The 144179-nt window shown below is 43.5% G+C and overlaps 4 protein-coding genes and 1 long non-coding RNA gene across 9 annotated transcripts; all 5 read right to left on the reverse strand.

The window, feature by feature from the left end:
• Positions 1-5036: 5036 nt before the first annotated feature.
• Positions 5037-45359, reverse strand: FAM171B (family with sequence similarity 171 member B). Its single transcript, XM_040070019.2, has 8 exons — positions 45170-45359; positions 23661-23894; positions 22874-22966; positions 22424-22579; positions 20475-20642; positions 16860-16976; positions 16164-16287; positions 5037-15901 (listed from the first exon to the last, which is right to left on the reverse strand). The coding sequence occupies exons 1-8, from the start codon at positions 45324-45326 to the stop codon at positions 14566-14568; spliced, it is 2385 nt and encodes a 794-aa protein (XP_039925953.1). The 5' UTR covers positions 45327-45359; the 3' UTR covers positions 5037-14565.
• A 7799-nt stretch (positions 45360-53158) lies between these two features.
• LOC120755138 (uncharacterized) lies at positions 53159-59446 on the reverse strand. 4 transcript variants are annotated; one of them, XM_040069770.2, is made up of 15 exons: positions 59128-59446; positions 58822-58886; positions 58575-58727; positions 58244-58392; positions 57821-57968; positions 57396-57583; positions 57169-57306; positions 56788-56902; positions 56489-56626; positions 56056-56232; positions 55780-55935; positions 55518-55619; positions 55023-55125; positions 54878-54934; positions 53159-54636 (listed from the first exon to the last, which is right to left on the reverse strand). In XM_040069770.2, the coding sequence occupies exons 1-15, from the start codon at positions 59231-59233 to the stop codon at positions 54431-54433; spliced, it is 2001 nt and encodes a 666-aa protein (XP_039925704.1). In that variant the 5' UTR covers positions 59234-59446; the 3' UTR covers positions 53159-54430. The 4 variants fall into 4 exon arrangements, with proteins under 4 accessions (XP_039925704.1, XP_039925705.1, XP_039925706.1 ...); XM_040069771.2 differs by lacking the exon at positions 58822-58886; XM_040069772.2 differs by lacking the exon at positions 56056-56232.
• Positions 59447-65130: 5684 nt separating this feature from the next.
• On the reverse strand, positions 65131-116800 carry ITGAV (integrin subunit alpha V). 2 transcript variants are annotated; one of them, XM_058421253.1, is made up of 31 exons: positions 116646-116800; positions 112614-112741; positions 100477-100568; positions 99854-99968; positions 98529-98590; positions 96938-96983; positions 95308-95433; positions 94556-94600; positions 94349-94392; positions 94204-94260; positions 93768-93820; positions 93159-93361; positions 90958-91149; positions 90800-90845; positions 90169-90270; positions 89353-89411; positions 88190-88344; positions 86676-86813; positions 86109-86176; positions 84837-84984; positions 84391-84483; positions 83331-83410; positions 81506-81586; positions 80483-80588; positions 79709-79867; positions 78597-78710; positions 78169-78282; positions 77968-78075; positions 76836-76958; positions 76351-76460; positions 65131-65148 (listed from the first exon to the last, which is right to left on the reverse strand). In XM_058421253.1, exons 1-30 carry the CDS (start codon positions 116798-116800, stop codon positions 76365-76367), a joined length of 3108 nt encoding a protein of 1035 aa, XP_058277236.1. In that variant the 3' UTR covers positions 65131-65148; positions 76351-76364. The 2 variants fall into 2 exon arrangements, with proteins under 2 accessions (XP_058277236.1, XP_039925225.1); XM_040069291.2 differs by lacking the exon at positions 65131-65148 and having other exon boundaries at positions 70977-76460.
• An 11293-nt stretch (positions 116801-128093) lies between these two features.
• Positions 128094-139976, reverse strand: ZC3H15 (zinc finger CCCH-type containing 15). Its single transcript, XM_040070164.1, has 10 exons — positions 139775-139976; positions 137714-137815; positions 134647-134758; positions 132994-133146; positions 131831-131922; positions 130593-130775; positions 129769-129915; positions 129470-129574; positions 129113-129239; positions 128094-128891 (listed from the first exon to the last, which is right to left on the reverse strand). Exons 1-10 carry the CDS (start codon positions 139850-139852, stop codon positions 128698-128700), a joined length of 1293 nt encoding a protein of 430 aa, XP_039926098.1. The 5' UTR covers positions 139853-139976; the 3' UTR covers positions 128094-128697.
• A 182-nt stretch (positions 139977-140158) lies between these two features.
• LOC120755313 (uncharacterized) lies at positions 140159-142489 on the reverse strand. Its single transcript, XR_005701725.2, has 4 exons — positions 142355-142489; positions 141403-141700; positions 141032-141296; positions 140159-140663 (listed from the first exon to the last, which is right to left on the reverse strand). It is a non-coding gene; the product is annotated as an uncharacterized LOC120755313 (long non-coding RNA).
• Between the last annotated feature and the right edge of the window lie 1690 nt (positions 142490-144179).

Consider the following 144179-nt stretch of genomic DNA (forward strand, 5'->3'; position numbering starts at 1 on the left):
GAAAAGGGGATCGGTCTATCAGACCAGGCAGGGAAGAGGAGAAAGAAAACACTCCTGAGAGAAAACTGAGGCTCTGAACTATTCTGCTCAAGATGCCTTGGGGAGCCTATAAAGGATGAGCTTCTCCTTAGTCCTGGTCTACCACAAGGTCATCTTACTTTCTAAGTCTCACAATACTTAGGGTTTTTTTCACCACTAAGTTATACCATCTCTTATAGGAGTTGTATCTTCTGTTTTCATTATTTGCAGGAGATTTCAGAAATATCAATATTACATATCTATATTTTTACTTGCTCGTATTTTGTTTACTATAGAGACTTTCTCAAAAAAAGCCCAAGTGTTCACAGACCAGTATGTAAAGCAGCAAGGTAAAAAAGTCATCTTGTTGCTCTCTGACCCAATAAATCTTGATAGGGTGACAAGAGAGGGGCAAAGTTCCCTTTCCTGTATTATTTCACATAGCTTAAATTCTGGAAATCAGAAAATAGAGATTTGACCTTCCACGGAGGTGGGAACTTAATTTTTTCCTACTTTCTATTTCAAAATTAAATTCAGAACTGCAATCCCACAGTATTCAAAATTTCATCCCATGAAGGCAAAATAATCCACTGTTACCTGGACATTTCATGGTAACAATTTAGAGATGAACACAGACAGATGATGCCTCCCAGCTGTACTTTTTACACAGCCAACAAATCCTAGGGGTTCCTAAGCTTTTGTGCCATGACACCAAAGATGAAGCTGTCATTGCCTTAAAATGCAATAAAATAAAATAAAATAAGAGTCACGTGTCATCTCAAAAAACATTAGGACAAATCCTCCAACAGTTGTTACTTTCACACACAGTTATTTCTAAAGACCATTATTGCAAGTGGAGCCTGAGACAAAGTACGAGAGTGCCCATATTCAGAATACACTATTCAAGCTCTGCTGGCAAAAATCAGTAGAGGCTGATCTGTTGTAATGGGGAATAAACCAGAGTCATTTCAAATTCTGTAATGTTATAAGGGACTGAGGGTTAAGAACACTTGTACTCCAAGGCCAATAAAGCCAGACAGAACAAAAAGTGAATAAATCCCAGACCAGCTCTGTAACAGGAATAGTTCAAGAGGCAAACAGTTTGTAAGAGCAAACTGATGCATCTTGTGTCATGTCATGTAATGTTGTAACTGCAAAAGGGAACTGTTTGTCACGTGTTACATATAATAAACAAATAGAACAACATTCCCTGGGTTATGTATTTGTAATTCCATGATTCAAAAGTTTTGCAAGACAAAACAAGTATTGTCAAGTACCATTCTCAAACCTAGGATTAAAATTTGTATCAATCACAAGATCATGGAGTGATTTTATCCACTCTTAGGATTCCTCTTCCTGCACAGCAGGTGCAAAACATTTCTGCGTGGCTGTTAACTCCACAACATCTCATGCCTAGCAGATAAAGAAAAGTGAAAAAATCCCTTCTTATTTACTCAGACATGATTCAGGAGAGATGATGCCCTGGCGAAGACAAGGAAGAGAACATGAACAATCTGATCCAGGAGATCTGACAACAAATCTATGATACCTAGCTGAAAATGATATCTTGAAGACTGAAGAACGTTGCACCTAGGGATGTTGTCTACTGATCCTCTTCCAGCTCCCTTCCCTTCATCCTGATTCTGCTGGTAGGATTAGTTTACATATTATCTAAAATTAGATGAAAGAATCAATTCTGAGGACTATTCAGTACACAACTTGGTTAGAAACAGCAACTTCAATTGTTCCAGTTTGATGCGCCCACTTGAGCTGTGACCAGCTCACCTGAGTTGCTCCCTGTTGTGGCTGTATCAAATCCCTGTGCAGACGGTGTCTTTCATACGACAGTTCTCTCTCACTCAGGCCCCAGTCTCTTTCATGAGTAAAGCATTCAAAAACCTTTCTGTCTAACCTTATTCTCACCTCTGCACTGATCTGGATTCTGCAGCTCAGTCTGATTCTGCAGCTTTTCTTCATCAACACTTTTCCTTCACCATCTGGCACAGGGAGGGTTTATCCATTTTGTTGTGGCACAGTGACAGGTCCCAGAACCGCATCCCACCTCCTCTGGCATCCCCGAGCCCCTCTGCTGACCCTTCCTGCCTGTCTGGGAGCTCGACTCCATCTCAGTTCCAGCTGGACTAAGTCACTTCTGAAACAAAAAGGCACTTCAGAGAAGCTGAGCACAGGGCAGGAAGAATTTCTTATGCCCTAAAAAACGTACATGGGACTGAAACCTCCATTACCACATCATCACAGAACGGTTTGGGTTGGAAGGGACTTTAAAGAGCATCCAGTTCCATCCCCCTGCCATGGGCTGGGACACCTTCCACTATCCCAGGTTGCTCCAAGCCCTGTCCAGCCTGGCCTGGAATGCTTCAGGGATGGGGCAGCCACAGCTTCTCTGGGCAACCTGTGCCAGGGCCTCCCCAACCTCACAAGGAAGAACTTTCCCCTAATATTATATATATATATAATTTCCATAACGTTATAGATACTATAATAGATGTTATAATACATACCATAATATATATTAAATATACTGCAATATATTTTAATATAGTTTATATATAAATATATATATATACACTCACATACACACTATATTTAGTAAAATCTAGATAAATTACTCTTCTATTACCGAAAGACTCGTAACTATCAAGTGTTTGAATAATTGCTACAAATATTTAACAGAGAGAGTAAATAAACGCATTTTTGCGGGCTGGAGGGGGTGCAACAGTTCCCCCTAGCGACCGCGGCGCAGAGCCGAAACCCCGCGGCGAAGGCTCTCAGCCTTTAAAAAGCACGGAATAAAACGGGCATATTACAAGCGCATTCCGAGCGGAGCGAGGAGCGGCGAGGGCAGAGAGCAGGACGGGTGCGGCGGTGCCCCCGCAGTGCCCGGCCGGGCCATGGCCGGGGAGGTGAGGCGGTGCCCCCGCAGTGCCCGGCCGGGCCATGGCCGGGGAGGTGAGGCGGTGCCCCCGCAGTGCCGGGCCGGGCCATGGCCGGGGAGGTGCGGCGGTGCCCCCTCAGTGCCGGGTCGGGCCATGGCCGGGGAGGTGAGGCGGTGCCCCCTCAGTGCCGGGCCGGGCCATGGCCGGGGAGGTGAGGCGGTGCCCCCGCAGTGCCCGGCCGGGCCATGGCCGGGGAGATGAGGCGGTGCCCCCGCAGTGCCGGGTCGGGCCATGGCCGGGGAGGTGAGGCGGTGCCCCCTCAGTGCCCGGCCGGGCCATGGCCGGGGAGGTGAGGCGGTGCCCCCGCAGTGCCCGGCCGGGCCATGGCCGGGGAGGTGAGGCGGTGCCACCTCAGTGCCGGGGCACGGCTGAGGCCCGGCCGGGCCATGGCAGCCGCTCGCTGGGGACCCGCAGCCCCGGGGTCCCGCGTGTTCCCCCCGGGAACGGAGGCTGTGTGTGTCCGTCGCTGAACGACAGCATTCACTGGGCTGCGAAACTCCTCCGAGGCCAGCGAGTCCAGGTGAGACCCAGCCACCAGCGCAGCGACACCAGCGCGACATCTCTAGTTTCCTTAAACACCTCCAAGAGGCAGTGACGGCTCCCTGGGCAGCCCGTTTCAATCACCCTTTCTGTGGAGAAATTCTTACCGATGTCCAGTCTGCACCTCCCCTAGCACAGCTTAAGGCTGTGTCATCTCGTCCTGTCACTTGTTACCTGGGAAAAGAGCCCGACGTCTGTCTGCCCTCCGTCCAGGGCGTTGTAGAGAGCGATAAAATCTCAGGAGGAACAACCCCGACTCCCCCAGCTGCTCCCCATCGCCCTGGTGGTCGTGCCCCTGCACCATCTCTGTGAAAGTAATAAGGATGTATCACTTACCTCAAAATTCAACGGGCTGAATTAAACCCCACCACATCGACAGAAAATGAGTGGGTTTGGGTAGGTTAGTTCTTTTTGCCTGTCTGGAGAGCGGGATGAGGTCACTGAAGAAATTATTGACAGGAATATAAGCTGGGAGGGGGACTAAGCCCTTGATTTAAATTTGTTTTTAAATACTGATTTCAATTTATTAAACTGAATTTGCTACAGTAAGATTACTCAGCTTCTCTCATATAATCATACAATTAATACTGTCTCTGTAAAACAGTTTAAGACTCTTAAAAGGAAGAGAATGACAGATACATTGATCAGGGAGAAATTGACGAAGAGGATGTTTGTCCCATATGGCAGGGGGTGTTATTAAGGAAAATGTTTCAGTTCCCTTAATACAGATTAGGAATAGAACTTTTTCTCTGACTTGCTACACTTCTAATGATAGAATAAATACACAAGGAAAAATACCTGACAGTTGTTAGAGTCTTTTTGCCATCTGGGAAAATGTGGCAATCTTAGGAGCTAAAAGGTGGGTGGAGAAGAAGGAGGAAAAGAAAAGGGAAGAATATTTAATATTGCTATGTTATTTTTCTTATTTTTGGAAATTGGGATTCATTTTCTGTAGACACATTTGTGGTAATGATCACATTAAATACATAAAACTTTGGGCAGCCCACCAAGATGAACTTGAGAAATGGCTCTGCAGTGAAATGTCCGCTTTACAGAGGAAAACATGGACTTCTTGTTCTCATTTTAATAGAATTTAGAAACTAAACAACTTGTGAATGCAACAGAGAAAACAAGACTGAACCGCTGCCTTGGAAACCCTTGTAATAACTGCAGAGCATTTCCAGCACAGGAAAGTGCTACAATAAATATTTTTAAACCAATATTGTGACAGCCTTTGAGTGTATCCTACAGCTTGTCACTTACTTCTCTGCCTTATTGTAACTGACTTTGATGCCTAATATCACAAGCCGAACAATATTAAGTGAGAAAATGTGGTTACCTTCAATGAAGGTCCTTCAGGCGCAAGTGTGGCAAAATGCACACAATACAGGACTCCAACAATTTTAAAGGCTGAACAAATTAGCATAGTTAACAGAAATCATTCAATTAGAGGAACAGTTAATTTGGTTCTGCCCCCAACATATGGCTTCAAAGATGCCCAAATAAAATTTCAGGCATGGATAACTTTTTCAAATGTTTTATTGTATTGCATAAGCTGTAACATTTTACAAATCTTAGTTACATTTTCAGCAACAGATACACTGATACTGTAGTAAATAGAGTTGAAAAGACACCTCTGACAAAATATAAAAAGGTAGAAATACTTAAAACCAGGATGCCAATATCAAGAATGTTTTACATAAACAATATCCATACTAGAGAGTTTTTGAAAGTAATTGCCAAGGTCATGAAGCTTTTGTTGAATATAAGGCTCCAGAATCCAAGGTGGTGAGTAAGTCGGTGCCATGAGTTCACCTGCCTTGCAACATCCAGAGCTAGGCTTTGTATGAACAACATGCTCTAATGAGCACTACAAACTGCCTTTCTACACAGTGACATGTAAAAATAGTACTGTTCTAACATGGACTGAAGTGCAACAAGTGCTTCAAAGGAACTAAATCGATTACCTGGGGAATAAAATATCAGGATGTTTTGGAGAGGGGGAGTACAGGAATGTTCAGTAAGTCCTAAAACTGACTGAAAAATTTCATTTGGTAAAACAGTTTTCAGGCTGAGAGTGCTAGCACAACAAGAAATGACAGAGTTTTGCCCTGCCAGCCTTAAAAAAACCTGAAGCTTTTTTTTTTTTTTTTTTCCAGAACACAATGAATACTGCTTTTAGAAGAAAACAAAGCTCAGATTCAAGTCCTTTAAACCACCTTTTATATAAATTCTTTAACACAAATGTAGCTGCCTACTGTTAGAGGTGTGGCACAAATTAGTACAAAGTACCATCAAAGAACACTCATCTTTTAACTCCGTAGGCATAGTATTGTGTTTTCATAATATCACTGAATTTAAAATTAAAAAAAAAAAAAAGGGGGGGGGGGAATTAAAAACCAAAGCAGGTTAGGCTCCAAATTGACATAAAAATTGGTTCTATAAAATAAGAATTACGTACCCATCACCATAAAATTTCTGCTGCTACTGGCAAGCAAAGTTAGCAGCTGAAAAAAGGACTTTTATCATTATAATAGTGTTTATATATAAACTTATATTCATTTCATTTTTGAAAATATCACAGTCAGTTTCATACCTGTAAATCCAGTGACTTCAAGATGCTTGCACTTGACATACAAAGTTGAATCAGATCCCATATGTGCATTTTTAAAAGACACTACTGTTCAGATTGCTAAAGATATATTTTTTAAAATTTCTTTTCAAACATAAAATACAAAATCCAGGTTTTACAACAATTACCATCATCATCAACATGCAGAAATCAGTATTCCAACATAAAAACCACTACATCTGCCTTTTAAAATATTATAAAAGCTACATAATTGCATGAATTCAGGGGAGTTTTGGCTAACAGAAAAAAAAACATTCTTCTTTTCAGATAGTCATGTGTCCCACTGATAAAATAAGTCTGATGAAAGAGAAAGGCACTTCAGCAGGCTAATTTATCTCCAGGTTTTCCTCATGTAAAATACTAGACAGCAGATGTAGTGCACTGCCTTTTCATTTGCACAGTGTTTGATCAGGAGCATTGTGAAACTTTGTCACCTTTTAACTAACAAGAATTTATACTGGTGCCCATTCATTTCATCCTCTTTGGTACAAATTACTGCATAAAAACAAAGGAGACAACTAAACATTTCTAGACCCTGGATTATTTTTGGTGCGTCATCTCTAGCTTTATAGTGGTAAATAATGTTCCTAACCAACACAAAATTTTTACTTTCAGGTTTGTAATATCAGGGTTCTATTTTCTGACCGTACTATAAAGATTTTTTTTTTTTTTCCTCTTAATCAAATTGATCAAATGTGATTTTTAAGTGATTCCTCCACTTTTTTTTTTTTAATCTATAATATCTAGCATTTGATTACAATCTAAAAATTACTGTCAATGAGTTTGCACTTAAAACTATATGTACACAAATAAGGACTTTTCTTGCCAAAGCTGACAGCTCAAGATGAGCCATGTAAAGAACTGAGCCAGAACCCTTGCAAACATTTGTGTTCAGAAAGAATTGATTCCACCAAAGCACAAACACATATCAGTTTGCAAACTAGCATCAGAAAAAAGCTGTTTCCTTTCCAATTTTCCCTTCTTATTCCTCTCTCCTTAGAAGGGGCTCAAAGACCAGCCCACTTCTCAAGGTAAACAACCTCCAGATTCTAAGTCAAAATCTCTGAATGTTTTGACTTAGCCTTTCCAAGAACTCGTGTGCCACAAATCCTTGCTAATTCTTGCATATGCCTAATTCTAGCACCAGCATTTTAATGGTCTGTTAATGCCACAAAGAGCCAACAGAAAAACAAAAAATCTGAAAAGAAAAAATTCAGTGATTCTTATAAATTCCTATGTTGAAATCATAAGGAGAAATACAGAAAACTATTAGTTTTCTACCAAAACAAACTTCACTGTGACATTCTGTCTTCTCCACATGTTACACATCATGTAGAATTTCTTGTGGAATTAAAATTTTTAGACCTCAACATGGTCAAACTCCTTTTTTTAATGATCTAAAACAAAAAAGAATTCTAACCTCTAGCAGGCAATACAGGTCTTTCCAGTGCATGAATTCCAACATACAGCTGGAATGTGAAGACTGACATAATATATTCTGAAATATTCTGTATGCATATAAATCATAATAATTTTAGTATTGGATTTCTACTCCTTTTCCTTTGATGACCAGATACCTACTCTGTCAGAGAATGAGAACAATGGAGTGCCAAACTTGTTTCCTTGGAACTCACGTAAATAAAGCCATTTACAGTAGTCTGTATTTTTTGACTATATAAGTTTGAGAAATTAGGTCTTTTTGGTCTATACAATGAAAAGAAGAGCTGGAGGCCATGGTGCAGATGTAAGCAGAGCTATGATGTAAGTTGCCAACACGGAAACATGGGGGGATGACTCACATGGCTTGGAGCACTGCACTTAATGGCTACAAGCTCTTCAGAAGAGACAGGCAAGGAAGAAGAGGTGGAGGGGTGGCCCTTTATATTAATCAGACTTTTGATACTGTAGGAATTGAAACTACGGAAGATGGAGTTGAATGCCTATGGGTAAGAATTAAGGGGAAGGCCAACAAGGCTGACATCCTGCTGGGACTCTGTTATCGTCCACCCAACCAGGAAGAGGTGGATAACTTATTCTATAAGCAGCTAGGTAATGTTTCAGGATCATCAGCCCTTGTTCTTGTGGTGACTTCAACCTACCAGACATCTGCTGGGAACTTAATGCAGCAGAAAAGAGGCAGTCCAGGAAATTTTTAGAGTGTATGGAGGACAACTTTTTGTTGCAGCTGGTGGGTGAGCCCACCAGGGGAGGGACTATGTTAGATCTGCTGTTTGCAAACAGAGATGGACTGGTGGGAGATGTGGTGGTTGGAGGTTGCTTGGGGCAGAGTGATCATGAAATAATAGAGTTCTCAATATTTGGTGAAGTCAGGAGGAGCACCAATAAAACTCTTGCATTGGACTTCCGGGGGGCAGACTTTAGGAGACTTATTCAGAGCATCCCTTGGGAAGCAGCCCTTAAAAACAATGGAGTTCAGGAAAGCTGGGCATGCCTCAAAATAGAGATCTTGAGGGCACAGGAACAGACTGCCCCTGTGTGCCAAAAGATAAGTCAACGGGGTAAATGTCCAGCCTCAATGAGCAAGGAGATTTTGGAGGAACTTAGGAATTAAAAGAGGATGTATCAGCTTTGGAAGAGGGGTCAGGTCTCTCAGGAAGTATTTAAGGGAGCTCCTAAAGCATGTAGGAAAAAAATGAGGGAGGCCAAAGCTCATTTTGAACTTAGAATGGCAACATCTGTAAAGGATAATAAAAAATGTTTTTACAAATATATTAATGCTAAAAGGAAGGGTAAGACCAACCTTTGTTCTTTACTGGACAAGGGACGGAACTTAATATCTGCAGATGAGGAGAAGGCAGAAGTGCTTAATGCCTACTTTGCCTCAGTTTTTAGTGAGGACATGACTTGCCTTCAAGACAACTGCCCTCCTGGGCTGGTAGATGGTGTCAGGGAGCAGAATGGTCCCCTCATTATCCAAGAGGAGGCAGTCAGAGAACTGCTGAAATGCCTGGATATCCATAAATCTATGGGACCAGATGGGATCCATCTCAGAGTGATGAGAGAGCTGGCAGATGAGCTTGCTAAGCCACCCTCCATCATCTGCCATCAGTCTTGACTCACTGGTGAGGTTCTGGATGACTGGAAGCTGGCCAATGTGACACCCATTCACAAAAAGGGTGCGAAGGAGGATCCTGGTAATTACAGACCAGTCAGCCTGACCTCAGTACCTGGCAAAATAATGGAACAGTTTATATTAAGTGCCATCACACAGAACTTACAGGATGGCCAGGGTATCAGACCCAGCCAGCATGGGTTTAGGAGGAGTAGGTCATGTTTGACCAACCTGATCACCTTTTATGACCAGGTGACCCGCCTGGTGGATGCAGGGAAGGCTGTGGGTGTTGTCTATTTGGACTTCAGCAAGGCTTTTCACACTGTCTCCCACAGCACACTCCTGGAAAAGCTGGCAGCCCATGGCTTGGACAGGAGCACTCTTCACTGGGTTAGGAACTGGCTGGATGGCCGGGCCCAGAGAGCGGTGGTGAACGGTGCTACATCCAGCTGGCAGCCAGGCACCCATGGTGTCCCTCAGGGGCCTGTGCTGGGGCCAGTTCTGTTCAATATTTTTATTGATGACATGGATGAAGGCATGGAGTCTTTCATTAGTAAATTTGCAGATAACACTAAGCTGGGAGCGTATGTCAATCTGTTGGAAGGATGAAGGGCTTTGCAGAAAGACCTGGAACGGTTGGACAGATGGGCAGAGTCCAATCGGATGAGGTTTAATAAGTCCAAGTGCCAAGTCCTGCACTTTGGCCACAATAACCCCCTGCAGCGTTATAGGCTGGGGATGGTGTGGCTGGACAGTGCCCAGGAGGAAAGGGACCTGGGGGTGCTGGTGCCAGTGGCAGAACATGAGCCAGCAGTGTGCCCAGGTGGCCAAGAGGGCCAATGGCATCCTGGCCTGTATCAGGAATGGTGTGGCCAGCAGGAGCAGGGAGGTCATTCTTCCCCTGTACTCTGCACTGGTCAGGCCACACCTTGAGTGCTGTGTCCAGTTCTGGGCCCCTCAGTTTAGGAAGGACGTTGAGATGCTTGAGCGCGTCCAGAGGAGGGCAACGAGGCTGATGAGGGGCTTGGAGCACAAGCCGTATGAAGAACAACTGAGAGAACTGGGGTTGTTTAGCCTGGAGAAAAGGAGACTCAGGGGTGACCTTATCACTCTCTACAACTTCCTGAAGGGTGGCTGTGGTAAGCTGGGGGCTGGTCTCTTCCTTCAGGCAGCAACAGACAGAACAAGAGGATACAGTCTCAAGCTGCGACAAGGGAGATATAGGCTGGATATTAGGAAAAAGTTTTTCACTGAAAGAGTGATAAAGTACTGGAATGGCTTGCCCGGGGAGGTGGTGGAGTCACCATCCCTAGATGTGTTTAAAAAAAGACTGGACGTGGCACTTCGTGTCATGGTCTAGTTGAGGTATTAGAGATGTGTCAGACTCGATGATCTTGAAGGTCTCTTCCAACCTAAAAATTCTGTGATTCTGTGAAAAATGCCTTTAAAAAATCTGAAATATTACCATAGGTGAACAAAATTTCAAGTAAAGATGTATGAACTTGATATGAATTTCTCAAAACCATTAGCTTGTTAGGGATTTTCTATTATGTTCAACAAAAAGTATAATAATCTCTTTTTGAAAAGGGAGCCTTCAGAACCAGTGCAACTCTCCAAACAGGGCAATGTTGAACCTTAAGAGCAGCTTTCAGAAGAAATGTGCATATATAAATTGATTCCTACTAATGTATACAACAAAGCAAATGATCAATATCTGGGCCTAGAAAGTCGTATAAAAATCAAGTAGAACAGCACATTAAAAAAAAACCAAAAGTTTTGTGAAAATATATTTGGTCTTGGACAACAAAATTCCTGTTACCTAGAAAGAACCAAAGGCATCCTAATATGACAAGCTATCTTCACATCAGAAATAGATGAATCATAATTAAACCTCTTTTAGGTTCTTTAGACCAGTTTAATTACAGACTTATTTGCAAACTGTAGTGGTTTGGCCCTGGCTAGATGTCAGGCACCCACCAAAGCCACTCTTACCAATCCCTTGCACAAACTGGACAGAGGAGAGAAAATACAATGAGGTTCATGAACGGAGATAAGGACTGGGAGAGATCACTCACTGAGAACTGTCACAGGCAAAACAGGCTCACTCACCTTGGGGATATTTATTACTGACAAAACCAGAGCAGGATAATGACAAGTAAAATGAATCCTAGAAACACCTTCCCCCCACCCCTCCCTCTTTCCCAGCTTTACCTCCTCCCTGCAGTGACACAGAGACAGGAATTGGACAGTTTATCACTCAGTGTTTCTGCTGCTGCCCAAGGACACAAGTCCTTCCCCTGCCCCAGCATAGGTCCCTCCCACGGGATGCTGCTCTCCATGAACTTCACCAACTTGAGTCCTTCTCAGGGGCAACAGTTCTCCACAAACCGCTCCAACATGGCTCACTGTTCCACAGGGTGCAGTCCTTCAGGCACAGCCTGCCTCCAGCATGAGTCCCCACAAGCACTACCAGGAAACCTGCTGCAGCATGGCTCTTCTCTCTGCAGGTCCTGCCAGGAGCTTAATGCAGCACAGGTTTCCCACAGGTTCACAGCCTCTTTCATGCATCCTCCCCAGGACGCAGGTGGATATCTGCACTCCGTAAGTTGCAGGGGGACAGTTGCTCCACCGTGTATATTGGGTTTGGGTGGGCAGGTTTTGATTGATAGTGGGGGGCAGGTCTACAGGGGTGGCTTCTGTGAGAAGCTGCCAGAAGCTTCCCCAATGTCCAGCAGAGCCAATGCCAGCAGCTCCAGGACAGAGCCACTGCTGACCAAGGCTGAGCCAATCACAAATGATGGTGACACCTCTGTGATAACAGATTTGAGAAGGAAAAAAAAAAGTTATGGTGCAGTTGTAATTGTGGCCAGAGAAGAGTGGAGTGAAAACATGTGAGAGGAGCAACTCTACAGGCACCAAGGTGAGTGCCGAAGGAGGGGAAGGAGGTGCTCAGGCACTGGAGCCAAGATTCCCATCTGTGATGGTGCTGCCCATGGATACTGCATATGGCTGAGCTGGAGTTCACTTCCCATAGCAGCCTTTGCAGCACTGTGCTTTGCACTGGGAGCTGGAGAGGTGTTGATAACACACCAGTGTTTTGGCTACTGCTGAGCAGGGCTGGCGCAGCATCAGCGCTGACTCTCAACATTCCCAAGCAGTAGGCTGCGAGTGGGCAAGATCCTGGCAGGGAACACTACTAAGCCAGCTGACCCAAATTAACCAAAGAGATATTCCACATATGAAGGCTAAGGAAAGGAGGGGGTGGGGGCATTTGTTACTTACAAGGTTTGCCTTCTGGAGCAACTACTACAAGAGTTGAAACCCTGCTTCCCAGGGTTCAGCCACACATTGCTTGCTGACAAGCAGTAGAGAACAAACCTATTTTTTTCCTCTTTCTGCAAACACAAACTTCTACTTTTGCCTTAGCAAACTGCTGTTTCTCAATCTAGTTGCTTTCCATCTTATTTTCTCTCCCCTGTCCAGCTGGGAAAGGGGAGCAATAGAGCAGCTTGATGGGCGCCTGACATCCAGCCAAGGTCAACCCACCACACACACACCTATCTCAAACTTAATTTGCACTTCCATACTTGTGAACCCAATAGGACATTTTGTTCATGAAGCAAAAGCTCAGTTTGGACTGATGCACTGCTGGTACCACCCTGGTTACCTTCTGTATTCTTCTAGAAACAGCACCAGACAACTGACAATCTCAACACAACAGACATACTTCACAGTAATATTTCCTGAGTAAATATTCCCAGAAGCCCAGCTGCATAGGAACCTTCCCAACTCTTGAGTGTACTACAGGGCAGACAACCAAGCACCACTCACATCACAATTCAAATATAGCCATTGTATGTTTGAGTCTTGGTACAGAACCTTAACCAAGCTCTAAGAGAAATATTTATAAAGCCTTTTTAGGATGATTTATAATCAAACTGCCAAAGCCAAAATGCTGGAACTTATTTCACCGGGGAAACATCCTCAAAGCCACAGAAATACATTCTGTTTGCTATATGAAGCACATTAAGAGATGCATCCATTTTTCTGTTAGCCAAAGTTGAAATTATTATTTTGACAGGATGAACATTAAAATTAAATAATATTCTGATGGCCTTTCCTTCCTCTATACATATCTTAGTTAAAATTCATGCATTCATGACTTTTGGTAAATTTAACTCTAAGATGAGTCATAAATAGTATTTGTATTGCATTATAGACCAAATTTTGCAATCTGCTGTCTCATGCTCATAAACCCTCCCACCTAACTTTTAAAGCCTGTTTAACTCCTCTGCAAACCTAGACAAAAGCAGCTCAGGCTGGCAAAATATAGGCACATAAACCTCAAATGATCTCCCATTGTTTTAAACATAAAATAAAAAGCAACGGTGCTGAGCTTTCCTGCTCAAGAACCTATTTCCAAGGCATGATTTGTCTAATCTTGCACTCTTCATCATGGGCCAAACTCTCGCTTGCAAATATGCAGAGATTCAAGGCTATATTCTGGAGGACAGCTGGCCCAACAGCGTGCAGAAGAGTAGGTGTTCACTGACAAAGAAGCCAAAACATGACACTGGGTTCAGGAGTAGCTGCAGCTTCAAATGCTACCAGAACTAGTCCTTTTCTGCTGGACGTGGACCCTTCATAGCCGATGTCAGCCTTCAACATCCAGGGGCCATAACAAAGCAGATGGGCAACATCTCTAAGATAGCAGGGACCATGAACTGCAGCAGCCACACTTGTACACTTCCCCTTCCCCACTGTTTTATGGAATTGCACATGGATGGGCACACAGGGAGGGCAGTAATGCTATGGAGCTCTGCTGATGGACCCAACAGAGCTCATCTGCTGGTGTCGTGGGACTGATGCATGAAACATTTCACATTATACAAAGGAGTAGTAACGGATCCCTAGAAAAGTTCACATATAAAATACTGTACAGATGGTCACGATTAGGAACAAGGCTGAGGAATGGTTTTAACTAGGCTACCATTGCATTAGCAACAAGTACAAAAAATTAAATCATGTGCCTACATTTCTCACTGTGCATTCCCAAAGGTGTGTCCAAGAATGACAGGCTAAGTAAAATGTGGGCCTTCCCCATACTTCCACTAAAATTAGGAACTGGAAAAGTTTAATAATAGCATTTCTCTGTTTTCAATTCACATGGAATATCAATTGCCCAGCTGAAGTTTGGTAACTCAATCTATATGTTAAAAAAAAAGAAACTTTTCTTGATACTAGAAAACAGCATTTCCCTTGTTAACCCAACACTGCAGAATTACAGAAGCAGGCAAGAGATCAAAAACCAGCAGGGAGAGCAACAGCACAAAGCACATTGTGTTTTAATTTATAGGAATAAGCGGCCTCTCCTCTCTTTTCTTCCAGATATTGGTTTTGCTATCTCTTTTCATGAGGGGCGGTCTATCCCTTTTTTTAGCAGAAGGGATACCAGATTCATGACTTCCTGGTAGAGATTTTTTCCTTAGACCTTCCTCATCGTGCTGTTCTAGGACTGGCCCATTCCCTCCTTCCATAATGTGTCTCACAGCCTGGTCCTCTGGAGTGCAAACAGTGGTCCCACTTTCACTGCTACTCAGATCCAGATCTTCCAAGTAAAGAATCTTAGAATGTGGCATACTTTTAATGAAAGTTTTCTCTCTCTCCAGTTTCCTGTTAGGATGATGCTCATTCATGTCCACACCAGAGTCCAGACTGGTATCATTACTCTCAGTTTTTTTGCCCTTTTTCAGATCTATGAAAGAATGCCTCACTTGAGCAATTGGCTTTCCATCCAGGGACACAAACCATGCTCTAGGATGTGGAGATGGTTTTCCTTTAGAGAGCTCCAGCAACGTTTGCTCTGAAATCCCCTGAAGTTCGGATGAAAATGGAGTCATTACGACCGCTTCGTTCAGTGTCCCAGGAACAGAGACAGATTCCAGTAAGCTGTTGGTGTAGCGGCCCCAGTTGGATGTTTGGGAAGGTAAGCCCTCTTCACCATCCAGGGCACCGTTCTCATCTCTGCAGGCAGAAGGCTGGGGATGAGAGTGCACTGGCATTTTGGGGAGTGTTTGCATGTAAGCGTCGCGATTCACGGGTTCCATCATGGGGCCATACACCAGCTGCCCTTTCCTGGGCAAAGTTGCTGATTTAGCGGGATGCAGTTGTTCTGGGGAGTGGAAAAGGTCTGAGGTTTGAAGAATAGCAATAGGCTGATTGTAAATATGCATTAGATGTTCTGGGATATGGGAAAGCCCGTACATCTCCTCTTTCAGTGAAAGATATCTGGTTTGGTCTGGAATGTCCCGAGGAGCCTGGGAAATAGTACTGTTACTGTGCTTGGGCTGCTGTAAAAGCCTCACTGCAGCACTAGGCTCCACTGAAAGGGCTGAATTTCCTGCCTGACCAATCTGACAGGATGACTGATAAGAAGCATCCTCTGAGTATATTTTAAATTTGTCTTGTGATTTTCCATCTTCTGTGTCTGTGGACAGCCTTCTTTGAGGGCTGTATGAAGAAATCTTCGGTGTATATAACTGTGACTTATCCTCCAGCTTTAAAGACCCTTTGACAGCATTGATGTGATTTATGTGAGTTGTTGATGTTGTCTGGTCTTTTTTTATGACCTCCAGCTTGGTTGTGTTTTTTTCCTTCTTCTGTGTCCGACGACATTTATCCCTATACAAAAGAGACGCAAGGTGACTGCAGAGCACTGAACTGTTGACTACCAAAGCTAAAGGTTAGACTTTGGTTAAGAATTTGTACTATAATTTGACATCAAAGACTTAAAATGAAGTTGTGTAACAACTGTAATTTAAAAAACAAAGTATTAGGCTACACATTACAGTTCAGCTAAGAAAACAAGCCTTAACCTGAAAAGACTATTTTATCAACTTCTAACTCCACTCATAATGAGCTCACTGGAACTTCTTTGGCTTACCTGCAGTAACAAAGAAGAACAGAAAAAAATCCAATGATAATGACAACAGTTCCACCCAGTATGGCCGTAAGGAACACGGTGTGATAGGCTGTTATGTCCTTGGAAACAGCACTAATAATGGATTCTAGATTATCAAACAAAACAAGACAAGCATTAGTTCTTAAAACCAAATGATCCCACTTGATGTGCAGAGCTAATAAATTGAAGGGTACTTTTCCAGTGATTTTGTGTTCCAATGGTATTATGTTCATCCTTCCCTTTTCACCTTGCTATTTCAGCAAACTAGAAAATATACAAACAGGTTACAATATAATGACAGGTTCAGCTCAAGTACTAAAGCCTTACCATGACATCTACTTCATTCCAGACAAATTATATTTGTATTAATATATTAATATATTCATTGTTTAGACTAATTATATGTATGCATTAATTGTCCAAACTAACTTGGAAGAGTGGTCTACATTTTCTACTTAGCACTCTGTCAGAGAGTGCTATCTGTTTTTGGAATTAGCTACACCGTTTCTCTGATAGATCTCTTCATATGAATTTTCAAAACATGCAAGAAAATCACTGTAAGGACTCAAACAAAAGTCATCCAAGCGGGGAAGTTGCATGCCACTTGTCCCTTCCTGCTGTTAAATGCAGTAATCAAATGCAAGCATTCAGGAATTGCTTGGCCAGCTGTTGCCATACCTCTTGTTCCAGGCAGTGGAGCTGCTATCCAGTAGCCCAAGTGCTGAGCAGTGTATGTCCATACTAACTGACCATCCACTTCCCTGACCATTCCTAGCCCACGGTTTACCCAAGCACCTGAGGAAGAAATAAAAGGACAAAAGATTGTACGTGCCATGCAGGATTCTTCTATACCTCAAACCATCAGCTATTGGGGCATTACCAAAAATACACAAGGTCACAGGAAAAACTGACACTTCTGACCTAGCCACTGTTTATTACACGGCTTTAGCTCAACAGGCAAACTTCCTCTCCTGACAATTTCATTGCAAATATCCCTCTGTGGCTGTTTACTTTGAAACAAAGCATCAACATTACCTACCAGAAGTAAACTTAATGTTTCTTTTCTTATTAATAACTGTCTTTCACAGATATGCACACAAATAATTTGAAAAAGCCTGTTATATGACCTTCAGCATGCATGAAGGCCAAGACTAAAAAATGAGGGAGCAGGCAACTGATGCATAAGAACAGAAGTTTAACATCAGCTAATAGAACTTAGTGAGGAAATATTTTAATCTTATCAAGCTGCAATAGGATAAACAATGTTTGTCTTGAATGTTTCTCTTCTCCTCCCTGCCCTGAGGCTGTAACGGTTCAGTTAGCCCAAGGAAGTGCTGTTGTTAGGACACAGATTCCACACCATCTGTTTGGCAAAGAAAAGGAAAGGTATTATAGTATGCCAGCTTCTACAATTAATAAAGCATCCATTAGGAGAGAGAGAATTATACTTAACTCACTTAAACATGTTTATTGTGGGCCATTTGTGAAATTCTAAGGACAGAAAACAGCCTCATGTAATCAACCTTACATATTCAACCTGCAAATACTGAGAGGTAGAGAGAACCACCAGCTTTTTTAAAACACCAATAATCAAAGTATGAAAACAGTGTAACTCCAGTAAGCTGGAGCTTATATGAATTTCAATTTGATTTTCTTCCAGGACCCTTCTTTCAGCAAAGGAAAAGTAAGAATCTTCCAACCAGGAGGTAAAGATAAGGATGGACACCTGCCACAGATGCTCATATGCACAGGCACACACAGAAAATACCATTTAGCAGTAAAACATTCAGCCTTCTCCTGGTTCTTGTGATGGCTGGCAGAGGGGAAAGGCAGCAGGAACCACATAGAGCTCTGAAGTGCTTTCTCAGTCACCTGAGAAACCTTGTCCAGAGTCAGGAGTAATACCAGCAAGCATTGTATAAAAGGCAAAAATAATTTCTAGGTCTCCAGAAGTTCTATCTTGACTGAAAAAATCCATAAGAAGCTATACAATGTTTGTGGTCCCTTTCAGAAAATCACCCCAATATACCCCGCAGAAAACACTTGGTATTAAAAAAAATACTAAAATGTGATTCATGAGTAAGCCCATTTTCTCTGTGGTTTGCTGACATCCAAGCAGAAGGATATAATTCCCAATTTAATGCTGAATGCAAGCTTTCTGGTTTTTGTAATTCTACTAAAATCCACTAAGTACTTTTAGCGCTAATGTAGCAGAGTATTTCATAAGAGGGAAGCCACACTCAATATGGATGAACAAATGCTGCATTTACAGCAGCTGGAGTACAGTTACCAAAGCTCATTTTCCAGGAACAGCCTCAGTACTACTCCCCTTGGAGTAAACCCAGGAACACTGCACAGGCAGACCTGTGAAAACAGTTTCTTTCTTTTTCCTGCTGCATATGGGTCAGCCCACACCACATCACACACAGACCTGCTCCCTTGCCACTATCAGTGCTGACATGGGAGCTATGATTACCATCACAGCACATTACCCGAGGACTTCAGAGTTGAAAATTGTGTCAGTGTCTTGCTGGGGACATCCCATATACAACATCTTGGAGGCCACAGCCTCACTATTGAGTGCAGCAGGAGCTCTGCATTCAAATCAGATGGGGGCCTGCCTGCTGCTCCTTATGGATGCTCTGGAATGCCTGCTGCAGAGCTGAGGTGTTCAGCTGCCCTCAGTCACCAGAACTTTGACTAAAAAATGCCTTGCTATTGCGCAGTTACCTTGGGAAAAAGTCATTTAGCATGTGCCAGATCAAAGCTAAAAAAATAAAAAGAACATACTGAAGAATAAACATCCAGAAAGTAAATACAGTTGCAATTTTTTACTGTCAGAGAGGAAGAAATGGGAGAAAAAGTACAAGTTAAATTATGCTCTAAAAATTGCTGTCCTTTTTCTCCATTCTCCTTTCCCCCTCCTGAGCAAGCAGCAGTGAAGGCTCCATGTGAACAGTACACCTCAGACAGCATCCATTACAAACAACTTGCCTTTATGGAATGTCTGTAAAGTTCATCCCATTGGAAAGGAAAAAATGACTGGTTTTATTGGGGGTTGGATTAGCATGCCATGCTCCTGGGTCCTGTTTTACTCCCAAGGCCGACACGCCCGTGTAGGGATGCTGAGCAGGACTCTCAACACCCACATAAACACCTTACACTGGTTTATATTCTAACCCGATCCTAAGCTGCTCTAGTTCTGTCAACTCTTTGTTTTAACAACAGTGTTGACTTTGCTTTGTTTAGGGAGGTAAAACAACTCAGCACAGGATGAGCACAGGAGCTGGGAAAAGTGGCTGTGGCAGTAAGGAATTTAAACCCTGGGTGATATCTTACCACCTCAGACTAAAACCCTTTCTTTGAATAAAAGTGCTCTTTCCACCAATTACTTCTCTAAAGTCTTCTAGGTGCAAGGACAGACTTAACCTTCTATGCCAGAACTTGCCCTATTTACTTTTTCCCCTCAAAACAGCATAGCCAGATTTTATTAGCACGTCCTTAATTCAAATCCATGTTCTTCAGTTTTGTCTTTTTTCATTAAGACGATCAGTTTCTTGAACATGTAAACAACACTCTGCTAGAGCTGGTGTCCCTCTCTTGTGCCTTCAACTGCTGAACAAAAGATTTTTGCCTTGATAAGGAGCAAGACGTGATCTCCTCACCCACTTGCACATTTCAAGCTGAAGTGTGAGAGGCAATGCAGGACACTAATGCACCCAACACCTAATACAGGTCATCTAAATGGGTTATGTGGACATAGCTCATTACTCACTCTTGACTAAAATTAGATGTGAAGGGTTGACAAAAGGTTTAGAAAGACTAATCCCCAGCCTCCTCTTCGCATACTGGAAGAACTATGTTGTTCCCTTGAACAACTCTTATTTCCCCTTCATTTCACTTTCTGATTTGTTTTTGTTAACTAAAGCAATTCTAGATCTAGCATCAAAGGATCTTTAGAGCTACACTCAAGGAAACAAAGCATCCAAACTTTCAATTCTGGTTTGCTTTCTTTTAAGAAGGAATTCACACAACTACTAGGCTTGAAATTTAACATCACCTGAAATACACGTTCTGTGAACACTCAGCCTCCCATGAAAATAAAAATCCAGTACAATAAATGCAGGCATGCTAATGAGCTTTACCAAACTTTTTGAACTAATGAAAGCAGGGAAATACCTTTGAAAATTCAAGCTAGTCCATTAAAAAATGATCATCACCTCATGGAATAGTGCCATTGCTGTTCCATCACCCACCTGTGCTAGAAGGCAAAATAACAAATAACCCACTTACCAATTTTCATATCAAATGTCCAGGCAGGTACAGCATCTCCTGATTTTACAGTAGTTGTGGGAAAAGGAAGTGTAACCTGAACAGGACCATTTACATTCAGTTCTTTCCCAGCCAAAAGAACATTCACACATATGGCAGCAAGAGGAGTTAATTCCATGCTTTTGAAACCTGAAGGCAAGAAACATCTTGTAATTCTCCATTCACAGATTACTTCAGAAGAAATAAATTAAGAATGAAGCTACTAAAAGCAATCATCCACATCCAGCTACACAGTCAGCTGTTACCAACTTGGTCAAACAAAAATTAACATTACTTTCCTTCTGAACTTTTAACAACTTGTAATTAAAACAAAACACAGCCATTTCTATACAGATGCTATAAGACAAACAGATTTGCAATATCCAGGTTCTGTGCTGACTGTAGAATTAATGATGAGGCAGAACTTGTTTTGGGGTGGGGGAGGAAGGGGTTTTCCCATCAGATAACCAGATTACAAAACACCTAACCGATGTGAAATACAGATCATATAAGAATTTTGGTGTAACCACAATGTACATAACTTTGAAACTGAAAGCATATGGAATCTCTCCTGTAAGGATTAATTTCCTAATTTGGCAGCCAGAATTAACTGAATAGTTAATCATGAGGCCTGTCAAAGCACTTAGAGGAAATGTTGCATTTACAAAGCAGACTGAAAGTTTCTTTCCTTTGTTTTCCTTTCACCAGTTTGCAAATGTTCCAGAATGCCCAGTATGACAGCATGGTGAGAGAAGCTGAAACAGAATTACTAAGTAGCAGAATAATGTTAAATCTATGCAGGCTGTTAGAAGCTGGTTGTGAGAGAACTCCTGGCACATCAGATATCAATTAGCTTCCACCTGCCCTAAAAGGAAGTCTATTCCTTTAGGGGTGTATGAATAATTTAAAACACATGCCAGACAGATTGAAGGGAAAACTCAGAGAGGATAAACACAGTTTATTCTCCTATGCTTCCTTCCTTCTGCCTTCCATTTAAAGAGGTGAAATACAGATAAGGAAGATTTTAAAATGTCTGTGTCAAAATATCAGTATATATGCTGCCTTTAATGGAATAAAAATTAAAGAATAGAGTATGATGAATTTAAATAAGCCATGTAGTGTCCTCTTCCCACACCATGATGAATTTAAGAGCCTCATGGCTTCAGATCCACTGGGAATAGAAAGAAAAGAACAAAAGAAAGATGGAAGTGCACACAGTACAACCTACCAGAGATTACTGTACTTAGGCAAATTAAAACACTATCTGATAGAATGACAAATACTAAAAAAATCCGATGGCATAAGAGCAGAGTTACGACTCATGTAACCACTTAGTGCCCCTCAGTGAAACAGAGGCACAGAAAATATTTTTACAAACTATGCTCTGTACACACAGGGACCACTTGGTCCCAAACTTGCCCAGACTGCCTGACTGGGAGCCCAGCAGGGGTTCCATGCAATCCAGGTGCTGGGTGTAATGCCCTACAACAATCACTCCAGTGAAAATGCAGAAACTCCACAGCTGAAGCTAATCGCTGCTGTTTCACCGATTTCTTTAGGTTTTGCTATTTTACAGTCTGACTATAATTGCATTTTTAAGGTGTTTACTAAACCAATTCCACAGTCTCATGAAATCCTGAGCATGGAGACATATACAGATATATAAATGTAAAGAGCAGACTGAAGCTGTATTTCAGTGCAGCAAGATATGTTCTCATACTGCATGGAGCAAAATAGAGTAACACTGATTACTCACCTGATATGTTTACAGCTTACTCCTGGGAAACAAAGCTTTTATGATCTAATACAATGGAAGAAGGTTCAGGCCCTCTTAAATTAAGCATATGTTTTTCTGAAACACTGTGCACTCATGTGCATTATAATATTATGATCTTTCTTTATTAAAATTCCTAACCATCATATTCACATACCTGATTTATTTAGAATAATTCCTGTTGTATGGAGAAAGCTGTCCACTTTCAAAAACTGCTCTGGAACTGTCAGATAGGCTGTAACATTTGCAATATGATTTGCTGGGAGCTTTATTAAAGATTTTGGAAATTGAACACTCGGTTGAGATTTGGCATCTGTAAAAGAGTAATATTTTGTCTTAGCTACAGTAAAACAGACAAACTGCATTTTTATTACCCTTCAGAAATCCACTTCGCATAACAACCTGTTTTCACCCATTTTCTCCCTGATTTGTGTATTTCCAGTCTAGCACTTGCCACAGCCCCTCGTAAAGCTACATAATTAACAGAAAATCTGGCTTTAAATAGGTATGTATGATATGAGAATGAAACCATGCCTCATTTTTTTCCACGCGGGTACAGATGGCTGTGACAAACTGTTTAGTTACACTCTACATATACAGAACTTACCAGACAGTTTTCCAGTAATTAAGACAGTATCTTCAAACAGCCATATATTAGCTTGACTTTGTGGGAATAATGAGAGCGTCACGGACGAGTATACTGCGGAAAATGATAATATCTGTTACATTGTGCAACCAAAAAAAATCCTCCAAGGCCTCCAAATCTGAAGAACTATTGAATAGAGCAGTTAATAAAGCAGAGAGCATATGAAGACTAAATCAATTACTCCTGTTATCCAGAGCAGCAATTAAGCAGAAAGACCTTTGTTGAATGTTTGCTTCTGTTTTATACCTTCTGTGGACAAACAAGTGTCTAGAATTCTTAAAAGTCTCTTTTTTAAAAAAATAATCATGTGCTTTTTTAAGAGCATGCCGTAGTTAAACAAGAAAACCTGTGAGGAAACACTGTTGAAGCAGAGCTGTAACGTGTTATACCTGTCTCAGAGGACAAAAAGCATTGGCGCTCCAAGAATCACTCAGGTCAACAGGATTTTTGTCAGAACAAATTAACAGCTCTTTGTTAACCCTAGGCAAAAAAAATTCTAAGAATTCACCATGTGTCACAACATAAGTCACTTAGATTTTTAAAGGGCTATTTTCTGGTTTAAAGTAATCAGAATTTTGACAAGTTTAACAGACCGTTCACCCTGAGATCTGTATTGACAGGCACCACCTCCCTTGACTGACTTCACGGAGTTGTGTTCAGCTGACAGCAACTACCCAGACAGCTTAGGAGAGAAATTTAATCACTGCCAGATACAGTTTAATAATAGGACTGTAAGATGCTTACGTACTTGGCATTCTCGCAGTCTTCCAAGGCAAAGGTGTCAGTAGGTAGCCATCCTTGTATGAGACAATAGTTAAGCTTAATCCTAATTTGTAGGGGACTTTTATTAACACTGCTCCATTGTTTCCAGTAACAGTAGAATTTGCCAGGGTGTAGTTAACAAACACCTCTACCACCGCTTGTTGCAGGTACTGATGACTGATGATGTCGTTTACTTGAACTTTGAGCGTAAAAACAGATCCTATTGACAAAAAGAAAAACAGGAGGTCATGATAATGCATCACAGCTAAGGAGCATTGTTTTGTAAAGAAGTCCTGGAGTTCAGGTCTTCGCTATTCAACCAGTGCACAGTGAATCTCCATCTCTGGCCAAAGGCAGGGGTAACCATACAATTTATATACCCCAGAGAAGGGAGCAACAAAGAACCTTAAGATGGGGCAGAAAGGAGTCAAAAAGTGTTTATCAAACTCAGCAAATATAATAAATAACCAGTTAAAAAAAACCCAAAATAACAAACAAACACAACATTCAAAACCAAATTACAAAGCAATCTTCCCCTTTTTGGTTAAGCTTGAAGAATGCATCTGTGACAACGTGAGATTTACTGTGCTCTGCAATATCACACCGATATTACAGATGGTCTTGTTATCCAACCCTTGGCTTGGGACATACATTTCACACATGCACCTTGAGTTTGTAAAGGCAGAGAACCTGATGTCTACAGACAGTGGGACAACAACTTTATATTTACACGTGTAACATTATTATAAAGCAACCAAATGCATCCAGACCCTTTTTCAATGTTTTAAACTACCATTTCCCACCAGACTTTTCACCTTCCCACACTGCAACTTCTAAACAGTATTACTCTAATTAGAGGATCTGATAGTTCGTACCATATCCAGTGTCTTGCAGAGATCATAATTACAGTGACTAAAAAGTATGTTGAAAATAATAAATCCACTTAAACAACAGTCTCAATGTGCTCTGAATCACATTCAATTTCTCTCCCACCCTGATGTCAAATAAACTATTAGGGAGTCTTTTCACAGTATGTGAAAAGGGACAGAATTCCACATTAATTCCAGAATAGAGTTCATTTTTTGTTAGAAATGAAAATATCAGTGGATCACTGTTAAAAATATTTTAAATTGCAATTTTTCCAATATTTTGGGTACAGATATACTACTATGCAATATCAATGCACTACTTTGTACCCTAATACTTTCAAATACATTCATCATGTATTTTTATTTAGGTCAAATGTCAAGTTAAGTTATTTAAAATGTATCTACCCAAAAATCATACTTCAATTTCATCATGTAATCCCCACTATAATTGAGATTGACATTGCACCAAGAGATTACTGCCACTGACCTTGATTTAAATGAATAGGACTTGAGGAGCCGAGTGCAATCCATCAAAAAAACCTCAGTATGTAGTGGAAATGCCCTCCATGTTGGGCCTCTCTGAAATAAGTATTTATTTAGATCTATTGTATGCATGGAGCATATTGTATATTCATGCAAAAAATGACCTGCACATAACAAAAACTACGCTGGCCTCATTTATTACTGTTTACCACATACATTGTGAAAATTTACCAGCTGTGCCAGATTGATTCCCTACAAAGTTAGACAAAAAAAAAATCTACATTTCCTTCAGCAAATTGATACATATTTTCAGGAAAATTAAAAAAAACCAAACCAAACCAAAACAAAAAACCAAACAAACAAACAAAAAAACACAAAAAAACCCAAAACAAAACAAAAACAAAACAAAACAAAACAACAACAACAACAAAAAAAAAACAAACAAAAAAAAAAAAACACCCAGTGGCCCTCAAACATATTTGACAGAATGAAACAGAAAATGCACAATAATCCTGGAACAATGTAATCTGTTTTTTGGGGTTTTTTTTCTTATGTAGGATATTATGAGAATAAAATTGCTTTAAATTGCTGTCCTGGAGGGGTTTTAAATCATGTAATAATGGGGGGGGGAAATTATGTCATGTCAGCAAATTACAGGCTCCAAACAGCTCCTCTAGGCATTGATCCAGTTACACAGATACCAGCATCATTCCAGTGGCTGCCAAAACTTGAAAAACAGGTCATTTGCCCCTGGCCAATGACTAGTTAAAAGGCTACACAGGAGAGGAAACAGGCTGTGTACAATATTATTATCCAGTAATCATTTGGAAGTCAGGAGTCTATCATGAGATGGTATTCAAAAGTAAGAAATATTGTGGGAGGAAATTCAAGCTCATGCCAGTAAGAAGGAATACCAGAAATGCCTGTTATAAACTGGTATTTTAACAGCTGGAATCAAGTCAGGAGAAAAAGAGCCTAGTTTTAACAGCTGAAATAAGCCAGTTTAAAAAAACAAAACAACAACCAAAAAAAACCTAAAATGTACTCAGAAAGACAGAGTTTTTCAATCATTTCACTTTTAATGAGCATTTTCCATTTCTCGCTGACAAAAAGCCTGACAAGAAAACACAGGATTGAGGGCAAATGCCACAGCCCTCCTCCAGCTGTTGGTAAATTGAAAGGTTGTTCTGTGCAAAACTATTTCTTCCTCTCATCTCTTTCACTTACAGTCATATTAAACCCCACTTTCCCAGAACCTTTGGGTTCCAAAGAATATATATTTTAAAAAAGACTGTGAAACCATAGAAAGCTGTGCTATTTTCACTCTCTCACGGTGAACTGGAGAATATCATTGGCTGTTTCTAGCCATGCTGAACTTTGATTACATCCTTCTCCTACGGGAAATTGTCACAGCATTTCCCACTAGTGACATTCTGCCTGAAGGGCTGTTGAGGAGATGCAGAGCCAGGCTGGAAATGTGGATTGAAATCTTTCGCTGAGACAAAGCTCTCCAGTGGCAGTTCTGGAAGAGTCCCCACCTATGTGACTGTCACACACAGGCAGCAGCCACTCGAGAGAAGTGTTCACTTCATGCCCCTGAATATCCAGACACAGATTAAAGGAGACTCAAGCCCAGCTCTCAGTGCCTTTGGCCTTATCTTTTGTGCTAATACAAGAGTCTCCCTGACAAGAGGGAGTTGTGTCCTGCCTGCACTTGGATTTGCCAATAACTAGAATGGACTCTGCCAACAAGTAGCTTTAAACTCCCATGCAATGGTTTTGATGAGACTTTTTAAAAAACCTTTTCTTTGCACTCCTCAACAGTAACAGCACAGGAGACATGAGGATGCATCATTAGGCCTCTATCCAAATGCTTGTGAAATGGTAACGTGTTAAAAATCCAAGTGAAAAAAGCCAGAATCCAACAGTAACAATTTTCCACTCACACAGCCACGTTCACCATAGTTTTGCAGACCAGTTGTTGCAGCCCAGCTAAAAGCAGGACATTCCCAGAGCCCCAGAGCTCACTTTGTATGCAATTCTGGTCCTACAGCACTGATCATTTCTTCCCAGCCTTGACATCCCCTGACCAGCTCCCTCCTCAAACCAACCCCCTCACAAGTCTCATATCCATTTAATGTGCAAATTTATCATGGATTTAATGGCATTCAGTTATTAACAGTGTCACAGTAACATTCAAGACACCTAATTTGCAAAGAAAATACTGCCTTTCTTTTTCTTTTTACAAATATCTTCATTCACAAGCCTTTAAGGACAATTTCAAGTCTCAGCTATGATGGAAAGCGCAGTAGGACATTTAAATCACAATAAAATATACTGAAAAAACCAATTCAGATAAAAATAATGAACAATTGGTTAACTTTTTAACAAAACCAAAGCTGAAAACTTAAACAACGGGTGAACCTTGCGCTTTTTTCCGGCCACCGACACGTGCCAAACACAAGTGGGTCAGCTGTATCTCAGTATTAAAGAGATTTGACAGAACTCCGACAATTAGAAGTAAGAACTCAGTCCTCGCTAATTTGATTTGTGCCGCCTCAGAGGAAGGGACTCCTCTCTTGGCAGGTCCACTGGAAATGCCAGCTCCGACAGCATTAAAATGTCTCTGATAAACATTCATACAAATGCAGCAGTTATTCAGACAAAGGGAAACCAGGCCTTCTACCACATTTAACTACTTCAGAAACGTCCTGGTCAGTAAAACTGATGTCACCTTATTTCATTGAGAAAAAATATGTAATGCCTGGAACTTGGCCTCACATCAGTGTGCTAACTCAGAAATTGTATCATAGAATTAAGCCAAAGAACTGCTTGGAATTGCAAGCTGGGTACAAATGTAACAGTGGAAAAAAAAAAAACCAACCCCCCCAAAAAAAACCAACAACAACAAAAAAACACCAAACAAACAAAAAAACCACTCAGTTATGGCCCATGTAATTTGTTCTTAACTCTGCAGACAAGCATGTCATCTGGTTACCATTTATGTGAGATTTCATTAACATGGTCAAGGCCAGAGCCCTCACAGACACCAATATGTTCCAAACCACACGTGTCATTAACTGAGATATGGTGGTGAAAACACACACACAGGGCACTGCCCAGAAAGAGTTCCTACACATCCTGCAACCCAGCCCTAAGTCCCTTTCCCTATTTATCACCCAGTTCATACAGCCAAAGAGGTTCTGCGCCTGGAAGGAGGCAGTTACTGTTCTCAAACACACAGACAACTACCCAGCTAAGCAATTCTTATGGGATGAAAAGTAACAATCAAATTATTCATTAGTTCCTTCCTTCAGTGGGGACTCCTCTGACCCTTGCCCAGAGATGTTTAAACCCATGCCAGAAAAAGCACACACTGATATCAGTTCTAATGGCAAATGACTACACTAGCGTCCCTGCTAACCAGGCAGAGAAAACTGGACTATGACCATTTCCTTCGTGTTAGCTGGCTGAACAACCCTTTTTCTATCTTTTACATTCATAGAACACCATATTTTTTGGCTTAACACAATTAGTGATATGAAAGGTGCACTGATCTGTAAAGAAAAAAATGTGTAATAAGAAGGGGTATTACTACAAATCCAATATTGCAATGGGTATTGCCACAGGGGGTGGCAATCAATGAAACACATAATCTAGACAGCCAACACACATCTGGCTTCAGTAAAAAAAGGTCATACAAAAGCCATCCTCCTGCCCACAAACACCAATCCTGACTTCTTTAAATTTGCTTAAAACTACAGTAATAGCAGCGACAAACTACAAAAGCATAGATTGAAACAGTAAAAGCCGGTTTCAGTTCATTAAAAATCCACGTTCATGAAGGGGAGCTGTGGCAGCACCTGAGGGCTGTGGGGGTGATTTAGTGCAGGGCCAAGCCCCCTCCCCACAGGGCACCATCCATCCCTGCGTACCTTTGTTCTGGAGTATGAGACAAAGCACTGACACAGCACTGAGCTTCTGCCCTGCACAGTGCGTTAAAATGGCAAATAGGTGACCCCTAAACTCCCATAACTATTTTATGGGTATATTGTGAGAGTTATTGTCAGGCACCGGGGTAAGCTCTCTGGCTGGTTTTCAATTATGCTTCTCGTAGCTATCAAATAACCTGCAAATCTAATTAATAGCCTCTACAGCCAAATGTAGGCTTCATTTGTTAGCTATCAGTGTTCTTTTATCCTGTCATACTCCATGCAGTAATTTATAGACCCTAGTGCAAATGGGCATATACATGTATAAAGATCTTTCTAACTCTACACAAATCATTCTATCTATTCCAAATTGGTATCAGAATCTCATTTAGAAACTAATTAGGTGATTCTTTATAAGGACGTTTTATATGCTGCTCCTCTGATTTAAAACAGTAGCAGAAAGTAAATAGCAGAACATTATTTTTTCTCCCTAAGATGGAACAGGAACACTGCTAAAATAAAAAATACACTGTGATGTTTTGGCTTGTGCAATTTTGTCTTTATTAAGTAATTGTAAGTACAGTCTGCATATTTCATTTTCAACAACTTATGACTGAAGTGAGAAGCAAAGAAGCTCACACTTTTCACAAAAGAGCTGAGAAAATTCAGCAATTACCTAACCAGCTGTAAAAATCAATTCCTTGGGAAAAGACAACTTTAGATTTAGATAAGAATGCATGCTTGGGACAACAAATACAATCATTCCACCTGGCTGCAAAAAGGAAACACTTGGAAGTTGACAACTACTGCCAGTCTCACTCTTACACCTAGCAGGACGTGAAGTTTGCACCACCCCTCTCCAGAATCACTCTGGGAGTTAAAACTTTGCAGCCAGGGATACAACACTAATCCCAAAGTGATGGGTAAAGAACAGGGGTAACATAAGGACAGACACAGAATGCAGCAATTGCTAAAAATTGCCTTAGTTAGGTTGATCCTTAGGCAAAGTGGCAGCATTATGGCTCTAATTTTAAAGCAAGTACAGGCTGCTCCTTGAAATGCCCTTTGGAGAAAAGATACTGATGTTTTACTGCTCCATATCAGGGGTGCTGGTCACTACTGTTCAACTGCAGATGCAGAAAATGGTTTTTAGACTATACAGATACTGTAAAAAAAAAAAAAAAATAAACAAACTGAAGCACAGAGTTGATCTGCATTTGTATATGAACAGCCAATCCACATAATCTGTACAGTACAGTTCTGTATCTCTGCACTCCCTTAAAATATTTTAATGCGAAAATCAAATATTAGGATGTATATTTAAGAGAAGAGCTTTGGCAAACATCTTTGCAGTGACACAGAACACATTATCAATTTCCAAGGACAAAGCAGCAAAACAGGCTCTGGGAAAGTAGGACACCACAGTATTCCCACTGCCCTATTTCTGGTCAACCGATTTCCACAGGAGGCACCTACAAAATCTCAATTAGGAAGGAGCTAAGGGTAGATCCTGGGGGGAACAGGCAGTTCCTTTTACACAGAGAAATGCTGTTACAGTCATTTTTACTGTAGGAGGCCGTTTAACCCAATCTAGGCAGATTTAGGTGCTCCCACCAAGTTCGTGCTTCACAGTCAAGAAAAAGTGTAACAGATTAGAAACAACAACAACAAAAATTAGCATGCTGTTGCCTAAGCTTTGTCACACATCAGGCTACTCAAGTGAGCTTTTGCTGGAAAAAAAAAACAATTCTGAGAGGTTTTCAAATTAATTCTTTTATATTTGCTTCAAATAATGCTTTGTTTCAGATACAGAGAAACACTTTCTTATTTCACCAGCATAGCTGTGAAAGGCACGTGCAGACCCCAGCACCAGAATTGTCAGGCATCTGTACCTGGGTTAAGAGGAAATGAAAATGATTTACTAGAAGCTCACTCATGTCAATACATGCATCATTTCAGCACACACTACAGTGTTCAGGTGACCCTTCCTCCCACCTTATTGGGAAAAATAAAAATAGAGCACAAGAACACCTTTCACACACTATTCTTACTCCTCAGTGCCACATCAAGGAGGGGCTGCATCTCTTGAAACGTCTGGATACTTTTGCTCCTAAGAGCTGAACAAAACAATGCAGGAAGAGATGCAAACCCAACAGTCTGCTCTCATCTCAAACAAAAATACATCTGCCTTCTGCTCATTCACTGTGTTCTGAAAACTCCCTTTCCACTTCCTATTTCCCCCTGCCTTTCATAGTGTCCTCTTTCCTTTGCTGAGCTCTGCTCAGTCTCCTTCCTCCCACAGTTCAATCCATCCTGGAGTCATCTCTGTGATGAAGAGTCCCTGTAATATTTTAGCCAGTGAGATCACTGATTATGAAAGAAGACCAGTACTTTTCTAAAGATGAGGTTTTCTGCCAGCCTCACACTAAAAAGAGTGGTGAATTTATTACATGAAATTACATGCATTGAATCAAACCCATCAGGATGAGCACTTTAAAGGGACACTTCTAATCTAGCAGACTGAAAAACTGCCAGGAATTTGCCTCTGGGAAATTAGCATGATCCAGAGAAAACTTCAAGGTTCTAAGTAAATTAGTAGGTCAAAGACTAATTATTCTTTAGTTCAAAACAGACCCCAAATGCAGTTTCATATTATAATAAAACTGTATCAGTAGGAAGAAGCTGACTGCCTACTGACATACTGGAGCAAGTGTTACATATTTTACAGGTAAGAACAAATTCTTTTTCCCTTCTTAAAGGGATTTTGGTTGAAAAAAAAGTAAATAAGGGAAAAAAAACAGACCAGAGAAACAGAATGTTTATCTGAATCATACCTTGTCCATTTTTTCCCAGTGAAAGTATTCATAGACTTGGCACCACTTTTTACATAGAATTAACACTGCATTTTACTGATGCTTTCACAGAAAAAAAAAAAAAAAAAAAAAAAAAAAAAAAAAAAAAAAAAGCTGTTAGTAACATTTATTTACTGACAGTAATTTTGTTTCACTTCAGCAGAATAACTATTTTCTTTCACTTTAACAGAGTAATTATTTTTCTTTTATACCAACATATTTCAGGGGTTTATATTTTGTATGGAGTTGTGTGCATATGTAAATACAAAACTTGAGCAAACAACAAGAGGAAAAGGAGATTTGTTTTTTGAAGAGAGAGGTAAAGAAAACTGCAAAACATTCTTACTAGAAATCTCATCCTTGAATATTTGTTGAAAAATATTAATTTATGTCTCATTAGTACTTAGGCACTGAAGGAATTTCCAAGGAATCAATAGGCATTAGGTCAGTGTAAACCAATAAACAGTTCTCCGCACAACTTTTGCTATCAGTTCCTCCAAATTCAGAAGCAACTTAAAGGAAAGATGAAATTTAATCAGGACTAAATATGGCCAATATTCAACCCTGGCGAACTTGAGCTGCCATATTTTGATGTGATATTTGCCCAGCATAAGGTAATTTCTCACACATGAGAAACACTTAGACACTCCTAGTATTTCCCAACAGATTCCCATCCCATTAAATTCCATGAGACAGTTGTACAGATACTGATTGCAACACTACCTTGAGTTCACATTCAAGGAAAAAAAAAACAAAAAAACAAAAAAAACCAAAACCCCCTCCACATTTAAAAACCAAAATGCAAACTTTTAAATCTTGCAATTATTTTAATGGATTGGATTACTTCATAATCTGGATGGTCTCAGTATTCAAAGTCTGTACAATCGCATAGGAAAATCATAGCTTTTTCAATTTGAAGATGTGCTTTATGTATGAGAGGACTGATCTGATGATTTATTTGAATAAATAAACAAAAATAACCACTTTCTACAACCAGCTGTGTTCTGCCATTAGAAGAGGTTACACTTCTATCCAAGGTTTCAGACCAGATGCATAAACAACCTGCACGAGCACAATAATCATTCCACAGATGTCGACATGAACCATATATTGATGAAATTAAGGTCTTGCAAAAATCAATATAATAAACCAGATGATCATAGGCTGTATCCCTAATGATTAGTGCTGCATAATCAATGAGCACCTTCCTGGACTGATCCTGCTTGTAAGAAGTGCAGCAGAATGCCATCGGGCTAATCCATAAAGCTGCTAACGACTCACTCTCCTATCCAGTGGGAACACTCCCCCAAGCCCTTTGAAGTGCTCCTGGTAAGATATAGAAAATAGAAGGAAAATTCCCCTTTATACATTTTTATGTGCTACCTAAGCAAGAGGCATAAAATCCAGACAGGAAAGCAGCCATGGAGGTTAGATGGGATTTTTCTCCCCCCCTATTCCTTTAACACTGCATGGCACATATATGTCATGTAAAAAATTCACTAGAATAATTTTAAGTGCATAGCATGTACTGCTGCAAGGTACTCATTTGCTAAGGAGTTAAAAGATGTTTTTCACCATTAGATGCCTTCTCCACAAATTAAAATCAGACTGTGTCATCACCCAAGACAGAACATGAGAATTTACAGGACACAATAAACCTATGAGAATTAAAATTACCATAGCAACTCTGCATTTTGATTTGCTGCTATTTTGTTGAATCAGCCAGCCTGGTTCTCAGAGCTGTGGTTACTATGGAAGACTGAAGCAGAAATTCACTTTCCTGGGGCAAGGGAGACAGGCAGCAGACAAGATGAAATGCTGCAGTCTGCAGAGCTTCATTTATTTAGGAGTCATTTATTTTAAACATCATCTTCTGTAATTCAAGATAAGTGAGATAAATTATTAATATTACAAGAATAAAACCTTAAATAAAACTTACCTTTCAAATTAAGATAAATTTGCAAGTGAAATAGATTAAAATGAGCAAGTAAATACTAGAAGGAACTCCTGAAACCTACAAAATAAAACAGCTTTGCCCAGGCATTTCAGAGGCCATTATAAGGTTATTTTTTTCATTTCAGTTTACTCACTGGCTAATACTAAACCTGTAATGCTGCTCTTTCATTTTTTTCTTTTTCTAAATCACCACCAGTATCATTTTACCTTGCATCAGAGTTGAGGGAATGAAAATATTAAAAATACACATTTTGTTACAGAATATTGGGGGAAAAGGGAAATATAATATTTACGAAGGGAAATATAATATTCTATTTTTAATAAGGGGGATTTATATAAACACCACAATATATTATACACCTTCAAGAAAAATGGGCAAGTGCCTATTAGAGAATAAGCCAACAACATAGACTTCCCACTCATGAACTTTACAATTAAACCCTGAGCATTTAAACAGCAAAAATAAATCAGTCAGCAGCAGCATCTTGACAAAATGCGACCATTTCTTGTAGAGAATTTCTAATGATTTGTCAAACCTACCCTCTAAGAGTCAATATACTCAGAAAGAATATTCCAGTACCCTTGCAATATGAATCACCTTTTATTTTTTATCCTAATGGGTCAGGTACAGGATTTGTCTTGTGGAATTCCTAGTTGTGGCTTGTGAGTGGAATTGGCTGAAAAAGACCTGTACAATTTTAAACAAACCCTTAGTTTGACAGAAGGATGAAAGAAAATCACAGGAAAACAAAGTAGCACCTGTTTAAACATGACATTTAATTCTGTGAAACCCTAAGACAGATATGCATCCACAGACTCTGTGGCATAACACACTCCACAAACCAAAAATTCAAACATCAGTGCACGTTACTCACTAATTGTAAAGCTGGTGTTGCATTCAGAGATATTTTTCAATAACAACCTGGTCACTACTCTTGTCTGAAAATATTTTTCTTCTCCTAAAGCTGTAAAACCTCATACAACTCCTTCAAAAAACATATTTGTAATGCTGCATCAATGTCTGTCTTTCACCTGCAGGAAAAGATCCTCTAATCCCTTGGTAGAAGGTCAGTGTATAAAGGCATATATGGAGAAAATAGAACTCAAATTTTGCAGGACAACATTTCCTAGGGGTAGCTCTGTACATGTGGAATGGGAATTTTTTATTGCAAGAGTTAGGAAATCCATATTACAGCAACAAAGCAAGAGCACCCAACAAGCTACAGTCTCTTTCATATAGAAATTTTCATTAAAGTTGAGTTTCATAAAGTGAATGATCAAAAGTCACATAAAAACAAAGAATACAACATCGGGTATTAGCAAAATTATTGCAGACTGCTACTCATTTTCAGTGTCTTATTCCTCAGAGTTTAAAAAGGTTTGGAAAAAGGAGAAAGTTCCATCAAAATCAGACCACAGGCTAAAGCAAAACAATGGGCTCAGGACTGCAGCACAAGGACATAACTGCTCCGTGTCCGTGGATGCCACGCAGGGGAGCGTCAGTGCTGCCCGTGTTAATGACTCAGGCACTGCTGCTCGGAATCATTACTGCCTGGCTGCAGCTCAGCACTAGCTCAAGTGCTCCAGGAGCCAGCTGAAGCCCTCAGCTGTGTTGTCTCCAGCACAAACACAAGCTCTCCCTTCTCAGCAGGCAGCCCAAGTCCTGCAGGGACTAATGGGAAAACAACTTAGCACCATGGAAACCTTTCTAGGATGATGGAAATGGTTTGATTGGCACCGAGGCTAAGAATGGGGCAGTAAACACTTTCTTTTTCCCCCCAGATACTCAAAATTCATTCAGCACCTCTGAGCTTGTGCCAGCTGGACTGGGGGGAAACAAATCCACTTAAGTATTTCTGGGACAATCTGTTCCATGGAACACTAAAGAATCCAGCCGACAAACTTCTCGAGGTTTTCTCTACTGCGCTTAAGAAAAAACACAAGAGGGGGAGAAGGAACCTGACAACTAATTAGGAAGCAAACAGCCATGACAGATTCTTTTGCCCAACACTGCACTCAAACTATGCAGGATCTCACAAATGTTTTGCTGTGTCTCGCTTCCACTGAATTTAATTAGAGGATTTTCTCAACATCAGTGGTCCGTAATCCAAAGAAACTCTCTACTTCAGCTCAGTGAGAGTAAGTTTTCTCCTTTGCTCCCAGAAACCATGGAATAAGCTCCTCTGATATTTATCACAAGCCACAATTCATGTTACTAACAGTTTTTATTGTTCCAAACACACCATCTACCAAAATCCTGCATTTACCCAACAGAAAACTACTCATTTCTCCTGTTCAGTCACTTAATGAAATGCTTCAAAATAGAGGAAAAATATTTTCCAAAATTACATGAAAAAGCTTGTTTTAATTCCATTAGAGTCTATAATAGGTGGAGAGGGCAAGCACATCCTTCTTCATCTCAGCAAAACAGCCAATATTTTGAAATATCTTGACATCACTGACCTTCTCTCCAGTATAGCTCAGATTAATACATAGAAATTACCAAGATTCACCATCTCACAGAAAACAACTTCCATGAGGATGTTCCAATCAGTTTCTTTTGGGAGCCTTGCTCATGCAGAGTCATCAATAATAAATACATTTGGTGTTTTGCCAAGTTTCATAACCATGCTATGCACTAGTATCTATTTCAGCAGACTGAGCCAACTGTATGCATCATATTTATGAAACAGCCCCAAATCTGCAGCAGAGGATGTAACTCCACTTTGTCCCGATTTGCATGTGTTAGGAGAAAGCACATGGAAGACATGAGCCTTGTTTAACCTTGCAAAGAACAGGCTTTGGGGGCCCTAAACAACAGCCTTCCCTCAGCCAGCTGTTTATAGGGGAAAAGGGCCAAGAGCTCTGTGAGATGCTTGGCAGGGTAATGAAGGGCAACAGTCACCCACTGCAGGGAAGGATCTGACTGGACATGAGGGATTTGCTTTTCTCTCTAAGGATAAACGATCGTGGGAATAGGTTGTCCAGAGAGGTTCCCCAATCCTGAAAGCTCTCATGGCCTGACAGGAAAGAGCTCCCAGGTGTGAGCTCAGTGCCAACCCTGCTTTAAGAACGCCCCTGATGGCCTCTCCAGCCTAAACACCCACTCAGTTCCAGATCTTCAGTTACTCTCACGTCACAAAAAATAAAACCAGTAAGTATCACCCTCACTTGATTGGTTTATTTCAGCTGATTTTAATACATTTAGCAAATCTGTCTGAAAGTTTTACCTGGGGTACACCATCCTATGATAATTTGGGGCTCACAATCTGATGCAAATTCTATGCTTCATTATGGCAACAGGGTGAAAACAGATACTTTATCTTGCATGGCCTTACTTAATAACTCTTGCAGTAAATGAAAACAGTAATACCAATGACTCTGAAAATAAAATCAGTTTGAGTAATGAAAGGATTGCTCAGACCTGAAACTAAAATAATCCACAATACAAACCCTGAAAGCTATGTGCACACTCCAGTGGGAAAGTTCAAGCGTTAAATACAGGTAAAAAATAAATGAGAAATAAAGAACATAAAAGTATGTGAAATACAAGAAAACATTTCCGAAGAGGCAGATGGACTATTAAGGACCACACCGAAACAAACAAACAAAAACATCCAAACAAAACCCACCTAAATTCAGCTCTTTCCTCCAAAATAAACTGCATCATAATGAGTCAGTGCTCCAGCTGATCTGCCTATAACCACAGTGTATTTAGTAAAACCATCCAAGCCAAGACCAAGAGGCACAGGCTGGGGCCCTTATCAATTGAGCAACACTCCACAGACCTGAGAGCACTTTTGGGGTGCAGTGGTCACATCAATAATGGCTTTCAACCACAGTCTGCTGGGGACATGTTGAAGTGGCTCTGAGATTCTCTCTATTCCTCTGTTCCATGACCTCCTAATGCACATGGTTCAATATATGCCTCACACTCGTAAGCACTGCATCGTGTTCAACACACACAAAAAACCCCAGCATTCCCCACCTCAGCTGTCCTGCAGCTTAACTTGTACAGCTGCCACTGGTTCAGGTAAGATCCACACCAAAACCACCAGATTTTTCAAAATGGGACAAGGAAAAATCACAAGGTAGGGGGACAAAATTGTATTTTGCTTTCTAACCCACCAAAAGTCACAATTTATTTCATGTAATCTCAACAAGGGGCCACCTCTTGCCTCTTCCCTTGGTAGAACTGCAGTTCCTTAGGTACCTGGCACTATCAACAGTAAATGCAGAATGCTGGAGAGAGGGTCATGTGGAAGTCCCACAGGAGGAACTGAGCCTGTGACCCATCTCCTGCAAAGTGCCTCCTTTCCGCATTGTCACAACTGTGCCCTGAAGTCTGACTTCTTTCAGACAGCAGAGGCTCTCTTCGAGTCCATGTGATGAAACGTAATCACAGAAGAGAAAGAAGGACAAGAAATTGAGGGGAAGGAATAAGGGTTCATGCCTGCCCTTGGTAAGACTCAGGGGGCTTATGCATACACAGACAGGCAAGAACAACACTCCCAGGCCAGTCCACCCCAGCAGGGCACACAGATGGCTTCCAGGAGCTACATCAGACCAAGCCACACATCTCCAGAATGATGCCATGCAAGTGCTGTGAGCTGCAGACCCATCACTGTGGTGTTTACAGGAATGCACAATGTGCTTACATCCAGAGGGTCATTTAGGGAGAGTTAGGGCAGCTGGTCCAACTGAGACAGGAGGAGACTTTCTTCACATCCTCTACAAACAACTGACAGCTTTTTGTGAAGTGCACAGCGCATGATTTTTACTGGACAGAAGTGCTGGTGTCACACATGAGCCCTGCACTCTGGCTGAGGGGCTGTGTATAGGTAAGTGGTGCTTTGGAAGGTCCTCCACACAAAGGACTGTCCCTGATGATGCTGATCTAGAGCAAGAACCTGCTCACACTGCAGCTCATGTGTGCTCTCTCATATAGAGGATCTAAGAGTCATCCCTTCCTGACCTAAATCCCCTGAATGACAGCAGCAAACTGCCCAAAGGTTACCCTCTGTGCACACTGCCAGGTGTAGGTGTGAAAGGGACATGGGGTGGGGCTGTACCAGCATGTGCTCTGTGCTGCAGGCTCAGAGTTTGGAAGGACTGCCCTTTCCCAGGAATGTAGCTCTGCTGAATGGATCTGGAATGCCTATTCCAACTGGGTACATCTAGAGTGAAATCTGCCCTACTAAACGCTGGGCTTAGGGACCTCTGCAAGATGAATTCATCCTCTTCAGCTTTCCAACCCTGAATTCCCTAGCACAGGTTCTGTCAGCGAATACACTTCCCTGCTGCTGGTCACAAAGCTGCACATGCTCACAACCTCCCCTCCATCGTGTGCTAGCAGGAAAAAATGTTCTCAAACCTCATGTTTTTTGCAACTAGTGCCAGAGAAGCAAGGCAAGAAATGTAACAGCTGCTTTCAGCCTTCTGAATGAAACTTCTTGCAGCCATGTGTGGAAGGTGACAGTCTAGGAGCAAGCAGGAGCTGTGCTGGAACACCCCTGGCAAGCCAGGACTAGGCGGGAGGAACGAGACCTGGTAGTTTCAACCTACTGAACACAGAAGAGCTATTTGAGAGTAAACTCTGATGGCTCATCACAGAACCCGGGTGCTCCTATAGCACCTCAGAGGCAAAACCTATGAATTAGGAATGAAACACAGTATCAGCAGCAATAAAGAGGACACATTTGCTCCATCACATTGTGCCTCAAGTCCCCATTCACAAGAGAAGGATATAGTGATGTAAAAATATGCAACTTTCAAGACAACAAAGTAACCTATGCTGTTTTGTTAAGTTTCACACACCAAGAATTAAGTTTATTTTGAATAAACTTTCCTCTCAGATCTTTGCCTGTGTCTTCAAAGATTTCATCTACTGAGCTAGTTCACAGAGAAAGCATGCTACAGATCCCCAGTGACCCAGATAGCAGCTGCATTCCAAATTCTCAACCTGCCTTTTTCCCAGCCTGACAGTAATTCTGTGAATGTTTTTACATAGCAATTGGCCTTTGATGGTGTACTTTCTGCCAACAGATTGACAAGAAGGAAACTTTAGCAAAACAAATAAGAACTGCAAAAACTACCACCTTGCAATAGGTAGCTTCCTGCCATCACTAATCCCCTTGCCACTTGTGACCATGTAACCGTGGGCGCTGATTTCATGAATGCTAACACACTTTGTTTGTCTCAGTTCCTTACAATGAAAGCAACTATCAAGGCAAGTTTCTTGAAATCAAGCTTTCTGAAGTATAGAGCATGATGCTGTATAATGTACTACAGGCTTCAGTGAAAGCAAGCTTTCAGCTCAGGAGACACGTCTTACTCTTCAGAACTCCTCAGTACCCCTGTGTTTATATAGATTCTCTTCCTGAAAACAACAAAAAAGCACTTCCCTTCTTTCCTTTTTTTCCTATGTGCTTTACCATGAAAAAACCCCAAACTCTTCTTTTTTTTTTTTTCATATTAGCAACTGAGTGACCACGTGCACATGCATCTATAAATATTTCTTTCTCCTTATTCATTCCCATTTCAAACTGCAGATGCCTTATCCCCTCCCAGTGTCCTAATGCCCTTGCTGATATTTTGTTGCATTATGAAGTCCTAGAACAGCACAGAAAGCTCAGACACTTAAGAGCATCATCTCAAACAATCCAGGACATGTCTAAGTCTTGCATTCTTCCTCACCTAGCTGAGAAGCCACTATTGGAAATACTAGAGGCTGGGAATTCTGAGAAAAAATGAACAGCAAATCAAAGGCCATTTTTGTGAGCTTATTTCTTTAGGTGGAGTTAGCGTGCTTGCACTAAACCATCTGGCTGGGGTGTGCATGTAACACTTCTAACTTGAAAATAAACCTTTTCCCTGACACCAGTTATATTTCAGAAACTAAAGGATAAGAGGGTTGTGTTGCTGCTTGTATGAAACAAATCATACCTGTTCTGATCAGAAGTCTCTACTCAGACAGCCCTGGCTTATTGAGCTGGAACTGTATCCTACATAATTGCTGAGCCATGAAAATGACTGAATTTCCTTCCTTACTGGAATGCTAAAGAATCTCCCACAAAGCTTTTAATTCCTCACTCATTTTCTTGTGGTATCTGACTTCAACAAAAGCTCTAAAACAAAACTGGATTTATTGCTGCCCTACTAATCCTCAATCCAGTGACTTTGGAGACAGTAAGCCACAAAGATTGTTCCATCAAGTGACAAACAAGCCAGTCACACTACACCAGGGGGTTCTTAAAGTGCATTATTATGTATTATTGCTCAAATTCAAACGCAGAGAAATGCAACAAGATATCAGAACCAAATGCTACTCTAAATACCTAAGTATCAATATGCGCCAATATACAAGTCATTAGGAAAAGTATTCTACAGCAAGAAACATGGAACACCATGATTAAAAAAGCAGTAAGTCACACGTTGTTGTTTTGGAGAAATATTTCTCCTTTGGAATCTCAAATAAAAAGGAAGCATGAGAAAGTTTTGTCTTTCTGGAATGATTAGGAATAATAAGACAACATACAAAAGAGTTTAGAATACTCTAAACCAGAAAGGACTTGTCTGCAAGACAGCTTCACATCAGGCAGCCACCCATCATTGCATGCAGGCAGACAGTGCCCAGAAATGGGCTCAGAATCAAATCCCACAGGCAGCATCCAGACAGTGAATTTGTCTCCAGCAGGTAAAAAAGTAATCTCTAATTTTCTCTGGGTTTGTGAACAATCACGTATTTATCTCATCTGTCTCAACAAACATGGGTTTGTATATTAACAAATAAATACACATAGTAATTCCAAATCCCCCCTCTCCTTTGTTCAGCACCACTGTTAGCTGCTACAGCTTTTGAATTTCACCCTACAGAACCAAGCTAATCTCCCCATCGCACGCAAAGCCATCTGCCTAAAAAAAATATATATATATACACACACATACACACACACCCCCCCAAACCAAAATAAACTCCCTTTTCCCTGAATTCTGGAATGAGAAATGAGAACCAGTTTGAGGTCTATAACAACAGGGCCAGGTTTTGCTTGTTCATACTGGGATTACAAAAGGTACAGGGACTACCCACGCTTGAAAACAACCACCTATTTTAAAACATTGGTTCAAGTCTAATTAAATGTCTCAACGTGGTAAAAAACAACAACAACAAAAAAAAACCCCAACAACATGAAGATGCTGTATGTCACTCTGTGTAAAGTGACAGTCTGCACTGACACAGCTGCTTTTTCTGCAGGAGCATGATGTTCATTCAGTACATGTCAGACTTTCCACAGAGCTGATACAGATAACTATCACTTATTCAATTAGTGGTCTCTGCTCTATTTATAGCACAATATCAGCATTATAAAGAGAATAATAATGCCCCACATCAGGATATCCCAAGTCTCATGAACATTAAAGAACCTAACTTGCAGCTCCTATAAAGAACACACCTCAATAAAGATAAAGAAAAAGGAACATGGAAAACAAGACCAGACTTGCCTGGATCAGAGCCAGGACTATAATTCACTGAATTCTGTGCTCAAGCCTGCTGACCTCAGTGATGAATACCTGAAGCTCCCAGCAGCTTCTCTTCATTTGCTCCTGCACACAAGAGCCCAGATTTCCAAACTGCCACATGGAAAATGCAAAAAAATCATTATAAATAAGGAGGAAGCAAGGCAGGTTCCCTGTTCTAGCGATCACCACCCTAACCAGAGATGCCTGTCTCTCTCGCTCTCCAATGTTTTTATTTTCTTCTTTAATTTGTAAGAATGGCTGTATCTGTGAGATGAGATGAGCCAGAATAACTCCATGAACTGTGTCCCTCTTGTATGTATTTTCTGCCTTGTTATAGAATTCACTTATTTCTCTTGGCACTGGTAAGCTTGCTGTTGTCTTCAGCAGGAAAGGAAGATATGAACAAGAAACCCTTCTCAGTCACGATGTGCCACTACCTATTCAACGCTGCACTTCCATGTCAGCACGGAGCGTGCACCCCAGACACCTCACACAGCTGTGCTGACTTGGGCATCTCTCCTCAGCCAGCACAATTACAGCGGCAGGAGCCGGTTAATCCGGGAGGGAATTGATCTGTAAAACGGTGTAATGAGCTTCGACAGAACAGGGCCATCGATACAGGGGTGAACGTCAGATGACAGCAGGCTGTGAACTCCGGCCCAGGCTCTGCACCTTCCCGAGCCAGGGAGGATAAGCCTCCTTTGCCGTTGCAGCACTGGGGTCACAAACGCCATGCACAACCCCAAATTCAGCCAGACTCGTCCTCGCTTGCAGAAGCCATTGCCTGCCTGGCAGTCCCCAGCACAGGAAGAGTGGCCTCTTCAGAGCGCTGCCCTGAGGAATTGCTCTGCCGCCTGCCTTTCTGCTGGAAAGGCAACAGCCATTTCTCCTGCCTACCTGTCAGCTGTAAACCATCAAATGGTAAAAAGACATTAGTATCCATTAAATATACATCTGGAGTCACGTTCTCCTAAAAAATGTCAAAGCAAAAAATTGCTTACATGCTTTACTGAAAAACCACACACAAAAAACCCAAAGGTGCTTAGCAGCTTCTTCAGAATAATAAAAGTTTCAGAGCAGTGGTTAGCTTATCTTTTTCAAAGTCTACCATTGGCTTTTTTCAGTTTTTATAAAGGAAAAAAATAATTAAGATTATTTAGACATCCAGACAACAAGTGAAATAAATCTTTAACTATATTTAAGCCTAACATAAACAAACGCTGATAACCAACTCAAATGATAATTTTTAACATTCATGAAAGCTGTGGACTAGAAGACACTTTCTGGACTCTCATATCTCAGAACCTGTGATATCAAATGAGCAAATAAAAGAAAGCAGCAAGAGCTGGGCATGTGGGTCTGCAAAAACAACAGCAAGCCAAGAGAACAGGCATCAAAATGTTAGATACCAACAAAGACCTTGGCCAGGGCTGAAGGAGATAAGGTAACAGAGCCTCTTGAAAAGAAATCAATACCTGAAACCAAAGAGGATCATTGAATTAGAAAAACTGTCCTTTTTTTTTTTTTTTTGCCACTCAATTTTTAATGAGCAAAATGTTCACTGCCCAAGTCAGAAATGCTGCCAATGCCTTTTAAGTGGTGTTTGCTGGTGATTAATGGTTTATTCTGCTAAAAGTATGATAAGAAGCAAACTAATGAAAAATCATCAGTGAACATGAGAAAAACAAGATCCAAGATGTTCATCAAATGCCCTTCTTCAAAATGCTACAGTTTTAATGTTTGGAAAATGATAAAAAACACAAACCCAAACCTGCACAAAAAAGACCTGAAGAGCAAATCAAGGCATTCTAAGAGCATATAAAGAAAAAATTAAGACTGTTCATTTTCTACGAAATCTAGTTACTTGTCCTACATTTTAAAGAAGTTGCAAGCAAATACTGCAATTTAATATCTTTGGTTATATTTCCTAATTACCAAATATACTTCAGCAGCTTTGTAAATTGGCTTCAATTCAGGAAAATATTAACCATCTGCCTAAAACTAAGTACATTTTATACCTTCCTGAAGTCAACTGGAAACAGAAGTATGCTTATATGCTAAAAATGAAACATATGCTCCACTGATATGCCGAAATGGAGCCTTGGTGTTAAAATATCTTAATTCATGTTTGAAACCATCTTGAAATTCTTTGGTCAAAGGCAGTATGTCAAGAAAAACACTGGGTTTATCCTCATTTGAGCCACTAAACTTCAGACTATATACATGTATTTTTTTTAAACCGGATGACAGTACAGGAGACCTCATCACTTGCTCTGGTTCTGCAAAGAGGAACCCTCAAATATTTCATTTTGAAGCTGAAATAAGCACATTATTTTCATGGCCTTGGATAAGCATCTGCAGAGGGAATGCAAAAACTAACGAGCTCAGCAGCCCCCATCACTCATTTGACAGGCTCAAGATGCTCGCACACGTATCAGCTGGTTTATTTTTAAAGTGATACAAAAATGCACAGAAATAAATACACGTCTATGATGCATATATATATATATATATATATACACATATATATTTATATTCCGCGGACGCTCGGCTGTCTCCCTGAGGCGATTGCTGCCAGCCAGCAGGGATCCCTGGAGCCCCGCTAGCCAAGGCCAGGCTCCGGTGGCCCGAGGGCGCAGCCCGTGCAGGTCCATGCCCGCTCCCCGGGGCGCTCCCGGCCGCATCCACACCCGCGGGCTCCAGACATGGATCCCGCTCCGGCCGAACCGCATTTGAGCCACTAAACCGCTCATTTCGGGCTCCGGGACCACCGCCCGCCCCCCGCACGGCGCAAACAACCGGGGCTCCCCGGGCGAGCGCAGCCCGGGGGGGAGCGCAGCCATCCCGCAGGGAAGCCAGGTGGCCGCAGGGAGAGGTCGGTACCTGATGCCGCGGCGGGGGCGGCCCCGGGCAGCGCCGCTCGCTGCTGCTGCGGGCGGGTGGCGGCGGCGGCGGGCGGCCGCCCCATCATCAGCATCAGCAGCAGCGCGGCCGCCAGCCCCGGCAGCGGCGAGGAGAGGCGCCCGCAGGTGCCCGGCATGGCGAGCAGCCCGAGGGCAGCGGAGGCATATTGCGGGAGGCCGGCGCAGCGCTCCGCACCCGCGGCCCCGGCGGCGGCTCTGCGGCGGCGGCGGCCGCCCGCCCACAGACGTGCCGGGGCGGGGCCGGGCCGGGGCGGGGCGGAGCGGGCCACCGCCCCCAGGGGCCGGGGACGGCGTCCCTCAGAGCCGGCCCCGCTCGCGGCGCCCCCCGCGCTCGCTGGCGGCAGTGCCGGGGCGCCTCTAGGGGCCGTGCCGCCCGGGGCAGGCCGCCGCCGGATCAGTGAACCTCGCACTCACATAACCGCAGAGTGGACTGGGCTGGGAAGGACCTTCGAGGTGACCCAGTCCAGCCTGTGACCCAACAACACCGTGTGAACCAAACCGTGGCCCTGAGTGTCTTTCCTTGAGCACCTGCAGGGACGGTGAATCCGCCACCTCGCCGGGCAGCCCGTTCCAGAGTGTAATCACCCTTTCTGTGGAGAAACTCTGCCTTAACATCCATCCTGAACCTCCCCTGGCACAGCTTAAAGCTGTGTTCTCCAGTCCTGTCACCGATTGCCTGGGAGCAGAGCCTGACCCCCATCTGGCTGCTCCTTCCCTTCAGGGAGTTGCAGAGAGCCTTTAAGGTCTCGCTGGGCCGCCATTTCTCCACAATAGACGCTCCAGCTCCCTCAGCTGCTCCTCACCACGCTTGTGCTCCCGACCCTTCCCCCGGCTCTGCTGCCCTTCTCTGGCCTCACGAACACACGTACACGCATTCCAGTTTTACTTATGTGCATCCTTAATTCTAAAAGAAATAAAATAAAATACGTTCAGAAGAGCCAAAAATTTTTATTCTCTATGTATTGTTGATCAGTGCAATGTTGGATATCAGGAACTGCTAATAGGAGTAAACACGTAGGTAAGGCAGAGAGTTGACCGTGTGTAGGATCGAGGCTTTAGGAGATAGCGATGTCATTTTAAAGAATGTTACAGTGACTGGAGCACACACCTGATGAGGAGGAGCTGAGGGAGCTGGGTGTATCGGGGTTTTTCCATTACTCTACAGCCCAGGGTGGGGTAATGAAAAAACCGTGCAGTTGCTCACAGCAGATAAGACCAGAAAAAACCCCAAAACCTGAGGAAATGCAGCACATCCAGACAAAATAAACTGACCCAGAGCAGGCAGGCACCTGCATGCCCGAGAGCTGGGCACACACTGGGATTACCCCGCAGGGATCGCACACTGGTGTGGGTCAGCATTCCCGCGCCATGATTTCAGTGAGGCCCACGTCCCACTCACTGTAAAAATGGGCTAATACTGGATTTTCAGTGCATGTTTAAATAGTATAAACCTCTTGGGAAAGTAGAAAATAGAATAATAGAAACTTCTTTGGGAAGTATAAAATTACTTGAAATGCCTTTTAACAAAACAAAGATCAGTCAAAAAGAAGGTTTGTTTTAGGCAGTATAACATACTAGTCCAAATCCTGTCATTTTCAGATCACAGAAAATTTCTTCCCTGAAGGACAAACAGAGTCATAAACTATAGTGGGGTATAAATTTGCCCATACTGAAAGGAAGAACTGACAGGTTACTGTGCATATCTTCAATTTTTATATTTCTTATAAAATCTAAAGAAAAATCTAATATGTTTTTCCTCATGCCTCCATGTCATTCTATAGTACAATGTAATTAATCCACTGCCACTAACAATGACTTGAAATAGATTTGGGATTGACATAGAAAATACAATTTGCTTTCAATGCAGTCGCTGGTAGTTCATTGGCACCCTTTTGGAACAGTCACTGCTTGCAGGGTAATGCTGCAGTGGGAAATGCACATTCGCCTTAGCAGGTACTTCTCAATACTATTCTTTACTGTCCTTTTTCTTCATCAGCACCAAAAAAACCCTTTGCCATGAAAACCTGATTTCATTTGACAGGACCTTTCTTGAAAGAAAGCAAAGGACCACAAAAACCATATAGATAAAACAATAATTTATTTGATGTGAAACTTCTCCAGAGGCTCGTAAAGAAAAAAAAAACCCTCTTTTTAGTTTAGCAGACATGCTCAGTGCCTATTTGCTTAACTAACATCCTCTCACCCAGCTTCCCGTTTAAACCTTTTATGTAGGCACTGTGAAGGGAAAGTGGCTGTTCCTGCAGAGCCACTCTTAGGGCTGAATTAATTTCGGATTCCCTGCAACCGTGTGTGGTCCCAGGTGGAAGAAAGGGGCCTACAGAAAAGTTGCTGCTTGCTGTGAGCTTCCTTTGTTCAGGAATTTGTCTGGTGACTGAGGGTGTGGCATCGAGAAAGGGTGGATCACAAATTCATTTCCAAATGTTTGCAGACGTGAGCTTTTAACGGGATATAAATTATTTGGAGAGGAATAGTTGAACCAACTTGGCAGCTGGAACATTTTAAATTAATGTTGATGATATGAATATGCACAATTATTTATTAATAAAGTTTTTGGGGGAAAATATCTGTTAAATGTGTGATAAAAGCTCTCTTGAAAATGGTTTCATAAGGGGAATAATGTGGAAATTAATTGTCTCTACTACATTTAGAAAAATTAGGGTACACAATAACATTCATTTCGGCAAAAACATAATCGCAATCAGGATTGTCTTCTTAAACAAATTTTCTTTGAAGAAATGAAGGTTTGTAATAATTTATTTCAACTACCTGAGTATTTTCTTGAGGAATTGTGTCCAGCAGTAACTCCTGCAGTCTTTAAAGGTTGCTACACACTCTTCCAGGTGTAAGCAAATGACAACCACTGTCATGAACCACTGAACCATCTGCTGTTCTGCCAGGGCTGAAAATGTGTGCACAAATTACACAGAAAAGTCAATCTTTATGGACTCTGCAAAACTCTCAAAAGCAGCATGAGACAGGCCTGGTCTGCACAGGAAATTACAAACACTAGGAATGATGCATTTTACTGGCAATAGCCTTCTGCTTCTCACATTTTCAAAGTCTGTTTTTGCTTCTATGTCTTAGCATGTCCAGTATATTTGTCAAGAGGAGTAATAATTCAGCACCAAACTTTCAGAAGGTTTATCAGGAAGATGCAGTAGAACAGATTGATTGTGAAATACCTTGTGAGAAGATGGGCAGCTGACAGCACTAATCCTAATTCTTTACGTATATCAGACAATATATTGAGGAGAAGTTCCTATAAATATTTGTTCAAAGTATTTCCAAATGTTCACCATGTTCTTGAGGATACCTGAACTGGCAATTTAAAAATATTAATGTACTAATATGCTGTTGGGGGTTAGGTTTGTTCCTTTTTGTCTTAAAGAATTTTTCCCCAAAAATTACTAGGAAACAAAGTGCTGGTGTTTAGATGGTGCTTGACCCACACTAAAGACAAGGCCGGGAGGGAGAAGATCACACAAAGTTTGCGGGAAGGAAAAGGACAGGCCTGGGGGAGCTGAGGGTTCTTCCTGCTCTCGGCATTGGAGAGGACGATCGGGCTGCTGCTTGCTGCAGGAGGAGTCCACTGTCAACAGAAAGTCCGGTCCTGGGAATTCTACCATTGTCCATCATCTTCTCGGGTGCACAGGAATTCGGAGCCCTCTTTGCCTGCCCTGCTGGAGCTGGGCCAGCCCTGTCCTGTCGTCACGGCTTCTTCAGCACTGCTCACTTTGCCGGGACATTCCCCCTGCCTACCGGGACATTCCCCCTTGCCTGCTGGGAACACCCCAATGTTCCAGCCACCACCCCTGGTGTCTCCACTGTTCCAGCTTGGTGCTCTCAGGGGCCCAAGGGATCAGACTGCCCCAGACTTTCTGAATCAAAGGCCCTCGAGGTTTCTGGTTCTGTTTATTATTATTGCTGTAGTTTTTGTTGTTTGTTTGTCTTGTTATACTCACTAGTAAAGAACTGCTACTCCTTTCCCCTTGGCTCTGCTTGAAAAGCCTCTTTAACCTCCTAAATTATAATAACTTGGAGGGAATGGATTGGAATTCCCCATTTCTAGAGAGGCCCTGCCCTTCCCTAGCAGATACGTCTCTTTCAAACGAAGACACGAACACAAAGAGGGTCATGCTGACCACCTCTCTGTCTTCATTCCTCAGTAGCTCCATAAGGTTTGCAGACAGGCTGCACATTTTTTTGGCCTGTGTGGAACACAAGGCTGTGATGTGAATCCATGAACAACTGCTAACCACCAACACCGCTGCAGTGGTGCAACCCCACGCTGCTGCTGCAGGGCCCAGAGGCCAAAGGCCTGTCCCAGGGCACCCAGGCAGCTGAAGAGCGATGCGGGAGAACTGGGAGCAGCTGCCACAGCTGCCAAAGCCCAGCCAAGCCCAAGGGGCAGCTTTCCCCAGCCCCACGCTGCCGGCACAGCTTTGGCCGCCGCCTCCTTCTCACCAGCGAGGGCTCGTTGCTGAGCATGACGAGGCCTCTGAGCACCAGGCGACGCATCTCCCTGGACTCGCTCGGCAGGTGCCGCATCATGATCTCCAGGATGCTGTCACCCCATTCACTGAAGTCCAGGCAGTCGAGGACCTGAAAGGCACAGGGCAGTGACAGGGGTGCCCAGCTGGCAGGAGCTCGGATCTGCACAGGGCAGTTCCGCACGGGCACCGACCGTCCCAGGCAGCTGTGGCTACGAGAGGGCAGAGACGTGGGAGGCAGCTCAGCGAGGCAGCGCTGGCCACTGGGCTCACCTCCACAAGGAACGCCACAGCAGGCAGTTCCCAGTCTGAAATGTCTTTGCCGAGCAGGTCCAAGAGGCAGTATACAATGCTTCAGCACCAGCTGGTGGAGACACGGCGCATCTCCCTGGTGGGGGGGAAAAGGCACTATTGCCCCTGAGCCGGGTGGGCACATCTCCTCCCAGGACTGAGTCACAGAGGCCCGGTCTTTTTCTGTGCACCCTGTGGGCATTCTGGGAGGCGACTGTTCCCGGGCACCCTCCTCTCCCAGCCCTTTCCAGCCTGCTCGTCTGGCCCTTGGTGACAAGGCCCTCCCGCCCATGGCCACGGCGACTGTGTGGGGTGTCCTGGGCACAAAGGACAGGGGTGGTGGGGAGAATGAGGTCTCACCTGGCCAGCAGACCCACTGCATAGTGGTGGGTGTCAGCGCAAAGCAGCGTGTCCCACGCACACTTGCGCTCCATTGCTAACACCACACACTCGCTCTGCAGTCGGCAGAGCAGGGTCTTCAGGGTCTGCAATATAAACCTGTGTGCAGAGTAAAGCCCAGGTCGCGCTGGGAGCCCCGGTGCTGGGAGCCCTGGGGGCGCGGGAGGGATGGGGAGTCTGGGAGCACCTGTTGGGGCTGGAGGCAAGGCTGTGTTGCTCCTGGCATCCCTTCCAGAAGCTATCGACCTCCTCTGGCATATCCAGCGTGCTGACGTAAACTTGGACGAGCAGCCGCAGAAAGAGATGGGGAAAATACTCCGACGCTGTGAATGGGCACCCGGTCAGATTGAAGATCCTCCACAGTGTCATGGTTGCCTGCAACAAATAAAACACCCAGAGACAACACCCAGGGCCAAGACCAAGATATCCATGTGGCAGGGCCTGAGTGTGCAAGGGGGAGGCCAGGGGAGACACAGGGGAAGCACCCGGCCTGGTGCCCCTAAACCTTGCCCCTAAGCCAGGTTTCAGCCCCTGCCCCTGAGGCAGAGAGATGCAGTTGCGGGAAGGACAGGGAGCTAGCTGCTCGGGAGGTGGCCTGGTGGCAAGCAAAGATCACTTGCAGAAACTCACGGCCAGGGCAAAGACTCCTGTGCTGTCCCCATCGGAGGTGTACACACTGTCCACGGGCCAGGCGCTCAGCACACCGAGGAGTATCTGCAGAGCCAGCTCCGCAGTCCCCCTTGAGGTCATGATCGTCCTCCACATGGTCGTGGCGGCTCTGCGGGGTCAGAGCTCTGTCTCAGGGGGGCCTCGGCCGCAGCGCCGTGCCCTGGGCAGCCGCAGGGGCCCCGCGCCGGCAGTCAGCCCTGCCCACTGCCCACTGCCCCTGGCCGGCAGCACCCAGCCAGCCCACCTGGGTCCCTTAGGAGCAGGGAGGGAGCATGGCAGCAGGCTCAGGGGCTGACACGCCAGGGCCAGAAAACAGAGGAGCCAGAGGCTCCTGGAACTCTCCGCCTGTCTGGCGGTCACCAGGGACAGGCTCTACAGGGTGGCGGGCTGGTGAGCCCTAAGCCCTCAAGGCAGCTGGGGCTGCAGTACCTGTCACATGATGGGGCCCAGCGCAAGAGAGTCATCACCATATCGGAGGGATGTTCCATGGTCAGCTTCACAAGGGTCTTGTCCAGCCTGTGCTCAGCGGACTCGTTGGCTGTGAGCCACCGGTGGATGTACCTCACCATGGCTGGCACCTGCGGAAGGCACGAGGAGACTGGGAGAGCTGCCCGAGCAGCAACTTCACCAACTTCCCCTGAGAAGTGCTGCCCTTCCCACCGCATTGGGCTGGGCCTCAAAGGCTGAGGGAGCCCAGCAGACCCGGCTCGAGGCGCCGCACGATTCCTGGCTCAATCAAGCCCTGGCCATGGGCTGCTTACTTGCTTTGGATTGGAGACACCCTTCTCCACAAGCAAATCCAGCATGGCAGCACTGGTCTCAGCATTGAAGAGGTAAGAGTTTTTCAAGACCCCATTGCCCACATGAGTGATCTCTTCCTGCCAAAGGCACACGGTGAATTCACCAATCATCTGCAGGAGAAGGGCAGGAAGAGATGGAGAATCCATGGAATGCTCCAAGCATGGTGCTCAGCCGAGCAGAGACAGCAGGCCCAGCCCAGGTGGGGATGGCTGCAGGGACCCGCGCTGTTCTGCGAAAGCGACCACGGGCAGGGCTCTGCTGTTGTGTCCAGTCCGTGGCTGCACCTGCCAAAGAGCGAGAGCAGCCGGAGCTGAGGGGCTGCGGGAGAGACCAGAGAACACAGCCCAGCCCTGCACTCCCCAGGCAGGAAGAGGTCCAGGGATGGAGCATGGCTGCCAGGGGGCCCAGTCCCAGCCCCTCTTCTGTCCTATCTTTGGGCATGTCTGATGGGATGGGATGGGATGGGATGGGATGGGATGGGATGGGATGCGATGGGATGCGATGGGACGGGATGGGGCCTGCAGGCACCAGCCCTGTGGCCCAGCTCTACCGCTCACCCTCCTGCAGCAGCTGGAAGTGCTCTTCAGGCTGCTGTGCTGAGGTAGCTCCATCCTCCTCCTCCTTCACCCAGGCTAGCTTGGGTACAGTGGGTGGTTTCTGCTCCATGTCGTCGTTTGGAGTTATGCCTGCTTGCAGGAGAGATGCCTCGGAAAAGTTCTGGGTCGGTAAGTACTGCAGTTGTGCCTTGAAGGCACCTGCAACAAAGAAGTCTTGGGAAGGCTACAGGACAGTAAGTTGTGCAGTCTGTCGTGGAGGGCACCAGCCACACAGCTAATGCCTTGGAAGAGCTCCGGGTCAGCAAGGAACGAGCTGCCTGTGTGAGGGGGCTCCTCACAGCACTGCTCTGTCCCGTCCTGTCCCACTGTGTGCACCAAGCACTGTGGTGTGGCTGAGTCACCACCAGCACCTGTGTCATGATATGTCACAAAGGGTCACCCTTGTACACTCTGTTCCTTTTCATCCCACGGTGCCCACGGTGCACTGTGTCACAAAGGGCCCTAGGACACACCTCCATGTGCCCTGGGGGCACGCATGCACACCCCACCCCCCAAAGTGCCCCAGCTGCAAGGAAGACGTTGCCCCAGATGTCAAAGACGGCCCTACAGGAACTTTAGGAACGGCTCAAACAACGAGCAGATGCTGCCCTGCTCTCGGGCTCAGGGCAGCAGAAGGAGCCCCCAGGGCCGCCGACGCAGCTTGCAGCAGGAAGGGCACCGGGGCCTTGCACAGGAGCTGCCACGGCCTCTTTGGGACAAGCCCCGGTGGTGGGTGGCCGTCATGGGGCTGTGACACAGACACGGGGCGTGTGGCCCAGGGCACGAATGCTGCTCTGAGCCCTGGGGCCCGGGGAGCACTGAAATCAGCAGGTGTGGCAGAGTCCCTGCCAAAGGAGACCTGCCAGCCCCCGAGCCCTGCCCATGCTGGGTGCCCCTTTCCTGCCACAGAATGCTGTGCCACCCAGGGGACTTTTCTGCCAGAGGACAGCCAAAGCGCACCCACACTGCTGACTGTGCTCCTTTCTGCAGGGGGCTGTTGGCAGGAGGCACCTGGAGCAATTGGTGGCAACACTCAGTGTCTGTCAGCTGTTGCTCCTTCCTGGAATGATTTTTGCTTGGAAGTAATTATCTTGACAAGCACAAAACCACCATCCACTCACGACTTTCACAGGACAATTAGATTCTTACAGAGATCTGATCGAGTTTCCTTGTGTTCTTCTGACTGTTTTTCTTGCTTTCTGGAGAAAAAACCATCAGCCCAGCATCTGATGCCCAATACTCTGGTTGCTGCGTGCCTGCCTGTGGCCAGCAGCTCGCGTCCAACCACAGCTGGGTGCCTGCTGGGCAAGGGAATGGACAGGAATGAGCAGAGATTTTCCCTGGTGAACCTGGGAGGAAGAACCTGGGCAAGTGCAGAAGATAGGGATAACTCTGGGATGAGAGAACGTGCTCTGTGTCTCTGATGATGGTACCAGCACTGTGAAGGAACAGCCAAGACAAGTGCTGGAAGCAGACGTGTCCTACCACTTGCTGCTGTTTGAAGGACATAGAACACACTTGTTCCCATGGCTCCAGAAGGCTTGATCCAGGAACAGTGGAGGGCCATGCATTGGTAGGGAATGGCCTCCAACAGGAGCAGAGCAGAATCCTCTATCAGCAGAGCCTCAGCATGTGAGCTGGGCCATCTGTTCAGCAGACACCAAAGTGCTTACTTCCCTCCAGCCCTGAACCTCTGTTCCTCTGCACAAAATGCAGCACAGAAAAGAATGGCAGGATGGGGGCCTGTGCGCTCCAGGGCTCAGGTTTTGCCCTACTCCTGCTCCACAAAGATACAAATAAGGTGAAGAAGCTGAAATGTTTATTCATGCAAGGCAAAGCAGAGGGATGAGCTGGGGAGCAGGAGAAGGGAACAGGTAAGGTCTGAGGGCTGCAGGGAAGGACCAGTAAAGCGGGAATGGGAGGCCAGGAGCTACCCCGACCTTCCAGGCACGCTCAGGTGTGCCCAGCATCAGCTGTGCCTAGAGCTCCAGCTGGTTTCCTCTGCTCTCCAGGTGATCTCCTCTTGCATGGCATCTGTTGCTGTCCTGGTTGCTTTGATCCAGAAGATGAACTTAGTACTGCAGCTCTTTCATCCAACATGACTTGAACAATCAGGTTTGTGTTGGAGGGGCTGTCATCTGTTCTGAGGGCTTGAAGGGCTGAAACAGAACAGATCCACAGCCAGAGTGAGGAAACCACCTGAAAGGACCAGCCCTCTTGCCATGGCCTGAAGGAAGCAGGAGACAACAGGATCAGCTGGAAGGCGCTGGCCATGAATCCCCCACGGACTCCTGAAATGTCTCTGTGCTCTCCCCATGCCGCCCCTGGTCTGCACAAGGAGCAGAGCCCACTGCAGCTTCCCCTGCCAGCTCCCACTGAAACCTCGCTGCCCTCACTCACCCTCACAGATGAGCTGCAGCTCTTCCTGCTGCCCCCTCATGAGCATGCCGGCGATCCCTGGGAACACAGAGCCTGTCAGGGCCCCTGGCCGGGATCCTGCTGCCACGGGGCAGAGAGGGACCGAAACCCCGGGCTCGTTGCTCACCGATGCACCTGATGGCCGCCTCTCGCACGGGCTCCTGTGGGCTCTCCAGGTACGGCAGAGCCTGCCGCAGGTTCTCGGGTGCTTGGCTCCTGTCCTCTGCCAGCTGGAGACAGCGGCAGGGCAGGGATGGCGTGGGCCCTGCCCCTTGTCTGGGCACTCCCAGTGCCCAGCACTGCTTCCCCTGCCCGCACAGCCCTGAGACCCAGCCACCAGCTGCTGGCGCCGGGCTCTGGAGGGGGCAGAGGGCCCGGGGAGCCGTGGTGCTGCCCCGCAGCAGAGCCCAGCTGGGCCGGGGCTCCATCAGCGCCCGGCTCGGGGCCACAGGAGCCTGGAGAAGAGCCCGCGCCGCCCAGGGAAGGGAGCGGCGTGTGGGGCACAGGCCGGTGCCCCTGGGTGCAGCACCAGGCAGGGGCCACAGCTGCCGGGCCCACAGACTGGGCATTGTGGGCACGGCGCTTCTCCAGCCTGGGGCTGGGGCTTCCAGGCTGTCCTTACCACATGTTCGCCGAAGCTCCACGGGTCCTTCATCTTCAGGAGCCGCTCAAGATCCCTCCTCTTCAGGAAGCTCACAGCTCTAAGCAGCGTCTTCCGAGAGGCCTGCAGACCAGCAGAGAGCCAGAGATGGCACCGCAGGCCCGGGCACAGGACTCAGGTCCCTGTGCCAAGGCCAGGAGGAGGCTGGAGCCCATCAGGTGCCAGGGGGGAGGGAGACAGTTGGGCCCTTTCCCATGGGGACACAGGGCCCAGCAGTCCTCACCTCTGCCACATGCTGGTTCCCATCGTGGCAGTTGAAGAAGAGTGGGAGCAGGCTCTGGCTCACAAGAATCTTCAGGTGCTTTTTTCCCTTTTCCACTACCGATTCCATCACTTCTTTGTAGAGGTGAATGGAGAGCAGCTGCACCTGTCTGTTGTCCTGTCGGAAAGGAAAAAACTCAGCTCTGGATTCTCCAGGCCACCCTGTGTACAGGCCCAAAAATCCACAGGCACCACACTTCCACATCACACCCCCGTGGTTGGGGTCACAGAGCCTTACATTGTCAAAGAGCGGACGGAGTGCCTCAGCCAGTTTCGGGGCCGTGGGGCTGGATACTAGGATGTCTTTGTTCAGGAGTAGGTTGAGGAACACAGAGAGGGTCATGCTGACCACCTCTCTGTCTTCATTCCTCAGTAGCTCCATAAGGTTTGCAGACAGGCTGCACATTTTTTTGGCCTGTGTGGAACACAAGGCTGTGATGTGAATCCATGAACAACTGCTAACCACCAACACCGCTGCAGTGGTGCAACCCTACGCTGCTGGCATGGAGCCCCAAGGCTGAGGTGCTGTCCCAGGGCACCCAGGCGGCTGAAGAGCGATGCGGGAGAACTGGGAGCAGCTGCCACAGCTGCCAAAGCCCAGCCAAGCCCAAGGGGCAGCTTTCCCCAGCCCCACGCTGCCGGCACAGCTTTGGCCGCCGCCTCCTTCTCACCAGCGAGGGCTCGTTGCTGAGCATGACGAGGCCTCTGAGCACCAGGCGACGCATCTCCCTGGACTCGCTCGGCAGGTGCCGCATCATGATCTCCAGGATGCTGTCACCCCATTCACTGAAGTCCAGGCAGTCGAGGACCTGAAAGGCACAGGGCAGTGACAGGGGTGCCCAGCTGGCAGGAGCTCGGATCTGCACAGGGCAGTTCCGCACGGGCACCGACCGTCCCAGGCAGCTGTGGCTACGAGAGGGCAGAGACGTGGGAGGCAGCTCAGCAAGGCAGCGCTGGCCACCGGGCTCACCTCCACAAGGAACGCCATAGCAGGCAGTTCCCAGTGTGGTTCCTCCCTGCTGAGCAGCCTGAGCAGGCGGAGTGCAATGCAGGAACAAAGGTCTCTGGAGACACGGCGCATCTGTCTGGCAGGGGGAAAGAGGCACCATCAACCCTGAGATGGCTGGGCAAACCTTTCCCTGGACTGACTCACAGAGGTGTGGTGTTTTCCCCAGCAACCCATGGGCACTTCGGGATGCGGCTGTTCTTGAGCACACTTCTCTCCCTCCCATCCTTTTCCAGTCTGCTCGTCCATCTCTCTGTGACAAGGCCCTCTCACCCACGACCATGGGGACTGTGTGGGGCACCCTGGGCACTCATGACAGAGGCAGCAGGGAGAATGAGGCCTCACCTGGCCAGCAGACCCACTGCATAGTGGTGGGTGTCAGCACAGAGCAGCGTGTCCCAGCCACATTTGCGTTCCATTGCCACCAGTAAATCCAGACACTGCAGACGGTAGAACAGTGCCTTCAAAGTGTTCACTGCAAACCTGTGTGCAGAGCAAAGCCCAGGTGATGCTGGGAGCCCAGGCCTCAGCCCTGGGGACGTGGGAGTGACAGGAGGACTGGTGTGGGGCACCTGTTGAGGCTAGTGGGAAGGTTTTGTTCCTCCTGACATCTTCTCCAGAAAGTATTGATATCCTCTGTTATCTGCTCTGTACTGATGAAAACTTGGAAGAGCAGAGCCACGACGAGATGAGGGGAATATTCAATAAATGGCTCTGGACACCAGGGCAGGCGGAGAACCTCCCAAACCGTCCTGGTTCCCTGCAAAGGATAACCCACTCAGAGACAGAGCACCGAGGGGCAGGGCCCGAGCGTGCAAGGGAGAGGCCAGGGGAGACACAGGGAGCAGCTGCCCCGGTGCCCCCGAACCTCGCCCCTAACCCAGGTGTCAGCCCAGCGCCTGAGGCAGGGAGATGCAGTGGGGGAGAGGATGGAGAGGATGGAAAGGCGCTGGGGAGGCAACCTGGGTGCAAGCAAAGGCCAGTTCCAGAAACTCACAGCCAGGGCAAATACATCCTTATTGTCCCCATCAGAGGTGTACATTTTGTGCAGTGGCCAGTCCTCCATCACACAGAGCAGTGTTGGCAGCACCTTGTCCAGTGTTGATCCTGATGAGGCTATGGTCTTCCACATGATTGCAGCACCTCTGCAGGACCAGAGGTGTGCCAGGGGCGTCTCAGCCAGAGCACCATGGCCGAGGCAGCCACAGGGGCCCAGATGACAGAGCCACAGTGCCCTGAGCAGTAGGGAGGGAGCATGGCAGGAGGCTTAGGGGCTAACAAGCCTGGGCTGGGAAAAGGAGGGTCCAGTGGCTCCTGGAACTCTCTGCCTGTCTAGCAGATCCCATTGGACTAGCTGTACAGGGTGATGGGCCCTACAGGCTGGCTAGACATGAGCCCTCAAGGCAGGTGGGTCCTGTACCTGTCACATGATGGGGCACAGCGCAGAAGGGTCACTGCAACGTCATTGGGGTGTGCATCAGTCAGCCTCAGGATGTCCATGAAGAGCCTGTCGTCTGGAGGCACATCGGACATGAACCTCTGGTGCATGTTCCTAACAAAGCCTGGCACCTGGAGAAGGCATAGGCAGAATTGGAGAGCTGCCAGAGGGAGCAACTTCCCCAGCTTCCCCTGAGAAGTGCTTCCCTTCCCACCACACTGGACTGAACTCAAAAGCTGAGGAGGCCCAGTGAAACTGGCTTGAGGTGCCACCAATTCCTGGGGACACCCAGCCCTGGCCACAGGCTGCTTACTTGACTCGGACTGGAGACAACTCTCTCCCCAAAAAGATCCAGGCTGGGAGCAGAAGCTATGCTCGGAGTGTGCGTGGGGTCAGGCTCTGCCACACCCGTGGTCAATCTGGTGATCATCTCTCGACACCAAGTGCCTGTGATGTTTGTGCACATCTGCAAAAGAAGGAACAATAGAGAAGAGAAGGATGATCCATTGAGTGCTCCAACAGTGACACTCAGCTGAGAAGGTGGGGATGGCTCTCAGTACCTGGCCTATAGAGTGCCAGCAGCTATGGGCAGAGTTCTGCTGTTGTGTCTGGTTCCTCCTTGCATCTGGCAGAGAGCAAGAAATGCCAGAGCTGAAGAGCGGCAGGAGTCACCAGAGAACACAGCCCAGCCCCGCACTCCCCAGGCAGCAACAGCTCCAAGGCTGGAGCACAGCTGCCAGGGGGTCCAGTCCCAGCCCCTCTTCTGTCCTATCCATGAGCATGTCGGATGGGATGGGACGGGACGGGATGGGATGGGGCCAGGCTGGCTGCAGGTACCAGCCCTGTGGCCCAGCTCTGCCACTCACCCTTCTGCAGCAGCTGGAACTGCTCCATTTCATTGCGTTGCTGTGGTGGGGCACCACAAGTGAATTTTCCCACATTCTTGGGTAGGCTGGAGGATCTCTCTGCCATGTCAATGTCAGGATTGATGGCTAATTGCGTGAAAGATGTCTGGGAAAATCTCTGGGTCAGTAAATGCAGCCTTGAAGGGACCTACAATAGAGAAGCCTTGGGAAGGCTACAGGACAGAAAGTCCTGCAGTCTGCTCTCAAGGCCTCCTGGCACAGTGATGGGAGACATTTTTAAAGGCGCTGGGTCACCAAGTCCCACAGACAGGTCTTGAGGACACCTGCAAAAGAGAAAGCATGGGAAGGCTATGGGTCACAGAGTCCCTCAGTCTGGCCTCGAGGTCACCTGCAGAGCTAATGCCTTGGAAGAGCTCTGGGTCAGCAAAGGACGAGCTGCCTGTGTGGGGGCTCCTCACGGCGCTGCTCTGTCCCACTGTGTGCACCAAGCACTGTGGTGTGGCTGTGCCACCGCCAGCACCTGTGTCACAATGACGTGTCACAAAGAGTCACCCTTGTGATACTCCATCCTTTTACGTTCCACGGTGCCCATGCTGCACTGTTCTCTGTGCCTACTCCACCAGCTTTTGAAGGGTTTCAATTTCCTCTAGATATTAACCAAGTGTTGCTGATAGTCCTAGCCTATTTAGCTTTTCAGAGATAAGGTGAGGTTGACTTGGATCACTGCACAGACAGCTACCCCAGAGACTGGGAATATTGGCAAGGGACCTGACACTGCCCCACAGAATAGGGATGCTGGCCCACCACCTGACCCTGCCCTGCAGCCCACCTCAGAAATGAACCACCCGGACTGGGTGGGGGTTCTGCTGAAGGAGATGGGCAGGATGCTGAGGGAGCACATTTCCCCAGTGGTAGCCTCATTAGCCCCAGCTGGTGGGAAACCCTCCCCCTGCCCTGGAGAGGGAGAGTCTGATGGTGCAGCAGCAGAACCCACAGACATTACAACCGTCCAGGTTCCAGCTGAACCACAGGGGCAGCCACAGCCAGCAGCAGTGGCCCCTGTGGAAACAAAGAAATACAAGTTGAAATCAGAGCACCCAGGCAACAAGGATAAGAAAGGAGGGCCCTCACAACCCGGGGAGGAGTCAGAGGTTGAGATCATCACTGAGTCCCTGACATATGAAAGTCTCCGTAATCTGCAAAAAGATCTTGCATGATGGGGACGTGAGGCTTATACAACCTGGTTACTTCGGGTCTGGGACCTTATAGGTACAGGCATGCAACTAGATAGTGGTGAGGCAAGGAATTTGGGACCCTTGACCCAGGACTCAGGTGTGAATCACGTATTTGTAAGGGAGCCAGGGCCCCTTTCTCTCTGGGAGAGGCTTTTGATGAGTGCATGGGAGAGGTTTGTCCACAGAGACAGAATGCAGGAGCACCATCATAGAATGTGCTGGAAGACCCTTGAGGAGGGGATCCAACAGCTGAGAGAAGTGGCAGTATTGGAGGTACTCTTTGGGAGGGGTGGACAGCATGATAATGACCCCGACAAAGTCAGGTGCACAGGGCAAATGCTGTGGAATCTGGCAGCTCTAGGACCATCTCAATACGCCACATTCTTTGCAACAATTAATCCTGATAACAACCGAGAGACAGTGGGTTCTGTAGCCAACAAGCTCCAAAATTACAAGAGTATGATCAGTGGCCCAATGCAGGCTCAGGTCTCTGCCGTGGCTAAGGAACTCAGAGAGGAGATGAGGGAGATGAGGGAGGAGATGAGGAGGAACAGTTCCCATGTGGCACCGGTGCGAGTTACAGGCCCCAGAGTCAGAGTTCAATGTCATCCAGCTAGAGAGAGAGGGTACACCCCACAAGCTGACCTGTGATTCTTTCTGCCATGGGATGTAGAAATATGCCTCTTGCTGCTGCTGACTCCAGGATGGTGTAGATGAATGTAGACGAGAGATCTCTGAAGTTGGGTTTTAGAAGATGAGGTTTATTGTAAGGGATGTGGAGGCCTTGCTCTGAGCTGCCAGGCTGCAGCTCGTGGCAAGGCCTAGGAAGGTGGGGGAAGGGAGAAGTAGGGAGAGGAAATTCCAAGAGAGGAAAGTCCTCAGGGAAGGGTGCAAGCAAAGAGAGCGTCCAGCCCCCCTGGGACCCCTTATCAGGGGTCTTCAAGGTGGGCTGTAACAGGGTTGTGCCAATGGGGTTACAGATACCTGATACTTCAGGGGAGGGGTACAGGTGTGGGATGAACCATACATTGAGGGTTGTTTTCCTAGGCATCCAGCAGCTAGGACATCTCAAACATCAAAACTTACTTTCAATTCTATCTCAGTTACAGGTTTCACATTCTCAGAATCTAAGCAATCATATTTATAGGGCTTTCTGGCTTCATCCTTCCCAACATCTCCCCCGTTCTTATTAACAACTAAAACGCTAGATACTGTCTTACTCATTACTTTTTGCACACACTGAAGTATGCAGGGAACCGCTACTAAAACTACAATTACTACTATTAAAACAATCAAACCTATCTTACAAAGTTCCTTTAGCCAAGGTGCAAAGCTCATACCATCAAAAAAATTGTCTAGTCAAGATGGGTCATCTATTGTAATTTGGCCAGCTAAATCGCTCAATTCTTGCAATTGTTTGTGAATGGAAACAGTGATCGGATAAATTCATGCAGCACAAACCTTCAAAATCTTTTGGAAAAGGTACTCAAACTAAACAGGTTTTTCAGGGCTTCTGTCAGATAGACAGATGGTATCAGAGCCTACAGACTTGGCTAAAACAACTCAGACATTCATCTTTGGTTAACTTAGGTAAAGCTTCACTACAAAAACTAAAACAAAAGAACAAAAGTAACATGCAAATAATAAAACTTCAGTCTTTTCTTGGGCTGTTCTTGGCGGATCATCTTCTCTTGATGATTCTGCGCAGCTCAGGTCTGGGTGCTTGCTTCTTGGTTTGCAGAAGTACTGGCTGATGTGGGGGTCTCAGCGGGCTTAGATGCGTGGTACAGCTTCACATTCTTCACTGGAACCCACTTGAGTCCTCTTTCTGTGGAGGCAAATGCAAACCTCTTCCCCGATGTTACAGGATTATATGGTCTTTCTAACTGTCTTGATTTTAAATTTTTAATTGAAACTGGGGGGTGTACTTTCAGTTTTACCTTTTTAGTGTTCAAGAAATGTCTGTAAATGTGAGGGTGAGGCTCTTTTGCAGAGCTGTTCAGAAAATTATAAACATACTGAGTTTTCTTCAGTCTCTTTTGAGGTGTAGCTTGGGCTTTCCCCCTTTTCACTTGACTTAAAATGCGTTTTAGGGTTTGGTGTGTTCTTTCTAGGGTATTTTTTAGCAGTTCTTTAAAATATGGAGAGCAGATGCCACTGTCCTTTATCACTTTTCGCAATTCTTTCATGTCTTGAGATGGGATAGGTGTCCATGTTCTGGGACCTCTGGCTTGCTGGCTGAATATCACAGGCATGGCTAAAGGATTTAGGTTTTCTTTGCAAATTTCTCGTGTGACTTCATGCCAGTCTGTCAGTTGAAGGTCATCAGAACATTTCTGGGGACCTTCCAAAATCGGGATTGGTGGTGGTGGATCCTTAGATTTGAGAGAGTTGGCAGCTGCAAGGGCAAAACAGTTCTCTGTCTGTCGTGTATTTGTTAAAGTGGCTGCCACATTCCATTCTCCCCCGTCTCGTTGCATGGTTTGTGTGCGAAGATGTGGTCCAGTCATACAAGATGCTGTAGAATGCTGTTGTTGTTGGGCTGCATACAGACTCTCTGGCAGGTGAAGGGCGGCTGGAGGCTGCTGTGGGGATGGCGCGGGAGGCTGAGAAGGTGCAGGAACTGCAGCAGGGACCGCAGCTCTGGCCTCAGGAGGGAACACTAGGACATCTGCAGGCACAGGAGACCCCGGGGCCGTGGCAGGGATCTCAGGAGTGTCACTGTGCGGCGGGGACGAGTCGTGCTGGGACGGCGCTGCCAGCCTGGCGATGGCCGCGGCCCTCGGCGTGGCCCCAGCAGGAGCGGGAGGGCTGGCTGGGGCTCGCTGCGGAGCAGGGACTGGGCTCGCATGGCCATCCGCCGTCTGTGCTGTGGCACTCAGCCGCTGGTAGCTCGCAGGCTGGGCCGGGGCACACCGCGGAGCGGGGACAGGGCGCGCATGGTCAGCCGCCGTCTGTGCTGTGGCACTCAGGCGCTGGTAGCTCGCAGGCTGGGCCAGGGCACGCCGCGGAGCGGGGACAGGGCGTGCATGGTCAGCCGCCGTCTGTGCTGTGGGAGTGAGCTGCTCGTAGCTTGCGGGCAGGGCCGGGGCACGCCGCGGAGCCGGGACTGGAACGGGCTGTAGCATCCGCCGCGGTGCGGGGCTGGGGCACTGTGGCAGAACACGCGGCGGGGTAGTGGGCATCTCCGCGTTACTGTGCGCAAGGGGAACTGCAGGGACAGCTGGTACCGGCGCCGGTGGCACCGCGGGCGCCGACACCGCTGCAGCAGGCACCGCCGGCTCATAGAAGGGCGGCGGCGGCGAGGCAGCGACGGGCACGGGCGGGAGCGGTGGCACCGCCAGCGCCGCGTCGGCTGCTGCGAGGGGACTCTGTGCTGCTTGCAAGACTGTGGCCGCTTGGTTGTGAAGGAGACCGGCAACGGCGGCAACCACAGCCGCAAAAGCCATGGCAGGCGGAGCGGCGGGACCCGCGGGGGGGAGGGGGGGTAGAGCCGGGGCCGTGTGGTATGGAGGGTGCGGGGCTGCCGCCGTGCCGGCAGCGAGAAGCGCCGCAGGGATGCTGTCAGTGGGCGGGCTCGAAGGGGCAGAGACGGGGACAGGGCCCGGCACACCGGAGTGGGGGGAGGGAGCCCCGGTAACAGGAATTCCAGCCGTGAACGGGACCGAGGGCGCGGTGGGAGGGGCCGCAGGGTCCGGTGGGGGCGGTGGGGCCGAGGGAACGGGTGCCACGGCCACGAGGGTGGGGAATGGGGCCGCGGCGCTCGGAGGGGCCGCGGAAACTGAAACCACGTGGCGCGGGGGAGGGGAGGGGAGCGGGCTCCGCTGCACACCGGCGGCCACGCGGAGGGGATCTACGGGAGCGGCGGGACTAGATGTCGTGGCTGCAGCGGCATTTTTTGTAGCAAAGATCTCAACGAGGGCCCTACAAGCTGGAACGAGCTCAGCAACAGCAAAATTCTTTCGTGAAATATCATTAAAGAGTCTATTTCCAACTGAGTCCCAAAAGTCTCTGGTAAAGACGGCTGAACGGTCAGCATTGGGAAAGTTAACTACAGTCCATTCTAAAAGGTCTTTCAGCTCTTGCTTATGTAAAGTACTGTTGTTGCAGCGTAAAAGATGCTTAAGTTTCTTATAGAGATATCTATCAAGGGTAGAACGGGATAGACCCATATTGTTAACACTAGTGTAGCTCACCTCAATGTCACAGAAGCAGGTCCTCACTCGAGATCCGACGTGGGGGTTGGCCAGACACTCCAGTCGGCTCTCAGGACACTGCACGGGGTCCCCTTCAGAGCCACGGCTCCAGGCGCTGCTCAGGAACAGCTCTTCCGTGCTCGGGACTCCAACCTCCCCTCGGCGCTTCAGTGCGGGCAGCGCAAAGCAGTGCCTACACGCGCTCAACGCACGTGGCAACGTACCACGGCAAAACTCCCTCCGTGAGCCGCAGTGGCCGCCGCTCAGCAGCAGCCGTCTGTGCTTGAGGGATGCCCGGCAAAACCTTCTCAGAGCTCAGAGTGTCCACTACTGAGTAACGGTCCTCGTGCTCAAGGTTTTGCCCTCGGCAACTTTAAAGAGCTCCAGCTTCACACTGCTCAGCAGCGATTTGCTGTGCTCGCGACACCTATTAGCGTACCACTAGTAATTTAGTTACCGTCCATGATGAAGTCTCTCACAGCTTGAAAGGCTGGGTCCTGCATCTTCCACATTGGGCGCCAATTTGTAGAAATATGCCTCTTGCTGCTGCTGACTCCAGGACGGTGTAGATGAATGTAGACGAGAGATCTCTGAAGTTGGGTTTTAGAAGATGAGGTTTATTGTAAGGGATGTGGGGGCCTTGCTCTGAGCTGCCAGGCTGCAGCTCGTGGCAAGGCCTAGGAAGGTGGGGGAAGGGCGAAGTAGGGAGAGGAAATTCCAAGAGAGGAAAGTCCTCAGGGAAGGGTGCAAGCAAAGAGAGCGTCCAGCCCCCCTGGGACCCCTTATCAGGGGTCTTCAAGGTGGGCTGGAACAGGACTTGGGCCAATGGGGTTACAGATACCTGATACTTCAGGGGAGGGGTACAGGTGTGGGATGAACCATACATTGAGGGTTGTTTTCCTAGGCATCCAGCAGCTAGGACATCTCAAACATCAAAACTTACTTTCAATTCTATCTCAGTTACAGGTTTCACATTCTCAGAATCTAAGCAATCATATTTATAGGGCTTTCTGGCTTCATCCTTCCCAACAATGGGGAAGACATGGGAAGGTGGGATGGAAAACTCACTTCTGCCCTGGCAGCATGGGTGCGTGAGCTCAAGGAGAGAAACACTCGCTGAGGGGGTCCCACTAAGATGAAGGTAGCCTCAGCCTCCCATGACCAAGCTGCCAGGTATTATAGAAGTGAGAATGATATGTCAGATCCCTGTGAAGGAACCTCTACCATGTATGCTCAGGAAGGGAATAATGACCATTGCTAGAGGAGCCCTGCCTCTAGCCAGGGAGAGGCACAGGAAAACTGAGTCTTTTGGACAGTGTGGCTCCGATGGCCTGGCACATCAGAGCCACAGGAATATAAAGTTTGGTTGATACTGGTTTGCAGTGTACCCTGATGCCATCGAAACACATGGGGGCAGAACCTATTTCCATTGCCGGGGTGACGGGGGGATCACAGGAATTGACTCTGTTGGAAGCTGAGGTGACCCTGACCAGGAAAGAGTGGCAGAAACATCCAGTTGTGACTGGCCTGGGGCCCTGCGTATTCTGAGCACAGACTTCCTCTGGAACGACTGTTACAAAGACTCTAAGGGATTCAGGTGGGCTTTTGGAATAGCAGCTGTGGAGGCAGAGGGCATTAAGAAATTGAATAGCTTGCCTGGACTGTCGGAGAACCCATCTGCAGTAGGACTCCTAAAGGCAGAAGAGCAACGAGGTCCAGTTGCCACCTTGACAGTGCACCGCTGACAGTATCGGACAAATCGAGATGCCGTGATCCCCATCCACAAGATGATTTGTGAGCTGGAGACCCAAGGGGTGGTCAGCAAAACCCACTCACCCTTCAACAGCCCCATCTGGCCTGTGCGCAAGTCTGACGGAGAATAGAGATTGACTGTGGACTACCGTGCCTTGAACGAAGTGACTCCACCGTTGAGTGCTGCTGTGCCGGACATGCTGGAACTCCAGTACGAGCTGGAGTCCAAGGCAGCAAAATGGTACGCCACAATTGACATTGCTAATGCATTTTTCTCCATTCCTCTGGCTGCAGAATGCAGGCCTCAGTTTGCTTTCACCTGGAGGGGCGTGCAGTACACCTGGAACCGACTGCCCCAGGGGTAGAAACACAGCCCCACCATCTGCCATGGACTGATCCAGGCTGCACTGGAAAAGGGTGAGGCTCCGGAGCACCTACAGTACATCGATGACATCATTGTGTGGGGGAACACGGCAATGGAAGTGTTTGAGAAAGGAGAGAAGATCATCCAAATTCTCCTGGAAGCCGGTTTTGCCATCAAGCAGAGCAAAGTCAAGGGACCTGCCCGAGAGATCCAGTTCCTGGGAGTAAAGTGGCAAAATGGACGGCGGCAGATTCCCACTGAGGTCATCAATAAGATCACTGCAATGTCCCCACCAACCAGCAAAAAGGAAACACGAGCTTTCCTAGGTGCCATAGGTTTCTGGAGAATGCACATTCCTGAGTACAGCCAGATTGTGAGCCCTCTCTACCTGGTCACCCGCAAGAAGAACGATTTCCACTGGGGCCCTGAACAGCAACAAGCCTTTGTTCAGATCAAGCAGGAGATCGCTCATGCAGTAGCCCTTGGCTCAGTCAGGATGGGACCAGAGGTGAAGAACGTGCTCTACTCAGCAGCCGGGAACAATGGCCTGTCCTGGAGCCTTTGGCAGAAGGTGCCTGGGGAGACTCGGGGCCAGCCACTGGGATTCTGGAGCCGAAGCTACAGAGGATCCGAAGCCAACTACACTCCAACAGAGAAGGAAATCTTGGCCGCCTATGAAGGAGTTCAAGCTGCCTCAGAGGTGATTGGCACAGAAGCACAACTCCTGCTGGCACCTCGACTACCGGTGCTGGGGTGGATGTTTGAAGGAAAGGTTCCCTCCACCCATCATGCCACTGACGCCACGTGGAGCAAATGGATTGCCCTCATCACTCAGCGCACCCGCATTGGAAACCCAAATCGCCCTGGGATTTTGGAGATAATTACAAACTGGCCGGAAGGTGAAAACTTTGGTCTCACGGATGAAGAGGAACAGGAGCAAGTGACACGTGCTGAAGAAGCTCCACCATACAACCAATTGCCAGCAGAGGAGACTCATTATGCCCTTTTCACTGATGGTTCCTGCCGCATCATAGGGGTGAACCGGAAGTGGAAAGCAGCCGTATGGAGCCCCACACGACAGGTTGCACAAGCCACTGAAGGAGAAGGTGGGTCAAGCCAACTTGCTGAACTCAAAGCCCTGGACATTGCTGAAAGAGAGAAGTGGCCAAAGCTCTACCTCTACACTGATTCATGGATGGTGGCCAATGCTCTGTGGGGCTGGCTGGACAGGTGGAAAAAGGCCAACTGGCAGCGTAGGGGAAAGCCAATCTGGGCTGGAGATGAGTGGAAAGACATTGCCACTCAGGTAGAGAAGCTACCTGTGAAAGTCTGTCATGTAGGTGCCCATGTCCCCAAGAGCTGGGCTAATGAGGAGCACCGAAACAGTGAGCAGGTAGATTAAGCTGCAAAGGTAGAGGTGTCAAAGATAGACTTAGATTGGCAACACAAGGGAGAGTTGTTTCTAGCTCGATGAGCCCATGATGCCTCAGGTCATCAGGGCAGAGATACCACCTATAAGTGGGCACGAGACTGAGGGGTGGATCTAACCATGGACAGTATTTCTCAGGTTATCCATGACTGTGAGACGTGTGCTGCCATCAAGCAGGCCAAGCGGGTGAAGCCACTATGGTATGGCGGGCGATGGTCCAAGTATAAGTACGGGGAAGCCTGGCAGGTTGACTACATCACCCTTCCCCAAACCCGCCAAGGCAAGCGCTATGTGCTGACCATGGTGGAAGCCACCACTGGATGGTTGGAGACCTATCCTGTGCCTCATGTTACTGCTCGGAACACCATCCTGGGCCTTGAAAAGCAAATCCTGTGGAGACATGGTACCCCTGAGAGAATTGAGTCTGACAATGGGACTCATTTCAAGAACAGCCTTATAAACACCTGGGCTAGGGAACGTGGCATTGAGTGGGTGTACCATATTCCTTATCATGCGCCAGCAGCCAAGAGAGCTGAACGGTGCAATGGCCTGCTTAAAACCACTTTGAAGGCACTGGGTGAGGGAACTTTCAAGAACCGGAAGATTAATTTAGAAAGGCCACCTGGTTAGTGAACACTCGCCCAATCTGAGCTCTTGAGAACAAGAGATGGAGATAAAGTTCCAGTGGTACACATGAGAGTTATGCTGGGAAAAACTGTTTGGATTAATTCTGCCTCCAGCAAAGACAATCCCACCTGTGGTGTTGTTTTTGCTCAGGGACCTGGTTGCACATGGTGGGTGATGCAAAAGGATGGAGGGACCTGATGCATACCTCAAGGGGACCTTGTTTCACGGTGAACACTGTGACTGTGTCTGTATCCATATCCACATCTATATATGTATATTATTTAAAGGTTTAAATTCAATGTAAGGTGTTGGTATGGGAAAAAATCCGGGGTGGATAATGTTGGGGGTTAGGTTTGTTCCTTTTTGTCTTAAAGAATTTTTCTCCATGAGTTACTAGGAGACAAAGTGCTGGTGCTTAGATGGTGCTTGACCCACACTAAAGACATGGCCGGGAGGGAGAAGATCACACAAAGTTTGCGGGAAGGAAAAGGACAGGCCTGGGGTAGCTGAGGGTTCTTCCTGCTCTCGGCATTGGAGAGGACGATCGGGCTGCTGCTTGCTGCAGGAGGAGTCCACTGTCAACAGAAAGTCCGGTCCTGGGAATTCTACCATCATCCATCATCTGCTCGGGTGCGCAGGAATTCGGAGCCCTCTTTGCCTGCCCTGCCGGAGCTGGGCCAGCCCTGTCCTGTCGTCACGGCTTCTTCAGCACTGCTCACTTTACCGGGACATTCCCCCCTGCCTGCCGGGACATTCCCCCCTGCCTACCGGGACATTCCCCCTTGCCTGCTGGGAACACCCCAACGTTCCAGCCACCACCCCTGGTGTCTCCACTGTTCCAGCTTGGTGCTCTCAGGGGCCCAAGGGATCAGACTGCCCCAGACTTTCTGAATCAAAGGCCCTCGAGGTTCTTAGTTCTGTTTATTATTAATGCTGTAGTTTTTGTTGTTTGTTTGTCTTGTTATATTTACTAGTAAAGAACTGCTACTCCTTTCCCCATAGCTCTGCTTGAAAAGCCTCTTTAATCTTCTAAATTATAATAACTTGGAGGGAAGGGATTGGAATTCCCCATTCCTAGAGATGCCTCGCCCCTCCCTAGCAGATACCTGCCTTTCAAACCGAGACATATGCAATAAAGTATTAATGCGTTAGTAAGTCATTTGCAAATTAACTAATGATCCAAGCACACAAAGGATCATTGAGGTGTGCAAAGAGTCAAAGTACAGCAGCATAGCTCCAGTGGAGTTGTGTAAATGCAAATTACCTTGAGACATGGGCCATCATTTTATCTGAGGTGGCTAAGATGAGAATTTGAAAAGACACTCTACTGCCTTGTTCCTGTAACAAGACAACTGTTATCACTAATTTCTCAATAATAATACATTAACTTGGAACTGCTAGACAGGTACAGTGATCACTGGGCTGCTATCTAACTGCAGGTATCTTATTTAACGGGAACTAGGCCTGTGTTGGCTGCAGGGTGTATTGAAAAATGTTAAAAACCATGTTTTGACTGTTGCCATTGTGTTTCTTACACGCATCAAGGTGCAGCTACTGTGAGATCAGTGGAAGTTGTTAATTAAACCACAAATATCAGTTTTTCATCTTTTCCATCTCCTTTATTACTATTCTCTTTAGGTTAAAAAATTCTCTACTGGCAAGCCAGGGAAACTCACTAATTTGGAGTTTTCCTGAAGTGTTCACAAGCACTAACATTTACTTCTCACTGTTTGTTTTATCAACAAAACATACTTGTGTGTCCCTTTATTGTGACACAAAATATTACTGTCACCCCACTCATGCAGGTGAGTATGACTGGTAATCAGAAAAAATGTAACACTGAGATAATATCAGATTAATTATACAGGAAAAGAAACTCCAGCTCTGAGAATTTTCCTAACCTGAGGACAAGATGTCACCATTTTCTACAGCAATGTGGCACCTATAAAATTTAAAATATTTATTTCTGGTATATAGAAATTTCTGTTGGAAATCAGTTTTCTGGTGATAGAATATAGTCTGTGACTAAATAATTTTCCTTGCTTGTGGTTACAAAATTTTTTGACTCCAGGTGCCACTTGAGGTGCGAATGTGAAAGTTGTGTAAATGTAACATTTTTCAATTTAGCACATAATTGTGGAGTATAAACATATACTATGAAATGTTTTGTGGTGAATTGAATGAATTTTATCAAAGACACCCTAGGAAAAAAAAAACCAAACAAAAACCCCAAACCTACAACAGAATTTCTGTTGATTAAGAGGTATTTTATTCCAAAATTCTAAATATCAGAATCAAATCAATACTTACATTTTTCGGTTTACCCAATCATAGTATTTTGAAGTTGTATATATACATAGAAAAATACAACCTAATAAAAACACTCAAATTTGCATTAGGATGAAAAGAATGAGTTAAAAAGCAAACCATAGCTTTAACAGCTATATATTTCATATCAGTACAAAATTACTGTGCCACAATACCCACCTCTTTGCACAATTTATAATTTAATACAAAATAAGGTGACTTCAAATGTATATTGCTCTCCTTAAATGTACCGAAGACCTTTGAAACAAGTTCATAGTAACTGAAAATATTCTCATTTATGCTGCAAGTATTTATTGCATGACAAAGAAACATAAAAATGCTCGTTAGTATGTTAATTTTCTGCTTGTGCAAATAATGCTCTACTGATTTAATGCACAAGCAAACACACCAAAAAAAAAAAAAAAAAAAAAAAAAGGCAAAAAATTCCATTACGAAGAAATAAAATGTTACATTTTCAGCATATTTGTCTCATAGCAAATACAGGTTTCCTTCATGGACTAGAAAAGCAAAACCTGTAAAAGTTTTTTGGAGATATAAATGCTACACAAAATCTTCCATTACTTTGCAAGAACCAAGGGTCAAGTTATTCACCTTAAATGCAGCATATCTGGAGAAAGTCATTGAATGAAAGGTTAGATTCCCTGTGCTATGTTAAAATTCTACACATTGGGAAAAAACAGACCTAAATACCACAATCACATGAAACAGTAGTAGTACTACAGACTCAACCTCATTATTGTATAGCCTCTAGTTAAATTTTCCACAATGCACTTAAAGAAGGTGGTACCAGCTCTCAAGCACTCAGGAGTTAGTAATGGATACACTTTAGAATATACATCAAGCTCCACCCAATGTGGGCGATCAAAGACTTCCAATAGCATTAATTCATCACCTCCAGTGAGCACGCTGGCTCTGTCATGTCCTCACAAAAAAGGAAACACCACAGCCCTTCGCAGGCCAGCAAAACGGGGCAGAGGACTTGGCAGTGAACCGGGTCAGACCATGTCATATTGCACATGGGGGTTTGAGGCTAAAGATTCAGTACCAAAGAGTTCAGGTCCCACTCACACCCCCGGGAGTTACCAGAGCTCAGCAATAACCACAATCCCAGCTGTGGCATCTGGCTGTGACAGGGGCCACTGCCAGCCGAGTAGTAACAGCTCTGCACTTCTCAGAAACAAACCAAAATCATCTCTGCTGTAAGGCTCATCTGGGCCCTGCCATTACCCTTTTTTTTTTTTTTTTTCCTTTGATAAAATACTTTTTGTCCCAACTCATTAACTGCCAGCAGCATTGAACACAAAGGGTCACGTTTTTCTGGACCAAAGACAAAATCTGCCTTGGTTTTCACCAGTTTAATGCTGCTCTGTGACTCTTTGGGAGGGTGTAGGAAAAAATACTGCAGGGCTCTGTCAGGGTAACCAACAACAAACCCAAATGCTGCAAAAATCTAAGTGCAGCATGATTGCTTCAGATCACCAAGAGCATGCTGATTATAGCTGAAGTGTTTTCAAAATACACTTTAAGACTATTTAAGTGTGGACAAAAGTTGAGAAACAATTAAATATTTAATACCTTTGCTTGGAATAAATGTTTTATAAAGAAAGAGCAGATGTATTAAACTTTAGAAAGCTTCCACAAGCATTATGTGAATTAGAGATCAGTGTGAATATCAAGATTTAAAACAGAAAAAACCCTGATAACTTGGCAAACAATGTTGGCAAACTTCCTCAAAAATTTCAATTTACGTTGATAAATATAGCCCATGTTTGACTTTACAGCGTGCTTAAACAAAAGCTATTTCCACCATTTCATAGTTTCTTGAAAGAAATGTAAACCTATAATTTAGGTTCCATGCTTTACATTTTCTAAATATTGTCAAGTATAGTAGTTAATATGCATTCTGTAATATAAATCACATTTCAATATTGATCATGAGATGCTGCATTAATTGCAAAATGGAGTACTTAAATAATTTCATATCTCATTATAAAAGATATAGCTCTTTTAAAATGTTATTGTCTAAATAATTATGTAGCTGTTTATTTTATATTCATAAAAAAACCTGCTCCTGAAACATAGCTCTCAAAAGAAGACTAATTCTCTGTTACTGCACTTGTATTTTTTAAATGCTTCCAGTATGCATCTTACACATATCAATTATGACTCAAAGGCATTAATTTCATTCTAAAATACCTTTTCTAGAGTTTCTTTAAGAGCTTTAACATCATTCTACAGTACTTGATGTAAGGATACCTCAATGTAGGTCACTATGAAATTTATACTGACACAAGTACATATATAATCTGGAATCTTATTGCTGAATCTAAAACACACTATCAGAAGTTTCCTGCACCCCCATTCAGGAAAATTTCCAGTTTGGAATCTCCCTGAAACACAAATGTTACTTTAAATTGAATTTGAGGTGCTACATCTAGGCTCACTAAGTAACCTGTATGCTCCATTTATATATGCTACTGTGGTCTTTTTAACCAAACTGGAAGTTAATGGACATGGAAGAAGCAACTATTTGCTTTCACTCTCCAGCAGAAGGCAAGAAATAAAAATCACTCAAATAAGCCTTTCTTTATGTAACTTCAAAAATGGAAGATACTTTCCACAGCTATAGTAGTTGTACCAATAAAATGTACCTTCTTAATCTGAAAATCAGCAAAACAAGAGTTTCCAGTTGCCACAGTAAAATTAGGATGCAGTTAGCACTGACATTAGCAATGCTATGTTATCCTGTCCATGTGAGCAGGAGGGATCTTGACTGTGCTCTTTTTAAATACGTTTTTTCATCTCCTCATAATGCCTACACATGCAAGTAGTCTAATAAATTTCAAGTCACCATGGAGTGTACATGTATTGAAAGCACACATGTAAGAATTAGTGCTATAATCTGTCTGGCAGTCTCTTAAACCTCTTACCCTACTGAGATTAAGACCAGGTAAAAACAATCTCCTTGCACATAGATAATTAGCTGACAAAGCACGAGAACCACAAGCCCATGTAAGTAACTGAAAATGCTGTTCTATCAAAGTCACATTTTGAGGCCAGGATCAAAGCCTGACTCCTGATTCTCTACTACATTACTAGTAACAATACTAAAAACAAAGACAAAAATAAAACATTGGCCACACTGAAGACCTTCAAAGTTCAGTGAAAGTGGAATTATGCCCCATACCCTTTCATGTAAACTAATTTTATCTAAACAAACTGTCTAAACCCAAGCCCTGTAAATGGATAAATATGCAAGCCTATATCTGGTGAACATACTGGCCCCCCAGACCCTGTGCTGTCTCCCTTAAGGACTCAGATGCCATCATGGATCAGCAAGTAAGAATGGACTCAACGAAAGCCATTGGTGGATCTTAAGTTTCTGAAAGGATGCAGAAATAAGAGTTGAAACAAACTGCTCATTTCAGAAAATTCTGAGTTTAGCGGGCACTGCTGTATTTATGGGGGAGATGCAGCTATGAACAAAAACCCCAAGGCACAAAAGCAAACCAGAGTTTTTGCCCTTTTAAGAGCTTGTCTACATAGAAATGTCACTGGCGTAAGTACAATAGAAGTCTTCCTTTGTGTACCTGGCTGCATACAGGGAGTTTATACTGTAACTTATTCCCTTTTTGGAAAAGAGAATTAAACACATCTCATAGAAGGCACCTTAGTAGTGGTTTAAGTATGTCCACTCTAGGATCTGTGCAACCGATGGTTGTAAGCTGAACAACCTCTTGCTCTGCAGTTACTTGTCTACCGAAATGCATAGACAATGCTCTTGTGTCAATCAGTGTGGGAAGCTTCCTTTTACTATACCAATGGGGAGGGAAATAAGCTGAGAGTGATGTAAACCCATGGCTTTAAACCACTGACCTTTTGGTATGTTCAAAAAACAACAATGAATCAAAATACTTAGTGTCTTTTCTGGTAATGAAATGCATTGAATGTAATGAAATGTCTTGTGCAATGAAATGCCTTGTGCAATGAAACATGCAGTGACTGAAACAATGAACGAATCAAGTGAAACAAGCCAATGAAACAATGAATGAGTGAAATGAAACAAGCCAGATCAACCTTTCCTTTCCAAACCCTTGTGCACTGCCAGCTCTTCCCTGCTTCATTTGACTCACTGTTCTCTGAGGGCAGGAGGTGAGGGAGATGTGAGTGTGGCTAAAATACAGGTGTAATCCAGATCCATGGATGTGGCTGGCAGAGAGCCTAGTCTAAACAGCCCCTGTGTCACTCCATCGTGCGCCTGGGCATGGCCAAGCAGGGAAAGTGAGGAATTAACAGCTCCCCTACTGAACAGGTTCCACTCTCTTCCTTCCTGATGTACAGCCTTCGCTTCAAACCCTGCAGAGTTTTGACCTGTGGACATCAAGGGTTTTCTCAGACATGTCTGTTGGCAGCCACTGCCCAGCATCTTGTCCCTGGCAGTGCATGAATGTATCCATGCTGTCAAGAACTCCATGGAACACCTGGATCCTGCGCTGAGAAAATGTGCAGCAGAGTCTTGGAATCTTGCCCTGAATCTTTTCCCCAAGTCCCACAGAATGTACATCAGCCCCAGATTTCTATCACTCACTTGGTGTTTGTAGGCTCAATCCCTACAATAAGAGACCTGCAGAATAGTATTTGTAAGGTCTAGAAGGAAACCACAAGACAGATGACTGAGTAGGCAGGGGAACAGGTGTGCAGAACAGGTATCAGATGTGAATGATTCCACTGAATATTTCCTATTTCTTTAGTAAGAGGAAAAAATCATCATCAGAGCTAAAGATGATTAGGTAAAGAACATTCTTCAGTACTGTAAAACAAGCTACATTCTTACATTCTTTTTTTTTCTTTTTCTTCTTTTTTTTTTTTGTGCAACTGACTTGCAAGAGCTAGGCAATGAAATGTAGTGTACTCCAACAAAAACCAACCATGTAATCCAGCCAGTACCTCTGGAGGCTGCTGGCTCCAAGAGCAAATGCAGAATCTGTGTAGCAATTAATGGAGAGTCAGTAGATGAACCAGAAAAGATGACTTTTCCTGTACCCCAGTAAGCAAAATGCCAGCACTGCTCTTACTTGAGTTTATCACACTTGAGGGTCAGTGCAGGTGCGTTAGTGGCAGGTGGGAACGCCGTTAATACAGGAGGGAGGATTGAAGTGTGTTGCCCTTGTTTTGCACCTGCTGATGCCTCCCAAGACCAGCAGCTCTGCAGTGGTGAGTGTTTGTTCATGAAGGGGGAAGCCAATATTTGTAACCAAGATGTAGGCAAGTGCACGTTTCAGAATGTCTTACAGATAAAACTCTGCTTAAGCTTCTGATGTTCCTTCCCCGTTCTCATGCGGTTGCAGTTGTTCTCTTTCTTGTTCTTCCTGAGGTGGCCTCACACGTTTGAAAAAGCCGATCTGTGATTCAGAGAACAATTAAGAAATTGCATTGTGATTTGCAAAACACATACATATCCTTCCTCCTTCCTTCATGATCAGGTCTTAACCGATTAAGAGCTGTCTTTTCACTCCTACCCTCTTCCCTTATTTGTGATCTCCAAAGATAGTAAATAGTTGAAAAATTAAATGGTGTTCAGCGCTATCACGGACATGCTCTTTCATTCAGCGTCTTCCTGACAAAGCTGAAAAGCTTTTACGGTTATTCCAAAACCTGAAATGATTCAGGTGATTAGGGGACCAAGGCACTTCTACAAAGTGCTGGTGCTATATGAAATAACACATCGCAGGCAGAGAAAAGCAAACGATACAAAAACACCCAGACACAGCACTTACCCTGTACATGACAAACACCAGAACAGCCAGGAGCAGTAACCCTGCTAGGACAGCCAAAATTATAACCCACACTGGCACAGGCATGGGCTGTGGTTGAATGCCCCATGTAATATTTGTAGCAACCTGAGAGAAAAACACAATAGATCACACTTTGCACCACCGTGATGTGCTGACTTCATCCACGCAGTTTAAACTTTATCCTTTATCCTATCATGATTATAATCTTAACCCAGTATAAATTACTTTTTCTCTCCAGAATGGATCAAAAGCCATAGTTTCTTGGTGACATAAAGACTTCACTGACCCAAATTTAATAGGATTTTGAAATTAAATTATAATAGGGGGTTGGGGATTGTTTTGCCTGGGTTTGCTTTTTTGAAATCAGTGATAACATGGCAACATGCCTTTTGTAATTCTTAATGATTTTCAGTAAAACTGTAGGAATCTGGAAATATTTTGGAATTAGAGAAAAATAATTAAGAGCTTTTCCTTCCCCCCCCCTCCCCCCCTTAAAAGGCAGTGCTCTTTGAAACAAAAAAACAAGTCCACAAGGCTTGGGAGAGAAAAAACCCAGTTAATAACAGGCATTAGAAACCATATTCAAAAATAAGTTAATCATAATCCTTTTCTACCTTTTCCTTAAGATCCCTTAATCCTATAATGTTCACCAAGAAACTTTCAATTTGCCAGCCCAAACAAGTAGCCTATATCTTCCTTCCTGTTTGCACCCTGTCTCCTTCCCCCTTGAAACCCCCTGAGGCACAGAAGGTCTTTTTGTTCCACCCTCACAGAGTGCTTCATATAATATAATGAAAGTTCCTTATTCAAGCTGTAAGTGCTACTACAGTTGAAACCAAATTTCAATTAAAATATTTCTCTAACAACAATGGCATTAACAAGAACGTGAAGACTGTTCACCATCATTTTTTAAATATTCAGTTAAGTCTTTCAAGCCACAAATATTGTCAACTGCAGTACCCTCAACTGCACAACTGAAATAAATACATGAAACAAATAGCTCATAAAATTAAAATTATACCAAGCCATAAAAACGTTGCACAACAAAAACAGTCTCTGCACTCATTTTGAAGTGATTGTATATGGTAACTCAAGCTGGATGCAAATGACTTACTACTGTAGAGTTGTGAATGTCTTCAAAGGAAAGGTTCTTATATGGGAACTCTATAACACTGAAAGAAGCAGATGATTTGAGAGAGTAGGAATGATTCTGATTTTCTTTCTGCGTAAGAAAAACAAAATTAGTATTGCTTGTGGGTACAAAAATCACTTTTAGTGTTTCAGGAGCAGTGACAGAATATTCACAGTCACTCACATTCATGAAGGTTTGGGTCCAAAGGCGTGATTTTAGATACAATATTGCACTCTTTCCCCTTTCCAGGTGGCCAACTTGACAGACAATCTTTAAACAGTCAGCAGTTCCACAGCCCTGTGTATAAAAACAGGAAGGATATTCTAAGTGTGAAAATATTTGAAAAGTCCCCAATGGCATTACTTTACCCATATACCTACACTGGCAAAGCACCATAAACTATTAAAATACATTAAATAACCTCCAGTATTGGATAATTACTTATAGTTGGCAGTTACAAAGACAGCGATACGGTAACACGCTTATTTCCTATTAAAGGTTATTACCAATCATGTTTGGAAAGGAAAAATCTTCCTTACATTTGTGTTTAAGGACTTATAAGAGCACAGGATTGCAGGTGTGTTGTCAACACCTCAGTGCTGAGAGCTCACCAGGGTGTGCACGTCCCCCTCCGCGGCAGCTAAATCCCTTCGGCTGATGCGGTGGCCACGATGGTCTTCCCTGCCAAGTGTCTCGTTCCTGTCATCATCCTTGGAAGCAGAGATCTAGGACACACCAAGGGAGCCCAGACAACGCTTTAGTTAATTGCAGACTTCAAGCTAAAGGTCATGAAAATACGTAACTGCAAGTTTCTCTCTTTCTGTCCTAGCTATTCTTCAGACCCTGGCTGAAATAAGTAAATCATTGCAAACTGGAGAGCAGAAGCACAGGAACTTTGCATTTAAAATATATTTATATATTCACTGAAGTTGCTCTTTGGTTATCAAAGATACACAAGTGTTCTTTCTTGTTCTATACACCGAATATCTTCCCTCAGTCCTTTTTTTGCACAAATTCTTCTTGAACTAACCTACTTTTACTGACTATACTGACTTTTATTGCTTGTTCTAAACTCTCCTAGAAATCAACTCTCTACACTCAATAAAACTTGCTGGAGTTTATCGGGTGTTTCTTTGCCTAGTCCAGCCCAGGAAAAAGGAGTTTCTTCTGCTCTGTAAACGCCATGTTTTGCTAGCAGTGACAGCTAACCCTTATTGTCCTTTATGACCTTTGGATGAATTTATCCAATTGGATAAATGGATAAATGTAATATTAAAAAAAAAATACAATTTTCTTCCAAGAAACAAACCCCAGAAAATTTAGATAAACAGTCCAGAGGCATCTGGTATGTTTTAGATTTTAGTTGATGAGCACATTCATTATAATTCTATTGCTTTTGACTTAGAACTCATACAGAACAGCCTTGAAGTAAAAAAAAAAAAAAAAAAAAAAAAAAAAAAAAAAAAGGAAGAAAAGCCCACAATAAAAAGAAACAAGACAAACTGATCTTTAAGTCTTTGAGCTGACAAGTCTGAGCTGCTGTTTACCTTTTATTTCAGCTGCTATATACATTGACATATACTGTGGAAAAGTGTAGACTAATTCATCAGGCACAGATGAGAAACTGTCTCAGTTTGTCACACTCTCAGGGATTTGTCTATTTTGAGTATTTACAAAACAACCAAACACACTTCATGCCACTTAAAGGGAAAGTCCTCCTTACCTTAATTTTGAGTGGGTTGATTTCCATGTCAGAAGTGCAGTTCATGGGACCATCAATTTCGTACTGCATAATGTACAACAGTGTGTTGTTTTTATATTTGTAAGGCCACTGCAGCGTCATCATCACCTTGCTGAATGCACTTGGACCATTGTTTCTCAGCTGATTATGAAAATAAAATTTACAGATATAAAAAAATTAATGCTACTTTCTCTGTTAATGTGCATACAGTTGTTACTTTGTATGTGAGCCACAAATGTGATACTGCCACTACTCCCACCCCCAAACACTTATGGCAACAGCATCAAAACTTTACCCAAAAGTGGTAAAACTTTTAACTATTATTATTCACACAGCTCTCTCGGTAAACAATCTAGATTAAATCTGTGATAATTCTTTTAAGGAAATTTTAAATACTTAAAATTTTGTCACAGCAAAACACTTCGGAGTTGTGATTCAGAACAGATAGAGTATGACCATGAGCCATTTCCTGAGCTCACATAACTTCAAATGTTTTATCTAGATTTCAAAAGGCAATAAAATAAAGTATGTGTAGCTATGTGGGTAATTAACCCCTGCTACAGTAATCGCAGGCATTCCAACCCTTCTTGGATATACCAGTTACTGGCTCAGCATTAAAAAAATAAAATCTCTGCTTACATGTAAGACAAAAGAAAAAAAAAAAAATCATAATTTACTCCAGAGAAAAGCCACACCAAAAGATTTCTTTTCATTTATCACAGCACCATGTCACTGAAATCAGCAGTAATTCCACACCTCATAGATATGCTGAACTAGAGGCCCAATGTCATCTTCTGTTTCGGGATTCTCCTTCGGCTGCCAGTTTGCAATGGGAAGGAAAATGTGGTCAGGGGACGACACACTAAACAGCAGAGCAAAGGAATTGTTATCAGCAAGTATGAAACAATCAATGTGATTCTCTAGAACGTCTAAAGAAAAAAAAAAAATCAACACGCTGAAAAGACAATCTCCACTTCTTCAGCCTCTGTATAAAACCTGGAAGAACGGAAGTGGTTTGACTATTGAATGTTCAGTTAAAAAAAACCATAAAAGACACACATGTCATCCAAACAAAACCAGTGTGAAATGCTGTGATAATAAGAAATATTGGTGATGTAGATACTTAGCAGTACAGTCCTGAGACTAATTCAGCCCTGAAAACAGGGAAGATACCAATCATGCTTTCCCAGTGTGCCATCCCCCATCCCTCAGATACTGAACAAATTAGTCACAATAATGAATTTCGTGGAAGATTTAGTGGAAAATTTAACAAAAATATGACTCAGGAATCCGAGTTAAGAGGTTAAGCAAGAGGACTTTTAGGTGGGAAGTAGAGGTGATGGAGTAATCAAGCCATTACAATATTAATACTACGCTTAAGACTGAAGAAGGTGAGGACATTACAAACTTAAATTCCATAGAACCTTCAACTTTGGTTTCAGGGGTTTTCAGATGAAACCCCAGTCAGTTTGTGGAGGAGAAAAGTGACCTGCAGAAATGCAAAATTTCAAACAAGCGGAGCGATTTTTAATTCTTCTAAAAAATATCTCTAGTAATGGAGGCACAATCTTCCTTTTTGGAATTAATTTTTTAATTACTTAGAATTATTTAAGATTCAGAAGCCCAAAGTCTGGCTACAGAGAACCATATTGTCTTTATTACTAAAAATTCCCTAAACCTTCCTGAGAACTTCTGTAGACCTAAATGGAAGTTCAGTGAATATAAAGAAGCAAATGTGCAAAGCTCCTGAAAAGTGTTTATTAAAATAGTATTGCTTACCCTCTAATTTCAACAGCTGCTAAAATAGCAAGGTCAGCCTGATAATATGCTACTGGGCTCAGGTTGTCATACAGGTTGGAACTGCAGGGAAAATAAAAGGTACATTCTTAAATGAAATAATCAAAGTATTTAATTAAAAAAACCCCTCCACACTTCAAAGTAATTGTATGTAACATCACAGCATGACTCCTGAATTACTAGAAAGTACGACTGCTAAAAACTAAGGACCAGATTCCAGCAAAATCTCATCTAAATGCATGGAAGTCCCACCCTCTGCACAGGCTGGGGGAGCCTCAGCAGGGAGAGGCTGATGAAGGACGCAAAGTTAATGCTGACTCTGTTATACAGGTGTCAGGTAAGAAAGTACAGGGGACACTCTCCCCTCCAAGTGGTGCTGGGAGCAGAATCCTGATCTCCTTCAACACCTCTGGTTATTCTGTCTCCCTAACCAAACACTTTCCTTTACAAAGGCCACCTTGAATCTTCTAATTATTCTTCACCGCTGCTGTAATCGACAAACACATGCAACATTGTTTTCCTCCTGACCTGTAAATGCCTCACTCTTTTAGAGACTAGACCTGCCCTGCTAGGAACTGAGCCAGCATTGGAAATCTAGCTGTGGGAGTTTAAGACAAGCAGTGTGAGCCTTAAAAGCTCTCCCAGATAATCCCCTGGCAATGCCTGTCGCTGTGAACTGTGATTACTCTGTTCCATTGCACCACCCTTCGCCCTTCTTGCATCCACGAGTCACGGAGGGAATGTTCTTCCATAAAAGGCCTAAAACACTACAGGAACTTCCCTTCTCTTCCATCAGGAGACAAGCAGGACTTGAGCAACCTCACTGCCTGTTTCTGACCCAGTGACAGTGGCAGGTGACTGCTGCTGGCCTAAGGAAGGTGACAGACACCCCAGAGTAGATCGCTTTCTGCAAAGAGCAGTCACATGCCACTGGCACACCTTACCAGCTGATGGAGAGGGGGAAAAACTGAACAGACAGCAATGGGAGATCAAAGAAGTATTTAATGTGCCAAGGCATGACAAATTACCTTTGATCGGAATGGGAAACCACTCTATCATTAAAATACAATGGCAGCTTTAATATTTCCTAACTCCCATAGATGACAAATGGGATGAGATTAATTTATGCACTACATTAAAAAAAATAAAGCCCTTAAATGGGAAAAAAAAAAAAAAAAAAAGTGCTTTTGGTCCACCCCTGAGAAAAAACAAAACAGCTGTATTCATACAGTCCATTAAAAGCAACATAAAACTGCATTGGGTAAAGGTGCTCCTAATGATCACACCTCCAACCTTAAATATCATCTCCAGAAGTTACCAATTCAGATTCATATATCAGATTTATATGACAGTGCTGTGCTCATCTGATAATTAACAGGATCACTACTGTTTTTTTCCATTTAATTTCAGGCCCTTTCAGGCTGGCTGCTGTGATGGTTCACCACATGCTGCTTCTGTTCGGACTACCCCGAACATTGCCTGCCCTGAAAGACTCTCCTCCTCTAAATACATAAAATTCTGGCTTTACATCACAAGGAATTCAGAGTTCAAGCATCAGTTTTAAAAGAGGGCTATAAACCCAAAGTCATTCTGTGGCACCACAAGTGTCAGCAGAGCACAGTGATATGCACCTACAAATATTCTTACGTTTTTCCCTCTGTTTTAGGAAACCCAATTCAGTGTGTTTATTTTTCAAGCCATTACAAGGCAGAGACAAGAGAACTAGGCCAGAGTGATACTGTGTAGTTTGCAGTCTATTTACTGAGTGTGTCTTCCAGGTGAGGTACATACTCAGAGATTTCCTTACCTCCGGATCTGCAAGTCAAACTTGACAGAGGTGTCCATCTCAGACTGCTGGTGCACGCTGAAACGCAGGCCAGCTAAGAGCTGGGGGGAAAAAAATCACTGTGGTTCAGTTGGAAGCACAATAAAACACACAATAAAATCTTCTCAATGCTATTAGACTACAGTGAAATTGCTTGAGACTCCTGGTGATGAGGGAACACACACACACAGAACAGGCAAATTAAAGTTGTCCAGTTCATAGAGGCTGGAAATGGACCACCCAGCCAAGGCATCACTGCCATAAAATACAAAATAAGGATTGCATCATGCTCCCCACCCTTATTTCAGCCATTTCTACACATAACTGAGCCTCCCCAGGCGTTGCAAAAAGTATTGTCATCTAAAGAGTAGGGAACACATTAATGATTCAAAATTAATTCCCAAGGTTTAGTCTAAGTCAATTCATATTGGCTTTAACATCTGTGCAGTTCTGCTTGATACACTTCAAAAGACTTTGGAAATAGCATTTATTCATCTATACAAGATGGCTCTTGGAACAAAATTATAACAATGAAGTTGATATAATTGTGACTAATTTTCACTTCTTTTCTTCAGAAAACAAGACTTCCTATGTTCTATCACCTTAAAATCTGCCAGGTCTCACTAACAACTTTCAACTCTTTCAACTAGACAAAACTTTGTCCTTCCTCATGAAAGTAGGCAGAAAAAAAGTTGAACTAAGAGAAAGAAGTGTTGTGAGCTAGCTCTTTATTTATCTTGAAAAATACATATCAGAGAAATATAAAAAATTCATGAGGGACCAAAGTCCATTAATTCCACTATTTAATGAACGACTCATTTCGAGTTGCATCATAAAACTCTCCAACACTCATTTCAGCCTTTAATTTAGCTGAAAAGTTGAAACCAACTACTGCTGTACTAACCAAACATGGGCAGCTAAATGCCAGATCTAATCTTAAATTCCTGTGAGAAAACTTCCTGCCCAAACACTGTTGTGATTAAGGAAAATGCCACCTGCCCTCCTGGGTGAGTTATCAGACACCTGTTGGACCGAACCTTACCTTAGTTCCTGCTTTCATGGGATTGCCCAGGTCACAAACTACCATGCGAGTCTGATTCTCTGTTTTAAAAGCACATGACAGTCTGGCTAAAGCCTGCAATAAACCACAAAGAAACTCTAAGGAATGTCATTATTTACATCTGAACACCACCTGGAGGAGAGTCTGGAGAGAAGTCCTAGATATGCTGTATTAATTTTAATATAATTTCTCAGCCATAACGCAGTCAAGTACTAAAATGAAATAAAATCTGAGTATGGAAGTCTCCAAGGAGACAAATGTTTTTGACACAAGACAGACCTGTTTTCAAGGTAATGAAAGAGAGGGGCTTTGAAAAAACTGATCACTTTTTCAGTAGGCTTTGCTCTAAGACTGAAATAATAGAAACCACTACAGATTTCCAGAGCAGCACCTGAAATATGACTCCTCAAAAGCAGCTGGAATTTTACCTCGTTGTTACGAACAACTCCGATGAAATCTGCTTGGGGTGGAACAACGACAAAGAGTTCTGCTTCATAGGCTCCCTCCCCCTGGTTCTGAGCACTGACAATGAGGGTCAAGGGATTGTCATCACCAATATAGATCTGCTTCTGATCACTGCAAGAGAAGAGTGTAAAAACTACCTCTGAATTTGGGCTTTAAATTGCATTGAAGTGGCTGAACTGAGAGAAACAAGAGATACTCTGAAATTTCACAAAGACTTTGGAGAAATCTGGAGGCAGTACCTTTGCTTCAGAAGTGTCAGGAGAGCTCTAAGCTACTTTTAAAAAACTCTATGTCTATAATCACAAATGGAGCAAGTATTACATGTTCTTTTGTAAGAATCTTTCCTGTAAAATGTACCACAGAAGAAAAAAACACAGACACCATTTTCTCACAAGGAACAAACAACTATGATCAGCTAAATCCCTGTGTACTTTTTGAATTACAGGCCCACTTTGCAGAGGTACAAGCACATATTAATAACAAAACTCAAGGGAAGGCTTAACTACACGGAACAGAGCCAAGACCTCTGCAATACCTCTGGTTCCAGACACAGAGACTTTCTTTGCAAAGAGTGCATTTTAATTTCACCAGCTACAAGCAAACATCAAGGCATCTGCACTGATGTAAGATGTTATTGAATGTTTGCATGAATTAGTGCTTGTGATGTGTCCTGTCTACGTACAATGTGCTTACGCTGTACTGCATTCAAAAACAGATTGTGAGATAATACAGTAGGAGAGGTTTTAGGCCATACAAAGTACAAAAAGCTCAGACTCATGAAAGAATTACCACTGAAAACTTGTTTCTTTCTTCCAGGTTTGATAAAAGATACTACCAATACCAACAATTTTTTTTTTTCATACACGTGACAAGAGAGCCCTACCTCTCCCTTTGCTGGTCAAAAATCACATCTTCATGTGTCTATCTAATATTAAACAACAGAACAGAGAATGGCAATTAGCAGTGGTTTATTCTCACTGTACATGTCCAGCTTAGCAAATAAATAAGTAAATATGGCCTACTTTTAGTGGAGGCTGGGGTGGGAGTGGTGCATTACATGCTAAAGACATTAGGTTACAAAGCAGAAAATATATAAGCCTGAGTTTAGATCATACACAATAAGAAGTCCTACTTATTTCAACACATCCCTTAAACAAAAGTATTACTAGCTACTGAATTTTAGACTTCAAGTAGGGAAATTGCTTTTCCTTGTTGTATTTTTATAATGTATTTACCTTTCTACTGACACCTCCAGCTTTGGTTTGCAGATATTATCATCTCCACAATCCAGCAGAATATGGGCCTGTGCAAAAATTAAACACATACTGTTGTAATAATTCCTTCATCTAAAATACATTTTCAATAATACTGTTTCATTGACATATAAAAAAAATTCTCCACAGCTGGTTAAGAAATGTTTTCATATCATTAGTCTCAGAAGAGAACAAATGAGTTTTTATATGTGGGGGACACTGTGCCTACTGCAATTCTAGGACGGATGTTTACACTTTAACCATCTTCGTGTACTCTGAATAATCTTGTCATATTAAGTGGCATCTTCACTATCCTCTTTACAAACAAGTGTAAAAATTTGTAGAAAGGGCAGAAATAGAAAAACTATGTTTGTTACCTTAAGAGGACTACAGGGAAAAACAAAATGTACATAGAGCAGCATGAGAATGGACGAAACACTCCAAGCCTTCAACATTAACACTTCCAGTACCACTCTAATTGATTTTCTCCCTAAGATAAACCAAAGTATGTTGTGAGTTCTCTCATCACAGGCTGTGTAAGCAGAGTACCTGTCTGCTCATATTAGCAGGAGTGAACTGGTTGAGGATAGGGTGCAATCCTGTTGCATCTGCGGCCGTTCTGTAATCCAGACGATATTCCATAAAAATAGTGATGGGAGTCAGCTTGTCTCTGAACTCAGATTCATCCTGAGGAAACCAAAGATTTGAATCACAATTAAAAATGTAGGAGGAATGCAGAGGCCACAACAACATTAAAACTTCTGAGCTCTTTTCAAAGCAGAAAATCTCTTGTCAGAAAACCTGCACAATTTTAGCAGTAGCATGCCTGGTTAACAAAAGGAAAACTGGAGCATACAGAAATATTAAGTCATGAAAATCCAGTAACAAGGAGCCTAAGGGCTACACAGCTCTGCTCTTTCCTGTCAGACCAACCTCAGCCTGCTTCTAAGATCCCTCAGAGATACTCATCTTTGGATTTACAATTTTTCCTTCCTAAAATTATTACTTGGCACTTGGAAGTTGCTGACTTTCATGTTGTTCATTTGAAATCATTGTTTATCAAATGGTGATCCTGCCTTTCAGAGAACCTCCAAACCACCTCTTAGCTTTACATTAGCCACAGATTTGCTCTGTGTAAACTCTGAGAGTAATGAGAACTACTGACTCCAGCGCAGCTCACTTCAGGATCTTATTTCAGAACATGTCCTCTATGGGCAGGAACTTATTGATTACCTATAGTTTTAAACAGGTTCTGCACTACATTTATGATCATTTCATATAGGTCATGTGTCATTACTTTCTCTATGAAAATGTCAGGTGGAAATGTGCTAAATTTTTGCTAACCCTGAGATCTGAGATGTCTAATTCCATATATAACCCACTCACAAAAGTCAGGTCAGAGAAAGTATTGCCTACCTTTTGTGAGTCCTTAGTGATTGCTAGCATTTTTATTTGGGTTTTTTTTAGTGGGAGGGAAGTATTGTTTATGTTTGATTTGTAAGTGCTCAGAGATAAATCTGAGCTGCAGAGAACTTACACACAACATTTCTTCTACTGATTTAATCTTTTTAATTGTGCTAGCATCTGTTCACATTTGTGGAGATGAAAACAGAAAGACTGAGAAAAAGCAAACTCAGTATTTCTACTTTCTCCATCTCCCCTGCTATTTGCTTATTTTGGCTTGTCAGTTGCAGGTCCATACTTTTCTTCAATTTTTAGCCTCCAAAGTAGATGGGACAACCTCTGCTTATTGACTTTCATGTCCCTTGGAAATTATAACCAAATTAGTGCGTGGATGACTTGTCCAAGAAGTCCAGAACAAAGTTCTGCATTGAATTTCCAATGCATTTAGGGACCAGGACCTTGGCCACAATGAGATTCATCGTTCATCCTGTGACAGCAGCAGCAATTCGGGACAGACTTATGGCTTTAGTAATTTCAGGTCCATCCACTGAAAATGAGGTTTCTCTAGTATTTTTATTCTTTTTTAACACCTAACACCATGAAATTATAATAGACAATGCACCAAAACTCCTTTGCCCAAAACCTTACTGGCTACTTACCCTCAAGAAGGCGTCGAGTTCCTCGCAGTTCATTTTGCCCCCCTTTGTAATTGTCATGTTCTTAGAATGGCTGGGCTGCTTGCTGTGGAGGAAGAGAGCTCTCCTTATAGCTCCTTTCTGCTTCAGTTTATCCAACAGCAGCTCCACCTGGAAATCTGACCAAGCCAAAGGGTTTGGATCAGGGATATTTCATTCCCTTGAGCACAGTGCAGATCGCCCTCAGAAATGGAGCTGAGCACTGATTTCAGCTACAATGAAAACCTAGTGCTTGCCCCTCTTAAACTTCCAGTTTTTTCCATATAAAATCTGCCACTACATTAATTCTCAAGCACTGCTGCTGTCCTGAATTGGATTCTGCCTTTTCCTTAAACATTGGAAATACGTAAGAACACAGATATAGTTATAATTTATAACTGCTGTGGAATTGCAAGAACTAAAGTTAGAATTCTTTTTCCCCTAGAAAATTTAAAGCAATCTTGCACGTAACACTTGTATTCTTAAACACTATTGCTAATCTAATTACTTGAAATATTTGATATAGATAATGAAACTTAAAATACATAACAGATATTCATATCAGCCTTCCCAGATCAGACCACATCTGTACATGCCACAGAAAATAAGGAAAAGATTTTGCAATCCGTAGACAAAACCTGATTGCAGCAGGCTGCTTGCCACACTACAGAATCTCTTGGAGACAATTTAAAAGCTTGTTTGAAACAATCTTTTCCTGATTTTGACCTGAGAATCTGATGAAGAGAGTCAGTGATATCAATCAGAAAGTCATGATCTCAACAGGATGTGACAAGTCCCCTGTGGCTTGTCTGTATCTCTCAGGCCTAACAATGCACATACTTGAATATTCTTGTCTAAAACTCCCCTAAATGAGAGTTACCATAAATTCTGTAAAACACAAAGGGCTTTCCAAGACTAGTTAACCATGCAGTTGAACATATGTTTAAACTCTCAGGTATGGTCAAATGACTTCTACACTACTACAGCCAAAAAAACCTGCTGAGGAGTCCATGGATGTACGTGCCACCCAAGCGGCAGCAGTGTGCTGCAAAGGGCACCCAGCTGTTTGTCATGGAAATGATAATGAGCAGTGCTCACATCTGCAAACAGTACACAAGACTTCCAGTTTTCAAATGAGCAGAACTTACTGAGTGAGTTCGGGAGCTTTCCTTTGCCATCCGCTTTTAAGCAGAACTTTACTTTGAAGCTGTTTGAGAGGGGAAAAAAATTAATTTCACATGCTTTTTTCTCCCATTTTCTTCTAAAATTCCTCGCTATTTATTTCTGTTCAGATGTATCCTCTTTTATAGACTCTAGCTCATTCTCAAAAGCTATTTTCTACTGATGGAAAAGAAACTATAATCTATTATTAAGTAGACAGAATTGCAGGCAATGCAAAGCTTTGGAGTCTTGATTCATCTAGGGATGAATCACCTGTGGACTGGAATGTTTATTTCTGATTCACCTGTGGACTGGAATGTTTATTTCTGAAATCAAATGGGTCTTATATTTAAAGCTATCATACTGACCCTGAAAAGCAAGTTAGCAGTAGGAAGGGAAAGTGGGTTTGGATAATAGCCTGGGAACCAGAACCAAAATCAGTTTACAGAGCAGACCATTGCCCAAGTGTGTACAAAGTGGGTAAAACCACTGCAATACCATGTGGTGTGCTGACATCCTGGGAAGACCTTACTCTGCTCAACAGGGACAACTGGCAGTCTCTGCAGGTTTTGGGAATCAATCTGGCAGCTACTAAACAGTGCTGGTCCTCCAACTGCTGTCAGAGAGTTCTTATTATATACTGTCTGCTCTTTCAGAAAAACCAATGTTTGTTTTGTTTTTTGTTTTTTTTTTTTTTTAAGTTAGCTGACTAGGCTTCCTGAGACCTTTCAAAATTGGAAGCTTACAAAATGAAAACCCAAGAAGTCCCTCCCCTCAAAGGAAAACACAGATACTCTGCTTACCAAGAAACTTTTACATCTCCCAGTGAACAGGCTTTGTTTTCTGGGTTTAGAATGGTTGGATTAACTTCCAGGGCAGCATTTACTCTAATAACTGGCCTAGCCCTGCAAAGAAAACATCCTCTTGAAGAGCACTCAACACCATGTTTGACAATGCCCCCCCATCAAATTGTGCAATACACACAAACACACAATATTTAGTGAAACCACAAGGAAACCAAATAACCATTGACTGGATGAAGCTTTTCTGTGCCCTTTCATTTCCATCAGCCACAACATGGACAACTGTGTAAAGAGGAAGTCCTATCTGCTTATAGCACAGAACTAAATATTCTCCCAAAATGAGCAAGCTGGGATTGGAATATTGGGATTGCAGCTGCTGTGTCGGAATCCAGAAAACTGTCCCCCAGAAAGCCTTGAAGACAGCTTGTTTATGTTTTCTCCTAACTACGTATTATTGAGAAAGATGAATTTTAGACAGCAGATAGGTTTACTCAGTAAAAAAAGCAGTATCGTATTTTTCCACCTCCAGGGGTGGAGTGGCAGATTTCAGACCTCCCTGATCCTGCTTTCTTTTGGAGCTGCAGACCTCCACTGAGCTTTCACTCAGGAACAAGCACAGAGAGACCCTTACCTGTACAGAACAGCTGTGTCAACACCAAAGGCTCCAACAATCAAGTCTAGAAAGAGAGGAGACACATTACACATTACAACTTGCTTTTGGAAATATGCCATTTCTCAGAGGTGGGACTGCTACTGAGTTATTGTAAAGTGTCATTTGCAGCAGAGGACCTGGATATCCATTTTTGTCCACATCCGTGGCTCCTTTCAGCGAGTACCCAAAGCTGGGGGGCATCGTGCGAGCGGCCCACTGCCCTTCCAGGATCTGGGATGGGATGGCATTCAAGCCACTTGCTCCTCCGTTGTAGATATACACAAGCCCTCTCTTGTCCTCTCCACCGTATGGCGCAGCAACTGCAATATCTGAAAGCCAAAAGAAGAATCATCAACATCTGCCGACACAAACGAGAACATATTTCTGCTTGCAACAAGCAATAATTTCTGACATTACAGTTTCAACGCGTGTCAGCAGGGAGGAAGTGCAGCCGGCCTTTAAAATGCTCAGCAACATCTGTTTGTTCATTGCTCCTTTTATTTGTCCTTTCTGTTATTACTGGATGCTTTTTTTTTCCAGAAAGCATCAATGTTTAACAAGAACATGTCACAGCCTTTTACAGGGAGAGGAAGAAGGGAAATCATATGGATTTGGAACGCTTTTGAGCTTTTTATTAAAACAAGCAGAGTTAGTCACTGTGGGTGCCAAACCACAAAACTGAGTGTGACTCTCTTCCCATTTCATTTACATGCTCGTGTTCCTCCAAAGGGTGGGACGTGCTAATAATTCTGGAAAATTTAAATCATCCTAAACCAATGGTAAATATTAAAATCCAGTCTATCCCAGTCACGGCTTGGCAGCATGCTTTATGGAGAACCTCCAGTTAGAGCAGTTATTTTATCTTTTAAGTTTAAAAGTACTCACTCTTAATGATTAATAAACAGTAAGAAACAAAATGCTAATTACACTATCTGTAAGAACAGTCTTAGAAGGGTACATATGATCTAATTTCAGTATTTCCAGGGTTCAAGGACCAAACATGAAACACTACTTGGAATAATTATGTTTATCCTTCCTTTTTCCTGAAATTTGGGCAAGTTTGATGAGAAGAATAAGGACACAAAAGTTTACAGTTTTGTATTTTTGACTCCTATTTACAAACTTCATGAAGACAGTAAAAATTCCTATCTTGTACAATACTGTGATGGAAGGCATTTTAATTAACACTCCCAAAATGAGGCAGAGCAACAACCCCAAAACAAACAGACTAAGTAACAGCAAAGCGATTAAAATTTCAAATGTAGGTATGGTGGAATCAAAAAAAGTTTGGGAAAATCTCATCAAATGACTGGAATTTTGACTATCAGCTGTCCAATGTCTTCTGTAAATAGCTGCAGTGATACTGCATCTTCACACTGATTCTACATCCAGTTAGCAACTAAAAAGATCCCTTCCAATTTTAACTACACTATGAATTGATGACTTCATAAAAAAAAAAAAATTAGAGCTATATGGGAATTTGAAGCAATCATCTAGCGTAATTTTTTATCTTAGAGAAAATACTTAGCTTGCAAGCAAGAATGGAAAAAATGAAGATTTTTGGTGGAACTCAAATTCCCACTTTAGGCAACACTGGAGTTTAATGGGCAATAAAAAGTGTTCTCCCTAGAATTCCTGTAAATCTCCATCACAACACTACATGATTCTTGTCTGCTTCATTGCTTTGCTGCTATCAGAAAATAACAAGAAGCCTGGGCAAGGGGTTTGGGAGTCCTCAGCTCCAGTTATGTCAGACTCAAACTTCTCTTCCAGTTACTCCACTCGAGCTCTTTGTACATCTGGCTGTGGCTGCTATGCAGGATTTCCACCAAATTCTTCCATTTTGAATAATAATAAAAATATAACCCTACACTTTTCTCAGGAAAACCTTTTTTATGTGAATATTTTTAACCAGCAATCTGAAATAAAACCTTCTTTTCTCTCATCATTGTGCTTCTAGAGAGAAAAGCGGTCTTTAAACGATGGAAAGGGAAAATGATATTGAAGGTGCCCTAACAGGTCACAGTGGAGAGTCAGGTGTTTTATTGAAGTTTCTGCTGTGGTCATGACTTAGACAGCAATTGAGTGAGTGGTCAGTGTAGGAGCTAAAGCAGTCCATGCTGTTGTTTCAAGGGTATAGTCTCTGCTCGATGCATCCATGGAACTCCTGTTAGCATTCCTGGGAGTAGCACACAAGCATCGAAAGGAGTCTAGACCTCAGCGTCGCACGCTCGGTCACGGCTACGGCGCCGAGTGTTTGCGTGCAGAATCCACATTCTCTGTGCTGCCTGGCTTCCCTCTACAAGCAGGAGATCCTGACCAAGGGTCCATATCCTACCGTTGAAGCCGTCCTGATCCAGATCCCCCAGGGGCGCGATAGAGCTGCCGAATCTCGCGAAGATCTCAAAACCGTTCAGCTTTGCCGTCTGAAACCCTCCCGAGGCTCGCTGGAGGCAGATGGTTACTTGGCCCACCTCCTGCAGCTTCCCATCTGAACTTCGATCCATGAAAAGAGGGGCTCCAATAAACAGATCTGTGTAACTGGACCAGAAAAGGACAGAGCTCCTCAGCAGCAGCAGCAGGAAAATTCATTCTCTTCAGCACCTGTTAACTCAGCACTGAAGTCAACACTCAGATGAAAGTTAACTATCTCTAAATTCAGCTGAAGGCAAATATTTATTGACACAGTAGGCACAAATACACAAAAATTTAATGGACTTTATGCACGTGAATATACGCACATATTTATGCAGACAAATACAAAAACAAATCTACAAATGTTAAAACGAATGTGGAGTGTTAGCAAAAGAGTCGTGCAGATGTGTTAAACCAGCAACGAAGACAGAAATCTAGATTGTGGGAAAGACCTTTTATTAACAGCTATTTTTTTTCTTTCCAGAGACAAGTTGGGTGGCATTGGTGAGAAGAGAGAGAAGAGGACACTTACTTGTCCCCGTCGATATCTGTGGCAGCCACCGAATACCCAAAATAGGCGGCCATCTGGAAAACAAAATTCAAACCGAACCTCTGAGTTGTAGAGATACAAACATAAACAAGTTTACAAAAGTCTGTATACAAAATACATCAGGGAGATGATAAAATATGCCACAGTTTCTTTTTGTTTCCCTTTTTTTTTGTTTCTCTTCTGTACTCTATTAGAAAGTAAACCTACTGGTTACTTTCCCCATTTCCCCTTCCATGATCCAGCTCTCGAAACAGGCAGCACTTCCTTTACTTAAATAAGATTAGAATACCCTCAAACTTCATAAAATTTTGCTCTGGCAATCAAGCCAGTAATACACAGACTATTATCTAGTACTCTAAACACTTTCAACATAGCAAAGGTTTCCTGGTCACCCACCACACTCAGCAAAGCCACGCACCTGCTCTCCAGTGAAGTTGTACATGGAGGACATGTTTTTCCCATTGTAAATGGACACCTGCACGTGAAGAAACACACATTACAGCATACCAGCAATAGTCACCTTTTTTTATTTATTGTTAAGTTTAATGTTTCAAATTCTTTACCATGCCCAGAGTTCTTGCTGCCCGTGGGACTCCTGATACAAAGTCTGAAACATAAAGCAAGACACGGTTAACAGTCAGGTCCCAAAGCACAGCGACACTGCTGAACAGAGCAGCTCATTCCTAGTGCTTGATGCGTCTCTGTACCAGTGACTTGAAAGGTCTGCCCAGCCTATTAACAGGATGTTCTTACTGAAGCAAGGGGCTCACCTTCGATGCCATCACCATTGAAGTCTCCAACGGCCACTGAATAACCTGCAGAGACAAGATGAGGCTTTAAAAACCGTATTAAAACTTGCATCTCTCCTTACAGTTTTCACAGGTGTCTCTGTGCACAGCCCTCCTCTCTTCATCTCAAAATGCACCGCTATAAATAATGCCTCGAAGCAGCTTAGACTATGAAGAGCCCCATGAGTGGCTGTAACTCATCAGCATCCAGGAATTTGAGATCAGAGGATGAAAATTTTAAAATTATCATCCTGGGAATTGTCCTGGTATGTCCTTGCTTTTTTCCTGAGCCTGGTTAGACATACATGAAGCAAGATGATTTCTCACTATTCATTGTTTTTCTTCCAAAACATAATTCTTTAACATTTTTATTTTGCTTTGGTATGTTATTTTGAAACAGCTGCTTTTAAATAACAACTGCATATGTGACTAACTTCTATATATAAAAATCATACCTTTGCCATTCCCATATTCAGCCTGCATCACAGAGCAAAGAAAATCATGAAAACATTTCCATTTATTTTGTCATCAGCTGCTTTTTGAGTCAAGCCTATGGCAAAATAACTACAATAAATAACTACAATTCCACCGTATGTAAATGACTGCATTTTCAGGAACGTCACTCTCTCTCAGGATCTGTTAGATATTGAATTATTAGTTGTGTGATTTAGATTTAAGCATCAGTAGTGCCAGGGAGTGTTCCAGGCGGAGGTTTCTCGTTTGCCACCACGTACCCAAGTAGCTGTCATCAAAAGCAGCACTGGCAGGTCTGGTTGCTAGCTGGTCATCATACTTTGTACTGTAGACTTTGGAGTCATACTTTGCCACAATCTCTGTCACTCGATCAGAAATAAGCTGGCCTGAAGAGACAGAAAGCACCAGGAGAATTTGTGAACTCATTCACTGAAGTGACTCCTCTACAGAATGCTGCCCTCGAAAGCAGCGGCTCTTCCACAGCACCGGCCGGAGAGGGGCCAACTGCAGCAGGGCCAGGGAGGACACAAGTGGAAGTATGGATGCTACTGCAGCAAAAACGTGCACATATTGAATCCCAGGCACACACAGGGTTCTCACTGAAAACAGGGGACAATCCTATGATAAGGGAGGACTTCAAAGGCAGTGCTGAGATACGTGCGAATGGCTGTGCAGAACTGAGCCCTTTGGGTGCTCCTTGCTCAAATACCACAGCAGAAGAGCCTGTTTGGGCAGACAAGAAGCCAATAAAACGAACAAAAATGAGATGAGCACAGTGTACTGCCATGTTCTCCATTTTCACACCATCAGCCACTAGGTGGTGACTCCATTACATTCTTTTCTTCGAGTTTAAACGAAAACTTGAATCACCAAAAAATCCCATTCAGAATGGCACTTACTTCACATACACATATTCATACGTGTATGAAGTGAAAACTCCTCCTCCAGTATCTCAGGATGTGGAATAAAATGATTTTAGGATGAAAAATCTCGTTTTCAGAAGTTTTCTGTTCAGAGCCAAGTGGGCTTTTTTGGTTGTAGTGGAAGAGGATAAAGTTGTTTTGGCAGATGAGGTGTCACTTTTGCCAAAAAGCAATGAAATGAATACAGGAAACTAATTTATATGATATTGTATCTGCAGTTTAGCTTCAATCATTCAATTTTGTTCAGAATTTAAAACAGAGGACTGGAACAGGCCTCCTGTGCTGCTGCACCTACATGCAGTCTGGCATGATACAGAAAATCTATTAATAAGTGTTAGAAGTTACATTAAAAAGCAGGCAGCAGAGTTTGGCAGCTGTGTCCTGATTACAGCAGCACCCTCCTTCGAACAGAGGGCTGCAGTTAAAGGCTGAATACTCCTGCAAAAAACCACCAGCTGAATCCCACATGAGCAAAGTATGGGGGTAATTCCAGGCAGAGGTAAAATGTGCCCCACAACACAAACCAAGTCATACAAATGCAAAACATCTTTGTCCTCCGAGGAAAACAATGAAATTCTCTTTAGAGGGGATATTTCTCACTGAAAATGCACACTTTGTATGTGTGTCAAATTCAAAAACGTGTAGATAGTGAAACAAAATATGCTAAAGGAGACTTATCCTGCTGATGAAAACAAATCCCACGTTCCAGGGAAAATGCCTTTCTAATGATCATGGAATTATTTAAAACACAAAGGACATCCATCTATACTATTAGCACTACAATCTTTATCTGTGGTTGCCCTGATTATTCAGGAGATATCCTTAAGGACAAAGGAACATTTCTGTCAGTTTTCATACTGATGAAGACTCTGACAGCAGCTGGAAGAGTGTGGATCAAAAGGACTAAGGGGATAAAAAGAAAAACCATAAAGGTCGACTTCTTTGTGACTTAAATGATATATCTCACCTTGCCAGTAAAAACTTCCAGGTCCTCCAAGCAGCACCCTGTCTCCCTTGGAAGGGAGTAAAAAAAGGAAGACAGAAAAATGAAAAACACATGAAGCACATCTAAAGCCAGACAACACGTCCTATGTTTGTGGGAAGAAATCCCAAGCACGTACATCACTGTAGCTCTGCTGACCACCACATATTTTCCTTTTTGAAGGAGTGATTAATAAGAAATGCATCTTGTAAAATGCTAACCAAAAATCTTCAGTGACTATTTCACCCATTTAGAATTCTAGGCAGAATTCTGTTTTTATTGTAACAGACCCTTCTTCTCCCATAAATGTATGGCAACAGGAATACAATTAGGAGAAAACTTTGAGAGTGTTACATGAGGCTTTTAGGTCAGTACACAAAATAGTGTCATCTTCTGCCTCTGCCATTTTCTGTAACTTATCATTAGAAAAGCTTAATTCAGAATAACTGTGATGTAATTCCCTCACTCCATATTTCATGGCACAACGGCAACTCACAAACCATTTTATGAAACTTTAACCACATCAGCTACCCCAGGGTTGGGAATTTGCTCTGTAAGTACTGAATTAGGCCACAGGCCTTGCTGCATAATTAAGCCACTTATTCAGGTTTTAATCCTAAAACCTCCTATATTCACCACTCAGAAAAATCTAGGTCAGACATTTGGAGGTACACCCTGGCTTGCCCCCTCTAAGGTTTTGGATTAGAGCCCAAAGTTGGTTTTAACCAGGCCTGGAATCTGCCCAGTGACCCTGAGGGTGTGTGCAAAATAACCCAAACACTCACAGTCCTATCCTGCACTTGGCAGTTTCCCCTGGGGGAAAACCAAGAGTGGCCTTGGGCAATGAGTGACGGGACATGACCTCATCCTGAGATGTGAGAACCCCAAAAATGAGCCACATCACAAACGGGTCCTGACTCTGCTTGACAATTTCACTGTACAATATAAAACACCATAGCACGTTCTCAGATCTGTGCACAGTTTTACTGTGCTTGGATTTCAAAAGTAATTGTGAATTTGAAAAAAAAAACAAAACCAAACAACCAAAACCCAACTAGAACAGACAGGAAGAATACAGAAGTAGAAGAAACATAAGTCAGTAAAAAGCCCCTGTACTTCTGCTAGCTGAGGAGAAAATCAAACCTGATTCACAAGCACTTTGTTTACCAGTTCCCTGAGATGTTATTCCTCAAGAAGTAACACTAGCCATGCACCAATCCCATGTCTCAAAAATCCTGATTGTTACAGCTGAATTCACTTGAGGACCAGCTGCAGCAGAAGGGTATGGCAGGAAGCTGGGAGAGCAGATTATTTGTTCAGGACATGGTTCCTACAAGAGGTGAAAGTGTGCTGCTGTGAAGATGTAGCGAGAAACAGGTTTATAAAAGATCTTTGAGTGGTTTCAAGCTATTTTTTGTTTTATTTATAAATTCTGTTTGGTTGTGGGTTCGCTCCCAGCCAGGAACAGTAACATTTGGTTTCGTAATAGCTGTGCTTCTAAGTGCTCTGTATCAGGAGTGTTTGCCAACTTGCAGCTGTCTGCCGACCCTCAGAAATGGCAAAAAAAATCACATACCTTTGTAAAGTCAATGCTAAATCCACCTTGACAAAATCCCTGTCCATCTGCATCGATAGTTGCTACCAAAGAAAAAAAGGAAAGAAAAGAAAGAGGAGAAAAAGAAATAAAGTATTATCAGTACTCAATCAGTTGCTTCTGCAGATACTTTTCAATCCATCTTCCTAAGTAAACTTCCACTCCTAAACTTGAACCTTGGAACACTTTTCTCCTTAATCAGTATTTTCTCTTTATCAACAGCTCCCAGCCAAATGCTGTAACAACTTTAGGGCTGGCCTAGTAGACATGGAACATCAGCACATGTTCTAGCCTAGCACAGTCAAAGCAAACAGCAATCCATATTCCTTTGTATTTAATCTTCAAAAGTCTCAGGGACAATATATTTGCATCTTCTGAACAGGAAATCAGATATCTGGAAAAGAGGGGATAAGTTTTTCCTTTGGTATGGAAAAGAAAGCTGAATTGGCTTAAGACAAGAAGAGCGTACCTGGCTGAAAAAATACCTCCATACTGAGGCTCATCCCAGCAAGAATTGTTATGGATGAATCAATTTTAGGATTATACTGCTTTAGAGCAGAAATGCTGAGAGCTCCTTATCTGAAAGTGAGACTGCTTAACTAGCATGGTTTGGTTTAATATTTACTTATTTAACTTCTTGTTATGCTGGACCAGGCTGGATTTTATTCCTGCTGTTCACAACAAATGATTTTCAGCAAATAAAAAATCAATCCTAACTTCAACATTCAAGTTTTAGGTTATAAACCTCTGAATAATCTATCAGCCCAACTAGAGGAAATCAATGTGAAGCATTTGAAAAATCAGACTCCAAATGTTCAACAGTTAATATAATTTAAACAATGCATCACCACAAGTGTACGCGCACAGGGACATCAGAACCTATTTCTGCAAAACCTTGTCTTCTAAAATGAACTTGCACCTTTAATGTCCTTGAATAATGATAAAATACTTGAGATTCACAAAAACTCGAGAGCTGGTCTTTGAAAAAGCGCTTGCTACATAATTTTGGTGGAGTGATTACTACTGAATTGGTCCCTTCAACAACAGAAGTCCTCAGGTCCAATGATACTCGGACCTAAGATTTTCCTCTGGCTTACAGTAGAGAAAACAAGGTTTGCATCATGAACCTCAGCTGGAGGAGAATTCAGAAGTCCGGATATCACTGCAATATCTGAAGCTTTTAAGTTTTGTTCTAATTGCTGTACATGGAAGGGAGAAATAGCTGTAAAACCTGCTGCGAAATGTACACAAAATGTGACACAAGATGAATTCCAAAGAGAAGAGCAGCGTAAGAGCCCTATACTTACTTGACCTGCAGGGAGCATACTCCACAAATTTTGACCCAGCAAGCAGGTAACAAGTTCCTACAGGCTCTCTCTCTTGTTTTGTTTCAGTTCTCCAGTGGTAAAGTGGAGCACAGGCCTAGGGAAGAACACACAGCAGTGAGGAAACAAACTCCTCCTCAAAATGCTGGTGGGGTATCAAATAATACAATGAAATTGGAATTTTCTACAGAAAAGCAATGAAAAAACCTGGCAGATGTATCTCGTGTTGTTAGAGGAGACTTATACTATCAGCAGTGGGGCAGAATCACCATCAGCTCATATTTTATAAAGAAGTTAATTTATATTGAGAATTCTAGAAATATTACTTTCTTAAAGCAACACCTGTGAAGTGTTTATCAAGAATTTATAACACATTCTAACTTCATCAAAGTAATTTTTACTACTTTCCTTAAAACTAGAAAAAAATGCTCCTACCTTTGTTTACAAAGAGTTAAGCAAGGCCTAGCTAAGAAATTCTGAAGAAAAGACAATTCATGCTGATTACTGGGATTTTGATTAAATTCTAAGTTATCTGGATCTCTTTGTGTTTTCTTCCACTGCAATATCTCAGTACTGATGCACCTGAAGGGCATCAAAGAACCTACCAGAATTTTATCATTTTGGGATCTCACAGAGGCTCCAAACCACTGATGAGACTTAAATTCCAGCGGATCACCAGGAGCAAAGTCTCTGTTACCTACAAAGAAAAGAAAAAGGAAGCATAATTTCACAAGAACCTGTACAGTAAAACTGAAAAAAACAAAACAAAACAAAAAAACCAAAAAAACAACAACCAACAAACAAATCAACCACTAAGCCATTGGTTTTGAAGCATACTGAGAAAACCAGAAACAGCAACATTGGAGAGTATCACCCTTTGATGGAAACAGGCTTTGAAAAGGATTTATTAATATTTTTTATATATATATCAAGGGCCCAAAGCAGCTATTTTTGCACACAGAGCATTGGTACAATTCTGAATAGTTTTAAGAGCTCAGAGTTTGCAGCATGTTTGACAGGCACACAGTAAATACCTCATAGTTGAGATATTTGACTTCCAAGCGGATTACAGCACTGCTCAAGAACCAGAGCCAAAGCCCGTTAGGACTAATGCTTCGAGAAGAAATATTGCCTCGATTAAATCATGTGAGCTTTGGCCAGAATCAGGAATGAGATGCTTCCAAGGAAGGAATGAGATTCTACCAAGTGGTAACGTCTCTATTCTGAGTGTCGATGCAACGCACAAAGCAGGTGATTTGCAAACTTAAAAGATGTGGGGATAGAGAGCGAGTTAAAGACTGAGTGAGTTGAAGACTGAGCATTTTGCACTGGGGTCTGTTCCCTGATGCTGGCTGGTAGAAACGAGTGGTATTTCTGCAGGTGTGAATGTGAAAAGTCACAGAATTATTTGGTGTTTCTTGTGTACTTTCATTGGCAAAATGAAGGAAACTTTGCCAGCGTGATGAGAAAATCGATGTAACACTTTGAAAAACATGCTTTTTCTAAAAGTTCCCTAAATGGTTAGTTTATAGAGTCTAAAACTACAGGAATTGATGAGGCAACCAGCCACACATCACTTCCAGAGCGCTGGGGGGGGGTCCCCAAACCCAGCCCTGCTATGAATCAGAGACTGCGGCAACTTCAACCAAAACTCCCTTGCTTGCTTTTCACCTTGTAAAGAATGCTCTGTCTGCAGAGACTGTGTTGCTTCCTTTAGGAAAGTCCCAAGAAAAAGACAAAAGAGATTTTAATCTGCTGAGTCAGCCAAAACAAGCAAGAATCTGGACTATTTTTGCTCTCAGGTTAGAACTATACGGAAACCAATGCCAAGTACATCGCAACACAGAGAACTATTGTGGTTTTTGCTAATGTCATCAGGGGTGACTAAACCCCCACCTCCCTCTGTCACCAGACTGGTGCTAAGGGCTTGGAGGGCCTGATGATCTGCACAGATTTGTGTACATTGAACTTTTACACCCTCATCCTTGCACAGGCTAAAATGTGCCTTGGAGACCCGCATGTCACCTTTTAATGCTACAGAAAAACAAAACCAGACCGAGATGTTTTCCAAATAGGGAACTATCTTCGGCACACACAAAAATCCCTGTTTTAGCACCATTTTTTCTGTTCCTCGCCTTTAACTAGGAAAATCCATCCACAGATAGTTTTGCTCAAAGGAATGACTGTTAGTTTCAGATGAAGCTGCCACCCAAAGGGGCAGCAATTCCCATTTGCTCCTGTCCACGTGTTCATTCCTGCTGCCCACGTCTCTCTTGGCATTCCTGGTCCACGGCCACAACATAAACCACCTAAGAATAAGCCCTCCTAAAAAAGTATTCAGCAGGATGAGGTTCCAGCCCAGCTGGCTGCATGGAGAAGGGAGCAGTGCTAACCTGCTGGGGAGAAGGCAGCAACACAAAGCTGGAACGATATCCTTTTTGGCACCAACAGGGATTTAAAAGTGGTTAATTCGTCTTTTAACCACACCCAGGGTTATGTAGCCTGGAAAGACAGATTTGGCTTCTGCCCTCCGCTTGCCCAGCTACTCTTGAATACAAAGAAATGTCTCAGCTCTACTTGCCAAACACAGCTTTAAACAATGTAAAATTTGGGAAGAGCTGCAGAGTGGCATTTTATACTTTTCTGTTGGATACATACACAACACTACGTATGTATGGCAAAAATGAAAGCTGGTGTAGCAGTTCCATAGTGTAAAGCAGAGTGGGATTCTCCTAGGTCCCATAAAGGTGTCTAGGATGCAAACCTCCCATTTAAGTTTAAAACAACAGACAGGAATTAGAAGGGAAGGCTGTGTTGCAATAGGGAGTAAGCAGCCGTTCTGCATTACCAACAACCTGATTTGATCTCAGCTGTTAAGGAAATTAGCTCCTTCAAGTCCAGGCTGAATAACAAGGATAAAAAGTACAATAAAAAGCAAGCCAAGTACTGGTTACTGGTGCCACCTGCCCATGAGTTGACTGCACTGGAGAAGAAGGGAGCTAGCAGAACAAGCAGCACAGGCTGCCAAAACAGCTCCTCTCCACCTTTTCCCTGTGCACTCTTCAGCTGCCAAGGAGGATCAGTGTCCAGGACAGCATCTCCCTTAGTGTTTAAGAGACAGAAATATTTTTCTACAGTATTAAAAAGCCCTGATTCAGCTCTAAATTGAGGATAATATTAGAAATCTCCATGCTTTCAGATACAACCAGAAGCTGGCACATAAAACCCCCAAATCTCCAAACCGGAAAGCAAACAAACATGACCACAAAGATAATTATGTGCCAAATGTAGTTTATGTGCCAGATGTCATGACTTCAGAAGCCAGCATCATAATTTCTGAAGGCCTGAACAACAAATGAAGAATTCTTACAAAACCCCACCACCCCACGGAAAAATGTGTTCCATTATGCAATTTGGCAAAATGGATTTTATTTATTTATAGCACACTGCAATTGTAGAAGCATATTGCAAACATCTCAGTCATATTGGCCCGTGTCAAGAGCAGACACACATAACAAACCAAGATGTGCTACAAGGCTAAGATGCCTAAGATTGAGTTTCTCCTGCACTCAAGGCTTCTTTAGGTTCTGTAAAGCTAAGTGAGGGGATCTTAGAGGGCCTTGAGTGCAGCTTGAAAAGGGCTGCAACACTGGAAAGTGCATAAGGAAAGAAGAGCTAGATCAAGTAGAAAGTATGTACATTGGGAACACTGACAGATGTCTGAGGTAAAAAATTGATACAGGCCAAATCTGATGTTAAATCTCCATTACGGAAGAAAAGTAACCTTTTTTTACCTATACTCACTCAAAAATCTCCCCAGGAAAAACTGTGCAAATAGATTATAAGCTTTGCTCTCAGATCCAAAGAGAAACTAATTTTATGATGAGATCTGGAAAAACACCCATTCCACAAAAATCCCCTCGCTTTAAACAAGAAACCATTTGAGTATTTCTTTGTGAGTGGGAAAAACAAACATTAGAACATTTAGATGTGAGCCCTCACTGAAGCAGCTTTAACCACAGTTAAATGTTGAGCTATACCATAAAGTAGATGTGTCATGGGAAGGTACAGGACCGACTTCAGCATTTCTGTGTTTTATTACAAAGAGCCTGACTTGATTATTATTTTATCTTTGTACAGTTTTTAGCAATAGTTTTTATGTATATATTTTTTAAAAACAAGCCTTCTCCCATACTCTTTAAAAACCAGTACCTACCTTAAATGAACAAAACTATATTACAGGTAAGATTTAAACATCCAGGGATTTGTAAATCCAGACCAATGCTTTGATGTATTATAATCAGCCTTAATACTATAAGGGTTCTCGTAGCCTTATTCTGTTTCTTACAGCCTTTTCTTGTATTTCTAAAATTTCACCCCCAAAATACACAACACATGTCTTTAAGCCAATGATGTACATTTTAATCACAGAATGGTTTGGGACCTTGAAGGTCATCTCATTCCAACCTCTCTGCCACGGGCAGGGCCACCTTCCACTAGCTTGGGTTGCTCAGAGCTCCATCCAACCTTGCCTTGAAAAAGCTTTTAAAAACACATTCAAACAAATATATCCTGGCAGGACAAACTACATTCTGACTAGATTTATACAAGAAAACATTCAGAGTTTTTATACAATGCTATCTGTCAGACTAAAGTGAAACTGCTACAGGGACTTGTACTTGATGGGTCATTAATTCCAGGATTATGTCATATGACCATGGGGTATTATTTCCCATCTGTAAAGGCAGATTATGCCCTGGTCTTTCCTTTGCTGCTTCTGATTGTAGCACGCATCACATGTTGATTTTACATGACTCTTTCAATAGGGAAAAAGGGCTGAGACATCAAGTCAACAGTGCTGTCTCACAAGATGCTTTCCAGGTGGAGGGATGAATTAAAATGAATTTAAAAATAATTTTAAAATGGTGTGTTGCTGGTGTACCAATGGAACACCGTCTCCTTACTACATTCCATAGGATTTGAATTCATAAATGAAAATTAACGTGGAGAGTTGCTGGGTAGAAATTGCAGAAAAGGAAAAGAAATCCATCTTCCAAATATAATAAAAAGATGAAAAGGTTTTGGTTTTTTTTTTCAGCGATGGATTTAACCGTCACCTTTGGATAGCTGGCACCTTCTTTTCCCAAGGTAAATGTTATCAGTTACAGGAACAAAGGGGTTACTAGGAAAGTCCTGCCCTTCAGTAAGCGGATCCAGTTGTAACTTGCAGCCCGCCTGTTTTTATGGTAATGAGCAAACTGAAATGAAACATTTACCCCGAGATGATCCTGAGTCAAAGAGGCACTGAACTGGTGAAACCTGGTTCAGTGTCACCATCCATACTAAGAGCACTTAAGAAGTTGCAAAACCTAAATAGCCACCCAATTCCCAGACCTCTCGTTAAAATAAACCTCTTTGTAACTATGCCGATTCAAAGTAAACGAAGTTGCCCCGCTAGGTAAAAGGAAACTATGCAGCCAGCCAAAAGAAAGACAAACCTATAAAATATGCAATAACCCTCTTTTCATAATAGGAGGACTCTGTGCAGCGTAAAGTATCTTTCATCTATCATTACAACCAAAATCGGAGCGATTTCAACCACAGTTGACGCAGCAGGAGCAAGTGAACACAAGCTTATCTTCACTTGAAACTCCCACGCTGGGAGGCAGCCGATGCTTTAGCAGCCTTGGTTTAGCAACAGTAGTTTTGCAGTGACTCAGGGAGAAGGGAATAGAGATCTCCCTCCCCACTACTCCCCTTCTCCCCTTCCCTGAGGTATGAATCCTGCGTTTTTCCCCGGGCAGTGCTGGAACAAAAGCATCTTTTCCATGGCCTAATATAAGTAAGCCGCCTTTTTTTTTTTTTTTTTTTTTTTTTTCTCTTTTTTCCCCAGCTCGTCCCGGCCCTGCGATCCAGGCACACCCACACGGAGCCAGCAGCGTCCATGCCGGACTCTGCCTAAGCAGACAAGGCCGGGCAGCTCTCCGCCGTGGGCTCGAACAAGGCCGAGGGGGCGGCAGCGGCGCCCCGCTCCCGAGGCACGCCGCAGCCGCCGGGCGGGAGCGCCAGGACAGCGAGCACACCGCAGCGGGACCGGGGAACGGCAGGCTGGGCCAGATAAAAGTCAATCAGCCCCGCTCCCCACCAGCGAATGGTCTTCGCGAGATTTATTGCTTGATTGCTGACTGAGTCGGTGGCCTTTGAGATTGAAATTCCCCTGTGGATTCCATGGTGATACCGATAAAGCAATCGGCCGAAAATAAAGCGGTGCTTTGCTAAAGCAAGCTATTTTCAAAGGACACCGACCTATCCCACACTTCCTTATTCTGTAAGTGGAAATGCTGTGAACAGTTGACTGTTTTGCACAAATGATCAAAATCTCCGGAAGGGAAATGTAAGCTCACGGCACCGCTCCAGCCATAGCTCCGTCATCATCATCAGCAGCAGATCTTACCCGGTGCAATGCTACAGCTCAAAGCTGCCCGAGGCACTTAAAATACCCACTTCAGGCTAAATAGGTCACAGATAGATCCAGCCATGCCGAACTGGTGGCTTAGGCTTCCAAACAAAGCCTCCTATTGTCTAGAATCACCCACTTGGGGGACAGAGGAAAACAAATCTGCAAACGTAAGGAGGAATCGGGAGAGCTCTTTACAAGGGTATTTCCTCGGCCAAAGTCTCCCTCTCCTCCTTTAGCAGAAAACAAAATATCCAGTCTCCAAAGAATTGTATCAAAAAGCATTGAAGAACAAAGAGTTTCTCTAAAATCACATTGTTGCATGAAAACGTGGGAAGGGGGAAGAGGAAGGATGGTACAGCTGCCAGTGATAAAACTTTCTCCAGGCAGAGGCCGCGCTGAATTCTTTCCTTACAGCAGTGAAAACACACCACACTGAGCTGAAAACATCTGAGATGCTCCTAGCTTCTAGTATTCGACAGCTTCTTTAAGTCTCCCCAGTCTTGAATTTTGAGATCTGCTACAGAGAATGAAAGCAGTAGGGAAAGCTTTTCCCAAAAGAAGGAATGACCACGCAGCCATGCATCCCTGGTTTACCACAGGTCTCAGAAAAGCAAAACAACCCATCGTCTGAACAAGCAAATCTTCCTGGGCTAAACACAAAATCTGCTCAAGAAATCTGCAATTCATTAGCATAGAGGTTCAAATTCTTTTTATGAGTGTATTTTCCTTGTAATAGTTCATAGAACTGTCTGCATTTCATCAGATGATTCTAAAGGCAGCAGCTCTTGAGGCAGTCTCAGGACTGCACTTTCTGGTGCTGACATAAAGAGCCACAGTTTCAAGCATCTCATACTGCAGCAGGTACATTTTTCAATTAAAGTTTTCTTTAAAAAAGCATCAGGTAATAAAATAATTTGGTTAAACTTTTCTGAAAAGCCATAGACACTTTAGGAAATGCTATTTCTACCAACCTACTTCCCATTGTTCCTGGCTGATGATGAGCTAGGACCCCATTTATTTATTTATTTATTTATTTATTTATTTATTTATTTGTATGTATGTATGTATGTACGTATGTATGTATATCATTATGAAGACTGTTTCTTTTTGGAAAGCAAGCACACAGGAAACTTTTGATTTATATTAATTTGCCACGTGTATAGCCTGATTAACTCCAACTGGTTACATGGGTCTCTGAATAATTTTTTGTTTGTTGAAATGAAAACTCAGAATGATCGTCTAAAATTACAGGGGCAAATAATGGAGGTACTTATCTAGACATCAGACAATTAGCTAAGTGATTAGCAATCAACCCCGCCATTCCATGCATGCCTAATTGTAAAACACATAAGTAAAAATATAAAGATGATGTATTGATTTTCCTAAAAAGCACATTTGGCCACCCCTCTGCTCACTGGTTTTGTTGTCTGGCACAGTGAACTTTTGATCCTCCTCTTGTACAGGAAAAAAAAAAAAAAAAAAGTTTCATTTTGTACACAAAACAAATTTAACTTGTGGAATAACCTTTAACTTTTCAAGAATCTGTTTCCTGAGGAAGACTATGGAAACACTGCTGGCAATATCTGGTACTGTCTACAAAAAAAATTTGCTGTGCCAGTCTGTGAAGGCTGTGGAGATGAAAAAAAAGAAGAGGGAGACTGATACATCTTCAAAACAAATGGGTTTGGATCTTGGTTTCAGAACTGATCAGAAACAGAAAATGGGCTGCATTCCCTTCATGGTTTACCCACAAGAAATATGTTTTCCTGGAAAAAGCTGCTAAGCAGCTGGCAGAAAAAGCCAAGAGTTAAGCTTTTTAAGAGGGGAACCATGTCTCTGGTCAGTCTGGTAGAAATGGCTCAGCCAGGTGTAAAAGCAGATTTTAAAAAAAATCCCTATTTCTAGGGATTAAAAAAAAAAACCAAAAAACACTATTTTTTCTATCACAAAATTATCCAGTGTGGAGAACAGACAAGAATGAATAAAGAGAAATATTTACCTTGAGCTACAACCTGCGATTTTTGTTAATCTGACTGTGCAATGTAAAACACCTTGCAAAGGAAATGATTTATTAGCACTGCTTGTGCTTATGAAAATTTTGAAGAAAATGCTATCCTGAGAATATAAGTTTCCCTTCAGTGCTTGTCCTGAAAAAACAGGGCCTCCTACACATTCTGAAAGTTAACTGGGACAGAGGGGAAAAATTCCAAGTATTTTACGTCACAGTTGAATTGAAATCGTGGTAATGCTTTGTCACTTGTAGAAGGAAGTCAAGATACAGAAGAAAACCAGTACCAGAAATTTTAGTTTTGTGACAGAGGCATGCTCACTGCTGAGTTAACAAGGTAAACAGGAATAGAGTTTAAAAAGTGCTTAAATCAGACCTGTTTCTATGTAGATTTGCAGGATAAGCTGTTAAAGCGACAGCAGCACTGCTTCATGTTTCAGTTTTGCAATAGAACCAACAGAGGTGTGCAGGTGAGGAAGCTTGCTCTGGTCCTTCTTCACCTACCACCTGTATGTGCTCCTAAGAACAGAAACCAGCCTGAAACACTTGCCTGATGACATTAGAAAGCCTTTTTTTAAAAAAAGCATTCAGTTTCTAGCTCTGTGACATGCAGCACAGCCATGTGCACCCCTGAACTTCAGGGCAGATTCTACCACACACATCTGTTATGCCACTTTCACACAGTCATAACTGTGTTAAATCAAAGCCAACTGATGTCACTGCTAAAAGGCTGAGAAGCCCCACAGCGAAACATCTTTACATTTGGGAAGTGTTAATGTGCCAAATAAACATTTTGCCTTCCAAAGCCACCATATATACCAGAATGTCAAAAGCAATTAGTATAACGTGCACAGAAACACACAGACACGCACGGACAGAACATTCCCCTGCGTATTTTTAGTGAGTGCAACCACTGTGCTGAGAGATCCAGGACAAGGGGAGATTCCCTCTCACAAATTCTGGCAGGGGGTGGGAACTAGATCATCTTTAAGGTCCCTTTCAACCCAAACCATTCTGTGATTCCATGAGATATATTTCTGTTTCAAATGAGAAAATATGCTGTGAAAGAACATTGCTTTTTTAGCCAGAAGTTTAAAAACTGTAATTACTGCTTTTGTTTGATTTTGGTTTTTATGTTACAGGCTGACAGGAAGGGCACGAGAAAGAGGGAAATACATGTAACTTCAGCATGAGAGCTACATAAATGACACTGCACACAAATGGACTCCTACTGCACAGCTCTCATCCTGGCAGAGCTGAGTGGTCACCCATAGGAAGGAATAAACAAAGTAGTAAATTCTGTAGTACAGGAAATATCAGCTTAATGACTTATCGCTTTCCTCCAGGGCAGCTGGGGTGAGGGTAAGAGCAAGTAAGCAAGCAGTACTGCTGCAACATCAGGGCTGGATCAACTCTTCCAAAGATTATCCTCCAGCAGCTGGCACCTTCCCTCCTGGGCTCTGGAGCAGCTGTGGTATTTGATCACACAAATGACCACACTGCTGTGCAAATACGGTGTTAAAGCCAAAAGCAAGAGCTAGAAAATAAAAACCCTGCCCAGCCAGTGAGCTCAGCATGGCCTTGGTACAGAAGGGGAAGAGAAATGGACCCATAAAGCCACCAAAAAATTTAAATAAAAACCAAGGAATTTAAGAAGAAATGGTTCTAATTAATTCAGTTGAGGTGTCAGGGCTGGGTTGGACTCGATGATCTTGGAGGTCTCTTCCAACCCAGTGATTCTGTGTGTGTGTGAATAGCAATAGAACAACACACAGAGGAAAAAAACCTTGCTGGACCTCTGTAAAACCCTAGTCTCATACTTATTAGTGATACAAGACACAAGGACAAACACAACTCCACGCAGTCGGAACAAGGCTTGCTCTTTCCTCCATTCCCTTGCCACGTTCCCAGCACAGGAACATGGCCTCTGCCCTGCCCTCACTCACTGCTTGGCCTGCTCTGGCTCTTCCAGCTGTGCTACCTGGCAGAAGGGAGCAGGAGCAGGAGCAGGAGCAGGGTCATGACTCCTACTAATTACGGGACATCCAGCTCCACATACAGAGTTTGGCATCGACAGGCAAAGAGGGGAAAGCCACAAGCATTCTCATTATTTTCCCAGGTTCAGATTTCTCACTGGCTGTAAGCAATTAGAAAACAACCCTGAAGAAACACATCTAAGTAATGATGCAGAACCTGTTTTTCCCAGTAAATCTGGGAGGGAGTAAAAAACTCTGCCTTGTATCGCAGGGCTAAGCAATACCACTGGAGTTACAAATGGTATTGCACAAGGGATAAGCAGCGATGGACGAGCCTGGATTCCTGCAGAGGCTGCATTGAGTCATCTACAAAAAGCACCTTTGCATCAGCACCACAAGTTAGTGGTCAGACCTTCCACATCCTGTTTCCCCAAAGAGGATCACGAGTGCTCCCTAAGCCCTGTTCCCTAAGGAGGCAGGAGCAGGGGCTTACAGTATTGGCAGCGCCTTTGTCACCAGAACACAGGGAATCGAGCATTGCGCTATGCACAAAGAAAAAGACATTTTCTTCTCTGTCTCAGGGCGTTTATTATTTTATCAAGCTGAAATACAATGCCCCTTTTCACCAGGAGAATAACTGACAAATGCATTATTCCCCCATTCACTGCCTCAAAGCTGGAGTGAGTTAAGGCGTGCCGGAAAGAAATCCTCTTAAGCCATTATGACCCGCTACTTTTACTGTTAAATTTCAAGCAATTAGCATGCCTGTTCCTTAAAAGCAAATGATGAGCTAAACGCTGTCTGTTTGCCCAGGAGCACCTACCTTAAGCACAGACATCCAGTGTGGCCTTTATCAACCTTACCTGGCACATGGAAAAGCCTACTGCAAATGTTCACAGCATAAACTCAAAAATGCACTGTAATTCCCATTAGAAGATGTGTCTGGAACCTACACGTGTGGCTCATCTTTCCCCACCAGAAGTTTTTTGGCTGTGATATTAATGAAGATTGTTAACTAGGGACATCGAGATTCTTTCTTAAAAGTACCCAAACTTACAAAAAGGACACTTGTATTCTAGCAAATAATAAGCCCAGAGAGCAACAACAAAAAGAAGATAGTTATAATCTGGTTTTGCTGTCTTGACACTGATGCAAACAAAAATGTCAGACTTTGCAGATTATTAGAGATTTTTAGCAATCCGGCAGATAGGCTCCTACAGAATGAAATAAGAGAATGATAAATAAGTGAAGCAATGATATTGACTCCGAGTTTGTAGGTGCCATTACATACTTTTTATTTTTGTTTTTGCAGTGGAACTGCTGGTGACATAGTGGTTTTCACAAAAAGATAGGGAGATTTCAGAAGTCTGAACACCAGCAACGTTTTGTGACAATGGAATTGGAAGAACTGGAAGAAAGCCCTCTCCTTGCACATGATTTTAAAAGGCTGCATCAATCTCACAGCTTTTGGGCTGCCAAGTCAAAATACTGGCAAGAGGCAAGAATGAATTACAACCAACCAGACCTTCAAGGCACAGGTGTTTCCTCTGCCCTACCACATGGGTCTTGCTAATCCCCTGCCATGACATGGGAAGGTTTTTCCGCTGCTCTGAAACATGCTGTGGAAAACAGGATTCAGCTCTGAGTGGCTGGAGCAGAAAAGCACATGCAGAGCATTCTCATGACCTGCCACAGCCTGTGGAAATCACTGTGTGCACCAGAGCATGAAGAGTGACTGAAATATTTCATGTCCACACTGCTGCTCGGCTCTTCAGTGCTACAGAAATGGGTAAGGAATGTCTGTGACCTGAGGCACCTGAGCGCTGCTATCATAGAAAAAAAAAATTAAAAGGCATTTTTTCCACAGTTTTTAGTTTTATTCCTGGTTTCAGATGAAACTTCTGGGTTTTTCTGCCTATACCACTGTAGCGTATCAGCTTTGCTGATATTGAAAAGTATCTTTCCTCATATGACACGTTCTTAAGAGGAAAAAAAACCCTCAGGGTTCATTGGGAATTAGGTTGCCAAATGTTTTAGGATTGCTGGAAAGTACCAAGGAGAAATATAAATAGGTTAAAACACAAGGAGAATAATGTTTCTCACTCAGGCTTTCAGCACATACCAGGGACAAGAAAATTCTAAAAGAGAGAAGAGGAAAAGGAAAGCACAAGCAAGCCTTGACTAGTTGCCAGTCCAAAAACAGCTGCATTCACACTGACCATGAACAAATCCCACAGGGACCTGAATCCTTTCTGCTTCCCCAGGGCAGTGTTAGAGCAGAGACACTCTTACACTTACCTGTGGAATCAAATACAATGGGCTGGCAGTTCCTGTTTGAGTTCCAGCTACATTTGAGCACCTGCCCTCCTTCTACGATGTTGTGCTGGGTAGTGTTTGCTTTCGGAGCTCCCACCAGAAGAAATGTCCTGCGGGAAAAAGGAGAAGCAAAACAAAGGTTTCAACACCTAAGGCGCAGCTGTTATAACTTTATGACGTCAGAAGAGTTAATAAAGCGAAAGGCTTGCCTCCTCTAATCTAAATCCAACTCGAACTGCTCTCAGTTACAGAGAAATTCATATGAGGTTCTCCTTTCTGCATGCAAAAGCATGCAAAAAAACCCCGCATTTACCAAAAGGAGAGAAAAAAATATGATGAATTCAAAGTATCCAGGCCTCATTAGGATTATATTTTAAATCAGAGAACACCTTTTATATTCTTCCTTTTTCCTTTCAAAAATATGTACACGTACAGCCGAACGGGAAGCGGTGTACTTCGGTAGCTTACGAAAGCCATCAGCTGGCATAATTTCTGGTTAATTTTGTGAGTAAGGGCAATTTGAGGAAGCCGGTCAAAAATGGAAACAATGCATAAACAAAGCAGCAGCGCTCTCGGAGCTCAGCCTGTACCCAACGTGATGAGTCAGCCCTGCCCCAGCCGCAGCGAGCGCGCGGGTGAAAACAAGCCGGGAGCGCCCGGCGCCCTCGGCCACGGATCGGCGCGGCAATGAAGCATCCATCGCACGCTCGTCATCCTCGTATTGGCACCTGCCCTGCCCTCTGCAGCCCCGCTTCCACGGACACTGGGGCGTGCGCCACGAGCAGGAGCTGCCACGAGACTGCGCCGGCACGGGCGGCAAAATTCAGACGCGGCCAAGAAAGAAACGGACTGAACGAGGCTCTTGGCGTCTTCCAGCACCTTCCAGGAGCCCCAGCGCCTCTGAGACCCACTTGACTCATCAGCGCTTGGCTAAGGAAGTCACTTTGAAGCATGAAGTCATGCTTAGAAGACAAAATCAGACTGACTCTGCTCTGTCCCTTTCCTTCAGACTGCTTAAGAGGGAATTGCAGAACTCGCAAGAGCAAGTCTTGTCAGGCATTAGGGCTCTCTAGTTTGGAAACTGGGTTAGCTGAACAGGCTGCAGGACTGGTTGGAGAGAATGTCTACAGGCAGGCAAATCCCGGCTTATCAAACTTGCTCTGCTTTTCAGAGTCATCTCCAGGCTCCTTTTTAGTAAAGAGACAAGTATAGGTGTAAACACATAGCACCTCATCGAAGCTCGGCTCACACCAAGACCTACCAGCTTTCAACCTGTGTGAATTTTCAGAACCTTAAAAATGCCCTGGCACGGACCCTGATAGAAAACCCAGGTTAGATGGTGATCCATTAGTTTTCCTTACTTGCCGTTCATAGACTGTGTAGACTTCTAGAACAGGAATTTGACACACTTTAATCAACTTAAAATCAACTCTCTGGGCAGAACAGAAATGTGTAAAAATAAACATTATAATGCCAAGAAACATATCAATTATTATAATTACAATAAACAAGTGGTAGCTTACCTTCCATTTTACTCTTGTACCACTCACTTTTGAGAAGTCCCTCAAATGAAACTTCTTGTTTAAGAGATTTAATCATTCCCATTCTAATTATACATTTTAAATTTTTCTTAAGCTAATATTTGAGATGAAGTTTATTAAAAAGATTACAAATAAAGTAATCATTACGTGGCTCCACAAAGGGGAAAAGACCCCAAAAAAGTGTTTTTATCATCAGAGACCAAGCAAGCAGATTTTGTCACAGCTCTTGTAATAATATGCAAATTATCCGAATACTGAGAGTCTCTAATCCACATTCTTTGGGAAAGAGGGAATAGAGGGACAATTGTATTTCCATGGGAATACACCAGCTATGCTTTGATACTGCCAATTTCCTGAATCACGTTCCTGAACCATCCATCTCATCCCAACACTGGGGCAAGGCTGGGAGCGTTCTGGCACCTCTCTAGGTGTGCCCTCAGGAACAGAGCCTTTCCAGGGCTTCCCATGGCCAACAAAGAAACTGGGGCTTCCATGGAGCTGCATCCCGGACTACCAGGTGCATCTCCTCAGAAACAGAGGGTGTATGAGAAACCTGTTTCAGTTTTTACGGAGCTGTGTTCCTGTGAAAGCTGTGCCCGCTGTCGGCACCCTGACACAGCACCATCACTTCCGCTCCTGGAACAGGATTTCCACACTGGACTTCTAAATATGCTTCAGTTTGGCATCCAGCAGGTCAAAATAGACTGTGAAACAGCAGCTTGAGCATTCAGAAGCTAACACCATGCCTTTGTTGTCAGGCTGGACAACCCAAATAGCAGCTCTAGCCCAACAAAACTGACGTAATCTCCGGTACTCATGTATAAAACAGGTGAGCAATAAAAGCTCACCGAAGCAAAAAGAAATATGTAGAAACCAAGTGAGACCCCGCATGCCTGGACACTGCATATAAGTATTCCTGGCTATTTCAGGAGGCAAAATATCAGTGTCCATAGGCAATAAACTGAAAATCTGACACCACTAGAGCCTGTTCCTGTAAAAGTTGCATAGCTACTTGGTTCAGTTAAGAACTTTAATGCAAAATAAAGTGTTTAGCTTAGCAGGCACAAACAAACTTTTAGTGATGACAAAAAAAAAAAAAAAAAAAAAAAAAAAAAAAAAAAAAAAAAAAAAGGAGGAGAGAATTCTCTTTTAAATATACAGAAGTTTTTCATGCTGCCTGACAACTACACTTTTTTTTTTTTTTCCTTTTTTTTTTTTTCCCAGTAGTTCATTTTGAGGTCAATAGTTCTTATAAAAATAATGGAAAGGTTCCAAATAGTGATTTCATGGAGAGCTGGGTCACATAATTCCTTATCAGAAAGCAAGGAAGAAAGTTTATTACGTGCATTTACCAGCCTCTTGATAACTCTGCAGCCACACATGCCGACTTAAAAATAAAGGGCGGGACAAAAATAGAAGCTTTTTTCTTTTAGTACCAAGACTTACAGGATTAAGATAGCCGAGAAAGATGGTGCAACATGTGCAAGTTAAGACAGGATGTCTTCTAATATATGTAGGCAATAAAAAATGCAAACACGGCTAGATGATGTACTGCAGAAAAACTTTCTCAATAGCTGTACAATTTGCATATAAAGTTTTACAAGCAAAGATTAAGGGGGAGGGAGAATATCCCTTCAGCAGGATGAAAGCCAGCAGCTTTTCCAGTCTTACAGCCCTTTCTTAAGATGAGGGACGAGTGGGGGAAAAGTGACAAAAGCTGGATGTTACCGTAGCCCTCATTTCAGAACCAGAGCCTGATCCATTCTGGCAACACCGAAGGCTGTGCAGGTAGTGACACGAGGATTTAAAGGTTTGAAACGCAACAGCGACTACACACTGCCTAATCTTTAACGTGGAACGGGAACGTATTCAGGAAGCAGACGGGCAGGCTGCTTACATGGAACTTTTCCTTCTCTGGACTCCTCAGCACCTTGGTGACTCGCACAGAGTCAAACACAGCACTCCCGCAAAGCACACTCAAAGAGAGAACAGCACATCTTCTGAAATGCCATGGGGCACAGCTTCAGGAACCAAAATGCCGTAACTACATCTTTCCACGCTCCATTTATCACCGGCATTATTTGCGTGAGACCGGGCTATGCAGAGAATCCCGGCGAGCGCGGTTCCCGCCCCAGCGGAGCCGCGGGCCGCTCGGGATGGGCTTTGGCTGCCCGGCCAGGGCGTCTCTGCCGCCAGAGCCGCCCCGGCGGGGCAGGGATGCGGAGCGATCCCTGCTGGGGACCGCCGGGGGCAAGCGCCGGCTCCATCCCCGCTCCGGGGCCTGAGCAGAGCCGCGTCCCCTCCGAGAGCCGCCCCGGCCCGCCCGGCACCGGCACCGGGGCAGCGGCTCGGCTGCGGAGGGACCGGGGGCTGCTCCCCGCGCTCCGCCCGGCTCTGGCGCCGCTCCGGGACAACGCCGCTCCGGGCTCCGGCTCGGCGGGGCAGGGCGGGGCGCGGCGGGACGCGCACTTACGAGAACGGGTCGGGGGCGAAGAAGTCCACGGCGAAGCCGAAGTAGCTGCCCGCCGGGCCCGAGTAGACGGCCGGGCGCTCCACGTCCAGGTTGAAGGCGCTGCCCGGGGCCAGCGCGGCGCCCAGCAGGACCAGCATCACGGGCAGGCGCTCCATGGCCCGGCGCCGCGCTGCTCGGCGGGCGCGGCTGTGCCGGGACGCGCCGGCCCCGCGCGATTCCCGCGGCGGGGCGGGGAGCGGAGCGCAGTCACTTCCCCTTTCTCGCCGGGACGGGGGCGGCAGGAAGGAGAGGCGGCATCATGTGGTGCCGGGGGCGGGCCCTGGCCGCTCCGAGCTCGGGCCGCCGCTCTCTTCCGCCGGGAGCGGACGGGGAGCGCCCGGCGCCGCCCCGGGCTGGGGCTGAGCCGCGCCGGAGCTGCCCTCGCCTCGGGCGTCCCGCTCTTATCTCTGCCCGAGCCGGAGGATGGAGAAAGGTCAAGGAAATTCTTTCTCCTGACGGTGGCGAAGCCCTGGCACATGTTGCCCAGAGAACCTGTGGCTGCCCCATCCCTGGAAAGTGTTCGGGGCAAGGTTGGACGGGGCTTGCAGCAACCTGGGATAGTAGGTGGTGTCCCTGCCCATGGCAGGGGGTGGGATGAGGTGGACTTTAAGGTCCTTTCCAACCCAAACCATTGTACCACCCTATGAAGGAGTGCTGGAAAATTGAAGAGGGGGACAGGAGGTGCCTGGTCTTACCAAGTCTGTGTGGTGAAACCTCTCTGAACAAGTCTTTCAGGAAAGCTGTTAAGCAAAGTGTGAAGGGAGTGCCAGTCTGGACCCAGCCACGGAGGTAAAGCCCCCTGATTTTCGAACACATTGGCTGTTAGATTAAGTAATTTTAAATCCCAGGGTCTCAGCATCTCCCCGGCCACAGGAATGCCCAGCAGCAGGTGCAGAGCTGGGAAGAGGGAATCTGCAAATCCTCTCTGATGGAGACGTCTGGTACGGTTGCACCCCGCACTACCCATCTGGGGAAGAAATGCCCAGTGCAGCTCCAATCTCTTCAGCTGTGGTTTGTAGCCTTTGTATCATTTCATCATCTCATCATTATCTATCAAAAACATTTTGTATCTTTTATTTATCACCTCTAACATTTTATATATTAGATGTTATCATCTAATAACATTTTAGCACTATATCCTGGCTCAGTCAGCTGGAGGCTGCTGTCAAACCCCTCGAAGCCTTGCCCTCCTCAGCTGGCATAAGAGTTCAACATCTGCTGGGTATAGCAGTGTCTCAGGTAAAAGAAAACGTGCTGAACACCTACAAAGAGCTAATAATAAATATTATTTCAGAATATTAATTTGTACAACATAACAGGACTGGAGTTTATTGCCACCAAAAGTCTAACTTTTGTTTTCCTCATGTGAGCATGACAAAAAGCAACAGAACAAATACTGATGTTTCAAGGCTAAATAAAAGTTAAAAATACCCCATACATATTTACTAAGGGACCGATTTAGTCTAATGGGAATCCCAAAAAGAAACACATTTCCACAAGAATCAGAGGAAAACCCAAAGAACCACCAGCTACTCCTGTGTTCCATTCACTTGGTCCTGCTACTAATTAATTGTCATTTCTTCAGGAAGCCACCTCAAAAATTCTATCAAGAAGGGGAGTTTCTACGCATAAACCTGATACTTGTTGCCAATTTTTCTAACTTTGCTGCCTCCTCAACAGGTTAAAAAAAAACAAACCAAAACCCACCCACCCAACCAAACACAAACCCCACATTACTTTTATTGTTATTTACTGCCTTATCTCAGAGCTTTTGTCCTACAGACCTGATCAAAGCAAAACTGCAGATGAGTTAATAAGTTTCCAAACTCTAGTAAATAGGGCAATAAACTAAAAGAGTGGTTTATGAGTACTTTGATCAGTAGGTCCATAACTTAGGGAAAAGGAGGATTTATTTTCTCCGCTTGATTGTATAATGACGACGTCACGCAAGCAGCGAAGGATGTTATCTTTAAGATACTAGAGGGTCTTTTTAAGACACTAGAGGGGTTTTTTTAATACCAAATGATCGATTTTGCGTTCCTAGGGAGTGACTGCTCAGCACTTCTGCTTGTCAGAAATTTCAAAGCCAGGCCACGGGAGTAACTCAGCCATTAGAGCGAGGTGTTCCTCCTGGCACGGGAAGGCTTTTTCCAAACCCTCTCCCCCCTCGCAGCCGTGGGTGCCTGCTCCCCGCCTTTGGGCCGGTGGGGCTGTGCGAGGCGAGCGCGGCTCCGCCCGCGCTGACTCAGCGGCGGGCCCGGAGTCGCGGAGTCGCGGAGTCACGGAGTCGCGGAGTCACGGAGTCACGGAGTCACGGAGTCACGGAGTCACGGAGTCACGGAGTCACGGCGCTGCCGCCTGGCCCCGAGGCGCGGCGCGGCCGGAGCCGAGCGGGCTGGAGAGCCCCAGAGCCCAGCGCAGCCCCCGGCCCCCGCCTGGGGAAAGCAAACCTAGCGTACAGCCCTGGGACACGCTTCCAGTCAAAGCCAAGCTTACTGTAAATGAGGGAAAGTGCTCCCTGTTGCAGGAGAGGCCGAGCGATTGATTCCATTGCTCGCATCGAGCTGCCCTGGACAGGATTCTGTCTGTCAGAACCCTGGGCAGAGGAGTGAGAGTCAAAACCAGACCGTGCTGTCTATGCAGAGCAACAAAGGCCCTTCCAGGGAGGATGTGCTTTTTGTTTCCTAGTTGGTTTAGTTCTCAGTATGACTAACAAATAGATAAGGAGCAGCCACTGAGATCATATTACAGAATGTAAACAACTTAATTACGTGTTCTATATTTACTTATACCTGTAACTTTCAGTTCTCAGGCTAAGATATCCAGTGGTGGAAATCAACAACTAAGAAAGAAGTGGGCAGGACTCGGATTCCTTCTAAGACACCAAACTTTTTGTGTGTATTCAAAACAGAATGCAGTTATTTGGAATTGACTAAAGTCTAAAGACTTCAACTCTATCCAACCTCTCAAACTCGTATTTCTGTTACAGGTTACTGGTCTTGTTAGTTTTTACTCAGACAACGAGCTGAATACACAGCTGAATAAAACTTCGCAAGATGCAAAGCACTTTTGGTAGGCAGGTATTAATTTTTTGCTGTTCCTGAGTGTCCAGCCTGTAACAGACAGAGTATTTCAGAATGTTTTTCCTTTGAGCCTCTACCTCATGGCATGAAAGGAACCAGCAAGAAATGGACAAAGTTCCACAATTCGGTTGAAATTACAAATGTGCAAACCACTGTGGACCCGCTCAAAGGGCCAGCAAGGGGTCCTGTATGTAGGGAATAAACTTCAGCCTCCAAGTGGATTCAGTGCTTTACAGTACCAGCAGAACGAATATCTGCAGCAAAGAAAGGATCACCACTCATTTGTCCATTGAGACTACTATTAGTCTCCCAGAAAAACCTTCATCGATATGAGAGTTTTAGTAAATATTGTGCTCTCATGCCATCCAGACACTTGGACTTTTCAAGAGGCTTAGCAGCTCTGAACAGACCTTTCAAGAAGTAACTCAGTTTCTAACAAGGCAGTAGAAAATGAAGTAAAAGATGGACTTCACAAATTAGTTTGCTTTGGTCAGTTCGTGCCTTTTTATTTCTGTTTTATTTAATATTATCTTTGCTCTCCATTGGGAAAAATAAAACATTACATCTGAAACCTGAGGAAGCATTAAGTGTCGAAACACAAGGAAACCACTAGAGATGTTTAGGCTTGATTTGCTGTATTGCTCCTATGAGCAAATCTCATCAGCCAAATCTCATTAGGTTGTTAGCTAAAGCTGTCCTTAGCCCGGGGCTATGGGGCAATGTTTTCACTAGGACAAGAAGGGCATGGCTACATTTGTTAAACCAGCTCCTAGCAGGAGTCTGGAATCTCCCAGTGCAAAAGGAAGTGAGCTGTTCCAGGGGTTTTTTTCTGATTTGTTCAATACTGATAGCTGTATTACTCCAGCGTTAGTCAAAGTCTTTCTGCAATACTCTTTTTGTGTTTTACAGAGTGCTCATTACTCACCCGGCCTTTTTTTTTACATTAGGATTTCATAGCACCAAATTCAGGGACAGCGCTGCTTGATTTACCCAAGGATTCATATTTCTTCAGTCTGACAAAGTTGGGCATTGTAAATCACATGTGACTCGGTTTTTGCTTCACAAAGCACTTCAGCAGATTACCAAACAAACTTTATTCTCCTTCCTAAAAGCCTTTTCCTTTTTTGCTTGCCACTGCTTTTACACAATTTTAAGCACTATCCTTTCTGCTGAGACCATCATCCATGGCCAGAGTGCCCACAGGTTTTATTTAGAAAGTGGAAGTGCCTGTGTCTGGCAGAAGTTCTCGTGGAACAGTATTCTGCAGGGACAAAGAGGAACAGAGCACTTCCCTGCACACAGGCTCTATAGGCACAGAAGACTGGTCACTTTCTAGTTTATTTCCATTTATGGAAAATTTCCAGATGACAAGAGGCATTTCCTAGGTTTCTTACATTCTTGACTGCTTCTGGTTATATAGAAATACCAGAGACCACTGCTTCCTGTTGTGTCCCTGAGATACTGTTATCCCTATCTTTAGTGCAAAACTACAAATGACTGCTTCTGATGCGCAACTTTTGAATCTTTCCCCCAAAGTTTCTAGGTTTTTTCCTATTAATTTTCTGCTTTTCTTCTATGATGTTTTCATCATGCATTTTCAAAGGAATCTAACAAGGCTCACACCCACAGAGCAGTCGTGTTGGCTTTCTAATTTAAATCATTCCAGGCACGCAATGCCACATCTGCATTGAAGCATCTGTCCTCTAGTGCTCCCATATTACAGTAATGCTCCCACATTCCTGCTGAAGGATTTGGAACAAAAACAAGTTAAAAATTTTCAAATTCCCTGGGAAAGGAATAATTCTTCAGGCTGCTCTGTGCTTAGTAACAAGCTCAGACTTTAAAGGTGCTGAAGACTCAGCTAACAAAATAATAACAAGATGCAGAGTAAGTAGGAGTGAAAGGCAGTGGAGGAATAAAGCGGAGACAAGTTCCTTTCTGTACAATACTCTGAATATTCTTTTACTCAAATACAAAAGCACTAAAGATGGTAATAACACGAACTGACACTGAAAGAGATATTTCCTTCCCCTTGTTTCTCAAGAAGCATTTCAAGTTTTTGAGCCCACACTGACAGGCCAGCTCAGCCATCAGCTCCAGCCTCTTGCCTTCAGAAGACACCTTACCCTCCCCTACAGAATGCCCTGAAGTTCAAACTTCCTCCCTCTTCCCTAAGCAGAAGCGCCCCTTTCTCCCCAAAGAATCCCAACTCACCCTCAGCTCTACTGTATTTTGATCCTCCCTGTCCAAGGAATACTGTCCTGGCATTAATATTAAACCAGAGCATGTCCTTATCTATAAAACACTGTACTGGTGACTATGCCATTGTTGAGTGAAATAACAAAGATTATCCTCAAGGAATAAAACTAAATATAGATCAACACATAATCAGACCTTTGTCCATTCTAACACAGGGTTTGGCCAGGGGAGTGAGGGCTGGGGGTGTCTGGTGTGGATCTGGTTTGTTTTCAAATTTGTAGTGTTTGTTCCTAAGCCATCAGCCTGCCACTGCCAGGGGTCACTGCAGCAGAGTCTGGGTGCTGCTGCTGAAAGAACTATTTCTGCGTCTATCAAACAGAAGTTAATGCTGACAACAGTTACCAGTGGTGGAAACTACAGACACTTCCATGCCCTGAATAAAGAGCACATTTAAGCTTTTCCCTTTTTTGCCCTCTTGGGGGAAGATTCCTCATTCCACTTCTCCCGGCTGTCCATACATACAAAGAATGGGCAATTATTCACGTACAGCAACTGCTGTGCAGAACTGTAACTCAGCATTTCTGTGTGGAAGGCAGCGTGTGGAAATTGCCATGTATGGAATACAGACTTCTACTGACAAGAAAATGACTGATGAGCTCATGGTGCAGGGCTGATAGTACTGACAAAGTGCAGCTCTGACACCTCCCAGGTGCTTATTCAAGGAAATAGTTCACAACAGTGAGACCTTTACAGTTTATAATTCCCTCTAATTTTGATTTTAGTCTGCCAGACATTTGAAGAAATAACTTTTGCTCTATTCCTTCTGACCAGCTTTCCTAATCCTCTTTGTCTCCATTTGATAAAGAAAGCCCTGAAGTGTTTGGAGTCACGTTAGGGGGGCACACTGCTGAGGATGCTGTGCAGGGAGCCCACAGAAAGCAGCAGCTGCCTTCACAAGGATTGCTGGGCTGCTTGATATGGATTAGAGAGGTCAGTCAGAAGAGTCTCCCTTCCCCAGTGGTTATACTCAGCAGAGGGAGAAGACAGCAAAAATGATGAAGAATGAAGATTAAAGGTTTCTTACCTAGAAACTTCACTGTTACGTGATTTTAAGGAGGAATTAAGTTGCAACTATGGAATTTTTAAAGTGGAAGTCAATCTTTTTCTGGAGCAGTCTACTGCTCCCAAATCAAAGAACTAAACTACCTGTCATGTCAGAGATCACCAAGATTGACAGAAAACAGCGACTGAGAGCTTGCAAGAGATTTGTATTACTGTGCATAGACCAAACTACCACGTCCTCTTCGATCCCATCTCTGCCAACCTTGTGTTCAGAGCACAAGGGAAACCAAGGAACGAAACAGAAATGCATGTGGAACATGGAAGAGGACAAAAATCCTCCTGGAAGAGCAATCCTGTCAAAATGTATTTCGTAGAAGCCTGAGAAATCTAAGTTATAAGCTGATTTCCTGCAAGAGCTGTGCTACCCCCCTATTATGCGTTGACAGACAGTTACATTCAAGCACAGCCCCAAGGATGCAGCCTCCACAGAACACACTTCCCTAATGGCTGATGGTACAAAGAACATTGTTTTGCCTTGGGAACCTTCTGTAGTAATTTGCTCACCTCTTTCCTGCAGGATTGCTTCTGCTTTTTTCCTTTTCTAAAGGAAAGCTGTGTGATGCTCTCTTTTCCATAGTTTCTTTCTTTAATTTAGGAGTCTGTCTCATTTTTGAAGTCTGGGTAACTTGGGGAACACCACTAAGCTTTAAGCCAGCCTTGCTCAAATTTAGGTCCAAATGTATTACAACACTACATTTTCAACCACAAATGTAAGATAAAGAGATTACCTCCCTAAACACAGATGAAATGTTGCTGCTGCTGCTATTTTATGATTGGAAGAACTGATTATTTTTGGCATTAATTTCAATAATGTGCTATCAAGAAGCCTATTGTGGTCACATATTCAGGCTGTAACATCACAAATGAATAAAACATCTTGTCCTTATTGCTAACACCACCAACAGCTGCTCTCTGTAAAAAGACAGAGCATCCATTGAAAGGAAGGAGTAAGTGTGACAGGCAAAGCCAAGGTCACTTCTGAGCCTGCAAATATCAGTGTGGGGGAAAAGAGGAGGGTCATGTGCAGATATCACAGTAAAAGCACTTAAGGTGATCACAGCTGCACAAAACACACCTGGCACCTAACCAGAAGCAAAGATTTCATTCAAATGCTTCATTGATGAAGCACTTGCCTCACAAAAGATTCTGCTTATTAGAAGCCCATTTACAGCAAAAAATCAAGTATGTCAAGAGAAAGTTTTTAATTTTGAAAAACCCCTGTTTCTTACACTGAAGTACAACACGACACTGTGCTCTTCACAACTGAGAGACATCAGCTTCTCTTTTTACACCCCCTTTCTCCATTTGGCATTAAGTCAAAGCAAAGGTAGGCACAGGATATGACTCCCTGGAAGAACCCAAGCTAGTAGGAGTCATGTTCCCAACAAGATGTAGCAGAGGTGTGGAACTCCCAACTTTCTAAAAGTTGGTTAGAAAGTTGAGGGAGTCAGGGGAGAAAGAGGGAATGTACTCTGGAGAGAAAGGCACCACAGGCTCCATCTAGGAGAAGAAATGTTCTTGATGAAGAATTGTTGGAAGCTCTGTAAGAGAAGCGCTCCTGAGCAGTGCACAGGCTTGTCATTCTCCCCCCTCTTCGTTCCTCAGATGTCTCTTTTTGGGTGTGTCATAAACGCTTGTTCTGATGCAGAGCAGCTGCTGTTACATGAGGTTTTGCAGCTCCTCTGGCCTTCCCCACATCTCATTTTTCCAATTCTTATTCATATTGTTCAGGGGATAATTTCTCCTGAGACACTTCAGGTGAATATGTGATATCTGCATATGAGAGCAATCCCTTCCTCTCAGCTTATGGCTGTAATAATTTCACTGCATGGAAAACAAAGATCCAACCTTTTAAGATTTTTAGTTTCGTTGCTTGATCACTCTGCATTTTCAGTAAGTTATTACAAAGCAGCACATGGAACAGGAATAACAAATGATGATTATGAAACCTCCGAGTTTGTTATTTGCAAGATATATAAGCTTACCATAATTAAGCCTGCATTAGTTACTATAATCAGGTAATTTTTAAAAGGGGCATTAGCATTGCAAAAGAATTAGAATTCAGCATTCAGAATGTCTTGAATTCAGCACTCAGAACATAGATTTTTGAAAGCTGTTATTCCACATCCAGCTAAACTGTGAAAGAAAACATGAACCAAAACATACTGATTTGTACTGATATGTGTACATTCTTTTTAGTTTAGTGTGTAACCAGCATACTAAACAAACACAGTCTATTATGAGAATACCAAATTGCCAAGATTAAGTACCACTGCTTGGTCCAAAGTTTTATCAATAATAAAACCTCCTCATGATAAAAGCAGTTGGGGAGCAGTTTTCATTAAGAAATGGCAACACTGCTATTACAAACAACTCCTAGATAATGTCACATTTAAGGTTGGTCCTGACAGTTAATTTAAAATTTTTTTTCCAGGTCCTTGTGAACAGAGTTCATCACAAAAGAAAGTAGGGAGCTGTGAGTAACAAAGCAGTGGCAAGCATAAAATTCAATCACACAGGCTTTAAAAAACTCCCAGAACTTCAAAGAATTTAAAGCTAGCCAGTTTGAGCAGTTCAAGCAGTTTGTGTGCGTGACTGAAATGGGACTTCAATAATATCAAAATTTAAAACCAACCAACACTCTACTTCCACAACAGCAAATACCAGGAAGCAGAGCCATGGGTTTGCTGCAGCACCTTTAGTTTTGTCCACACACGTGTCCAGTACCAAAGGTGTGTCCAAGGCAGTGCCACAAAAATGTGCTCCCTCAAGATTTGCTCAGCTGCATTTCTCACACAGTGCTCGTGTCAGTTAGGAGGAAAACAAGGTGATACCAACACTGGCCCAGGCTGCAAGGGCTAGAAAGCAAGTTTACCGCAAAGGTGTTTCTTACCTGGTCTATGACGCTTTACAACCTGATCTGAACCCAGCAACGTCCTGAACTGAGCCTGCCTGCTCTTTTAACAGTTTAATACTGTATTTTTGACCCATACAGACTGGGTAGTTACTGAAATGAAGATACAATCTCGATCCAGAAATAATGGTATCTCATTCTTCCAGAAATGACTCACTGATTTTATATCAGAGTAATTTCAGGAAATGTGCATCAGTAAGGACAACGCAGTGATGTCACACCCGAGTGAACTCCCTTCCATCACACTGCTCATTTCCTGAGCATTAATAATTCATCCACCCCAAGCAATGCCTCGGCAGCCCTTTTCAATTGAACATTCATTGACTAAAACCCCATTAGCTACAAACCCAAGGTTATTTAAATGAGCAGATTAAGAACTTTCAGCAGCCCATATGGAAGCAGAAGGAACACGTAGCAGCACACAGTTCCTCACCCCAGAAGTCTGACTGACCCCCTGACAAAGGGCTCCTGAAGAGCAGTCACCCTGCTTTCATGGTTGGAAATCTGGGCAGAGCCAGCTCAGCTAGGAGCTGTGCCAGAGCAAGTGGAGAGGAAAAGGAGTGAAAACCAAACAGGGACAGCCACCAATTGTTTCCTGCCCACAGAAGCCATCTGTCAACAGCTACTGCCTAAGAAAATCAAGTTTTCTTCAGCTAACTTAGAATGTTCAGTGGATTTCAGTGCTATGCAAGGTGACTGAATGTCTAAATGACACCTGTACAAAGGAGTTGTGCATCACAACAATCCTTTTAGACCCAAAAGGGCACACAGACACTCTCTGCCTACCCAGCAGTGTTTCATTAGCTGAAATTAATGAGTCACCCTGACATTCCTCCACTGTAAAATTCAAGTAACATGAACAAAGTGTTGGCAAAGATTTAAGCCATTTACACCAGTGAAACAGGTAAGTATTATTAAAATGAGTATTATATCCAATAAAACAACCCCTACAACACAAAACATAGAAAGCCATTTTTATCCTTGATAATGATTAAATTACTTTTATTCCCATTTAAAATATACAACTTTGAAAAATTATGCAACATACATTCAAATGAACTGCATTCTTAAGTGTCCTGATAGCCAGGTATCCTGGCCAGTATAACACAATAATCCATCAACTCTGTTTGTTTATTTATGGCCACAGGAGAAAAATCTGCATAAATAAATATTTATATCTGATAGTGCAGCTTTTCCTTAAACACTTACATTTAGAAGTCAATTTCAGTAGGCCTCTTTCTCCCAAGCACTGCTTCTTGTTCCTACAGGAAAAAAGTGAATTCCACAAAGATCCCAAAAAAGGCCAAAAATTCTAAGTCTGCTATTTCAGAAATAGCATTCATGATACAGGAGCCAATTCAGCAGTGCCAGAAATAACCAGTAAAGCTAATATCACCACCCAAAAGCAGTTTTGGGAAAGCCCACTGACAATGCCATAACTCTTACTGGTCTGGAAGCAGAGATTGAAGAGCTCTAGAAAGATCGATGTAAAGGGTATCATTAGCACAGCAGCACTGTGGCAGACACCACGGGTTCTATGGCAGGGAGGCACAGCCTATGGCCCCCTGGAAAAGCACCACTGCTGAGAAATCCTTTTATGGCAGCCCCTCAATCCATTGCAAAAGGACACACCCACTGGAATTAAGTACAGTCTGCAGGGTACAGCACCTGAGGCAACTTACCCCTGGACAAGCTGCTGTTATTTAGAGGACACCAAAGGGATGGCAGGCATGTTTTGGACTGTAACACTCCTGCTCTGCAGAGCCTGAAGTCTTCACTAATCTACAAGAGACAGTGGGGAGAGAATGAGACTGGAATAGCACTCAGTGATGTAGAGCAGGTATTACAGCAGTCAGTGGTGGGCAGGGAATAAGAACAGCGAGGGAGAAAAGCTGGCTGCTGAATTTTACACTGCATCAAGAGCAGACAAAAAAAATCAGAATTGCAGGTAGCCCAAATTTAACTGAAGCCAACATCATCACTTCTGTATCAAGACTGCAGAGAAAAACATCTACCACTCTATTAGAAAATTCAGTTCTTAACAGCTCGGTATGATATCCTAACTTAGCAGAGAAAAATCAACACAGGTACTTTAAAGTTGATAATTTTTATTTACAGATTTATTGGCAAAAGGCGGTGGGAAAGTTGAAAACATTTTAAACAGAGGGCACTGTACTGTATTGTATGAAATATCAGTTCACAATCTTCAGTATCCAGCTGATCAAATAAAGCTAATCACCACTTAAAGAAGCATAATCTGCATCAGCTCCATGAGAGTACCCTGCCTAAAAACCGCTTCAGGCAGTTTCCAAATCAACACAATCGCTAATAAAAAATGCAGCTTTTGTGAAGAATGTATACTTGGATTTTTTTGTACTGCATCTGATGTCAAATTGCCCACTTGCATACTGGCAAAGCAGTTACACTTCCTACTCTTAGAAGAAAGCTATAATCTCACTGTCTGCAAATTCAGCTGTCGGGTAATTCTGAACTACTCTGAACGTTTTACTGTGAGCATAGTCAAGACTGGAGTAGATGAAACTGAAGGAAAACATTCCTGGTATATCACGTGCCCATCATATTCAGCTGCATAACCATAAACATCTTGTTTAAGAATTCTATTCAAAAAGGAGAAAAAATGTAGTCAGTTTTCACTTTGTCACATAGGTTTAATTCCTTGCTGGAGCTTTTTAGTTCATTCTTCTAAATCAAGAGTGTTTAGTTCTTCTTCTAGTTCATCCAAGTCCTCTCCAGTAAAAAGATTTTCATCAACTGGAACCGCATCAATTACTCCATTTTCCAATTCCCCATCTCCATCATTATCTTCATCTAAATCATTCTGCTCGCTGTTGTTTATATCACCACCAGAAGCTTCACTTAATTTATTATCTGAAAATAAACACAATTCTTAGATATTTCAGTGTCACAACTTTCTTAATCATCAATTTAATTCACAATCCTACTAAACACACTTTCAAATTTTGAGACTGTTAAGAAGCTACTTATTTGAAATTCACACAGACTTGTATTGGCCAAATTGCCTGTACCTGGTTAATATGCAAGTCTGGACAATTAACTATGAAAATAAGTTAGAAAAAAGAATAACTTACCATCCTTTTCTACTGAAGTGTATGTGCTGAATCGCTCTGGACTAGCCACTGTAATACCAGTCTCCTCCACTGCCTTGGGGACATACAGGTTCAAATCTACATCATTTATGCACACAGGGTCTTCCATCTGGAAATTGAACCAAGATGCTCTGCATGAATCACTTTTCCACAAAAATCCTCAGTTTTGCCAGATTTCTTCAACATTTGTCACCTTCAATGGGAACTTTCTCATAAAATATACTCTGTGGCAGTATTAAGAACCAAGCTTGTTAATTTCACTGCAAGGGCTTTCAAATTGATATTTTCCAAAGTTGAATGAAATTGAAATATTCTTTGATTTAATCCTGTTTCCTTTACCTCATCATCATCTCCCGCTCCTTGAACATAATGGGTGTCATCTGCCTCTTCATCATCTGCATCAACCAACTCCGGCCTGAACTCAAATACTTCGCGTCCACTAATCTAGTCACAGTAAAAGAAACCTTCAGTTATCACTTCATGGAATGTATTCTGCTTACAAAATACCACAAACAAATCACAAAAAGGAAAAGAAAATTACACACAGTAATAAGCAAAACAATTTCAGGCCAGCTACCTCTTCACAAAACTTTATTTACTTGATCTTCTTATATTAAGAACTGGACTGCAAAACTTACCACCAATGCTTTGCCAGCTTTAAAATCTGCTTTCCTCCTCTCCATATCTTGTTCAGCCTTATCAATTTTTTCTTGTCTTTTTCTTCTCTTCCATGCAATGAAACACTCTAGAGTAATTTTGGTAACATTTGGTCCTAAGGCAGCACGCTGTCAAGGAAAGAGATGGATTAATGCTAGAAATTCTTTCCAAAGGCTGTAACAAACAGGGTATTTAATGACTCTTTTCCAGAATCTAACTGAAAACATTTCTTTTCAATTCCCTCTAGACTCTTACACTGTTAAACAAGCATCATCTTCTTAACATTTGACTCAACATGCGATTTTCCAGTTAGTGAGATGAGTTGGCATGAAAATTAGTAGGAAAAGTAGAGGAGGAAATAAAGGGAAGACAAGAGCTCAAAGTGACACTGCCAAGCAACGGTGACAGAAAGAAGCAGAGCAGCAACACCTTCAGAAGGCCTTGTGCTCTTGGTGTTGCTGCTTCATTAGAGAGTTAAGGGAGAGCTAAGGAGACAGTGAGCTGGGGATGAGAAAAGCCACAGAAGCAGTTGTAATGGACAAATGAGAAATAGCAGTTAAGAAATAGAAGCCTCCTCAAAAAGGGTAAGCAAGAGCTGCACTAAGTATGCAGCTATAGTCAATTCTATTAACTAGGTAATAGTTTCTGAACACAAACATGAATCAATGCTATGCATCCTTTGCCCTAGCTCACACAGCTCTAAAAACACCTAATAATTTTTATTGTAAATTAGCAAATTTTTTATGTGTCTCTTCAGAGTAATGAAAACAACTACCACCAAAAGGTACCTGTCAGACAACTTTACCTCTTTTTCTATTAGATCTTCTAATGAGATTTCATCTTGCTTTTCTTCCTTCTTTTTGTCTTTCTTTAATACAAAACCTGGAGGCAGGGCATGGCGATACATACAGTTGTCTCCTCCACCCGGACACACCCAAAACCATCCATATTTGTTGTTTTCAATTGCATCAAGGAAGTATTTGCAGACCTGTATAAAAACAGTGGTTGTTAGCACCATGACTTCTTTCTATCCCCAGACTTTTACACTCCATGTCAGAAGTGCAGTAAGTCCAAGTCAGCTGTGCCCAGAACAGAAGGAACACGTGAAATGCACTGCTACTAAAAACAGCAGACAAACTAGTGCAACTATCTAAAACTCATGTAGTCAACAGCTTTTTCTCCCTCAACATGATCCCAGTTAAAAAAGACAAGATGACAGGAGACTGGCAACACTGCACTCCTGTAAAGCCAGCAGCACATCTCTTTCTGCTCATCAACACTGGTGCAGTTTTAAACAGCATAAATTGCATCTGCCTTGCATGGTGTTAAATCTTCTAGCTCTGGATCCTGAGGTGAAGATCCATTCTAGGACCTTTAACAAGCAATTCATAGTTCATATTTATCCACAGCAATGTTTAACTTCTGCAAATTTAGGTGGTATCAATAGACTATTTAATTACTTGGTGTTGAAAATAAGGTGAAATAGTCTCAAAGAATGAAAAAGTGATTAATCCATTATGCCATTTAGTGCAGAACTAAAAATACTATTAAACTTAGAGCCCATGAATCACAAATAACTCTCAATTCATATATTAGGAGAAAATTTAAAAGTTAAAAAATTAAAAGAAAATTTATAATGCTTGTATGATAGCCAGTACATAGGTAAAAGTTAATATATATCACAGTCACTGCAATAACAGACTTCACTAATCACAATACTTGGATTTTCTAAGCAATGAGGATGCACTGATTTACTGCTGAAACCTTGAGCATTTCTATCAAGCACCTCACCTACTATCCATTTGTAATGTACATGAGGAAAATTTTATGGACTGAGAAGAGCTGTTGGGTTGTGGTTTTCTTTGTGGTTCTGTTTTTTTAATTTTTAAAGATATTACCAGAAATTATCAGCTGTCTACTCAGAATATTATTACATTCCAATCTAAAATTTTAAATAATGATAAACACACCTAATGTCAGATTAATTCCTTCCAGTACAGCTCAATTAAAAAAAAAAATTAAAAAAAAAAAAAGAAGACATACTATTTGGGTTTTGGGTTTTTTCTTTTCCGCCTCACCATGCTTCTTGTTCACCACTTCTTCCAGCTTCTTCTCATCCCAGTTGTCCATTGTATCTAGAAAAAGACAACAGATGGTTTCACAAAAAATTCCAAATACTGAACATTGCCAGCAAGCTGCTTTTCTGCCCAGGAACAGTTTCAATATGCAATTCTTAAACTTTAAGTAGCTTATACAAGGGAAAATAAATTCAGGTTCTTAAAATACTGTTTTCAAACTCTACTGTGCCACTCAAGGGACAATTACCTCAAAAGACCTAGCAATTTTAATTTTGAAATACATGAAGTGTGTTTCAGTTAAACACCCAATCACATGTCATTCCATCTGTACAGAACTGAGTGTGGACAAGGGAAAAGAAGAAAAACAAAGATAACTGAATAAAAGAGAATGTTGGAGGGTAACATCCAGAAATACAGCTAATCTAACTTGAGGCTTGAAAGAGAAAATACCAAATTATCTGTGTTAGAGCTAAAAGAAGGTTCCACCACAAGAAGCAAATCACCAACGACAACATTAGCAGTGAATCTCTGGGATCCCATCCCATACATTTAGGATGACACAGGTAAAAATTCAAATAAAGACTGAGACACGAGGAAATGTGAAAAAACAAGTTCTATAAAATCTCTCACCCCTGTTAAATATAAGTAAAATCCAGTGTACCCAGCCAACAAATCATTTGGGGAGAGAAAGTGACAGAAAAAACCCCCAAGCATCACTAAATGTAGAACTGTGCACATTTGGCCAAACACTAGCAGCAGTTCTGGAAAGCAACTCTGGTTGCTCACGGCACTTCTTCCTTTTGCACTTCCCTTCTCCAGAGCCTAAGAGGGAAACAGCAACTGCAAGAAAGGTCAAATACTGTTCAATCTGTGACTTGTATGACAGAACGCATGACACTGCACAACTGAAAACCCACCATTATTAATAGGTCATACTTCTTTTCTAGGTGAGGTCTGAAGAACATTTGAGAGCACACTTGGAGAAAGGTTCAGTGCTGCTCAGAACTTGGAAGGCAGTGGGATGGGTTGCCTTAGTCACTGTTCCTCAGGATCATAACCACAATACACAAGACTCTTAATATTCTAGTTTCAGAATATCTTCGCAGTAACTTTCTACAATTCTTATACCTTTTTCAAGGTCTTCATCTCTTGCATCAATGTAGACGCTTCGTTTTTCACACTTCCTTTCCAAAGACAAATCATGAGAAAACTTGCACTTGTCTCCTTTAGTGCACTGCCCTTGCTTGAAGAAAGCACAAACTACAGATTTTGGGTCAGCACCTGAGTGAAGAAAGTTTTGATATTTTAATATTATTTTTAAGCAAAATTGATCTATTAGAAATTCTGAGAATATTGAGGATATGTAGAGAATGAAAATACATTTTAAAAATAATTTTTTTGAAGTGTTCATGGTAAGTACATAATTCGTGTCCTAAACTTGCCCACTTTACTTTTATTGCATGGTATTTACATTAAGTATCTGAGCTGCCACTAAACTATTTAAGGACATTAGGTGTGCCTGAGCAAAAACATTCATTGATGTATTCCAGTACATCAGAATCATTTTGTGCAAATTCTTCCCTATACATGAAGCCATTCTTGCCTCTAGTACCCAGTAAAACTGGATGTCAGCCTTTTCCCAACAGATCAACAACTCATTACAATAAATTACAATAATTTAACCCACACTCACCCAAACCACCTTCCACGTGTAGTAATAGAAAGAAAACGTCTGATCAGAGACCCGAAAATAAGCAACTGTTGTTCCAGTATGAACTCTCCAATCAGCCTACCTACAGTTCAAGTAAAAATCATCCCACCAAAGAATCATTTGGCCATTAGAAGGACATTAGGAAAAGCGATGAAAGAAGCAGGTCTAAGTGTATTTATGAGACATGACTAAATCAGAAATATTGTACTTATAGTATTAATTAAGTTCTCATGGAAGATTTTAGGCTTGAGTTTTTCACGTGATGATTCACTTTTGGTTGGACTGAAAGTGATTTCAATATGTACAGCAACAACTGTTTAAAATGGAATCTAAAAATCTGGGTAATATTAGTTTTCTGAAATTACTCAAAATCAAAAACTGCTTGATTTAGAGAAAACTGATCCAGAAAGCTGCAGGTCACAAACAGAAAAGTGTCCTTTGTTGCTGATCAGTGCCACAATGAGTAAATACCAGGTTTGCTTTAAATATATGAAAATTACTCTGCTTTTGTCAAAAATTATTGCACATAAGCTCCAGAAGACTGGTAAGTAAAAACTTGGTAACATCACAAATTTTTTTGCTCAATAACCAACCTCAAGAGAGACCCAAACCAAATGCTACTGCTAATTATGAGGTCAGACACAAGTAACTGGAAAGTATTTACTGTTCTCATTTGAGTACAAGTCCTCTGTTAAGACAAGAGTTATGATCTTAAATTCTTTCTTTGGATGTTCACACTTCCCAGGGGACACAGGCTGTTTTAAACAAATACCATCACACACAAATCATGCCACACATCCAGAAGCATCTAACTGATGAATCAGAGCACAGCCAAGTGTCTTCAGCTGGGCTGACAACATCAATGCAGCTTTTGATATTCCAATGATCTACTGACCCCAGAGGACTTCCCAAAACAGTCAAATCATGGCTGACAAAATACTTGGCACACTAGATGGAAGAGGAAATAGTACATCTATTTCATTAAAATATCAACTGGTGTTTTTGAAGGGTTATTATACCTTAAGTAGTTACATGAATAAGGAAACATAAATGAAATCAGTTAGTCATACCTTTGCTAATTTTCTGTGCAGCAACCACAGGCTTGAAGAGCTCATTTAATTCTTGTAATTCCTTTTTCTTATCTTCTTTCTTTAATTTCTTCTCACTTTCTGATTGAGCAGCCTATAAATATAAAACCAGGATGTCAGGACTCACTTCACACAAACTGCACATTGAAACAGTCAATCATTCAAAATTAGTTTACAAGGGCAGGAATGGAACATCACCTTCTGTGATGCCTGGAAGGCTCAGAATTGCTGCTCTGGTGTGTGCAGTTGGTGCCCTTGACTGGCACTGACCTAATGTCCTGGGGTGACTTTATGGTGCTTGTGGCCCCAGTTGTCTGTTGTGTTTATGCTGGATATTAAGTTCTGCACCTTTAAGACTGGTTCTGAGAGCAAAGAAGGGGAAAAGAAGGGTGGGGTTTGTTTCAGAATCTGAACTTCCTCCCCTAGTTCTTTTTCACAGACTGTGCTGTCTGCAGCAGAACAGCAGCAGAGAGCTCTCCTTTGCTTTTTATTTAATTTTTTAGCTAGCTAAGTCAAAATCCCAGAGCAGGGATTTGGCAGGGCCAGCCCAAAGCAGGACACCTGTCTGTCCCACAGGAGGGACAGCAAATCTGCCAAAGGGGAGGTGCTGGCAGGTACCTTTAGTGTCACAGTGACCCCTAGTGCACCCTCACAGCCAGGAAAGCCAACGAGAGGCATTGAAACAGTTCCTTCTCTTGCAGTGCAACTACTTCCAGATCTGCACAGAAAAGGCCCCTCTTGAGTCCCCTACACACTGCTTTGCTTTTATCTGATCTATACAGTCAGAAATTCCAGGAAAGCTGTCCACAGAAGTTGGAAGTGCTTTTAGAACATTATTTGAACTTGGATCAACTCACCATACAAATGTTTAATTGCTTAACTAAGGACCAAAGACAGGAAAACTTCATGTATTACAAAAAAAAGTACCTTACTGCTTCACCCTTTTTTGGATAAGGCAGAGCAGGTGTGTGTGCATACCAAAGTGGGATGAAACCACATGAAAGAGTACCTGGGAGAAACATTCTTAGACCAGATATGAAAGGAGGTTTTAGCAAGGTGGGGATCCATCTCTTTGCCAAGGTAACAAGTGACAGGGTGAGAGGAAAATGGTCTCAATTTACCCCTGACAATGTTTAGATGAGATTTTAGGAAACATTTAATCACTGAAAGGGTGAGTCAAGCATTGGTGGACTCACCATCCCTAGAAGCATTCAAAAGTGTAAATGTGGCACCTGGGAACATGGTTTAGAGGTGAATAGGCAGTGCTGGGTTAATGGCTGGACTCAATGACCTTAGAGGTCTCCTCTACCCATAAGGACTCTGTGTTTATTTTATTCTTGTCCTTAGGGAAGCCAGTGAGACCAACACCACTGACAAGTATATGGGGCACTATTTCCTAAAATACAGTATAAAAAAGGAGCTTTGTTCTTATGGTGAATTTGGCAAAAATACACCCAATTGTTTTAGAAGGGAATTAGCAGCTTGGCTGGTTTTCCTACTAGAAGGTCACAGATGCTATTTTAAAAAACACGCAGACCCACATATGCCAACTACAGAAAGCTGTACTTTAGGAATGCTTTCTTTATCTCTCCAGAGCTCTAAAAGCTTGAAGATGAAGCTTGTCTTTAAAAAAGGCCCAACAAAAAACAAACAAACCCCCACAAAATCAAAGAAACAAACAGACAGAAAAACCAACAACAAATCAAAAAAGGAGAAAAAAAAAAAAACAAACCCAAAACCCACCCACCACCAAAGCAAAAACTCTTGACAGCATTTCCATTTTAATCTCATGACATGAGGAAAATGGCTTTAAAAAGTCCTTTCTCAGGGACAATCCTAACTGAAGGCTATTCTCTGAGGTAAGACAGGTATAATCAGGTGTAAAAATTTGGTCCTGACATCCAACAGTCAATAGTTACGAGCATTTAAGAAATAACATTATTTTAGCTGGCTATTTTACACATTGGTATCTGTATACATGCCACAGATCCAGGGATTTCATACACAAGTTTCAGAACTATTTGAATAACTTTCATGTTTTTGAAGTGATGTCGAAGAATCTTTTCCACAGCAAAAAAAAAAAAAAAAAAAAAATTATTGGATTTAATGACTCAAATACCAACTTCACTTTTCAAGTTGGGCTTGCCATGCTAGTTCATCCTTGTTACACAAGGAATGTATCATGACATCATGAACTGAGCTAACACAAATGTAATTATTTTACAGGCTTATTCATAGGACAGAAAGCTGTGTAAATATTTGACAGCTAGCTTTCCTAGCACTGTAGGAATAAGAGACCTGGATCATTTCCATGAAATCTATGTTTCCTGATTGAGTACAATGTAAACATTGTATCTCATTTTATTGCATCATACAGAAGAGCCAAGTTGCAGACAGCGGCTCAGAATTTCAGGGTTTTTGACCAAAGAGTTCACCCAATATATGGCGACCTGACAGACTTGTGTCCACTTAAAACTGTGATAAATCCTCCTTAGTAGAAGGATTTATTATGATTTCTTCTTAAGTAGAAGAATGAGAACATACAGGTTTGTTATACTCTTATCTTCTTTCAATTCCAGTTTTAGTAACACCTATTGTTGATTTTAATTGCTCACTATTTCTCAAATAAGGTGGGAATTAAAGAGAAAAAAGAGAAAGAAGGTGCAACTACTTTGTTGACAGGCAAAGATACTTTATGGTATACCCAGGTATGCCTTAAACCGAATTATGCTGCTATCAGAATACTGTGGAGACAAAGGCTCACCATGACTAGCCGAGTTTGGATGGGATGCGGTTCTTTTTCCACAACAAAAGCCAACCAAACAACAAACTAAAAACCAACAAACCCCATACTCTGTACTACCTTTACACAGGTACAGAATTTACAGCTAGACAAGCTTTGCACAACAACTGTTAGCTAGATCTGTGCCAGTCACATGAGGCAAGGAACAGCTCAGGGACTGTTCTCCCTCAGTGCCTGACCATCTGTACACAGAGTGAGAGATGATCTGGCTATGCACTGGGAAAACATTCCACAATAAATGCTTACCTGCCGTGGATTCTGCTGACCGAACTTCACCTGGTGAGTCACAGCCTTGATAAACTTCTGCTGCTTTGCACCTTTTTTATTCTTTAGGCCAAACGTTTTGTCCTAAATCAGGATATAAACACAGCCATCTTAATTTAGAAAAAAAACAAAAAACAACAAACCCCAAGCCACCAACAGAAACCCCACCCCTGCCATTCCTCTCAGGCTTTCAGTGAAACACAGATTATTTCCTCAAACAACACAACAAACAGTATGGAGAAAATTCAGATTCCTCCTATCATCTTCAGAAGTGCTTTCCACCAGAACCTCCTGAGCGTGGCCCTTGTGTGAGCTCCTGTTTTTATCACCAGAGCTCCTCGTGCCCCGGTATCGGTGGGAATGTGCACACACAGCGTTCTCAGGCCTCTCGAGGCAACAGGACAAGAGGTTTGTGGAGACTACCCAAGGAACATCTGAGGAAAACAGGACAACTAATTAGCCATAACTACTGCTGGTTTCTCTTCTAGCTACCTGAAATCACTCACTACTTCTACCTTCAACTATTCAGCTAGAAAAGTGATGTATGTTATATACATGACTATTCCCACATGTGACACATTACTTTTTATTTCCAAGCATTGGAAGCTTTTCCCTTTCTAACTGTACCAATTTGAATTTATATCAGGTCTGGGCAGGTGTCTCTACTTCCTAAAATCCACTGCTTGAAGTTTCTGTTTACTGTCTAAACCAATTCTTCCTCTGTATCTTCAGTTTTATTATTAAGGAGAAGCTTCTATAACAAATCTATGAAAAATTTCTCACAGAAAAACCAAAACAAAACCCCCCAAACATAGAACCCCCTCAAAAAAACAGGTTACTTTCACATGAGTAGCTGAGGCAGAAATTATTTTTTTTGTAACTGAAATACCTGCCTTAAAAACTTATCCATGCCTTTGATTTGATACCATCATTTTCCTCCTTGAAGGAAAAAGTAACAGATGTTCATCCAGTTAAAATAGCTCAGTTCAAAGATGGTTTTGGAAGTCCTTACAATCCAAAAGTATATTATAAAATAATTAAAAAAAAAAAAAAGAAAAAAAAAAGCAGCTCCAAGTTTCCAGACTCATGCTCTTTTCACTTACAGCCTGTTCCCTATGAACAGCAGCTTCTCTGTCACTTGGTGCTAACTGAAGAAGTCAAAACAATTAGTTGGCAAAGAAAATGAATCATTTACACACTTGATTTCTGCTATAAATATAGCATGGAAAATATAATCCCTGTGTATTCGATTTATATAAAACTGTATTGTTAACAATCACTGCCAGCTTTTCCCCTTTCAGCTACATTGCTTCGTTATAAAAAGCAGAATTTTTCAGGGGCAGCAGCACTGAGTAAGAACCTCAGGAACTCCAATGCCAGGAGAACAAAAGACCAACTGCTCTAACCTAACCTTTCCAAAAACCACAGAAACAACAATCTGCAACCTCAGACTTAAAGGAACACACTCATGGCACGGGTATTTCCCCTGAGCAGCATCTTTCATGCCAGTGATTCAGTGATTTAAATTTCTGTAACTACTCTGCTTGCACTCTCAGCATAAATTCACACACAGAGCACAGACAAAAACACACCCCCCCCTCTAGCAGGTTTTTTTTCCAGTCTGGTCCCAGGGGTCATATTGTAAAAGAACCCACTGCAAATCAGAGTGAAGAACGATTAAGGTGTGAAGGGATCTCTAGAGAGCATCTGGTCCCACCCCCAAAAGCACAAACCTACACCCGAGGAAGCCCAGCTCTGGGAATACACGGACACACAGGACATGAGGGTGAATACGAGAAAGGGCGAGGGAAAAAGACAGCACAGCGGTGTTGTCAGACCACGCTCAGGCCCAACACAGCTCGGGCACGGCAATGTCTCGGCTAAAGCTGGGTCAAGCAGCGCAGAGCAGCCTGTGCCTCCCCGAGAACAGCGAGGCTTCGGCTCCGTGATCCTCCCCTCGGCCGCTCCAGCCGGGAAGCCGCAGGGAGCGGCAGGGCCCAGCGAGAGGCCGCGGCGGGAGAGCGGCGGCCTGGGCCTCCTCACCTCGATGATCTTCTCCTTCTTCTTCTGGTCCGCCTTCTTGCTGCCCCCCGCCGGCTGCTGCTGCTTCTTGGGGGGCATGGCGGGGCGGGGCGCGGCGGGGCGGCTCCCGCGGGGCTCGGGCCGGGAAGGGCCGGGAGAGGCCGGGACGGGCTCGGGCCGCGCCGCCGCCGCGGGGGAGGCGCAACGGGTCCCGCGGGGCACGATGGGAACGCGCCGCCGGCCGGCCAATAGCCTCCCGGCAGGCAGCGCGCGCCGCCTGACGTCATCGAGGGGGTGGGGTTGTCTACGTCACGCTCGGAGCGGAGCGAGCGCGCGGCGTCGGGTGGTGTTCGATGGCGGGGCGTGCGTGAGGGAGCGGGGCGCTCCTCTGCTTCTCCGAGGCGGTGCTTCCCTCATGAGGGAGAAAGGGCTCTGAGTGCCCTCACAAGCGGCTCGGTCTGAACGCACCCGTCGGGTTCTGCGCGTGCGGGTCACGTTTGTTGCAGAACACAGCACAGTCCGAGCTTTTGAACTTTAGGAAAATTGTGTAGGCTCAGTGGACTTACAGATACTCACTTCGTTGTCCAGGGGGCTCTTAAAGCTAATTTTAATGGTCGTGCGATGCACGATGCGGGGAGAATACGTGTTCAGGTGGAAATGTGCAGAAGGCTGTACCTTCCTAGTGCCTCAGCCGCTGGGGAAAGGACAGAAGGCAACATGGCGGCCGGGGATTTAGGATTAAGGGAATATGTGTGCTCCAGAAACTCGGGAGAGGCCCCAGCGGGGTGTTGCTCAGTGGGCTCGCTCCCTTTATTCCAATAAAATTGATTCTTGCAGGTCTCTGCTGTCTCCTTCGGGGACACTGGTTTTTTGCAGCCTGATTTTCCACACCCTTAAGATCTGTTGCATCCTAAAGGAGACACAAAACAGACAAACGTCAGGGAGAAAAACGGCATCTCCCGGGCTCCATCAACCATCAAGTGATAAATAAATCCCAGCTCAGCCACTCACATGGCAAGGGGTCACAGCCCCAAGCCTGGCAGAGGTCAGGGGGTTTTGGGACAATGCTCACAGGCACAGGGTGAATTCTTGAGAATGTCCTATGTCAGGCTAAAGGCTGGGACATGATGATGGACCATATTTATGTCATAAAGTAAAACACTAGAAGTTTTACCTCAACAAGAGGAAGAGCTTCTTTATATTGAGGGTGGCAGAGCACTGGAACAGTTGCCCAGGGAGGGCATGGAGTCTCCTTCTCTGGACGCATTCCAAACCCACCTGGATGTGTCCCTGTTTCACTTGCTCCACGTGACCCTTTCTAGGCAGGGGTGTTGGACTGGGTAATCTCCTGAGGTCCCTTCCAGCCCTGACAGTTCTGTGCTTCTGTCATCCTTGTAGGTCCCTTCCAACTCCGTGTGTTCTGGGGTCCACAGTGCTGAACAGCCACGCCAACCATTTGGTGCCACACATCACTGCTTGTATGCTCAAAAGAGGATGGAATGCTTCAGTTCATCACTCTGGATTCTACACAGGCTGCATGATACTGGAAAACAATTTCAGATTTTGGTTTTTTAGGCTCTGAGTCGCAAAGAAGCGCAAGACAATGGAGGGTCTAGGAGGTTACCAGATTAACAGGCATACTTATTTACCTTGGGTCAGATTTGTAGTAACTAATGATTGGATCCTTCACTAAAGACACAGTAACACACAGTGGTGGGAGCCTGACACAGGAGGAATTTAATCTAAAAATGAGCCTATTTTGTTTGAGTTATTGGGACAACTTGCTGCCTTATATCAGTCACATTCCTGCTAACGTCACTGTGATTCCAGAGCCGTAATATTTGTTTTCTTCTCCTGTGAAATTTATTTCATTTGTGGCATAATCCACTGTATCTTCCAATTTAAAGGAAAAATTATTCCCATGTTGGTGCCTCCTTTCATTGTGATCTGAAAAAAATAGAGAACATGAAGCTTATAATAAATAAAACAGATAATTAAAAGATTAATCCACCTAAGCCTGAAGAACAGTATTTTATTTCTGGTTTCTAGAAATTTATGCAACTTGGTTCTAATTTGCATCCAGTATTAGATTTAGAACCAGCTGAGTCTGGAATTATGAGCTAACACAAGTCAGTACTGTCTACGATATTTAATTTAAAAAATCCTAAGTAACCACAGAAATATGAGCCTTAACATAACTTGAGCCTCTTGATTTTTTTCCACTTCCTTTGCTATACCTCAAAAATTAAGATCATTAATCTAGTTCTTACAACCATTGATTGTTTTATGAGTAATTGAGTAAATTACAAGCGGGTAGTTCAAGAGCTCACTGAGCTTTACTAACATTGTGTTTCACTATGGTGTGCATTCAGCTTCCACAATTAAAATAAGCCCAGTTTAACACATTTTCCTGTTCTTTCCCCCCGCCCCCCCCCCCCAGACAAAAGCCAAGCCATGCATTTCTGCCAAGTGAGAAAGTCAAGTATGAATCTACAAAAACACAGCCAAGAATTGCTGCTTGCATCCAGATTGGAAAGAAGCAGTCTCCAGATCCTTCTTTCTCTGTCACAGACCAGCTGTAGGGTTGTAACTCCTACTCACCTGCATTTTTCTTTTGCATTTGAATAATACAAGCAAGGATACTCATTTCATGATCTCCCCAGCTAAGTGCTTTCACATCTGTGATAAAGCAACACTTTCAAGCTCTAGTCCTCTAACAAAGACTCTTGAAATTAGGAATGTTTAGCCTGGGGGGGGGGGGTGGGGTGGAAAGGCTTGGGAACCTTATCACTCCCTGCAGCTATATGAGAAGAAGTTGCAGTTGGGGGGTGGGGGTGGTGGTGTTTATCTCTTCTCCCTCCAAAAATAGTAATAGGACAAGAGAAAGCAGACTCAAAATGTGCTAAAGAAGGTTTAGATAGGATATTTAGGAAGCATTTCCCTGCTGGAACAGGATGCCCAGCCAGAAGGGTCATCTTCCCTGGAAAGATACAAAAAGCGTGTGGGTAAAGCACTTCGGGACATAGTTTAAAGATGGACTTAAAGATCTTAAGGGTCTTTTCTAACATAAATAATTCTGCAAAACTGAATAAATTTTCAAATATCTTAGAAAAATCCTAACAAAGACAATACAAAAATCACTTTTTTCAAGAAGGGAGGATAACCTGTTAAAGACATTACACTTTTCCTCAAGCTGCCCCAGTCTCCAATGGAGGGCTTTATAGGAGAAAACTCAATTGGTTAAATCAGCTGGAGACATTCTGGCTAATGGTGAGAGCCACCTGAAGAACATTATGGGTAAGGCCATTTCCTGATGGAAAGGCAGGGTATTTATAGCGTTCTTGGGAGCTGGTAGAGTTCTTACCTCTCTGCCGGGAGTGTTGTGAAAAGTGAGTGTTGTTGTGGTATTTTGTCTGTCAATTTCTCTCTAAGTTTTTTGTTTGTTGTTGTTTATAGGTAGGAGCTCCTAAGGAGAGGCTGGATTGGGTTTATTCAAGTCTACTGTGAGGAGTCCGGGAGGCACTAGCACATTTACACTGCTGTGGGAGCACTGGGTTAACTCTGATGCTGTCCCTGGCTCTCCTGGGGGTGTTTGGGGTCATAGTCTGTTGATATGGTAGCTGTGGCTTACTAGCTGTGTTTGGCTGCTCTTTCAGGGCATTCTGAGAGCATCTTCAGGGAGCAGGGAGGCCTGAGGAGAGTCTTGAGACATAAACTGGCTTTGGTGGGATTGCCTGTCCTGAGGAACTTCTCCTGCAGTTGGGATTGTGGTGGTGAGTGAGTAACTCTTACCCTGTGACCAAACCAGAATTTACAATCCCTCACTCTCTCTTTTTTTCTGCCTAATGACTCTTAAAATATTCAAGGTTGTTACAGGAGCAACCTCAAGGTGTCACAATTGTCCCACATTCCTACTACCTGTCCCAGAAAACAGTGTAATTTGTACATTCAAACTCTGCTATCATTTATGGAGTGTTCACAAGTTGTAAGTATAGGTGCTGAAAAGATGTATGGTTGCCATGTCTATGCATATAAACTTTAAAATTAAATTAAGTTTTACCAAAGGTTTTTCCACCTCAGGAACAAGGGAGAAAAAAAAGAAAGTGAAGAGCCTCTGGTTATGTAAGTAAGGTAGAGTGTAACAAACTGCTTTCAAAAACTGCAGGATTCAGGAAGAGGTTTAATGAGGAAGAGCCGAAAGGATGTAAACCTGCACTTTATTCCCCCTGAGGGTTTTTTCAAGTGTCATATTCTTGCAGCAACATTTGCTTGTGTCTGGGACAGGACTGGTGCTCATAAGGGGAGGTGGGGGTGAGGTGTATGCAAAGGCAATAGTGTGGTTTTCCCTGGATTTGCATGAGGGTAGCACCAACCTCCTTCTGGCAGATGTCCATGTTGTAGCCTGGATTTTCTCAGCAGTGCTCTA

This window comes from Hirundo rustica, chromosome 7 (assembly GCF_015227805.2).
Source record: "Hirundo rustica isolate bHirRus1 chromosome 7, bHirRus1.pri.v3, whole genome shotgun sequence".
Lineage (NCBI taxonomy): Eukaryota > Metazoa > Chordata > Aves > Passeriformes > Hirundinidae > Hirundo > Hirundo rustica.

Excerpts from the sequence above, each read along its gene's own strand:
- ZC3H15 (XM_040070164.1), bottom strand. The coding sequence starts at position 139,852 with ATGCCCCCCAAGAAGCAGCAGCAGCCGGCGGGGGGCAGCAAGAAGGCG. Across the intron at positions 133,147-134,646 it reads TGCACAGAAAATTAGCAAAG|GTGCTGACCCAAAATCTGTA; the intron begins GTATGACTAACT and ends TTCTTCACTCAG. Across the intron at positions 129,575-129,768 it reads AAGCTGGCAAAGCATTGGTG|ATTAGTGGACGCGAAGTATT; the intron begins GTAAGTTTTGCA and ends TACTGTGACTAG.
- ITGAV (XM_058421253.1), bottom strand. The coding sequence starts at position 116,800 with ATGGAGCGCCTGCCCGTGATGCTGGTCCTGCTGGGCGCCGCGCTGGCC. Across the intron at positions 89,412-90,168 it reads GGAGATGTAAAAGTTTCTTG|CTTCAAAGTAAAGTTCTGCT; the intron begins GTAAGCAGAGTA and ends CCTCTCAAACAG. Across the intron at positions 88,345-89,352 it reads AAAGCTCCCGAACTCACTCA|ATTTCCAGGTGGAGCTGCTG; the intron begins GTAAGTTCTGCT and ends TGGCTTGGTCAG.
- LOC120755138 (XM_040069770.2), bottom strand. The coding sequence starts at position 59,233 with ATGGCAGAGAGATCCTCCAGCCTACCCAAGAATGTGGGAAAATTCACT. Across the intron at positions 57,584-57,820 it reads AGGATGTATTTGCCCTGGCT|GGAACCAGGACGGTTTGGGA; the intron begins GTGAGTTTCTGG and ends TATCCTTTGCAG. Across the intron at positions 56,903-57,168 it reads GCAGTGGGTCTGCTGGCCAG|ACAGATGCGCCGTGTCTCCA; the intron begins GTGAGGCCTCAT and ends TCCCCCTGCCAG.
- FAM171B (XM_040070019.2), bottom strand. The coding sequence starts at position 45,326 with ATGCCGGGCACCTGCGGGCGCCTCTCCTCGCCGCTGCCGGGGCTGGCG. Across the intron at positions 22,967-23,660 it reads GAAGACTGCGAGAATGCCAA|TATACTCGTCCGTGACGCTC; the intron begins GTACGTAAGCAT and ends CATTTTCCGCAG. Across the intron at positions 16,977-20,474 it reads GACATTTGATATGAAAATTG|GTGCTTGGGTAAACCGTGGG; the intron begins GTAAGTGGGTTA and ends TTTCTTCCTCAG.